This window comes from Zychaea mexicana, assembly GCF_025766255.1.
Source record: "Zychaea mexicana strain RSA 1403 chromosome Unknown BDB00scaffold_95, whole genome shotgun sequence".
Lineage (NCBI taxonomy): Eukaryota > Fungi > Mucoromycota > Mucoromycetes > Mucorales > Lichtheimiaceae > Zychaea > Zychaea mexicana.
In genome coordinates, this window is record NW_026516758.1 from 1 (window position 1) to 131,375 (window position 131,375).

General features: G+C 42.4%; 41 protein-coding genes across 41 annotated transcripts in view; 20 read left to right on the forward strand and 21 right to left on the reverse strand.

The window, feature by feature from the left end:
• Positions 1 to 983: 983 nt before the first annotated feature.
• On the reverse strand, positions 984 to 1,301 carry BDB00DRAFT_791332 (uncharacterized protein; the record flags this gene model as incomplete). Its single annotated transcript, XM_053121032.1, has 1 exon — positions 984 to 1,301. One exon carries the CDS (start codon positions 1,299 to 1,301, stop codon positions 984 to 986), a length of 318 nt encoding a protein of 105 aa, XP_052975337.1.
• A 3,003-nt stretch (positions 1,302 to 4,304) lies between these two features.
• BDB00DRAFT_845100 (uncharacterized protein) lies at positions 4,305 to 5,363 on the forward strand. Its single transcript, XM_053125042.1, has one exon. It carries the CDS (start codon positions 4,575 to 4,577, stop codon positions 5,313 to 5,315), a length of 741 nt encoding a protein of 246 aa, XP_052975338.1. The 5' UTR covers positions 4,305 to 4,574; the 3' UTR covers positions 5,316 to 5,363.
• Positions 5,364 to 11,142: 5,779 nt separating this feature from the next.
• Positions 11,143 to 12,649, forward strand: BDB00DRAFT_845102 (alpha/beta hydrolase fold-domain-containing protein). The gene is made up of 4 exons (XM_053125043.1): positions 11,143 to 11,451; positions 11,536 to 11,593; positions 11,680 to 11,881; positions 12,000 to 12,649. The coding sequence occupies exons 1-4, from the start codon at positions 11,186 to 11,188 to the stop codon at positions 12,452 to 12,454; spliced, it is 981 nt and encodes a 326-aa protein (XP_052975339.1). The 5' UTR covers positions 11,143 to 11,185; the 3' UTR covers positions 12,455 to 12,649.
• Positions 12,650 to 12,651: 2 nt separating this feature from the next.
• Positions 12,652 to 15,243, reverse strand: BDB00DRAFT_845107 (uncharacterized protein). Its single transcript, XM_053125044.1, has 7 exons — positions 14,384 to 15,243; positions 14,184 to 14,298; positions 13,939 to 14,094; positions 13,517 to 13,822; positions 13,309 to 13,416; positions 13,093 to 13,232; positions 12,652 to 13,010 (listed from the first exon to the last, which is right to left on the reverse strand). Exons 1-7 carry the CDS (start codon positions 15,061 to 15,063, stop codon positions 12,710 to 12,712), a joined length of 1,806 nt encoding a protein of 601 aa, XP_052975340.1. The 5' UTR covers positions 15,064 to 15,243; the 3' UTR covers positions 12,652 to 12,709.
• A 3,055-nt stretch (positions 15,244 to 18,298) lies between these two features.
• BDB00DRAFT_845111 (S-adenosyl-L-methionine-dependent methyltransferase) lies at positions 18,299 to 20,178 on the forward strand. The gene is made up of 9 exons (XM_053125045.1): positions 18,299 to 18,396; positions 18,468 to 18,578; positions 18,649 to 18,686; positions 18,741 to 18,780; positions 18,863 to 18,997; positions 19,097 to 19,412; positions 19,488 to 19,531; positions 19,601 to 19,660; positions 19,758 to 20,178. Exons 1-9 carry the CDS (start codon positions 18,346 to 18,348, stop codon positions 20,034 to 20,036), a joined length of 1,074 nt encoding a protein of 357 aa, XP_052975341.1. The 5' UTR covers positions 18,299 to 18,345; the 3' UTR covers positions 20,037 to 20,178.
• Positions 20,179 to 20,510: 332 nt separating this feature from the next.
• On the forward strand, positions 20,511 to 21,299 carry BDB00DRAFT_876747 (uncharacterized protein; the record flags this gene model as incomplete). Its single annotated transcript, XM_053127518.1, has 3 exons — positions 20,511 to 20,581; positions 20,663 to 20,817; positions 20,893 to 21,299. The coding sequence occupies 3 exons, from the start codon at positions 20,511 to 20,513 to the stop codon at positions 21,297 to 21,299; spliced, it is 633 nt and encodes a 210-aa protein (XP_052975342.1).
• A 60-nt stretch (positions 21,300 to 21,359) lies between these two features.
• Positions 21,360 to 23,548, reverse strand: BDB00DRAFT_845121 (uncharacterized protein). Its single transcript, XM_053125046.1, has 7 exons — positions 23,437 to 23,548; positions 23,246 to 23,314; positions 22,878 to 23,172; positions 22,521 to 22,764; positions 22,361 to 22,455; positions 21,758 to 22,269; positions 21,360 to 21,698 (listed from the first exon to the last, which is right to left on the reverse strand). The coding sequence occupies exons 1-7, from the start codon at positions 23,491 to 23,493 to the stop codon at positions 21,462 to 21,464; spliced, it is 1,509 nt and encodes a 502-aa protein (XP_052975343.1). The 5' UTR covers positions 23,494 to 23,548; the 3' UTR covers positions 21,360 to 21,461.
• A 337-nt stretch (positions 23,549 to 23,885) lies between these two features.
• Positions 23,886 to 25,968, reverse strand: BDB00DRAFT_638352 (uncharacterized protein). Its single transcript, XM_053118122.1, has 4 exons — positions 25,556 to 25,968; positions 25,285 to 25,471; positions 24,211 to 25,190; positions 23,886 to 24,143 (listed from the first exon to the last, which is right to left on the reverse strand). Exons 1-4 carry the CDS (start codon positions 25,593 to 25,595, stop codon positions 23,947 to 23,949), a joined length of 1,404 nt encoding a protein of 467 aa, XP_052975344.1. The 5' UTR covers positions 25,596 to 25,968; the 3' UTR covers positions 23,886 to 23,946.
• Positions 25,969 to 25,984: 16 nt separating this feature from the next.
• Positions 25,985 to 27,685, forward strand: BDB00DRAFT_845128 (ribosomal protein L30, ferredoxin-like fold domain-containing protein). Its single transcript, XM_053125047.1, has 3 exons — positions 25,985 to 26,013; positions 26,405 to 26,516; positions 26,781 to 27,685. The coding sequence occupies exons 1-3, from the start codon at positions 26,003 to 26,005 to the stop codon at positions 27,405 to 27,407; spliced, it is 750 nt and encodes a 249-aa protein (XP_052975345.1). The 5' UTR covers positions 25,985 to 26,002; the 3' UTR covers positions 27,408 to 27,685.
• On the reverse strand, positions 27,476 to 28,333 carry BDB00DRAFT_876751 (uncharacterized protein; the record flags this gene model as incomplete). The annotated part of the gene is made up of 1 exon (XM_053127519.1): positions 27,476 to 28,333. The coding sequence occupies one exon, from the start codon at positions 28,331 to 28,333 to the stop codon at positions 27,476 to 27,478; it is 858 nt and encodes a 285-aa protein (XP_052975346.1).
• A 78-nt stretch (positions 28,334 to 28,411) lies between these two features.
• On the reverse strand, positions 28,412 to 30,941 carry BDB00DRAFT_932214 (ammonium transporter AmtB-like domain-containing protein). Its single transcript, XM_053129068.1, has 4 exons — positions 30,638 to 30,941; positions 30,444 to 30,545; positions 30,299 to 30,362; positions 28,412 to 30,194 (listed from the first exon to the last, which is right to left on the reverse strand). Exons 1-4 carry the CDS (start codon positions 30,716 to 30,718, stop codon positions 28,750 to 28,752), a joined length of 1,692 nt encoding a protein of 563 aa, XP_052975347.1. The 5' UTR covers positions 30,719 to 30,941; the 3' UTR covers positions 28,412 to 28,749.
• A 3,644-nt stretch (positions 30,942 to 34,585) lies between these two features.
• On the reverse strand, positions 34,586 to 35,716 carry BDB00DRAFT_876753 (alpha/beta hydrolase fold-domain-containing protein; the record flags this gene model as incomplete). Its single annotated transcript, XM_053127520.1, has 4 exons — positions 34,586 to 35,064; positions 35,166 to 35,364; positions 35,424 to 35,481; positions 35,550 to 35,716. 4 exons carry the CDS (start codon positions 35,714 to 35,716, stop codon positions 34,586 to 34,588), a joined length of 903 nt encoding a protein of 300 aa, XP_052975348.1.
• Positions 35,717 to 40,012: 4,296 nt separating this feature from the next.
• Positions 40,013 to 40,961, forward strand: BDB00DRAFT_771316 (uncharacterized protein; the record flags this gene model as incomplete). Its single annotated transcript, XM_053119950.1, has 3 exons — positions 40,013 to 40,199; positions 40,292 to 40,364; positions 40,469 to 40,961. 3 exons carry the CDS (start codon positions 40,013 to 40,015, stop codon positions 40,959 to 40,961), a joined length of 753 nt encoding a protein of 250 aa, XP_052975349.1.
• Positions 40,962 to 40,967: 6 nt separating this feature from the next.
• On the forward strand, positions 40,968 to 43,701 carry BDB00DRAFT_638472 (nucleotide-diphospho-sugar transferase). The gene is made up of 7 exons (XM_053118123.1): positions 40,968 to 41,285; positions 41,364 to 41,510; positions 41,665 to 41,769; positions 41,905 to 42,180; positions 42,275 to 42,461; positions 42,564 to 42,931; positions 43,026 to 43,701. The coding sequence occupies exons 1-7, from the start codon at positions 41,061 to 41,063 to the stop codon at positions 43,524 to 43,526; spliced, it is 1,809 nt and encodes a 602-aa protein (XP_052975350.1). The 5' UTR covers positions 40,968 to 41,060; the 3' UTR covers positions 43,527 to 43,701.
• Positions 43,702 to 43,876: 175 nt separating this feature from the next.
• Positions 43,877 to 46,540, reverse strand: BDB00DRAFT_791344 (subunit 17 of mediator complex-domain-containing protein; the record flags this gene model as incomplete). Its single annotated transcript, XM_053121033.1, has 7 exons — positions 43,877 to 44,920; positions 45,010 to 45,110; positions 45,171 to 45,398; positions 45,488 to 45,695; positions 45,800 to 45,998; positions 46,115 to 46,351; positions 46,434 to 46,540. 7 exons carry the CDS (start codon positions 46,538 to 46,540, stop codon positions 43,877 to 43,879), a joined length of 2,124 nt encoding a protein of 707 aa, XP_052975351.1.
• A 2,682-nt stretch (positions 46,541 to 49,222) lies between these two features.
• On the forward strand, positions 49,223 to 49,892 carry BDB00DRAFT_876756 (uncharacterized protein; the record flags this gene model as incomplete). The annotated part of the gene is made up of 3 exons (XM_053127521.1): positions 49,223 to 49,406; positions 49,500 to 49,713; positions 49,784 to 49,892. The coding sequence occupies 3 exons, from the start codon at positions 49,223 to 49,225 to the stop codon at positions 49,890 to 49,892; spliced, it is 507 nt and encodes a 168-aa protein (XP_052975352.1).
• A 15-nt stretch (positions 49,893 to 49,907) lies between these two features.
• Positions 49,908 to 51,333, forward strand: BDB00DRAFT_791345 (cytochrome P450; the record flags this gene model as incomplete). The annotated part of the gene is made up of 6 exons (XM_053121034.1): positions 49,908 to 50,027; positions 50,169 to 50,313; positions 50,396 to 50,413; positions 50,512 to 50,742; positions 50,844 to 51,058; positions 51,325 to 51,333. The coding sequence occupies 6 exons, from the start codon at positions 49,908 to 49,910 to the stop codon at positions 51,331 to 51,333; spliced, it is 738 nt and encodes a 245-aa protein (XP_052975353.1).
• A 5,505-nt stretch (positions 51,334 to 56,838) lies between these two features.
• Positions 56,839 to 57,699, reverse strand: BDB00DRAFT_845139 (uncharacterized protein; the record flags this gene model as incomplete). The annotated part of the gene is given in 3 exon segments (XM_053125048.1): positions 56,839 to 57,093; positions 57,110 to 57,268; positions 57,286 to 57,699. Coding segments are annotated over 2 exon segments (447 nt in total), but the record flags the coding sequence as incomplete, so codon positions are not given.
• Positions 57,700 to 57,854: 155 nt separating this feature from the next.
• BDB00DRAFT_845140 (uncharacterized protein) lies at positions 57,855 to 58,098 on the forward strand. The gene has a single exon (XM_053125049.1). The coding sequence runs from the start codon at positions 57,873 to 57,875 to the stop codon at positions 58,089 to 58,091; it is 219 nt and encodes a 72-aa protein (XP_052975355.1). The 5' UTR covers positions 57,855 to 57,872; the 3' UTR covers positions 58,092 to 58,098.
• Positions 58,099 to 63,619: 5,521 nt separating this feature from the next.
• Positions 63,620 to 64,660, reverse strand: BDB00DRAFT_876759 (uncharacterized protein; the record flags this gene model as incomplete). Its single annotated transcript, XM_053127522.1, has 1 exon — positions 63,620 to 64,660. The coding sequence occupies one exon, from the start codon at positions 64,658 to 64,660 to the stop codon at positions 63,620 to 63,622; it is 1,041 nt and encodes a 346-aa protein (XP_052975356.1).
• A 448-nt stretch (positions 64,661 to 65,108) lies between these two features.
• Positions 65,109 to 65,830, forward strand: BDB00DRAFT_845142 (uncharacterized protein). The gene is made up of 2 exons (XM_053125050.1): positions 65,109 to 65,527; positions 65,701 to 65,830. Exons 1-2 carry the CDS (start codon positions 65,227 to 65,229, stop codon positions 65,817 to 65,819), a joined length of 420 nt encoding a protein of 139 aa, XP_052975357.1. The 5' UTR covers positions 65,109 to 65,226; the 3' UTR covers positions 65,820 to 65,830.
• Positions 65,831 to 75,397: 9,567 nt separating this feature from the next.
• BDB00DRAFT_845149 (uncharacterized protein) lies at positions 75,398 to 75,820 on the forward strand. The gene has a single exon (XM_053125051.1). It carries the CDS (start codon positions 75,543 to 75,545, stop codon positions 75,789 to 75,791), a length of 249 nt encoding a protein of 82 aa, XP_052975358.1. The 5' UTR covers positions 75,398 to 75,542; the 3' UTR covers positions 75,792 to 75,820.
• A 99-nt stretch (positions 75,821 to 75,919) lies between these two features.
• Positions 75,920 to 77,978, reverse strand: BDB00DRAFT_638589 (uncharacterized protein). Its single transcript, XM_053118124.1, has 3 exons — positions 77,908 to 77,978; positions 77,776 to 77,811; positions 75,920 to 77,716 (listed from the first exon to the last, which is right to left on the reverse strand). The coding sequence occupies exon 3, from the start codon at positions 77,692 to 77,694 to the stop codon at positions 76,222 to 76,224; it is 1,473 nt and encodes a 490-aa protein (XP_052975359.1). The 5' UTR covers positions 77,695 to 77,716; positions 77,776 to 77,811; positions 77,908 to 77,978; the 3' UTR covers positions 75,920 to 76,221.
• Positions 77,979 to 79,126: 1,148 nt separating this feature from the next.
• BDB00DRAFT_845151 (uncharacterized protein) lies at positions 79,127 to 83,203 on the forward strand. Its single transcript, XM_053125052.1, has 3 exons — positions 79,127 to 79,685; positions 79,819 to 82,506; positions 82,579 to 83,203. The coding sequence occupies exons 1-3, from the start codon at positions 79,377 to 79,379 to the stop codon at positions 82,753 to 82,755; spliced, it is 3,174 nt and encodes a 1,057-aa protein (XP_052975360.1). The 5' UTR covers positions 79,127 to 79,376; the 3' UTR covers positions 82,756 to 83,203.
• A 438-nt stretch (positions 83,204 to 83,641) lies between these two features.
• Positions 83,642 to 84,303, reverse strand: BDB00DRAFT_876765 (uncharacterized protein; the record flags this gene model as incomplete). The annotated part of the gene is made up of 3 exons (XM_053127523.1): positions 83,642 to 83,827; positions 83,969 to 84,108; positions 84,186 to 84,303. The coding sequence occupies 3 exons, from the start codon at positions 84,301 to 84,303 to the stop codon at positions 83,642 to 83,644; spliced, it is 444 nt and encodes a 147-aa protein (XP_052975361.1).
• Positions 84,304 to 94,248: 9,945 nt separating this feature from the next.
• On the forward strand, positions 94,249 to 99,921 carry BDB00DRAFT_981523 (chitin synthase-domain-containing protein). Its single transcript, XM_053129986.1, has 5 exons — positions 94,249 to 94,331; positions 94,457 to 96,333; positions 96,418 to 96,649; positions 96,722 to 99,678; positions 99,753 to 99,921. The coding sequence occupies exons 1-5, from the start codon at positions 94,294 to 94,296 to the stop codon at positions 99,848 to 99,850; spliced, it is 5,202 nt and encodes a 1,733-aa protein (XP_052975362.1). The 5' UTR covers positions 94,249 to 94,293; the 3' UTR covers positions 99,851 to 99,921.
• Positions 99,922 to 99,954: 33 nt separating this feature from the next.
• BDB00DRAFT_845180 (uncharacterized protein) lies at positions 99,955 to 101,295 on the forward strand. The gene has a single exon (XM_053125053.1). The coding sequence runs from the start codon at positions 100,054 to 100,056 to the stop codon at positions 101,083 to 101,085; it is 1,032 nt and encodes a 343-aa protein (XP_052975363.1). The 5' UTR covers positions 99,955 to 100,053; the 3' UTR covers positions 101,086 to 101,295.
• Positions 101,296 to 103,336: 2,041 nt separating this feature from the next.
• On the forward strand, positions 103,337 to 104,724 carry BDB00DRAFT_791352 (uncharacterized protein; the record flags this gene model as incomplete). Its single annotated transcript, XM_053121035.1, has 2 exons — positions 103,337 to 103,513; positions 104,320 to 104,724. The coding sequence occupies 2 exons, from the start codon at positions 103,337 to 103,339 to the stop codon at positions 104,722 to 104,724; spliced, it is 582 nt and encodes a 193-aa protein (XP_052975364.1).
• Positions 104,725 to 105,884: 1,160 nt separating this feature from the next.
• Positions 105,885 to 106,150, forward strand: BDB00DRAFT_721333 (copper fist DNA binding domain-containing protein; the record flags this gene model as incomplete). Its single annotated transcript, XM_053118179.1, has 2 exons — positions 105,885 to 105,914; positions 106,007 to 106,150. Coding segments are annotated over 2 exons (174 nt in total), but the record flags the coding sequence as incomplete, so codon positions are not given.
• A 1,501-nt stretch (positions 106,151 to 107,651) lies between these two features.
• BDB00DRAFT_771372 (WD40-repeat-containing domain protein) lies at positions 107,652 to 109,622 on the reverse strand (the record flags this gene model as incomplete). Its single annotated transcript, XM_053119955.1, has 8 exons — positions 107,652 to 107,704; positions 107,913 to 108,046; positions 108,146 to 108,245; positions 108,343 to 108,499; positions 108,630 to 108,771; positions 108,892 to 109,049; positions 109,137 to 109,402; positions 109,487 to 109,622. Coding segments are annotated over 8 exons (1,146 nt in total), but the record flags the coding sequence as incomplete, so codon positions are not given.
• Positions 109,623 to 110,500: 878 nt separating this feature from the next.
• On the reverse strand, positions 110,501 to 111,723 carry BDB00DRAFT_884608 (nitrilase, putative; the record flags this gene model as incomplete). The annotated part of the gene is made up of 5 exons (XM_053128344.1): positions 110,501 to 110,659; positions 110,773 to 110,876; positions 110,975 to 111,284; positions 111,362 to 111,517; positions 111,613 to 111,723. The coding sequence occupies 5 exons, from the start codon at positions 111,721 to 111,723 to the stop codon at positions 110,501 to 110,503; spliced, it is 840 nt and encodes a 279-aa protein (XP_052975367.1).
• A 773-nt stretch (positions 111,724 to 112,496) lies between these two features.
• On the forward strand, positions 112,497 to 115,448 carry BDB00DRAFT_638794 (uncharacterized protein). Its single transcript, XM_053118125.1, has 6 exons — positions 112,497 to 112,956; positions 113,035 to 113,250; positions 113,391 to 113,453; positions 113,549 to 113,686; positions 113,794 to 113,925; positions 114,001 to 115,448. Exons 1-6 carry the CDS (start codon positions 112,720 to 112,722, stop codon positions 115,198 to 115,200), a joined length of 1,986 nt encoding a protein of 661 aa, XP_052975368.1. The 5' UTR covers positions 112,497 to 112,719; the 3' UTR covers positions 115,201 to 115,448.
• On the forward strand, positions 115,324 to 116,031 carry BDB00DRAFT_845196 (uncharacterized protein). The gene is given in 3 exon segments (XM_053125054.1): positions 115,324 to 115,513; positions 115,639 to 115,763; positions 115,775 to 116,031. 3 exon segments carry the CDS (start codon positions 115,481 to 115,483, stop codon positions 115,896 to 115,898), a joined length of 282 nt encoding a protein of 93 aa, XP_052975369.1. The 5' UTR covers positions 115,324 to 115,480; the 3' UTR covers positions 115,899 to 116,031.
• A 3,721-nt stretch (positions 116,032 to 119,752) lies between these two features.
• BDB00DRAFT_932229 (uncharacterized protein) lies at positions 119,753 to 121,263 on the reverse strand. Its single transcript, XM_053129069.1, has 5 exons — positions 120,766 to 121,263; positions 120,482 to 120,628; positions 120,383 to 120,406; positions 120,208 to 120,302; positions 119,753 to 120,046 (listed from the first exon to the last, which is right to left on the reverse strand). Exons 1-5 carry the CDS (start codon positions 121,172 to 121,174, stop codon positions 119,921 to 119,923), a joined length of 801 nt encoding a protein of 266 aa, XP_052975370.1. The 5' UTR covers positions 121,175 to 121,263; the 3' UTR covers positions 119,753 to 119,920.
• Positions 121,264 to 121,642: 379 nt separating this feature from the next.
• On the reverse strand, positions 121,643 to 122,647 carry BDB00DRAFT_771327 (Arv1 protein; the record flags this gene model as incomplete). The annotated part of the gene is made up of 6 exons (XM_053119953.1): positions 121,643 to 121,834; positions 121,899 to 121,945; positions 122,006 to 122,113; positions 122,186 to 122,231; positions 122,333 to 122,470; positions 122,564 to 122,647. 6 exons carry the CDS (start codon positions 122,645 to 122,647, stop codon positions 121,643 to 121,645), a joined length of 615 nt encoding a protein of 204 aa, XP_052975371.1.
• Positions 122,648 to 123,057: 410 nt separating this feature from the next.
• BDB00DRAFT_749881 (protein-tyrosine phosphatase-like protein) lies at positions 123,058 to 123,744 on the reverse strand (the record flags this gene model as incomplete). The annotated part of the gene is made up of 3 exons (XM_053118596.1): positions 123,058 to 123,151; positions 123,253 to 123,506; positions 123,643 to 123,744. Coding segments are annotated over 3 exons (450 nt in total), but the record flags the coding sequence as incomplete, so codon positions are not given.
• Positions 123,745 to 124,583: 839 nt separating this feature from the next.
• On the reverse strand, positions 124,584 to 125,219 carry BDB00DRAFT_845209 (uncharacterized protein). Its single transcript, XM_053125055.1, has 3 exons — positions 125,158 to 125,219; positions 124,915 to 125,036; positions 124,584 to 124,814 (listed from the first exon to the last, which is right to left on the reverse strand). The coding sequence occupies exons 1-3, from the start codon at positions 125,183 to 125,185 to the stop codon at positions 124,662 to 124,664; spliced, it is 303 nt and encodes a 100-aa protein (XP_052975373.1). The 5' UTR covers positions 125,186 to 125,219; the 3' UTR covers positions 124,584 to 124,661.
• A 1,048-nt stretch (positions 125,220 to 126,267) lies between these two features.
• On the forward strand, positions 126,268 to 128,259 carry BDB00DRAFT_638988 (major facilitator superfamily domain-containing protein). Its single transcript, XM_053118126.1, has 5 exons — positions 126,268 to 126,415; positions 126,575 to 126,596; positions 126,703 to 126,909; positions 126,976 to 127,134; positions 127,219 to 128,259. The coding sequence occupies exons 3-5, from the start codon at positions 126,733 to 126,735 to the stop codon at positions 128,131 to 128,133; spliced, it is 1,251 nt and encodes a 416-aa protein (XP_052975374.1). The 5' UTR covers positions 126,268 to 126,415; positions 126,575 to 126,596; positions 126,703 to 126,732; the 3' UTR covers positions 128,134 to 128,259.
• On the reverse strand, positions 128,255 to 129,308 carry BDB00DRAFT_876779 (uncharacterized protein; the record flags this gene model as incomplete). The annotated part of the gene is made up of 5 exons (XM_053127524.1): positions 128,255 to 128,266; positions 128,334 to 128,467; positions 128,556 to 128,931; positions 129,011 to 129,154; positions 129,240 to 129,308. The coding sequence occupies 5 exons, from the start codon at positions 129,306 to 129,308 to the stop codon at positions 128,255 to 128,257; spliced, it is 735 nt and encodes a 244-aa protein (XP_052975375.1).
• Positions 129,309 to 130,334: 1,026 nt separating this feature from the next.
• Positions 130,335 to 130,732, reverse strand: BDB00DRAFT_876780 (40S ribosomal protein S29; the record flags this gene model as incomplete). The annotated part of the gene is made up of 3 exons (XM_053127525.1): positions 130,335 to 130,343; positions 130,456 to 130,555; positions 130,671 to 130,732. The coding sequence occupies 3 exons, from the start codon at positions 130,730 to 130,732 to the stop codon at positions 130,335 to 130,337; spliced, it is 171 nt and encodes a 56-aa protein (XP_052975376.1).
• A 450-nt stretch (positions 130,733 to 131,182) lies between these two features.
• BDB00DRAFT_771301 (uncharacterized protein) overlaps positions 131,183 to 131,375 on the reverse strand; it is a gene marked incomplete at both ends in the record, with an annotated part of 345 nt that continues 152 nt past the window's right edge. Inside the window, one exon of the mRNA XM_053119948.1 lies at positions 131,183 to 131,375. This exon is cut by the window's right edge and continues 152 nt beyond it. Within this exon, the coding sequence (XP_052975377.1) occupies positions 131,183 to 131,375 (193 nt within the window).

Sequence of the window (131,375 nt, forward strand, 5' to 3'; positions counted from 1 at the left end):
TTGCAGCAAACCTTCGAACTTGACAGCAATGTAGACCCAAGTTCCTCCTATTGTCCCAAAAGGTTTTGTGAATAAACTAATACCACTTACCAATGACCTGGAACGCCAGCAGACTATCCAATCCATGCATGTCCATTTCTGTTTTTGCAAACATCGCTAAGCGGTAAAAGTTAAACAGGATCGGTGCTCGTGGTTCTCTTCCATCCTTGACCTCGCCAAAGCAGCTTGTGTATTGACGGTCATACACCTCGTAAACGTCGACAAAGTTAATCGGGGCGCGAGCTCGTTAGCATATCTTCGGAAATAGTATTTCCTCTATTGAAGAATTTATAGGGGATCGTTTAAATATGATTATCTTGGTGAGTACATTACAAATATACTCTACTTACGAGCGCGCAACAACACCCTTTTTGTTTCGAACGAGCAATGCTTGGATGAATGCGTGCGTGTATGTGCACGAGCTCGCTTTCTCGCAGAGCACCAAGGTTAAGATCCTTTAGGGCAGAAATCCTATTTACAAAGTTTAGATGATGATGGTTAATGCTCGGTACGTAGTAGTAGTAGTAATCAGATATGAGTTAGAAGCTTTGGAGTTTTTTATACTTACAGTGCTTCCACCGCCATTACTACGTTTTTCTGACAGCCTTCTGCTGCCGACGCCAACTGCAAAAAGGCTGATTCTTGCCTGAAGCTGCTCTATTTCACCTTCTTTATAAGCCTGGAGAAAAAGAAAGTAGAAGAAAGGCATACGGTCAAGAAGCTTATTTTTTGATTTGTATATATTTGTATGATGTGTTCTCGTATTCACCAAGACGACGTCCTCTACACTGTCGGCTAGCTTCATCTCCATTTTTCTTTTCGAAGCTGTTAAGATTTTAGCGCGAACCTGTTGCTTGCCGGTGTTAGGAACTATCGTTTCTTCTTTTCTCCTCCATTCTTTTTTCTTTCTCTACAACTGCGAGCTGCTCCAAATGCTTACTCTTCTATTTTGTTTCTGCAAGAAACTCGAGCTCATTATTCATTGCCTGCTCGTAGCTGCGTTTGAGCGCCTCCTGCTCCTTTGCTTTCTTGTTTCCGGTATCTCTTCGTTTACAACTTGAGGAAGATCCACCATCTACACCTTCTTGGACAACATTAGGGGCGGCAGCGGATCCTTCATGGTTCTTCCCTTTCTTATCCTTCTTAGGGGCGCTACGCTTGTCACTAAACTCCTTTGCCTTCGTGCCCCACTTGTCATGTTTGAGCAGAACTTCCCAGCAATGTTCGAAACTGAAAGGTTTTGTCTCGAACTTCAGGTACATCTCTTTCGCTTGGGTGAGCTAGAAATTTTCTATACGTATCAGGTCCTGTACAATATGCTTCTATTCATACCTTATATAGTGTATTTATCTGGCCTAGTTCGTTCTGTCCACTCTGTCTAAGGTTCAGACCTGACTGTGGTAACCAGTGAACTTTGCTACCATTGGAGCTGTAAATACTGGATTTGGGCATGGAAATGATGAAATATCGGTACGATGTAGTCGACGAAAAACGTTCTTTTATGGTTTGTTTTTTTAAGTGTCACTTTTCCGCATCTTGAAGAAAACCATATGGTGACATATTGAACAAGTCGATGGAATTGTTGTTGATTTATTGTATTGTTACCATTCAAAGCACGCGTCCAAACATGGACGGGTATATCATTGGCTCTGCAAACTTCCAGACATTCGCAAATCAAGGACAATTGAATACTGTACTGCGATAATGACTTCAACGTTCGTTGGTTTTCTTGATTTTCTTGGCTGAGGATTGCATCTTGCTCACACATGTCTGTATTGGAACCAGTGGCCATGCGTACATTATTTTTGTAGGTGACCTTGGGTCAAATTTTATTTGCCTACACGTATCGGCATGAAAGAGGTATAGACAAGAAAAGGTAAAAATGTGAGATTGCAGGAGGACAGGGAATCAGAGAAAATTAAAAAGAAAGAAATCGGGAGTCTCAGTAAGTCGACGAAAGCGGATGGTTCGTGGTGCTGAAGTTGGTTTGTTTTTTTTACTTTTTGGTGAGTTGGTGTTATATCCTATTATGGGTGTCATATGGCAAGAGGTTTACGGTGGTTCGTAAAAAAGCAGCCGCGAAATCATGCTAGAAAGATCGACCTGTCGCTGTAACATGCTTAAAAATGTCACATGACAAGTAAAAGAAAGGGCTAATAAACCGGTTCTTACAGCATATGAAAATAGAAAGGATCTGTTGAGTGCGAGGAATGTTGATCGGATTGCAGGGAGCCAATGGTGGATGTTATCTTAATTGATGCAGATTGTTGGGCGTGAGAAGAAACTATAATACTTGAGTCTTTCTATTGTCAACCATAAACGAGTAAAACGCCATATGGCATATCATGTCATACAGCTTGTTGTTTGATTGCGCCAAGAAAACACACACACACAGACACACACAGAAATCTTCTCAGCTGTGTGTCACTTTGAGTGTTAATCATGCTATTTCTGAACAGCGTCAGGTGAAAGACCGGTATGTGTGGCTCACTCCTGATGATTAGCAGCCAACAGCAAATGCCCGCCCACAGGATGTTGTGTAAATTGGTAAAAGTGATATCATGCATCGTTATTATTGAGAAGCTAGCATCTGTGATGAAAAGCCAGAATTAGCTTCCATTGGGTCCTTTGGAAGGACGCTGTTACATTGGTGGGGGGGATGTATTTTCTTAGAAGAAAGAACGTTGGCATCGAACAAGTAGATCATGTTATACTGGTGCAAGTCGCGAGGCGCGGGATGGTGATCATACAAGACACATGTTATCTTTTTTACTGTGCACTGGAGACAGAAAGCGAGGACGATTGTTGTTGATAGGGGAAACATATGCTGTAAAAGCCTGAAGAAGAAGCTGCAGCCGGATGTTGTTGTACATGACGCCATCTGAAACTCAGCGGCAACGAGTGTTCATATGTACTACAGCATTGATATAGTTAGTAAAAGATGCTTAGCAACAGAATGGTCATGCATGGCGATAACCATGGGAGCAGATCTGAAACGCGCAACCAAAAAAGAATAAAGTACATTCAAGCTCCTTAAAATTATATTATCATGCAATGCACAGCGATACAAAGACACAAAGGAATAAAGCTTATAAGATTTGAATTGCGGCCGTGCGGCAGCACATTCATATCATGTGGACTCTGCATATTATGAGCTGTACAGTATGTGTATGAGAGAGAAAGAAGGAGAGAGAGAGAGAGAGAGAGAGAGAGAGAGGTTATCTCGTAAAACACAATAACAGAGGAAGCGAGTAGAAGCTTGCAAGTGACCAGACGTTGTTTTGTTTTGATTCTGAAACAGTACCAAAACCCGACTTGACGGACAAGATACCCATCGAGCACCGCATGTGATGGAGTGGAAATCCACAAAAAAAAAAAAATGTCATGGGATGGATGGTCTCTTTTGTTGTCCCACCTGTTTCTGTTGCTGCTGCTGCAGAGTCTTTGGCTGCTCAACACTTGGTCTCACGTACACACACACTCACCCCCAAAAGAAAAGGTAGTACATGGAGTATGGGAGGCGTAGTAGTATAGTACAACCTGCCAAGCAAGAGCCTCCTTAAAAGAAAAAAGATCATTGTTCGAGCGCTCCTAGAATAGAAGAGATTGTTAATCGTTAAGGTAGCATCATAAGCAGCGCAAGGCAGCCAAGAAGCATCAGGATGAACAATGTCGACGCAAGCTGCGGGCGTCGCTAATAAGGAGAAATGAATGTTTTATATCAAATGACAAGTATGACATAAAACGAAGCCATGGGACAGAAGCAACGACGCCATTGGCGGCTTGCCTAATTCTCGGAAAGGGGATCATCTCCACTTGTAAAGAACCCCCCCCCCACCTGAAGGACACACACAGCTGAGGAGAAAGTGGGGGGGGGTGAGAGCCACCAAATGAGACGAACGGTGCCACCCAACAACAACAAGACGACAGGGAGCGACTGCACCAAACTGTCGCAGCTATTCATTAATGCACCGCACCTGGAATTCCCCCCATTGATATTATTGTCATAATAAGCGATAGTGCATCTTCTGCAATGTGCTGCAACAGTACAAGTCAGCATCCGCTCCAAGAAGAATGATATGCAAAAGCACAAGTATAAGAGTACGGAGCTCGGCTGCCAGTGTCATAGTAGCAAGACAACAGTCTTTTGCAAGTGTGTCACACAATGTGCCTGTATTTGGCTAACTTTTACTTAGTTGACTTTAACACTTGGTGCCCTTATTTATTACACAGGCAAAGTGTGCATAAAGTGCAAAGGGTTGTCATGGAAATTGTTTTAATTTGACCATATTTGAACAGAATGGATGCCATCCTTGTTCAAACAACAACAACAACAACGAAACGCTAAACAGTCCAAATAATGACATCGGGCTCTTGCACTTGCTGCTTTCTTATGCTATATAAAAAAGCATCTTCTCCGCTCTCTCCCCCCACCCCTTTATTTCTTGAAGGCCGTGCTCTCTCGCTTCCCATCTTTTCGTCTTGTTTCTTCCTGCCCCGTAAAGACACGCACTCTACTTCTCTCCAAGATCGCAATGAATCCTGGCCCTCAGTCTTCTTCTGCCATGTCCATTTCTGCTATAACCACCGCTCCCATCTTCCCACCCTCGCCCCCGCCATCAGCCTCATCGGTGTCACATCAATCGTATTATCCTCCCCAGCATCATCGACAAGAGCATCCACTAAAACAACAACAACAACAGCAACCGCACGAACAAAAGCATCATCATCTTCATCATCAACAACAGCTGGGCTCACCGCCTACATCGCCTGAAGACATGTCGCCACCAACATCCCCACAATTCTCGCACGAACTTCACGGCATGGCGCCTCTTACACTGCAAGAACGTCGGATGCGTAACAAGGCCGCGTCGGCAAAGTACAGACAGAAAAAGAACCAACAGCAAAACGAGATGCGACAGATGATCTGTCGGTTATCGGAGCACAATGCAGTGTTAGAACGACAGTTGCAAGAGCTGCGGATGGACAACGAGCGCTTACGCTCCTCGGCCGACAGGCTACGCGGTAAAATGGTTGCCAAAAAGATGCTGCGTCAGTGGATCGGGCGCCATCAGCATCAACAACAGCGCAAAGAACAGCCACCGTCCACCTCTTCCTCACCTTCAAGCACCTCCTCCTCCGCCTTCCAGGCCGTCTCCAAAAAGCAGCACCACTACCATCCCTACGCTGCTACTGCTGCTGCTGCTGCTGCTGCTGAAGAGGACGATGGTCTGGAGCTGGACTTTGACGAAGACGATGTTTGCTTGGATGATTAAGTATCATCATTCATTATTACCCACTATGCACACACACACACACACTCTCTCTCTCTCTCTATATATTAAAATAACTACCTCCACCTCATTGATTTCAAAAGCATGTACACATCCCCATCATTATATTTTATTGTCCTGCATCGTATTTCCCTACACTAGTCATCCGTCTTCTGCTCTCCATCTCCACCAAGTAGTCTTTTTCTAGCTGCTGTTTGTGTGATAAGTAATATACCCACCCGCTCTCTCCCCAAAGAAAAAAAGAATAAAGAAGAAACGAAAGCCGAAACTTTCCGGGGTCATATTGTCGTACATGCTCTCTCTCTCTCTCGCTTTTTAATATATGCCACACTAAATATTTCGATATGACCATAAAAAGGCGATCCGCGCTAAACAACACAAACACAGAGCGCGTCATCTCCCAGCATCATGGGTGCCACCCAACAACAACAAAGAACAACCCCGAAGAACAAACAGACTTGAGCTTACACTATATCCTTAAATTCGCAACAACTCCTTGATTTTGTTTGTGCGCTGCGTTGGGCTCTCTGTCATTTCGATGACTTGGCTGGCTTGTATCAGTATAGTATCAATAGTTAAGCACCCTTCCTTTTCTGTCGCCTTTCCAAAAATAATCTGAAACAAAACACGAGGGGGTGCGGGGTGCCCACTCTCCCAAAAAAAAGTGCCACTTAATCGCGTCAATTGAGGTTTGCTTGTGTATGTGGGGGGTGCAGTACAAGAAACTTTCCTTCCACGCTACTCAATCAGCCGCTGCCATGGTCAATAGCCATACCATTGCAGGGCTCTGTTGACCCCTATGCCCTTCACCTGTTCAACATTGTCGTGGCCCCATCACCGACTTTGACCATTCCCACCCATTTCGGAGCATTTGACAGATCTGATTGAGTCATCGTGCCCATCATAAAACAGGAATACTGCAGCAAAGTACTTGAGTACCTGCTTTTGTTTTTTGGCCCTGCCAAATGGTGTTATGTTTACCTTAAAGAATTCATTATTAGCATTGAGCTTATTCTACCTAGATAGAGTCAAGGCCAGAGCAGCTTCCCTTTACCATGCCAGGTCGGATTTCTTCCGGAACAGTAGTTCTAGTAGTAGCAGTACAATGAACTCGGAGGTGGATCTTCTTTCTAATTTCTAGACTATAGCAACGTCTAACCCGTAGCTCAAACAACCAGGGCCACAGCATGAATTGAGGTACCACACTCCCAACTCATTCACACATGCGGACTTTTTTACAACCAGCATCGAGGGTCCGGCGATCGAGATGCGTAACCGAAACTGGTGTGCCGTAGCACATTGAGGTGGGTAAAATAGCTTAAACCTTACATAAAGGTTGCCACACCCTTCTGCTGTAATTATTTCGTCAGATTTTGAGGGTGCCCTTCTGTTGGGTCGTCAAGTACTTGGGCATCGCATGATTTTGTACAGATGCTGTTGTTTTCTGATTTACTATTGCATTTCACTAAAGTGCTGCTTCTTATTTACAGCAGTAATTTAATCTATAAAACAAATACTGTAAATGTCTGTCATATTGGACGGATCGTTAGACCTTTGTCTAACTTTTAAACGCCATTTTTTAATCAGATCATGTGGCCTATAAAAAAAGATATATCCAGACGGATGTTGTTTCTATAATATGCCAAAATAGTAGATTTTTTTCCGGGGGTTGCTTGCTATCTTTTGGATCGGGACACCTTGCACACTAGTATATCTCATTGCGAGAGCATCGTATCAAGTTTCAAGTTTTAAAACTGTGATAAGTTTCGTCTTAACGCATCATTTGGAAGATATACACTATTTAAATTATGTTCTCGGCGCTAAGCAACATCATGCACTTCACAAGTCAGATTTTGACAAATATTAAACACCACACGCTATTATGTATCTGACACTGTGCAACAACTAACTCACGTTGCTGGCGTATAGGCATTTTATTTACCAACTTTGCAAACAACCAAAAAGACCATATGTGCGGTCTTCTTTCTGACTTACCATAACATGATGGCTAGGCATCACAATGTCTTTTGCATTTGACTGGTGTGATAACACGAAAGGTTTTTATGTCGTCCCTATGTAAGCATTACGGTCTTCCGCTTTCTTTTCCATTAGAAGCAACAATGACCACATGGTTTGGATGTTTACACTGTCACGATACAGTATAATCAGTGATGGTACAATATATACATCATCATAGAATAGCTTGGCAACTTGAAAAAAAAAACATTTCTTGGTCCCATACGAACTCTCCCATTGCCTATTATACAATAGATATTATCTAAACATGACAGTATGTGCTTAACAAAATGGCAGAATGATATATACAGTTGTTTAATGGAACATAAAGAGAACAAATAAAGGCTTGACACGTATGAAATTGATGATCAAATAAAATAATCCTTTCCCAACAATTTCGACTCGCCTTTTCGGCTTTATGGGTAGATCACGTCAAATGAGTGTACGTATATATAAATTCTTCAAGTTATTTATTCATGCTATTGTAGTATATGGATCTCGTAATCATTCTTGAATGTTCGGTCCAAGTATGCCACCCGCAGCATAACTGATACGGTAGATCCTCGTTAATTTCATGATGGCCGACTTTCCAAATTTTGTGCGAAAATAAAGAGGGCCAACGTTAGCGAGAACAGCTTTTACAAGAATTCTCTGCTGTCTTCATTTGTTCGATAGCTCTAAAAAAAAACTTTGAAATTTACGAGGATCGAAAGTTTAACAGATATGAGTTCGTCGACCAGTATGACTAAGCATGATCATCATCATGCAGATGTCTCCGGTAATTACCACAATTTTGTCCAAGTGTTATGCTATATATAGTAAAAAAGACGCATCACTCATTGGTATAGCAAACAAGCGAAATAATTTCTTATAACCGTATAACCTGTCTTATCTCAAAACTCGGTATGTACATACTTAAATGCCCTCCAAAAAAATCGTAATGTCTGTTGCTTTAGTACTTGTTGCACCTTTTCTGAGTAAAAAACTACAGTTTTATGTCAAGCTGTGTCTCTCCAAAGTCAGCACTTGTCAATTGAAGTAGCAAGAATTTTAAAAATAGGGGCCATTGGAATAAGGCGGGTTTTGCAACAAATCAAAGCAAGGCATTGATAGAGGTTATACCAAGGAGAAACCAAGAGATAAGCCTAGAAAAAAGTATTCCCTGACCATCGTGGTCATCCTTTTCGCAACAGCAATTTCGTCGCCACACCGATCGATGGTGTTGTCCACTTTATTGAAATAATGTCTTGTAGCGTACACTTGCATTTAAAGGAAGCCACACTTGAGTACTGTTGATATATATATACTTTGTGGTGTAGTTATTTTCTCGACCTCACTTGGATGTGGCTGGAGGGAATTTGTCAATGGACAACAAAGCACTAGAACAAAAGGGTTTAGGTGCCTAAGGACTGTATCTTATTTAATTGACGGCACGTTATTACCTTTTTATTATACAGGAAGACTCGTTAGCATCGGTTGAGGAGTTGAAATGCTTCGCATCCGCTTTCATGATTACTACTGAGGTCAATGTGATGAGGGACGAAAAGAATAACAACACGCACGAAAGTTAATGGCAGCAGGTGTTTCTGTGGTGGCTGTCCGTGCGCTCGGTATGCTGCATGTCATTATCATAATGTACCAATTTTTTTTCGTGTTTCTCTATCTACAATGTTGATGTAGAAGCATGACAGATATCGTTCTTATCGTTGCTTCGATCTAATTTACATACTTCCGCAAGCACCGTCAACCTAAACAAACATGTATTTTAAGTCATTTATATTCACACATAGAGCAATATGTCTTTTTACGTGCTTAATTCCTCTTTTAAACAATTCTAGCGGGCACTACCATCCGCATAAAACCATCCTGCTGTCCTGAGATGATCTATGTAATGGAATCTCACCCGATGATAATCATGACACATCACTCTTTATCTATAGATACGATAGTCAGAAAGCAAAGACAGAGCATGAGTATAATGTGCTGCAAAGGTAGTATGCAATCAGTATATTGTTAAATTTACTGTGTGTGATTTGGCATCATATCATCATCTGCATATAGAAATCAAAATTATCCCTCCTCCCATGTTCTTTCAACAAACAAATATTCTACGCATCAGTATTTAAATATCGACTGTGCATACACGGAAGATGATGGAAAACGCCCTACCATTAGGAGAAGCTAAAAATGTACGTACAAGGCAAAATTCATTGCGAAAGTCCGCCTGTATGTAACAACAGCAAACATGCTGTAGAAACGTAGATTTATTGGAGAAGATGACAGTGAGTATCCGAGAAAATTGACGGAGGCTGAGGTGCCTGTGGTGGCAGTTCTCGTATAAGACTTTATCGACGGTTTTCATCTATCAAGCCCTGTCCGAGCAACTGAATTGCATGTTGTCAGTTTGTTAATTCTACGCGTACTGTATTATCACGAGCTTCTGTGAGCGCTTGTGATCAACAGGAAATCTGGCACTGACGAATTTTGTAAGATCGGATGTGCAGTATGAGATCTTGCCACTGAAGCTATCGTTTGGTAGTGCTCAAATTGAGTAGAATGTTAATATATATAGCTGGAACGTTAGCCATCCGAGACCCCTTTGACGTTCATTAGCTCTGCGAATAGTAACTTGTCAAGGCCTCCTAGAATCTGTTGGAATACAGTTATGACCATATGTTCTGTAAATGAACTATCACTGCGCCCATAGCTACATATAACATACTACTTCATATTGATACACAGCTCTCAATATTAGGTCAGTTTTACAGTATCTGGTAAGCCATGATGCAAATGACAATATATTCATACCCTGGATTCCGAAATATTGACATTTAGATACGATTTTCTTTCGAGTGCCCCACCAGTGCAATGCAATTGTATCCCCACACTATACAGGTAGTTTACACGTTAAAAAGAGGTACTTTACCTTGGTATTAGTAAGGATTTGATCAGAGTAAAAGTTTATTTTTGAGATAAGCTTCGCACTTTTATCCTTAATGAACGAAGCAAACTGCATTGAAATAAAATTCTATCATTTCGAAATATTACAGTAATGGCATCACAGACAGTGAGTTTCACGATCAATTCCAGAATCGTATATAATCGAAATTGGGTACGCTTTTGGGAAAGAGTATACACGGGCTTACGTATAATCATTTATCACACAGCTTGTATAGTAGATTGAAAAATGCATTTCATATTCTTAGGCTGTTTTGCTTATTGTAAACTCTGATGCTGATGGTGATTGTTATTATTGCCAAAGCATTGCTTATGATATCAAAAAACATAAGGCTCACAAAGTATTAATAGATAAACAATACAACAACTGCGGCATGCATCTTAAGTAGGCTCCTGGCATTGAAGCTTCAATGTTATATGTAGGTAAATATATACAGTATCTCTCTTGATCACTGCACAAACGTGAAGCGGCGGTAGTATCTGTGACGCGCCTGCCGCAGCAGTAACCATTGAATTTGTAACCTAATCAATGTCAGACTTGCTAGTAGTCAATGCTGCGGTAAAAGTTACTTCTGTACTTCTTTTAAACATAGTTAATGCAGTTGCTGCGGCGAGCTCAGGGACGGTGGTGAAACGAGAAGCGCATGAGGACCTCTTTTCTATGAATATGTGTCTATTTCCAGTAATTGTTATTGATACGGCCAACACAGCCTCTCAATGAACCAGATGCTGGCGGTTTCCTTCGTGTAACTTTCGCCAACTCCGGATCGTAAAAAACACGCCACTATATATAGAGACACCTGAACAAGAGATTCAGACATTTCATTAACTTATTCCCGATTTTCTATCATTCTCACTGATTTTTATTGTGCATCAGCATGCCCTACGACGACTACCAATTGCTTCTGCCAGTATACGAAGAATCCTTGAAAAAGTATCCAGATATCGGCGTAGAAAAGCACACTCCCGGGCAAGTTCGCGCATTATTGGAAGCACCAGGCGCCAGTCCTCCTGATTCGATCGTCGAAGACCTATCCAAGCTCGTTGTCGTCGAAGACAAAAAGATTACAGAGAATGGTGTGAAGTTGACAATTGTGCGACCGGTTCACGGTGATGACAATGTATTGCCAGTTATTCTTTTCCTGTAAGCTTATACTTATACTTTTTCAATTCGGTTTATGCGAAACACGATGTAGTAGTAAAACGAGAAGATGTGCAATTCTTCAAGGCACGGTGGTGGATGGATGCTCGGCACTTATGAAACATACAAGTGGATAGTGTTTGAAGTAAGTGAGCGTTCGTTTCGCATGTTGTAAGCTCTGCATGTGATAGCGAAAGATCGAATATGTACTGAATTTTGGTTTGGCGGCAGCTTGTTGTACGATCCAATGCAGCGGTCGTCTTTGTTCACTACTCGCTTAGCCCCGAAGCACGGCATCCAGTAGCTCTTGAAGAGTGCTATGATGCTTTATCGTGGATTGTCGATACTGATTCCTCAAGCCATCAATTGGATTCCAACCAGATCGCTGTACTCGGTGATAGCGCTGGCGGACACTTGAGTGCTGCCCTAGCAGGTGAGTTTTGTTACTTATTCAGAGCCGTAAAACATTTAAATCTATAGCGAATATGTAGAAAAAAAGCGACATTACTAGAGACTCACAGAAAGGTATATTCAATATGATTAACGTTTAGTCCTCGATAAAAAGCGCAGTGGCGATAATTCAACAAGAATCAAGTGCCAGGTGTTGTACTATCCAGCTACACACGCTGGTTGCGACACCGAATCTTACTCCAAGTTTGGCCAAGGACACTTCTTGACCAAGGACGCCATGAAATATTTTTGGGGACATTTCATTCCGAACGAAAAGGACCGATTTGAAAGCACAGCTTCACCTCTGGAAACACCCGTTGAAGAATTGACCGGTGTAGCTCCTGCATTCGTTGTCACTGCTGAAGCAGATGTGTTAAGGGACGAAGGCGAAGCATACGCCCGCAAGCTGATGCGAGCTGGCGTACCTGTGGTGGCAGTACGCGCATTGGGCGCTATGCATGGTTTCATCGGTATTGACAGGACAGGCGATTTGGTAAATTCTATCTTGGACCAGACTATTTGCTATTTGACTCGACAGTGGAATAGAAAAGTGTAGTCTATCTTTGTACATGTTTGCATAGTTCTCCCGCGCCTCCTTTCTTTTTTAATTGAATGTTCCACGCTTTTTTTTTGCGTTGCTGCCAACTTTTCTGTATGTTTACTGTATCTCGTCGTATTCTGTAAAACCAGTATGCGCTTCTGTCTCTTGACTCGCATGATCTCCCTCACTATGTATGATATATTATTTCATTAGTTAAATCGCTGCGGAAGAGAAGCAAATCTTTATTTAGTGTTTTTAATTTCTATAGTACTATTGAATATTATTAAGTGCTGAAGAGCTCAGCTGATAGTCCTGCGGGATATCCTGGTTGTGCTCGATAGCGTTGGCCATGAATCCCATGAATCGATCACCATACTCGGATGGCTTGACAGAAGAAATGGCGTGCTTATCCTGAGTCATGCTCTTGAAAAAGTGTTCGGATTTCTTCTTGGTATCATAAGGGGTGAGAATATCAATCACACCGAGATAGTAAAGTACAGATGTGGGTCGATCATTTTCATCCGTGGCTCGGAAACCGCCATCATCCGAGTAGAATATACAGTTTCGTCGTCTATTCAAGTGCCAAAGAGCGATTACATGTCAGCTTTCAACGTTCCCTTCATCCTTTGATAGCACATATGGTGTGAACTTACTCTTCGAGCGGTTCATCAGGAAGCTCAGATGCATCCAGACGGTCGGGGTTGGTCTGTGCGATGGCTTTGCGGTACACCTGAGCTTTGCTTTGGCGACGATTCATTAACGATGCACGGCGCTCAGCGCGTTTCGTATCGGGCTAAGAGAAAACGGTTGGAATCAATGTGCTGGTCTTGTTATATGTTATTCTCCTTCCACTTGCTGCATTACAATACCTCAAAAAATTGCAGTGTAGAGTCACGGATGTTTTCCTTGTTACCGCGGACCATGTTGTGGATACCGATGAGTAGACTGTAGTCCATGATGTTGAGACGGACAAGAAGCTGCACAAAGTAGTAGGGGATATATACTGTCAGACAATCTATCTAGGATGGTTTTCTGTTCCAGTAGTGGAATATCTCTCTCTCTTATTTTCTACTATACCTTGACATCACGAATCAACTGGCTGACGAACATTTTGCGCTTCTGAGGACCCAACTGCAACTTTTTGTCGTTCTTTACAAAGTTCAGGTCCTTCATGACTGCGTTGTTCTTGCTCTTGTCGATTTCCTCTTGCGATAAAAAGCGGCCAAACGTAGACCCCTTCAGATCGTACATTTCGTGGATATCGTTATGTGGCGGCAAGACGTTGCCCATGACAACGAAATGAATTTTGCGACCACGAGGAAGTTTGACTCGGTGCAGGCCATAGTAACGGCATAATAGCGTATCAGGATTGGTGCTGACATGCTAAAAAACAAACACTTTCATTCAGCATCATACTATACCCTTTTCAAAGCCCCTCTCTTTACCCCCGAAAAAAACAAAAAACAAAAATAAAGATGAAGAACATGATCTTCACTTACGTCATGGTATTCGGGAAGGATCTTGCGTAGATACTTGTGTTCGGAATGGTGAATGGTTTTGATGATGAAGCGATAGTCACGTGAGTAATAAAAGAAGCTGCCACTTTTGCCCGGTGATCCAAGCTCGGAAAGGATATATTTGCTTGTCAGAGAGATCTACAATATATACAAATTAATATATTTGCTACCCACACCATAGAGAGTCGACAGCCCCTGATCATTGTGCATTCGCTTGATCGACATACCAGGTAGTCGGCGGGGTCGATCTTAAACTGCTTGCGCAGATTTCGAAAAACCCATGGTGCATAGTCTTTGAACTTGAAGTCGTATCTTGCTCCTGGCGTCAGCTCGTCTCCGGTGCTAAAGAAATTGACAAGATGTATACGTCGTCAACGTTTTGACATTCTAATAGTAGCACTAGCAATAGCAACAGAGGCTTGCTTACACATCGAAAACAAGCTTATGAGCAGCCCCAAAGTCATGATCCGTCAAGGGCCGGTCCTGCTTGGCAGACACCCGGCCCACAGCAATCCGAATACCGGTAAGCATGTTATACATGAGCACGTAGTTCTGATGGCCTTCTGACACCCGGGTACCGATCAGCACTCGGTCCTCGTCGTCCGTTTCATGCGTGTTGTGATTATTATTATTATTGATGTTGTTGTTGTTGTAGGTATGGCGCGAGAGTCGACGGAAAGCCTTGCGACGTGCTGATAATTCTCGCTGGAACCCGTCGTCAGAGACCATACCGTCTACTTCGGAATGAAGTCGAGCCACGGGCGGCTTGCTGGATCGTTTCGTGAAGCTGTGACTGGTGGAGTAACGTTTTGGTAAGCGTAGGTCATCGTGATTAATGGTAGGAATAGGTTCGGTTTCTGCATCGCTGACAAAGGAAGGTTTTTTGAAATCGCTGGCGGTTGGTCTAGGAATAGGTGTCGTTGGTGGCGATAAATCGACGGGGGATTCGGTCGTTGATGAACAAGTGGTCATGGTCGTTGTCCGCGAACAGTTGTTCATGGCAGCCACAGGAGCTACAGACACCGCACTCGGATATTCTGCATACAGTCGACGAGGTTTCTCAAAAGACGAAGTGTCGTCGTGGTAGGGCGCCGTTGCAAGCGACATTAGTTTCTATCTGTCTCTTGCAGAGATTAAGAGATTAGAAGATCGTAATAAAAAAAAAGAGCGTAAGGGGTGGGCGGGTAGAAGAAAGAAGAAAAGAGTTGGAAAAGGAGAGAGGGGCGAAGCAAAAGAAAGAAAAAAAAAGAAGAGAAGGGACGGTGTCAGTCAATTTATTGTACCACAACGAGGCTATTGTACAAAGAAAGGAATCGTACCTTTTCTTTTTATTTTGCCGTGATCGCGCGACTCTCCCAGTGTGCCAAGTGACCGCTACTCTACTCCTACTGTTGCTGCACTTGCCTGCATTAGTGCGGTTCATCGATGCGCATTAAGGCCGTTATGAAATACACACAGAAGTACGTATTTCGGTATGTATCTAACTACCTACCTACCTACCCATATTAATCAGAAGGGACACTAACGGGCCCAGTAGCGACACCTAAGTATCAGGCTATCAACAGCACTAAATTGCCTGGTGTATACACGGAAGAACGGGAACCACGTTTAGTGCCATTTATCGAACGGGAACCCATGTACACGTCTAACTTTCTTGGCCAAAGGCCTTTCGACCGCAAATGGTAATCATTATGGCTCAAGGCAGATAACACTTGGCTGTCACAGCTTGTTGCTTCCCCAGTAGCTACATATCTATCATCAAGCATCAAGTGCTGCCATGGTACTCGGCTGTTGCTAGTTATTTTTATCTCACACAATGGATAACGGCGCACTATACTAAATTTAAGGGCGGCATCAAAAAATGAGCAATCTGAAACTCAATTCATAAGAAACAAGGAGTATTCTCTCTATCTCATCTGCCCCATCGAACAGAATACGTATACAGTCCGACATCACACCACATCCATGCGAACGTCGATCTTGTATGCGTTGACTGTTCACAATAAACATGTTAACACTTAGCTGTACACACACGCTTATGTATGTGCTGACAAGCCATCAAAACCAACGAAAATACATTGTACTGGTATTGTCGTCTCTCGCAAGTAGAGCTGCTCGTATTATTTTGTTTTTGCGGCCTGTACAGACTGTCTATGCAGCAACAAGAGCTCATAATTCAGCTGTAAAACCGTCAATAGTTCCCATTCTACATTTCCATATCGGTTGCAGCACGCGCTGTGCAGTTTACATGATGTCTATCGTCATCATGCATTTGTTTTTACTTACAGAAGCATCACGTGTCTCTTTTCCTATGTAGCTTCTTTCCTTCCCGTACATGTAGTAACACAAACTATGCATTTGCTCATAGTAAGAGTAAGATGTACACATTGAAGAAATATGTACCTTCCGAAAACAGTTGACATTGCCATCTTTTATTTAAAAAAGATACATTCTAAGATGGCTATATGTCGCATTACCCATATTATTGCTTTGTACAGTGACTAAAAACACGTCGTCAGTGTTTATCTGATCATCAATATTTGAGTTACAAGAGCAACTTTACAGACAGATGATGACGTAAACATATACATATTTATTTCTTCTGAGCAGAAGAGTTTTACCGTCGTGCATTCCACCATCATATGCACTTGTACACTGCAAACCAAAAACTACTCGATACTAATAGACATTTCTTTTCTATGTACGTGATTTTTCTCTCAAAGTTTACAGTGGAGAACATGCCTGTCATATACTATTACTACTTGTGCGGTTATATGTATACAACTTGTCATTTTTGGCGCGAGCGTAAACTGAACGATGTCTACATATAATAAGATCACATATCAAAAATGCACTTCTGTCCACCCCTTCACAGACGGGCACAAAGTTCACTTATCTCCCGCTTACATTGTATGGGAGCACTAGTAATTATGACGCGTACGTATGTTGTCGATATAAAGACGGACAAATGAAGTGAAGCCATACTGTAATATCTTAGAGTCACCACTTTTGTCCTTCAGGAGAAATCCGCAGCAACACTACAGGTCGGATTCTTAGCGGTTTACTAAATCACCCTTCCTTCTCTGCAACATATGCGGGTGGCATAAGGTGGCGCATATGGCTGGGGCGGTTGTCACATTTATGTTCTTCACAGACAGCTATGAGAATTCAGCAAAAGACATGAATAGCCCAGATCCAATGACATACTACCCACTTTATGCTAAAGCCGTGTAATACTGAACTTGTGAATTTATTAAGTAGTATCATTGTATAGTTGATGGATGATCTAAATAAACACTATTATGACCGTACGACATCATACATCAGCATCATCAATCATCAATCATTTACTTGACCAAAAGCATCTAAGGCGATGCTGCGGAAATTTCACCATGGTTATTATGAGAAATATGTTATTACAGACGCAGCCATTCATTATGTATTGCACTGCGGTCGCGACTCACAATATGTACAGTACAACGCCGTATACCCAGATGACACACTTACAGGATGGTGATTTATGGAAAAACTGAAAGGCACTCAAGCAATTGTCGAAAAATGGATATCAAGGATAATGATAACTTGTTTCGTAAATGATCATTTATCGATAGAAAGAAGCTGGTGTATACTTATATCATATAATGATGATGCTGATAAATTCGATTAAAGAAACGACCTTTTTTTACCATGTGTTAATTGACATGTAGGCACGTATGATGAGGGGCAATTGCTGTCGCTCAACATAAAAATTTATATCTAGCTAAAGCTAAATTATCGCTACTATCACAGTTCTTGTAAAGTGCTAATGATAGTTGCTATGAAAACATATTCATAACAGATACATCTCTATGTGTATGGTTAGAATGAACGTTTTAGATATCTTGCTTTTGAAGTAACCGTACACCTATCAGCTTGCATAAGTGACAAATTCCAATTCCTAATTTATTACGTGATTCACATGAAATCGAAAATCACAAGTAGCAAATCCATCCATTAGGTATAGCCCTTGTGGCACTTTGAGTGTATCCAGAATGTAACGATACTTTGAAACTTGCTTTTTCGCTTAAACGCTGCTAACAACACCTCAGTTAGCATGGCAGGAGCAATTCATTACAGGTCTAGGTACTGTAGTAGTCAAAGTATAATATTCCCACGAACTCAATGACTAGTAAGAAGGCTTTTTTTAGGCACCGTAACTGATCGAAAGGCTTCCTGGTCTATTCTTGATGTAGTTGATTTGTGCTCTAACACTATTACTTTGCGAAGCTAGGCATGGATGTAATCAGCATGACCTTTGGTGTAACACAAGAAGCACTCCGCCACTTGTTGTCAAATCCAACCCTCACATAATTTTTATCAATTATTTCTACAAAGATCACAGCTACAAAAATGAGCGATCCGATTCGTTGTCTTGAATTCTTTAGCGGCATCGGTGGTTTGGTACATTGAATTGCACTCATCGAGGGAGAAAATAATGGATCGCTAATGTTTTCAACAATATAACTGAAAAGCATTATGCTTTGAATATTGCCGAGGTTCCTGCCACAGTAGTATGTGCATTCGACGTCAACATGATTGCCAATCAAGTCTATGAATACAATTTCGGCCACGCGCCTTCGAACGTATGCTGTTTACACACGCCCTGATTTTTTTTAATGTTCTCTGTTTGATTGACATGCATTGTGTATATAGAAAACAATTGAGCGGCTGACCGCAAAAGATATCGAAAAGTAAGCAGTAAAAAAATTCCCAACAGATCAGTTGTGCTGATGGATGTGTATTAGGTTCAAAGCCGATTGTTGGTTGCTAAGTCCACCATGTCAGGTAAATAAAAAAAGAGTATGCAGTATGAGGGAGATACCAAAAAAAATCATTTCTTCTAACGAAAAGCGAGAATAAATGTTAGCCGTATACACAAGGAGGAAACATGAAGGATATTGACGATCCACGAGCTCAAGGACTGGTCCATCTGATAAATCTATTACCAAAACTCGCCGACCCGCCCACATTTTTATTTTTAGAAAATGTCAAGAATTTCGAGGTACAATAAGAAAACACACGTGCGAAACAACTGTAAAACAATGACCTCTAGTTCTGATATATAGAGTGCCGATCGTTGTTGTTGTTGTTGTTGTTGTAGGAATCCCAATCAAGAGCAAAACTTGTAGAGACGCTTCAGAGCATGAATTACCAAATTAAAGAATGCTTGTTGTCACCCATCCAATTTGGTATTCCCAACCATCGGGCACGATACTATATGATGGCTCGCAGACTTGGTTCTGTAGAAAAGGCACCATCACCACCTCTAGGAGAAATACATACCAAGTGGCCATTTGCAGGAGAATACCAGTTTGAGGTACCTGAATTAAGTCAGTTTATTGAAAACTCGGCCAACGACGATTTGCTATACCGAGTGCCTGAGAAGGAGATCTTGAAGCGACACAAGTTTCGATTTGGTATGTGTGATCACACAAAAGAATCAGGTTTTTACTATTCGAGAATAAACAAATAAAAAAAACCCTCCATTTCAGATATTGTGCAGCCCAGCGACAATCGTACGTCGTGCGTAACCAAGGTAAACCATCAGTAGAACGTTTGCGTGGTAACGAGATACCTGTGCTCATTTTGGAACCGCTCCCGCTAGGCATACGGATCACATCACCTACAGACAAGTGGGTCCTTGGTACAAACACAGCATCTGGAGGCAAGTTTGGGTCTTCTTCCTGCTTTTCTAAATAGAAGTTATCGTAAATCGGGAAGAAGCAAAAAGATCACTAATATTACAGAATGATCGCAAATAGCGTGTGGAATACGACTGGAGCGATCCTAAATCGTTATTAGAACTTGGCCTACGATTTCTTACGCCGATAGAGATTTCGCGCTTGCATGCGTTTCCAATGCCCGAATATCAACTACAAACCAATACTTGCTCCACCAAGCCACGTCCATTCAACCCACCCCATTGCTTGCCACACTTGATGTTTCCAGACTCTGTTTCGTTGATGCAGCGTTATCGGCTGCTAGGAAACAGTCTGAATTGCTGGGTCGTAGCAGAACTGTTACGGTGTGAACTCTTTTAAAAGAATAATCTGACAAGTATAAAGAAAGAAATAAAAAGTTGTTTGCTATGTTGTGTTTGTGGCCAAATTCCATGGGCAACAAAGCAGAGTATCTTTGTATGCTGGTGTGTGATGAGTTTTCTGTTGTCTCGCTCTCTCTCTCACTCTCTCTACTTTCTGTAACCCGGTCAAAAGTTCAACTTTGGGATTTGACCCTGAGCAAAATTTTTTTGGCAACAGTTGCTTTGCCGTGCGGGAATTTCGGTTTTGATCTGGTCGTTGCAAATTGATCCATGGACATATGGTATGTGAAGAACAGAAAAAAAAGGAATGTCTTCAGACGAGCATTCCTTTTCAACACTTGAAGCGCATCCAAAAGACTATAAAAGAAGGATGTTCTGAGGTCGATCAATAGAATTATCAACAACCAAAAAGTATTTGCTCTTCTCTATTACTACGCTCCTTTTCCTACCAAAAACAACACATCACATCACTATGAAATACGTCGCTCTTACCCTCGCCACCTGCGCCAGCCTTGCTATTGCCAGCCCCGCTGGTCACGCCGCGTAAATACCTTCTTCTATTGATTCGATGCTATTTTACTCGACCACAAATGACTAACAATGATTTGTTGTTGTGTGTTACAGGATGATGAAGAAGCGTGAGCCTTTCTCCACCGAAACCGTCACAGAGGCATCGACCACTTACGTGAACGTCTACGATGGCGTTGTTGGCACCACCACCTCCTGGACCACTGTCGAAGGCACCACCACCACCACCGAAACCACCCACTCTGCCTTGTGTACGTTGCTCATCATGACGCGCTAAACCACTTTAAGCTATATACATGCTAATGTTTGTGTCTTTTCTTCTTTAGTCTCTGCTGATGTGCCCTTAGCCTCGTTGCTCCGAGAGATCCCCGCCCTTTCTGAAATCTTCAACATCCTCTTCCCCACGTCCTCAGCCGAATCGTCCTCAGCCGAATCGTCTTCTGAGGATACCAGCTCCACTGACACTGCCACTGACAGTGCCTCGGAGACTGCCACAGAGACTGCCACAGAGACTGCCACAGAGACTGACACTGCCACGGAGACTGCCACGGAGACTGCCACAGAGACTGACACTGCCACAGAGACTGCCACAGAGACTGCCACAGAGACTGCCACAGAGACTGCCACAGAGACTGCAACCGAGACTGCCACGGAGACTGCTACGGAGACTGCAACCGAGACTGACACTGCCACTGACACTGCCACCGAAACTGCCACCGAAACTGCCACCTAGATTATTAGAACTTCTCCTACACTCCTCTTTCCTTAATTTATTGAAAAATGTTTCTTTTTGGTTTCATTTCGACAATAAATCATTAATTTATTTATCCAACTTCTATAATTTCCCGTTTATTTTGTATTTAATAATAATAAAAATTGTGGAAAAAGATAACATTTATTCCTCCTCATCATCATCTTCAATATCATCTATATCCACGATCAAAGTCGCACTTGGCCACAGGCTCTTTTCCTCTTCCAGTGTCTTTGTCGTGCTGGGATCATACACCGTGCGTGGGTATGGTGAAATAATAGTGAATCCGTACTTGTGCTTGTAGTCCGAAGGCTCTTCAACATCCTCCACGTTTTCACCCGATTTGAGCAGCGGATATGCTTCTACAAACTCATACAGTGCCTATAGAATACAACATTTAGATTCCCCAAAGACGGTTATGCATACTATTATTTACATACCTCTAGAGGCACATCGCCCTTGAACTTGCGGATAACACGTTCGCCATCCGCCAATCGAAAGCTCAACTTGGCCACACTCCCTTCAGTGGGTTCAGCAGGTAATTTGCGACACAAATATCGGACATACTGCTTCCGCTTCTCTGCATATGCCAATCGCTCCTCTTCTGCACGCTTCGCTTCTTCTTCAGCCTTGGCTGCTGCCTCTCTTTCCAGTTTTGCTTGGCGCTCCTTTTCTTGATCTGCTTTCAAGCTCTCACGGTACGCTTGATCTTGCTCTTGTCGCAAACGACGCTCCATCTCGCGTTGGTCACGCTCCATACGCATTCGGTTTAAAGTGTTACCGTGACGCTGCATCACCGTATCGAAACGGCGTATAACGGTTGATGGCGACGCGGGACCCTCGATTCTGTCGACAACGGTCATTTTAAGAGATCCCGAAGATGTGCTGGATGACTGCTGAAGGGCAATAATTGCCATGAAAGGATATGTTGTTGCTTGTAAAGTGCTGCTCACTAATATTGACATTGTTTGCAGGAAAGGGAAATTGGAATAAGTTCTCTATCTTTTCTCTCGCGTGCATCGTCATCCAACACGATAAATTACCTTGGAAAGCCTCGGATTCGCGCACATTACCACCCCACACCAGTACATTCTTTTCACGCAGATAATTCACTAACTCTTCTGAAGTCATTGTTTCCCTAAAAATAAAGACTGGTAATTCAGCACACCCGCAAGAATTAAGCGATCTAATAAAGACATTTACCGACAAAACTGTTCTGTATCATCATGCTCATCACTCTGCAGAACGACAAGCAGAAATCGCAAATCTCTGCGAGCATTTTCCAAAGCTTGTGAGTATCCTCCCTGATAGAATTCGGCGTGTGTTTCGCCATATTTGATTTCAAATTCACGCAAAAAGCGAGCTGCCACGGTGCGTGGATCCTGCCGCTGTTGTTGCTGTTGCGAATTTGTGGAGGAAGTGATTGAAGGTCGAGACAAAAGACGTGCTAAACATCCAGTCATGCATGTTGTTAGTTCTTTATCTTTTTTTTTTTTTGCATCATTACCTTTTTATTCTATTTGGTAAATGGTGTCGGTATCTATATTACTACAAACTCACATGCAAAGGATAAAATAGCCCAAGTGATATTCCACGCAATACCAAATGGCCACGTCAACAGTGAGAACAGGCCCAGTCGAAAGGGTCGCTGTGGTGCAGTTGAAGAAGATTGCTGTCTTGGAGACGGTGATGTTGATGACGACGACGACGACGATGAAGACGATGTTGCTGTTACTGCTGCTGCTTGGTTACTACTAGGTTGTTGGGATGAAGTGCTAGACGCGACTTCTTCCTCTAGCTTCTCTCGAGCTGAATCGTGTGAGCTGTTGGCTTCATACACACTTCCAACCGCTCTCTATTTTAAATAAAAGTCTCAGCTTCTACGTTCCTCTTTTGTCATTCTGAATGCGTTGGTTTATTCTATCTACCTCCAAGTTCCAATTGTAATGGCTAAGCCTGCTTATCGAAGCTTCGAAATCATCCGATTGGGTCACGGCCTAACATTGAAAATGTGTTAGGGTGGATTGGAAAGAACGCAAACTGCAGTGTGTTGCGTGTACAGTCCATAGAATTTGACAAGGGTGAGGGTTCCGGTGATAGTAAGCTGTTTAAATGGTACCTGGAACTGGTTTAACAATTCTTTTTGGTGGTCATCAAGGTGGTCTAATGAGCTCATTGGGATGAAAGGAAAACAAAAGTAGAAAAGGAGACCAGCAAAGTTTGAATTATGCGAAGCAAAATGTGTTTCATATAGTTTTTTGCCAGTTCATACGTCATTTCGGATATTTCTCACCGCATGAAATTTATGGGCAGTGCTCAGCACATTGAAGCTTTATAGATAATGTATACATGGAGACAGCATAATACACATAATCTGTGTAAATAAGGTCTCTCTGGCTTTTTATGGATTTGACCATTCGACATCACTGCTGATACTGTATCCTTGCTCCATGATCTGTGGCACAATCAATCCCACCTCCTTTAATAATGTATATGGTGGGCTTTGACCAACTCTGCTCCTAACTTACGATGTCAATTATATACTTATTTACTAGAATCATGGAAGCAATGTGTGCTTTTGGTATAAAAACATCTTTACGCAATTGAATAGGTAGTTCTTGTATTTAAGCTACTTTTGAACCGCTGACAACTTTAATACGTATTCCAACATTTCTTCCTCGTCTGACCATTCTTCCTTGATGGGTAACCCCATCGGATCCAATTCTCTAGTTTCTCGCGGTTCTCCATCTAAACGATAGTGGCTGGGACCTTCTTGACGCTCTGAATTTGTCATCGTTTCTTCTTCTTCTTCCTCCTCTACTATCGCTGCAAAAAAAAGTTATATCAGCACCCTGCATAAACTTAATCATGCAAAATACAGTTAATTGTTTACCAGTCGGCGCTGGCGATGATGGCACGACGAGTAGTTCGTCAGGTACAACTCCCTTCAAATTGATTTCAATCCATGCTACGTTACATCCTAAAGGCACATGTCCCAAAAACTTGTATCGTTTCCGTCGCTCCTCCGTCAGTAGTTCCTCTTCGTAATGAGTGATAGGTACGCTTGTGAGCCTGTGTGGGAAGTTAGAATAGTCGCCAAAGGCTTCCAGCAGTATGCGGATGGTGTGAGATCCAGGAAATATCCATTGTCCATCCATTGCTTGATAAAAGTAATAGCATTGCTGTTGCTGCTGACTTTGTTCAACGAGGCGATGATTACTATTTTTATTAGTTCGACTTGGACGATGTTGTTGCTGCTGCTCCTGTATGCGGTTGTCGTGGAGGTCGTTGAGCAAATCCAAACCAGCCAAGAGAGATGCCAACTCGCTGCCATCTTCGTCTTCTTGATGACACGCTTCAATGTTAGCCATCAATGCAGCAGTGTCCCGTTCATGAGCACTTTCCAGGGTATTTGGTGAAGCAAGCATAAAACGCGCATATGGTAATTTTGAGGTGGTATCGTGTGGTACTGCGGACACCCCATTCGTCGCTGACGGTGTGTTGCTGCTTATAGGCTCAGCGTGCATACTATGCGCTTTTCGATGCATTAGGCACAAATCGATCTCGTCACCGATATTGTATTTAGAAGATGGTAAGGTTTGTATCGACCGTAATTCATGGACACTTGCTGCTTCCCAGCACATTGGACAAGTCCTTCCACTTTCATGAAAATGATGCAAGATACACGGCAGGCAAAATATGTGCCCACACCTTGCAATCCTGGCTGCCGTCGGTGGATCCAGACATATTGGACATGTGGGCACTTGGTCCGAGTATACGAGCACTTGCTCAATTAGGTCCCAGTCAAAACAGGCGTCAGGATCATCCAGATGACGTGAATAGTCGCCAGAGGGATCTAGCAAAAATCGGAAGCTATCATCACGGTTTGCACATGTGAGTGAAAAGTACTACTATTTGCTGCTGCTGTTGCTGCTGCTGTATAAATATAGTTTTACGGAGCACCTACTTTGCGTTAACAAAGTGTTCCTTTTTAAAAGGTTTGTAAGTGGCAGTAGTGGTGCTAAAAGAATCGTCATGGAGTGCCGCATGGTGCGTTTCAAAATCGTCAGGTCGATCAGGGAATGAAAAATTGATGAGGTGGTTCAATGACGCTTGTCGTTTTTTCCGTTGGGGTCTCCTAAACGAATAATCGTCTTTTTTTCATTTCACTCTTAGTCGCCATAATGTCACTACGGTGCCAAAAGACAAGGGGATGCAGAAATAGACTCTCGGCATACCTGCAGCACTCTGACTACTTTGACGTTGGGAAGTGCTCATTTGATATTACTTATATGTTACCAAGTTTAAAAGTATGAAGCGCTAGATAAACGCTTTATCCGCCCCCAATTAACTGTTTTCATGCAGCTCTTTTATAATGGAATATAGCCAAACAGATGTTTAGGCTTGCCAAACGATAATCGTAACCAATCGATTTTGAACGTGGAAGCAGCGCCATGGATTACATGTTTCTCACTCATTAAAGTCCAACCTATCGAATGAGAAACTCTCGTGATATGAACATCTTTTTACACGCACTATCTTTCATTGCTGAATACTATCGTTCCGCTACCAGCTGAGTAAAGAAGGGTAACATCGAGCGAGTGGCTGAGGCACGTTATATAAATTTCGATGGGCGCGAAAAAGTTTTTTTTACACTTCTTTCTCTTCCACTACACAAAAACACGATGGTTTCCTAGTAAGTTCGAACTCCCGCTTTACTTTTGCTGTTTTATGAATGTTACGACCGAACATAGGCCCTGTATTGGTCATATGACCTCTACACTGTTCCTTGCCCTGTGTACCATACTCTTTACCTGCTATCAGGAAAGATAACGGGGCAATGGGAGATGGGAGTAAAGAGAAATCTTTGTTGCTTTTCTTTTTTCTCCTCAAAATCATCATCGCTCTTCGTGCACCGAGGAAACTTTTTTTTGGAGAAGTTTTTACCACGGCCTGGCGGGAGCAAGCCCAAATCCATAAAGAGCTTGAACTCTGTTCTTGTACTTTTTTTTTTATATGTTCGCATATACTTGTGCATTGGACCAAGTTGTTGTTGACCCGTTTTGCCCTTGATCACTCGTTCATAGCTCTGTCCCTACTGCTCAGCAAGTCTTTTTGCCTGAAACTTTGTTGAAGAAGCAGAAGGCAAGTGATAAGGCTGAAGCAAAGGCGACTGAAGCAAAAGTACAGCAGCGCAAGGCAAGTATTTTCTCTTTTCTCTATTTTGTGTAGAAGGGAAGCCGAGCAAAAAGACGTTATGAAATTGTATCTTTTTTTCTGTGTGATGAAATCTTTTACCTTTTTCTCGGGCTAGCGTTTGCACCGCGATGTTGCCAGAATATACCATCTTTCGGGTCTGATTGAAAATAGTATAGTTTATCATGACGTCTCTTGCTTGGTTGCCCTTACGCGTTCCTTTCGTGCAATGGAGTATTAACCTTTTTTTTCTCCGATTGACAACAGGCCCGTATTGCCAAGCGCCGTGAAATTGTTCGCCGCTCAGCCTCTTATCGCCGTGAATACCAAGCTTCTGAACGCAAACTCATCCAACTCCACCGTGAGGCCAAAGCCAATGGCAGCTACTACATCCCTTCGCAACGCAAACTCTTGCTTGTTGTCCGTATCCGCGGTATTAACAACATTCCACCCAAACCTCGCAAGGTCCTGCAGCTTTTGCGTTTGCTCCAGATCAACAATGCCGTGTTTGTCAGGGCTAACAAAGCCACACTGCAAATGTTGCAGCTTGTAATTCCCTACGTCACTTTTGGTGAACCCAATCTAAAGACAATCCGCGAATTAATCTACAAGCGTGGTTTTGGCAAGATCAACAAGCAGCGCATTCCTTTGCATGACAACGCACTGATCGAACAGTCTTTGGGCAAACATAACATTATCTCCATGGAAGATTTGGTTCACGAAATTGCAACCGTGGGCGCCAACTTTAAGCAGGCTAATGCGTTCTTGTGGCCTTTCAAGCTTTCCAACCCCAACGGTGGCTGGCGCACACGCAAGCTGAACAACTATGTCGAGGGCGGTGATCAAGGTGATCGGGAACGATTCATCAACAACTTGGTTCAATCCATGAATTAAATTGTGCATTAAATAAAATAAAGTACAAGGAAGGCTTTTTTTTCTTTGTTACAAAAAGAAATAATTCTCTAAAGACTTCGACTGCTTCCTGTGGGCCTTAGCCATTGGCTACTGCTGTTCTCTATTCGAGTTCTTTCTAAAGCGTTACGCGCTATGGCAATATGGCTCTCTGGTTGTGTGCTAACAGCTTGGACAGTCTCTGATGATGATCGTGGAGAGTCCTCCTGTAATGACTGTTGCTGCTGCTTTTGTTGCTGCTTCTTTTCCCACATATCCAGTTCATCCACGCCTCGTCGCCGCTGCGGATCTTCCCAGACCTCCATGCGCGGCACCAGCGTTAGTGGTGATGTGTTGATAGGCACAAACGTGGATGATATGGGCTGCTCGCTGTTCTCAACAGGCGAATCTAAGCGAAGAGGTCGTTTCTCTTGTTGCATGACAGCTGGCCATGATGCTGGTGCAAACTGTGCCTTCAAGTCACTGGCCGAGTTTTCAAATTCCATTGGCTCGCGCCCTGACGATGAGGGCCATTCCATATTACTATTATTATTATTATTATTATTATTGCACCGTCGTCTGTTGTTGCTGGATCGATAAAAGCGATAGGCCATGTACCCAAGCAGGCCAAGCACAGCGAGCAGCCCTATCACCGCGAATAGACCTAGCACAGGCAGTAATTGATGCAGTTGGTGTGGCACATCATTGTCGTTGCTGTTCTGTACAGTCTTAATGGTGTAAAGATCGTGTGTCGTCGTTGTGATCGTCGTGGTATCGTGCGTCGTGAATAATATAACATCGGTCAGAGTGACAGTTACAGGCGGCGATTGTGCAGAGGGTAGCTGGATGTTGGTCGTGCTAGTTCTTTTCTTCCGTGGCGGTGGGGTTTGCGAATGATGATGTTCCCACCTTGTCACAGTGCTGCTCATGATATTTTTTTCTTGAAAAAAAGGAGAGGAGGGGGTTGCGAGAGAATGGCGAACAACAAAGGCATTGAGGAATGATCGCTGGCACTCGGTTGGTTTTTCTTTGATTTTGTTCAAAAAAAGGCTGGACATGTGTATTTTATTTTCCCTCTTTTATATATGCTCTAAGGGGGAAAATGTAACGAAAAAAAAATTAAAATAGGAATATAAAAACTGTTACAAAAACAAAAACAAAATAATTTACAAGTTAAGTGATAATGATGAGTATGAAGAGTAGAAAGGTGGAATAATGACTAAGAAATGTTGTATGAGGAGCGTCTTGTTTTCACAGAGAATTAAAAAGCAGATTGAGTGTGAAAAAAAGGAAGAGGGCGGTTGAGGGAGAATGGTGGTGGTATGAGTATGGACATGTGTGATATTTAGGCTCTGCTCTTTTGCTTTGGGTCACCCTCAGCAGCACTGCTACTACTGCTGCTGTTGTTGCTGTTGTTGCTGTTAGCAAGCGTACCACTACTGCTCTGGCCAACTTGCTCGGGGCTGATTTCTTCAATGGATGGTGGATGCTGCTCGACTGTTCGGGTTGTGCATACGCTTGCAGGGCGCTGCAGAACATCATTGCCTGTTGGCATCTTGTTCATACGGATTTCTTTTTGTTGGCTGTAGTCCAACACCGGCTCTTCGATCAAGGTTGGCACGCCCTTGACAGTGGTACGGTTATCGATCATTAACAAGCGACGAATGCTGCGGAATGGTGATTTCTTGAGCTCCTCTTGTTGCGCGGTATGCTGGCTATGTCGACTGGCCATGCGGATCATTTCTTCTTCCCATTCGATGTAGCCGTAAGCGCGTTCACCCATCTGAGCCCAGTCAATACCGACGACTTCGTCAGGCTCATCCAGACGGATCTGCATTTGGGGGAACAGGTTCAAAACGATCAAAATCAAATAGGTGACTATAAAAGACCAGGCAGAGACGGCGGCGATCATGGCGAGTTGGATAGGGACTTGCATCCAGTGGCCATCGAGCCAGCCACCGATCTGTATTTCTTCGAGAGGGGTTCCCTCAGGCATGCCCAAGCCAATGATGTATCGCTCGGCAAAGATACCAGTCAAAGTCAAACCGACGAGACCGCCAACGTAATGGACCGTAAAGACATCCAGAGCATCGTCAAAGCCATACTTGTGCTTGTAGCGGACGGCATAGTTGCAAGCAATCGAGCCGAGCAAGCCAAACAAAAGTGCAGAAGACGGGGAGACAAAGCCTGAGCCAGGGGTAACCGTGGCCAAGCCGGCAACGACACCGGTACACAAGCCGACGACACTCCATTTGCGTGTGTAGATCCAGTCGATAACGACCCAAACGACAGCACCGACACAGGCGGCCAAGTGGGTAGCTACAAGCGAGTTGGCTGCTCTGGCGTCAGCAGCAAGACCACTGCCAGCATTGAATGCGAACCAGCCGAACCAGAGCAAGGCAAGGCCAATATAGACGAACGAGACGTTGTGTGGGGTGTTGTTGTTTTCGTTGAAATCGCGACGCTTGCCCAGCACCATGGCGTATGCAACAGCAGCCAAGCCGCTGGAAGCGTGGACAGTGGCACCGCCTGCAAAGTCCATGGCACCCATCTTGAAAAGCCAGCCGTTAGGGTTCCAGACCCAGCAGGTAATGATGTCGTAGACAAGGGTGGTCCATACGAAGATGAAAACGATCGATGGGCCGAGAGACATGCGTTCGGCGGCAGCACCAAATGCAAGTGCAGGCGTTAAGCAAGCAAACATGGACTGGAAGATCATAAAAACCATGGCAGGAATGGTTTGGCCCTCAAAGGCGGGTTTGACGCCTACACCACGCATCAAAAAATTGGCTATAAAGAAGATGTGTTCATTGTTCGTTAGATGATCGTGTGCTTTGGCGTACGTAAACGAGTGTGATTATGCGTTTGTTGGGTAGATCAAATCAATAACGTACTCGCATCACCGATGAAAAAGTTGGCTGTAGGTGAAAACGTAAGCGAATAGCCAATTAAATACCACTATCGATATATGGAATGTTAGTTAAGTATGCCGCGTAATCAAGGCTGACAAGTTACCAAGAGAAGTGTATATTTATATACCTGAAATGATACCACGGCAACGCAAAGCATAGTCAAGTACATCAATGACAGAGCGTTTTTGGCTTTGGCAAGGCCAGCATAGAAGAGACCCAGTGCAGGCGTCTAATGGTAAATTTGTCCATGTTTGGTTAATGGCTGATTTGTGTATTTAGAAGAAAAAGCGAGTTGTTGCTCTAAACGGCGAGGAAATTTACCATTAGAAACACGAGGGTCGCGCACATCAAGGTCCATGCTGTGTTGCCCGAGTCGATTGTGTAGTCAGGCTTTGCGTCCATGATGTAGGCAGAAGTAGAGAGGGAAAGAGAGAGAGAGGAGAAGAAGGAGGTGGACAAAGATCGAGTCGGAGGTAAGTCTAGGGTTTTTATACAAGAACGATTTGAAAGGTTTGGGGGTACAGAGACAAGGAAGCACGCGAGGCCCAAAAAAAACTTATAAATAAAAAAGAAAGAGAAAGAGAGTGCAAAGGCCAAAATAAGAAGTCAAAGAAGAAGGAGAAAGGAGCAAACAGACACACACACACACACACACAACACAATCGATACTAGACGGGAAAAGGCAGCTGCAGCAAAAGAGATAAGAAAAAAAAATAGCATGCGGGCTGATAAGACAAAAGATGGTTGACTCCGATGGTGCGCTATCAGCTTTCGTTGATTGGTCTATCCTCTCTGTGCTTGCTCCAGATTATCGCCTTCTCCTCCTTTCCATACCTTTGCCTTGTCTAATAAAACAGATAAGATCCTTTCGTTCAACCTTGCAAACTCGAGGATCAATCGCTCAATTTGCTCTCGCTTTGTTTCGCGCCTCACTGTCAAAGAAGTTGTGAACTTCCTACTAATTTTTAGCTTATTATTATCATTCTTTGCTCCGGCCCCGATCACGGTTTCAAGCCGTCGCTCAGGCACTATTCACGAAAACGGAGTTTTGTGTCCGCGGAACTGGCCGATCATTGCCATCATGATAATTTGTCGTATCTAAAAGAGCATCAATAAATCAGCTTAGCCTCCACTTGTCTAAACCGGATGGAATGTGATAAGATTTTTTTTCTCACCAATGAAACATGAATCTCTGCCGTTAGGACCATAATTGTCGATATTTAGTCAATGTATATCGCAAAAACAACAAGCAGAGTGCCTTCGGAACCTTGTTGTGTGTAGAAAAAGTTGTTATATAGATCTACCTACTTTAGCTATCTGCGCTTGGCCGCCGCCTAAAGTGTTCTGATGTCTGCACTTTGCATTGCTATGATACAACTTGGCCGGCTCACACCATGCTGATTGCTCACCCCGCAACTAATCTCTTCCACAATTTCTCCTAACATAATTGTGCAACCCGTCTTTCTGCTTTTCTAGGAATGGACCATGACAGTATCCCGGGTTTCACGTCGCTTAAACCTTTATTTATGCTCAGATCCAGTAACGTTTTTCCAGCTCTATTGTCCTATGCAGTAATCGCATCGGTTTCCTGTCTGGTTCAGGTTATCCAAAGAAGATGCTGCTTTCTGTTGTCGTCCGAATCACTACATCAAAAAAGTCAAAGACAACCACTAGAAAAGAAGAGGTGTATGCATATGATAATTATGGTAATAGGCGAAAGATGGTTTGCCATTTTGGATCATGAAGGTACCGTGAGATGACCATGTCTGTAACGGGGACGGGAGCGAAATTGTCTTTTTGAATGACGAGTGTTTGGGTGCTGTAAAGTGATGAATAAACTCACTCAAGGTGTGACAGGCCAACTGTCTCACGCAACTCACCCACACACAGAATCCGTTATCTCCAATTTTTTTTTCTTATCTTTATCTTATTCATCTTCCGCATCAGCAGACTCTTATGTTTTATTTGATTATAAACATACAGTTAATTGATTTTGTATGCAGCTCTCGATGCTCTTTTCCTCCATTTGAATATGATCAAAAACAAAATGACATCCTTTCGTCTATTGCTAAATACTGGAGAATACGATTACATCGAGCATCCCGACAATCAAAAAGTAAACACGTTTGTCGTCAATACTGGCAGTATCTTCTTCTACAAATTGATGCACCGCAACAAATAAGTAAGCGGTCGTGTGCTTTTATTGGGACATGCATATTAGACACACACAATCTTACGCACGCATCATTGAAAAAAAAACACTGAAGTACGTTCGTAATACTGATAATGATAACGGAAAGCAGATCATACTAGGTCACTTGATCTTTATTGAAAATAGAAGGAATTATCTTATCGAGTCTAATTCTTAACATATTACCCTTTCCAGGACAGTACGTCTATGAATGCTTTCATTTATATCTGAGGAAGAGATATGTGTTTATAAAAGGGTCACATTACATCTTCTTCCACGCCGTGAGGAAGTAAGTGGTTCCATCATCATCCTCAACCGATGCTTTGATGGTTTGTAACTTCCTACACCGGAAGAGGAAAATCATTTCCTTATTTGGCGATATTATCTTGTGTCTTCTATGGAGCTCCACGAATTTCTCCAGCTAGGGAAGACGACTGTTCATCTTTTGTACATACAAAATTATAATCGATCAAGCAATGTAGCTTTAAGAGCTGTGGATTCATTCTACAAGATGAAATGGAACGCATACAATGATATACTGGAATTAGCTGTGGGTCCCCTCATAGATTCCTTACTGCAGAAGCTGCTGGGAGCCACATTCCTTCAATGACTGAATACACGGGAAAAGCATACAATACGTGCATAAAAACACAAGATTCCTACGTATCTGATATGCATTAGCGTTATCGTCGTGCATACGCACGCCCCCATTTCTGTGTAATAGAGATATAGAGACCTGTTGATTATTATAACAAAAAGCGGGTACACTACAGGGGATTCAAAAGAGACTTTGACAATACTCTTAAAGATTACTTCCCCCTTTCTGTTACGCAAGAACATGTATAACATCGTTTGTATAGTAACGTAATAGAAAACGTCGCCGCTCCTACCTTCTCCTAGAAACAAGGTGCTACTACACACACTTGCTTAGTATATCAAAATTCTGCTGCAATTTCGGTGAATGGTGTCTTCTCTGATGAGGTAAATATACTGATACTTAAAGCTAATACTAAGCGGTTTGCGCTATATAATGTATGTTTTAATTGTATTATATTCTCTTGATAAGATAAATCAATTTCAGCTCATGCTTTCGCTTATACTCAGCAGCAATGTTCTTATGTAAAAGTAACTGCTTATTATCAATGTTCTAGCAGGAGAACACATGCATCTCAATTTTATATCTGCTTCCAGAGGCAATAAATATCTCTTTCACATAGAGATAAAAAGAGCGCGTAGCTGAAAGCTATGCTGTACGCAAAGATGCACAACACATGCTACGTTTTAACGTACGTTTATCCACATTATTCCTGCATAGTTTATGCTATCATATAATTGCCCCTTTGATAGAGAGCCAACCCCCGTTTTTTGCAGCAAGGGGATGTAGTCAATCAGTTTGAAATATTTGCAAAAGCTGATTATAGGCTATTATACAAATTTTGCTGTAACGCATATGACTATACAAATATGTTGTGGTATGGTTTGGGAACCTTAATTCTGTTTACATCATTTTAACGACTTACCACTTTTCATACAGTAGTACGTATAAGCTGTGATTCTCGGTGGCTTTGCCTAGACAATGCTTATCGGCATATGCTTTGAAATTTCGCATTTCAGCCATCATAATATGATACCGCCGGGCACTTATTCATATTATCTTACATAATAGATGCTTTATGAAAATATCAGTGCATAATTGTCATGTGTTTCTGGAACGGCTTTTAATAAATCCGGTACTGCTTATGTGGACATCAAGGTTCTAATGTATAATCGATGCTTTGGAATATAATAGTTCCAGGCTAATCTTACAGTATTACGTGATGGCAAAAGGATCTGAAACGAAATGAACACAATTGTTTTAAAAACATGACACAAAGAAGTCATAATTGCATGGGTTTGACCTGGCTTTAATTAGCTATAATGCCTGTCCTCTTCTAGCTTCGTGTGTAACTTCATGTTGCCGAGGGAATACTCATGATATTGCATAATCCAATTTTACTTTCTCCCATTAAAAACACGTCTCAGATGATTGCTTATCGAGGACATTGTCTGTTTATAAGCTGGTGTCTCCACAGGAACGGTTAGATACCCATGGACTGTATAGTTGGCATACGCAAAATTATAGAAATAAACAATTGAGCACCTCCAATGATAGCAGCAACCGTATATAATAAAGTCAAGCCAAAAATTTTGACGCGAGAAATGAACATACTTGCACCGAGAATTCGAATTGCTAAAGTAGGTACACCAGCTGCAGTCAAGTTTCTTATGTATTCTTCGCCTTCGTCGCGTAAGATATCTGCCTCGGCAATAAACGCCAGGGCTGGTGGAAGTCCTTTCATCTCTTCTTGTGTGGCAAGTAATGGGTATCCAATTTTTGTTTTTTCTCTACCATTTGTATAGGCTTGATCAAAAAACCTGTTGTCCTGAGCCGAGTAAGAATAGTCGCCGTTGCCGAAAGTTTGAAAGGACTCGTAGTGATCTCGGGAAGCCGCCGTTCTCGGATAAATTAGTATTTGTGTTTTTATGGCATCGGAAAGACCCCGTTCCTTTGCCATCACTAGCGTAAAGTAGCATAATTACTTAAGCTTTCTGTCTTTTTAACGTGCTACTGTATTCTCGCTCGCTTAGAAGCGATAAAGTTAATAACGATTCACTTACGTGGGATGCACGCAGATACATTGCCCCCTGCTGAATCGCCACAGATGGCCAGTCTGCTTGTATCGGCTTTAATAGAGTCCCCGTTTTCGACAACCCACGATAGTGCTGCGAAGCATTCTTCGTGAATTACAGGGCATTTTACCTCGGGAGCAAGTGAATAGTCCACAAATACAACGACCACATGATTTCCCACGCAAATCTAAAGTTCAGCTTTAGTAAGAAATATCAAACTAACATTTATTTATTTTTTAAACTTACATCTCGTACAGGTTTAGCATGAGTAAACTTCGACCCAAAAACAAACCCTCCACCATGGCTTTCCATCAAATCATTATGCAGTCAGGCTTAAGGTCAATCACGGCAATCGAAAAATGCGCCACTTACTAATAAATGACAACTGGGAGGATGTCTTTCTCGGTTCGCGGCGGACGAAACAAAGTCAAGCGAACTTCGATGCCATTATGGATAACAGTCTTATCTTCCTCGATGACCTTAGGCAAAGAGAGACTGTTTATGCTTGATTTGCTTCGCTCGTTTGCTGCAACTCGCATTTGGGAAAGTGATATTGTACCATCACTCACTTTAGGTGCAGTTTTCACTTGCTCACAAAAAGCAGCATATACAGGGTCAAGCGTAACTTTTGGTGACATTTGATTAAACGGCAGGAACAAAGAAAGAAAGTATTTAGCTTGAGAATAAATTAAGTTTTTATATGCGTATGACGACAGCTACTTTAGGAATTCACAGCCTCGCTAATAGAAGACTTTGTGTTCCTTTCGTCTCCAACGGGATACTAGAAAATGCTTAATAACAATCCGTTATCTACAAACCCAAAGCACATTATCGACGTGAACGAAGCCAAGTACGGAACTTGGCAACGCTATCGATGATGATGATTTGAACCGTACTATTGGATTCACGTCAGCGATCGTCGAACTGATCAACCACCCATTATTGTTCACTGCACTCGATCACCGCGCATATGCTCTTTTCAGCTTTGAAAAAGAAGTTCAAGATGCCTACAAATGATTTCGATTTATAAAACTTCAGCATTTGAACCATTGCTATAACGATGTGGTAAACACCTGTAGGTGCTATTGATCGACGATTGCCCGGACGTTGCTATTGTAGATATCGTCAGCAACAACTTCCGGCTTATGTCCTTTCGCAATAATTTCTGACGGCGATCTCGCAGAAGGAGGGGGAGATACACTTGATTGGACCGAGATTTCCGGTTTACGACGTTTGTACACTCAAAATAGTGTTTATGACAGTACTCTTTTTTACCTATAATCAAACAGTATACCGCGACGTTTGAACGCAATTCAAGATGGTTTCGTAGAACGATCACTTGCGGGTTGCAATTTCCTCAAGTTTTAGAGTGCAGATGGCACACACAATATAACTACGTTGGTCGACACGTTGTTACCTTACCATCTTTCAGGGTAATCCATATCATCACACCTAACGTACAGACGCACAGGATGATTTGATGCGTCTGTAGTTATCGAAACCGATAGATTGCAAGGATTAAATAGGTGATGAACGAGATTCTAGCCGAGGTACTAACGCTTAGCACGGTAGTATTAGAATTTATATACGAGGGCGATCCCAGAAAACTGGAGAACGTTTCGCTTGGCGGACTTAAAAACATCTAGTACGATATAATCATCTCACTTGGTTTGCCATGTTTGCAAGAACTCCCGTTACAAACATAAAAGAACATAACAGAACACACTAGACTAAATATGATAGACGCAACACTGTCATTAGAGGAACTGACCCTTGAAGATTGCATATTCATTAATGAATTGGCTATACAATTTGCTAAGCGAGGGAAATTAAAATAAGTAAGAGTAGTATGTTAATTGACAATTTGTGTAGCAGTATTACAAAACACTTGCAGCAAAGTACATGATACAGTAGAGTGAAGCCAGCTAAGCTGTCTAGCTTCAATTTCAGCTATAACGCTTTAACTAATGTTGCACGATTTGGCACAAGACGGCAGACTTGTTTATATCACTACAACACCATCACACGGTCTATTTTTGTACTTTTAAATATAAGATATTGCATCAGTGGATCAATAATTCAAAGTCTCTATCATCGGACAAGGATTTGCTTTACTGTGTGAGGATGGAGTCAACTAGAGAAGGCGTTTGAGGAAAGAGAAGAATGAGCGCACACACAGCAAGATGATAATAATGAAGTAATAAATCTGTTTGTCCAACGAAAAGGAGGTGTGAACAAGTACTCATAGAAGATGCTTCAAGTGGATAACGCAGCTAATCTATCTGCCCTATGAATTAAGTTCATCTAGACTCTCACCCGCGGTCTTTGAGAGATGGACGGACTTTTTTTATCTGTATAAAGCAAACTGTGGCTTCTGATATCAATCACAGTGGTTATCAAGCTCCACAGAGAAGCATTGTAAGGTATCCAAGTGAGCGGTGATGCGTAGAGAGTACCGATGATACATATCGCTGAATTAATCGATTTGCTGGACAGCACACTCTTGGTTCTTTAAGCATAAAACTGGTCGTACCACGAACAAGCTTCTTTTGTAAATCCCCGAAGAATCTTCACTTTTTCTCGATGATATGTCTTGTTGACATGACAATGTTCACATTCGGAACCTGTGTTTTTGTCGGTCTCCATGGAGAAACCAATGACAGGTTGCATAATCGAGCACAATCCGCAGTTTCATATCCCGGCATACGACACTGGCGCTGAAGAAAAGTGAGATTCCAACCTTTTTTGAAGCGTAATGCAAGCGGCATGTAAGAGATAATATAAATGAGAATATAGAGGATGTCCATATGTAGCCGAGCCCACCGACTCTCTAATGTTACACTAGTGACCAGGTCGATGCGAAAGAATCTATACTGCAAAAGAGGTCTTAAAAGTCCTTTTTTTCCCTCGTCGGCACCAATTGCCATAAGAAAATTAGGTATAAAATTGGTTTAATCAGCTAATACCTGTACTTAGAGTGTACCTCGCTGATCTAATATAAGACGTATGGGCTGTGAGTATCAGGCTATGTGTAATGCTCTTCAGATCGGCGTGTTAAAACTGTATTGGGCAAAAGATTGAGTAACTTGTTGCCATAAGGGGAAAATTCTTTCTTGTGCGATGTATGCAAAAGGGCAATGGGAAATGGTCAAAAGATGTCAAAAGATGTTGTGCGAGTCAAAGAGAAACAACCAGTATGACGACAAAGTTTCCTTACTGTGGCACTTGAGCAGCACATGGACTAATTCATACCCGCTTACTGTAGAGCTAAAGCGGCTCCGATCGTATTAGTAGACGATACTTTGTGTATATCGTTAAGCATTAGCGTCACAAACACGATACTCCGTTAAGCTTAAACATTGACGAAAGGTGCGCAGCTCCAAAAAGGAAACAAAAGAAATACAGGATGGCAGCAGCGGCAACGGAATCGCTGCGCCTTTTCCTCCGGCGCTGGTTCCCGCGACCTTGAAAAGAGAGCACATAAAGAAAGCTTTATTGCAAGGTGCACAGACCTAAAAAAAAAATATAAAAAGGCGCCCAACTCCTTTTATCTTCCAACACATAAAAAACCTTTCTACTTTTGCTCTTTTATTTTTCACTCCTTTACCCGTATAACCATGACACAACAACGACGTGACTCGCTGCGGAGCGAATACTGTCAGTACTATGACCGCCAGGACGCCGTTGTCCGTGAGAACCATCGTCAAGACGCACAGCTTGATCTAGCCATATGCGAACTGCTGGCTTCCTGCTTACCAGCGAACGTCGATACTTATAACGACAGTCATGGGATTAGCAGCAGTAGCATCAACAACAAAAGCAAACGGAGTCAGCGCCGACGGTACCGGTCACCGACAGCCAGAACAGCACTAGGAAAGAACATGACAGAATGCACGTGGCCGTTGAGGGCGGACGAGAGTAGTAACGTCATAAAGTCATCGTCAAACAAGTCTGTAACCTTCAATGATAACGTGCGTGTGGTCATGTTTTAATAGCTATCCGTTTGTTGTTCTTGTAAACTATTCCTCCTCTCCCTTCATTCTTCTCTCTGTTATCGAAAGATGACCTCATTTGTATATGTATTCGTTTGTGCATTATGTTCTTATTCGGTGTAAATGATGCTTTTTAAGTTTCTTGTTGCTATCTATGCATGATCAAAACAAAATATAAAGATATCACTGAAATAGCTCCTGAACATAAATGCAGTATGAAGGCCTGCTTCTAACGAATAGTGTATCTCTGGTATTGTCTATTATGTATCGTTACAGCCACGAACATAGAATAGATGGACTTATATGACGATGTATTGCGCAAATCGGTGCACAATGCACACACCCGGAAACGGGTTAAACAGAACTTATTTTCTCCTGTACAATTGTCGGTTGTAATGCAGATAGATACAAAGACCATATACTTCTGTATGCGTTGTTGTTATTGGCTTTTGGGCTGGTAGAAAAGGATATGATTAACATTCCCATTGCATGCACACCACACCACAACAGCAAGAGCAACATGTTGCGCTTCACCACCAACCCCTTTTTTCTTCATGGTTTTGATTCTTCTTTGCTTTTTTTGTTGTAACAACAGCAAAAATGCTGGTCCGAAAAGACCAACAAGAATCAACGACAGAAAATAATAGTAAATTGGTTGTTACTGGATCATCATCACTCAACAGTGTTTTCAAACATATGGACTCCACAATAAACAACGAGCAGCAGCAGCAACCATCAGACATTGTTGTCGGTGACGACAAAAACATCCAACATCATAGCGAGAAGGATGACGATAACGATCACGCTTCGATATTATCAACCCAAACCCAACGATGCCTTGTTATGCGACGAATCGCGTACATTGTTATTGTGAACGCTGTCACGCCCATCCTGCTATATTATGCCTTGAAACCTCACTTGCCACCCGTATGGGCATTGGTACTTTCAAGCACCCCCACAATCATATCTGTCCTCATCCAAGCAACGTTTCTCAGATACATTGATACCATCGGTGTTGCGTCCATATGTGGTAATAGACACTGCACGCTTACTCTCTTACGGACCATATACACCAGCAAATGATAAAACAAAGACTTATCAACTAGCTTATAATATGAATAGGCTTTCTCGTGTCCATCGTATTGGCCGTTGCCAATGGCGATCCTAAACTCATGCTCATGCGTGAATCGCTAATGTAAGAAAACAAGAGAACATCGAATGAGGTCATTGAGTCTGTGGCACGCAAAAACGTAGAGAAGATAACGTGTGAACAAACAATTGGGTCCGCTCTTCCAATAGAACAGCAGCTGCAGGAGCAACGTGCGCATTGTCACTATTGCCAGTCCGTATCCGATCCTTCGAGTTGAAACCGATCATGTACTACCTCGCCAAAGACTTGGCAGCACTCAAACCAGTTTATGTGAACGAGAGTAAACGACCTCAAGCACGCATCCTATTCTATTGGCGGAATTCGCGTTATTGTCGACTGCACATACGTCTTCTCACAGCGATCGACATTGTCTTCCTGGAGCTAGAGTTCGGGTTGAAGCTGTTTTACATTTTCTCATTCGATATCGACACAGTGGTCATTGCAAGCAGTATCACTTGGGGAACGATTGGTGCATTGATATCTGTGTTCACCATATGCTACTCGGTTAGGATCTTGAAGCAATTAAAACAAGATGAAGCAGCCATGTTTGCCTCTGCTGCTGCTGTACCTGCTACCACTGCTATTACCGCTACCACCTTACCACTTCAATGTGATCTTCAAAAAAAGACAAGCTATACTTAAAATGGCTTAGCTTTCAATTTTATTATCCCATTATTCGCTTCTTCACGTCTCCATTGTTTTTACGTTCTTTTTCTTCTTTTCGTTGTTGAATAAAAAGTCATGCCGAACAGACGACTGCTTTTCATAACAGCAGCACTCTGTTGGTGCGTTGGCGTATTCTATTTCCTCTTTTCACCACGATGGTGGCCTTCGTCGAATAGCCAAGACAATACACTACTGGTGCATAACGATGACAATAATACTGATCGCGACACTGTGCAAAACGCAGACGTTGTTCATACTGGGCCATTTGCTTATGTCACGTTTCTATGTGACGATATTATGGTACATACTTACAGATATGAGGCATCAGTATCCGTTAAGTATTACGGCATCAGGCTCATATTGGAGCATTAATCATAGTCACAGGCGACGCAAGTGCTGGTCCACTCGCTCGTTGTGAATGCTAAAACGAAACACGACATCGTTGTTCTCGTGCTTCCACCGGTATCACAGACCGTACGGGAGCAGCTGGAATCTCTTGGTGCTCGGATAGTGGAAATAGAAGAGGTAAAAACAATAAAACAAAATATTCATTATTAGAACGGATTTTGTAGGAGGGAAAGAGTACATAGAAAAAGAGAAAAACTATCAGTATGTGCCCTATACTCGTGCATACTATTTGTATCTCATATCACACTCTAATGCGCCCTAATACAATTAGATCAAATATCCTTGGAAGTCCACTGCATCGGTCGTAAAGGAGGGCTACAACAAGGCATGTCGATACTCAAAACTTTATTTATGGAACCTCACCGAATACCGAAAGGTTGGTCAAAACAGATGTAATCATCATTATCACCACAGAATGGATGATATATATAGATGATGGGTTAACACACGAAAGGACCCCGCCTTACGATTACTCACATGACAATGTTGATAATATTTGTATCACATACAGATTGTCTACCTAGACGCAGACACGCTTGTTGTACAACCGATCGACGAACTGTTCCTGCAACCTCAGTTCAGTGCAGCCATGGACGCCGGCGGTGTCGTGAATACGGGCGTATTTGTCGCTGAACCATCAAGCGAAACGTTTCGAGATATCATGACTATCTACGATAAATCACCTAGTTACAACCATGGCGACCAAGGATTCCTCAATTGGTATTTTAACCAATCATCATCTGTCCATGTACTACCGGGACAATACAATCTCATGATCAAGTTCATGGTAAGAAAAGTCGTCCTTTCTTTTCTAAAAAAAACTTGGAGTGCTACAGCTACTTGCAAAAGCATTCACTAAACATAATGTATTGCATACACAGCATTTATCGAACTTGGTATCTAGCCATGTTTACAGAAACACTGTCAGAATAGTCCACTTTACCAGCGAAATCAAGCCCTGGAATTTCTATTACATACACAACCGTGAATGGCGTGATAATTACGACACTTTCCTCTTTGATCAATGGGTCAAGACCGCTCGGAATATGCGATCGAGGCCGACACAAGGTAAGAAGGGTGAGGAAAGCCAGTTCGTTTACGAATACGAAATGAATGGGACTGGATATCTTTGCGTAATTATGCTGATAAATATTCTTATGTTTATTATAGCCAATATATTTCCCGCAAGCGAGCCCGAGATCGTGCCTAGATCATGTCTTGCACAATTGAAGAGCAATTATCTTAGACGCTATCCAGTCAAAAATAAGTTTACAATTATGCTCTCATCGTCCATTCAGATGGACAATGCGACATGGAAGGAATACATTGATAGCCTATTAGTGTTGCTGAGCAGTACCAAGGATAATACAAGGGAAAGCATGGTAGAAAAGGTTTTTGTGATGGCAAAGGATCGAGGTGGAAGCAATATGCCGGAACGGATATCGGGCATTCCAATCGAATGGCTCTCATCTTCAGAAAATGTGTTTAGTCTCGTTCATCGGATAGACACACAAGCGACTCTTTTACTCGATGACAAAGTAGGTAGAGCTTGCCGTTATGTGCCAAAGTAGGTTGATGATGAGAAAAGAGATTATTACCAACGAACCATGTGCTTCCTTTCATAAATTCTAGATCATTTCTGCTGTCAGAGATCTAGAATTTGCATTTGCAGTATGGCAGAACCATCCAGACGCTCTTGTCGGATTTGACGCATCTGTTCACCGAAAAAGTGGCAGTATCCATCCCAGAACCACCGACGGCCGATACAGTATGATCCACTCCACAGCCATGTTTATCAAATCTGATTTGCTCTACGCCTTCTCTTGTTTGCTTCCTGATGAAATTTACGCCTATCTCTATGCACATCCTCAGTGCTCTGACACTGCGCTCAATATGTTTTTCACTGGTACTATTAACGCTCAGCCAATATTGGTTTCGCCATCCAGTCCCTTTTACATACTCGACGCAGGCCAACCACATCCTGATCCATCCATGTGCATACCCGATTTGAAGCAAATTATGAACGGTCGACTACTGTATAACGACGCTATCGTCACGCGCACACTACAACCCAACAAAATCCAACATAGCAAGCCAAGCATGTGGCGATCCTTGTTTGCCATCAACATGTAAATAGTCCTCCCTTTTCGTTTTTTATTAATACTGTAGTTATTTTTGAGCAACAGCAGCCTCCCGCACCAAATCATCTACCATCATCTTCACACGCTCGCTGAATGTCAGAGCACCTTCTCCTTGACATCCTTCTGTATAATTTCTTGCCAATAAAATCTCGCGTGTGATAGTAGACAGTGGTGGCTGGTTCTTGGGTGGTGAAAGTAACTGGAATTGGAGTTGGTATGCTGGTTTGGTGGTGTCCACTTTGGTTTTGATCAATTGGACTTGTCTACGAGGATGGACAAAAATTATTGTCAGTTTACAAAATATCAGTAAATACGCTGCGCATGAAGAGAGAGTGAAATGACTTACATGCTTCGCCAGACATGGCTTTTTCCTGATAAAGGATCCAAAGCCCACCAAAGTGATCCATTAATCATTTCCTCAATATCATCGACCTTCCACAGTAACCGTGCCTGCTCGCTGGTAGTTGCTGTCTTGTACGAAGGAGAATTACGTACAATGTCGTTTGCCGCATCGCATACCATCCGCAGGCAGATCAAATTGATTTCACGGATCAAAAGTGCCTGAAATTCACTGATATTGCTCAAAGTGACGAGTCCTTGCGGTAATCGTACAGTAATGTTGCCAGATTGGTGCAGTCGGAATAGGAGGAACTGTCCCTTTTTGATGGCGATACTCAAGGTAATTGACATATCACTCACATCAGGATAAGCATCACACACTGAAGCTTTCCGTCGTTGCTGGCTTTCAGAATGCATTTCATAGTGTACCGCTAGATCCACGCCACCTTCGCTACTAAATGGCTCAATCACATCATATACCAGTTGCCGCACGCGGTCGAAAAGAACCCAGAATTTGCACATGGATAAGGCGTTTGATAAAATAGGCACCACAGGGTTGATTTTGCGTGTTCTAGGAGCCACTACTGCAAGGCCTGCTTGCGTATGATGATGGGGTTGCAGTCGACTGGTTCTTCCGCCAGCACCACTGCCACTGCTGCTAGGTGCTGATCCAGGTCCGCCACCAGTTGTGTTGCCACCAGGACCAGCTGATGCACCTTGGTATGTGACTGACTCTCCGATGGATGCAAGAAGTTGCTGTGTCTTCCTGCTGGAACATAGCAATCGTGCACGGCTTTTCCACATATTGAATCGATGTCGTTGAATAAGCAAAAGTCGAAGTGCTAAGTCAAGTGATCGTCCAGCCATCTGTTGTGTAGTACATTTCACGGTTGTCATGGTAACGTCGCCATTGCTGCTGCTACAGTTTTTGGTCTTTTGAACGCGTTGGATAGCAAGGTCGACATGTCCGTCCACATTGACAATGATCTCTTCGTCCGCAAAATGCACGTCGTTGGTATTCGTTAAACCTTGAGCTTCTGACAGCACCTAAGATAGGTAAAGTAGAATTTAAGTTTGAAAACTTCAAAACAACGAGTATCAAAAAGTTGAAAAGATCGTTTGGTTGTAGCACTTACTGCAGAATAGAGTTCAGCATCAAACACTGTAGCCTGTGCTTCAACAAGTTGCTGCTGAACCTTGCTTTGATGAGTATCCAATGACAGTGACGGGATTGGTTCTATTAAAAGCGAGAATTAGCTTTAAAACATCTACGTCAAAGGAGATATACAGCGATTACCGTTTTTTGTCTCGCCTTCCTCTCCTTTTTCCGATGTGCCCATGATAACTTCCGATGAAAGTTCAAATTGACGCGCAAGTCGTTCCATATGGCATTTTCTGACATTAGCAACAAGGCGACGTTGTACATTGTGCGGTAAATTAAGCTGTGTCTGGGTATTTGCATCGTCATCGTCGCCTTCTGCTCTACTGAATTCGCCATACGACACTTCGCTGAAATCGGAACCCACTAGATCACAAAAGTGAGAAACATCTTTCTTTCTTTCCTTCTTTTACTCTCGATTTGCGTAATACACTGAGTCATGAAGTCTTGCTTACCGTCAGTATAGCCATAGCGCACCAAAAATGATGTTCCTGCATTCGATACGGACAACCCTCCCATAGCAGGCGGAGCCGTGTTCGCTTGCATTAACCAATTATTTCGTCGTAAATCCAATGCTTCGTCCCAGAATGTTTGTTCAACCTCGACCAGCTTTTTGAGATTTGCTGCACTAGATCGTAAAAATTCGGACGCGGCTCGTTGTTGCTAACATACCATTACACATGCAATATGTCAGCCTCATGTTTTTACATAGGAGCAATTTATCCCTCCTCCTTCTGCCAGTCATTACAGTGTCCTTCTCTATTTACTTTACGCTTCAGACCCAGCGTCAATTGAGCTGATTCAAGTTGTGCTTTGTTGGTCGGTCTTGGTCTGGCGACATAGGTCGCGTGCAACGATCCCGCTGGTAATGGCAAAACTGCATCTTTCGACAGTGTACCGGGCCGATTCTGGGATAACAGTATATTGATCACGTCTAACGCTACGTCGATTTCGCTTTTGGCATGACTATCGTTTTTGTTATATATGTTTTGCTTCAGTTTCGTTGTTTCTGTAAACGTAGTTCTTTTTCGGCCTTTTATCCAATTACGCTAGTTGTTCCATGTCGTAAACAGAAAACTTACAAAAGTTTGTTGACAACTGATTCGCGTACTTTAACAATATCAAAACCAGGAGGTTGCTGTTGTACTGCTGGCACGACTGACTGCATATCGTTGATCGCGTCGCTAGTTTCGCCATCATTTTCTTCTTTGTTTTGAATCGAAGTCTTTAAACTTTCTTCGGTAATGTTGCGCCAGTCGCCTCGTTCGTACCAGATCCGATCCACCTTTTCCATCAGTTTTTCGGGTAGCGAAGGCTCACTATAAATCTATGAAATCAGTGTTCGATTCACGGAAAAGTAACTGACTCTGTCTTTTCTTTGTTTCTCCATTGCAAACGTACTCCTGGTATATTTCCTCGCCCTGGTCTGTAATGTCGGTTGGTGGTTTCTCGACAGACGGTTCTAAGGAAAGTTTTATGCGTTTTGATTGTGGCTCTGCATCGCTCATAGTAGGGATGCTTAAACGGATGCGTGTATGTGTGTGTATGTAATTATTTAGATAATGGGAAGATACAAAGTACGCGTTTGGCAGCAATGAAATTTAACTTCCAGAATTCCGACGCTGGAGGTGAGGTTGACCTTTAGCACAGCGAGGCACATAGCCCAGACCATCGATCTACTCTGCTTTCAAAGCTTCTATGTGTTCAGGTAAGAGGCATGTTATCTTTTGTAGCTATAGCTAATGTTAAAAACGAGCTAAGAAATTCCCAAACTAGTACGAAATATGATTGTGCCTTAGGTATTATAAATGGTGAGTACAGTAATATATCATGTCCAAGAGAAGAAGCATTTCCGACCACCTACCCAAGCTTATCGTTTTATCTGCTGTGTATGTTGTAGGCATAAAACTAAAACGGATCACTTATCGGTAAACCCTACTTTAATAATACTCTTTTTTGAAATTTACATGATCTCTGTGAAGTCGAAAAGCTCAAAGCGAGATCACTGGGGTTTCAAGTTGTGCTGATCTTAGTAATGGTATTAGAAGATGGGTCACAGCAGCTTCTCAACCTTGTATGTACTTGCGTTTCCTCATGTAAACATGAACTTGTCACATTTGATTAATGCTATTGCACGTTAAGTAAAAAAAAGGGGGCTTGCAAATGCTTGATGCAGCGCTTTGCTAAAATCAGACGATGAAAGAGTGTCCAAACTAGATGTATGTGCTTGGCAAACCTTGTATTACTGACACCGCAAGCAGGGCAACCTTATCTCACTTGTCGGTAGAGTCATAGAGAAGATTAAAGAAATTGAAAACGCTGCACCTAATATGTATGTCAAAAGTATCTGACCAAAGTATGTAAGTAGATAATAAGAACGGCATGATATGCTAATCTCTATACTTTTGTAGCTGATTTATAGTGATTTTGAGTCAATGAATAATTAACTACGTGGAAAGTTATCATGTACTAGATACTCAATGATATGCAGGAAAATTGAACTAATAATAATTACACTGGCTTGTTGCGAGAACCTGAATCTATCGTGGTCATACGGTTTCTGTGTACTCATCTGGTCTTCTAGTTTGCCGACCCACTTGGATTTTTGCACGAGCATTGCGTGTATGTCACTGTGAAGGTTTTCATTATTGTTCACTGGCAATTATCTGTACCTACACTTTTTATGCGTCAGCGTGTCTGTTATGGAGGCGCTATTGCCGAACAAGCTATTATCACTCACTAGCTGACTTGCTCGCTTGCTGACACGAAGTAATAGTTTTCCTTCTTTGATGCCAATATGTACTTCGCTACTCAAGTACGTCTTGGAACACCTATACAACGGCTATCTTCGGATCGGAACGAACCTATAAAAACTTCTACCAATATCATAATATGATAGTTGGGCTTGGTCGTGGTTATTCGTGTTTATACAGTACATGGCCCAGTGATAATGTCATTGATAGTCGGCTCAATGTCATTATAGAGACGGATTATTTCCAGATTTTAAGCTGTGCGGCTCGGTTTCAAACGCTACACATGTGATTGAATTCAAACAACAGAGATTGTCTTTTATTGTTTGTTGCTTACACTAGTGCACTCCGGAGGGGTGATTTTTTCTCTTGATCGCTTGAGGTGTGGGTCTTATTTTGTGCTTCCATACCACAAAGCATTACAAGGATGGCAAATCTAATATTAGTGGGAATACCATGTAAAATTCAAAAGTAACAACTGTTTTGTATACGTAAACTGATGATACAGTATATAAGTTCAGGCTCAACCTATCATAATATGAATATCTAACTACTTTAGTCTGGTTGTTGCTGTTGTTGCTTTTAATGATGCAGCATACAAAAAATTCACATCAGTAAGGGGATAAACATGTCTTCCTCTGTGCCATTCCCTGCAGTAAAAGTATTTTACGTGAACTGGTCAACTTTCATGCAAGCCTTGCGCATATGTAGTACATATGGGCGTCAACCCATCCTACTTGCAGTATCAAAATAGCCCAGTATCTCGCACATGTCATGATTATTCAGACTCATCGAATGTCACATATATAACTGTTTCGTTTAGGTGTGTTAGAAACTATGTGAAAAAGAGGGGTCATTAAACGAAAAATAGACTTCACTAGAGATGATGTGGTTAACGAAGGAAAGTTCTACTAATAGTCAAAGAAGAAATTTTTTTAAACAGATCGAAAAAAAAGGCATGACAACCAGACATGAGATATCTATGCCTCGTATTACTAGTAAGAAGCTCTTCTACGAATTGAGTTCAAAAGGACAAACGAGTGCTAACGACGATTAGGCATAGATGATCAATTTGGATATTGCTACCTCCAATTTGCTACCTCCAATTAGACTTTTCAATACTCGTAGCTCACATAGACTGTGTTGATAACCTCCATGAAGCAATGAAAAAGCCTTCACAAGAAAAAACATAAAATATAAAAAATATAAAAAATACAGTTAACGACAAGGCAAAAGAAAGTCGTTTGCAATTTACTGAAGAGAAGTATCATCATTTGTATAGTATATGCAAGCGCCACGCATTACATTCATAAATAAGCGCATCAATATTTGGATCGCGCAGCTAAACATATCAATCTGATCTTAGCGCCTATATATGCAATGTTGTACTCCTACACTCTTTGACCCGCATTCTTCTCTACAACTCATAGCTTTGGATTTATGATCTTAAAAGATTTAACTTCTGCGTGGGCTCGCGGACACGTACCCTCATCATTAGTACTTGCTATCGTTGCTGGTGCAGGGGCTCTAGCGTATTATAGGTTACAAAAATCAGACGACGAAGATATCAATTATGAGATATTAAATACCATTCCAACACCAAAGGGAATGAAACCGTATGTTGGTGAGTGGATGCTTTTGCTTTTTGGGCATAAGCGTCATATACATGTACAAGATTTCTAACGAGGTGGCCTTTCTCGTTACCCAAATGCTGTAGGCCATCTTTTATGCTTTGACAAGTTGACCGGGTACAAGTTCAGAGATTGGCACCAGGAACTGGGGCCTGTTATACGAGTTCAGTTGGGTGTCCAGCCATGTATCCTGATCAGCGATCCACAAATAGCACACGAGCTTTTTGCTGTGAATGGTGCAGTTGCGTCCAACCGTCCACGCTTTCCAAATATCAACCGTTATTATTCAAACGGTAAAAGGTTTGTATATTCTAGAGCAAAAAAGAAATAAACGAATACGAGATGATAACCATATATAATTTATTGTTAGGGGTCTCGTATTCCAAAATGACACTACAAACAGGAATCATATGATAGCCTCAGCAAAGGCCAAGTCTACATCCAACACGGCCGTTGCTCAACACTACACCTTTATTTGAAATCAAGGAGATAAAATGATTCAAGGTCTAATTGCTCGGACTATCAGGAACGAGCATGTCAATCCCTACGATTATTTGCAGCTAAACGCCCTGAACTACGTTTTGAACACATGCCTTGGGACTGAGGTGGAAACAGTAAAAGACCCTTCTTACAAACACATAATGGCGTTCAATGACGAGGCGCTGGCATTGACTGACCTGGATAACAAAATACCGAGATTCTTACCAATACTTGGGTTTTTAAATATACTCAATGGCACACACCAAACTTATCAGAAATTTTCTCGCGAAAGACGTGAGGCTGTGCTCGGTCCGCTTATTCAAGAGGCCATAAAATCTGACCGAGACAATATGATTAAACATATGCACCAGCACCAATCGGGAACTGGAATAGAGGATATTGATTTAACTATAGCAGCAAGTAAGAGAGAAGAAGAGAAAGCCAATAGACGATAGATAAAGAATGTTATACGGATTACTTATGCATATTTGAAACTCTGTAGGTGATATGATAACCGCAGGTAACCGACATTTCTTCTTTTTTTCCTTTTTAAGAAAAGGGGCTTGAAGTGGATATTTTGTTGATTACCTAGAGCTACTCATACATATTTCTTATTAGGAACCGATACAGTAACTGCAGCAGGATATTGGTTTATTGCTATCCTCTTACATCACCCTACAGTCTGCAAGAAAATCAGTGACGAAGTGGACGCATTTATTAAGGAGCACGGTCGACTTCCTCTGCCATACGAACGTGATTCATTGCCATACTTTATAGCCGTTCAAAAGGAATGCCTGCGATACCGGCCATTTATATTCTTAGGTATCCCTCACGAGCTTCAAAAGGATGGTATGTGTTTTTTTGTCCACTGGTCGGGACTGCAGAGACAAAAAAAAAGTTGTGAAGAATATGATATCGAATAATTACATGTATACTTTGCTATATTATAGTGCAAGTTCAAAACTACCTGTTTCCTAGGGGTGTGCCAATCTATCCATTGTTATACGCAATGCATCAAAATCCGGATCGTTATCCTGAACCAGACAAATTCATTCCAGAACGATTTCTGGGTAAAACTGACACTGCTGCTGCCGCTGGTAAAATCGAAGACCGCGATATTTTTTTGTTTGGCTTTGGCAGACGTGCTTGCCTTGGTGTCCATGCAGTAAGTACATGTAACAATAGAATTTAGCTGCACAAAACAAACAGCATATTACCCGCCAACATTAACTGTCATCTCTGCTGTTAATAATATACTATAATATACTATAAGGAGAAGGCTGAAGCAACGCTGTTCTGTAACTTGACACGATTATTTGCCTATTGTTCTTTGAAACCTCCTTCAGATGGTACTTTGCCAGATCTTGACTATTATTCAAGTGATAATATCGTTACTATGAAACCAAAACCTTATCAAGCGCGTTTCATTAGTCGAGATGATTGTTTACTTCCTTTGAAATAAAGTTATATTTTTAAGTTTGGCATAACAGTCATTATGTGGATACGCAGTGCTATGTGAAATCATTATCATAAACACAGAAAATGAACTTAATACAGTACTCTTCTACACTAGGCCGCTTGTCCAACTCTATGTACTCAACATTTTTTGTAACAGACCAAGCTTTTCTTTAAGCTTAACAATCGATCAGATTTTTTAAAGTGTTCACTCTATTTACAAAATCAGCTTCTTCGTTCAACAATGATCATATTACAGTGTTTTATTAGAAAAAACTCATCACCACAGTCTTGTTTGTCAGTGTCTTCATAATATGTAGTCAATTATATTCTTATCTACATACTTAAATATTTTATTTATATTCGACACAGTACTCTAGTAATAACACTACAGTATATGTAGAACGCCTTGTTATTTCCATTCATGTCACGTATAAATCTGGAACACCTTCTGCAGCACTAAATTCCTCACAGGAGACCGTCTATAAATGGTGACGTATTTTTTTGTTTCATACATCACTCACATTTATGTACTCTTTACATAATTCTATTATCATAGCGCAACTAGAAGTATGGTACTAACAATTATCAAGTTAATTGTATATATTGGAACTGTCTCTGATGCACATGCATAAACCTGTCATGTGCTGTGAGTCTTGTATGAGATCACCAGTACTTCTCTGCCATCACTCACTGCAATGGTCAAAAAGACCACAGTTTCACTTTTCGGTATATTTAAGCAATGGATTTCACTAAAGGTAGTCAAAGGAGAGATGTGGCTTTTCGTTCTTACACGTGTAATTGGAGCCGACGTCAATATAGTATGCTTTTTATATATTCATTCTGGTTGTGCACGTCTACGGAAATGACAAATGACACGGTTTTATAAAACTGTCGGTCAGAAGGCCAATTTTCATTATTAAGCAGGGCGAATATAATGCAACACAAAAAACTGGACCCTGCATCATGAGAGCAAGATGGTTTTCAGATAACGATGTTGATAGCATTGGAAAATCCGGAACCTTTGCTGTTGTTGCTACATATCCCAACGACCGAAGCTTATTAAATTGCCGAGAGGACATTACGTATCAGTGAATAAGGAAAGATCAGAAAATTACGGTACTGAAAAGCTGGTGTTCTAAATTGCTTCCACTCCATTTTTTTTGTGTACTGTATTGGAGTGTTACCTCCGAAGAAAAAAATTATTTATATCAATTCATGTTCAAAAGAAGGTACGGTAGTGGCGGCCGCAAAGAACTTAGGGATTGAAGATACGTTGGGATACAAATTGGAGGTGTGGAGACTTGTATGTTATAATCACGCCTACATAGTTACGCCTTCATTTAAAAGTCGAAGAACTGATTACTAAAGACATGTGGATCGGCGCAAGAAAAAGTCGCTATTATGTGCTTTTAGAAAAAGTAGAACGCGGTTTCCAAATGTGTTGGATTGCCCGTCGAGAGCGACTGGCTTCTTTCAAAGTTCGAACAGCGATAGCCAATATGCAAAATTTGCTTAGCAAACATTGTAGCCATTCCCGAATACGTGCTGTTCTTCATCATAGCAATTAAAGTGTCAAGTGTAGAACATGCAGTAACGCTTTCAGGAGACATAATTGAACTCTAAATATTCTTAAATAAAGGATATGCAAGTTGGGAAAACCTGAAGGATACCCGTGATAAAATTGATGATGCTGTGTACCAGTTGATACATAATAGATCAAGCGGGTCGTTTCAAGTCTTGACTTGATCTCTTGCTGGAAAACGCTCTTCTTTATCCCGTTCTCATTATCTTTATTTTGAATCGACGACAATCAAAAAGTTTTACGAGAATGTCACTGGCCTTGACTGATCTTGGCAATGCGTAGAGCTGATGCTGGCAGCCACGGAACATCTAGACACCTACACACATATTCGTTTACTGTACAATGCTCTCGTTTCTCTCTGACAACATCCATATACCATTATGATATTACGGTTGGCCCAGTGGATAAAGCATCATACATGTTTACAAGCAGCATTCCACCAGCCATAAACCGTAAAGGTTCGAAAACATTTGTGGACATTGGGGGACTAATGTTTCCTGAACAAACACGTCCAATTTACGATGGCCGTAAGAATGTATTCACTGCCGCCCCACTACGGCTCGGCGGTCCAAAAGAAGGTTTCGTTTCTGTTGTTCTACGCATTTACCATTTTGTTAGCAATGCGGCCCGAAGGCTACAACATATCAATGATGTATATTCTCATACCTTTTACATATCTCTGGTAAGATATTAAAGCTTTCTACTTGATGTTTGCAGTCAAAGAAAGAAAAGGCTGGTTAAATTAATAGAAGTAATAACTCATTCCAATATAAACCTTATACTATAAGCCTATTACTGTTTAGCTACATCTTTTTGCAGCTCAGTTCTCATAAACAAAAAGATAAAGTGGGAAAACCATGTAGCTCTGCATTTCTTCTGATACGACATATTATCGTTGACTGTTTTTGCACGTATGTAGCTTACAATCAACCCGGAGGTCCGGTGTAAACTGTGGGCTGGGTTACGGATTGAGTAGACCCATGAGGTGGGTACTTTTTCACCCGACCCCTAGCCCACCGATGGACCGACCACTGTATGTGAAGAGCTTATATATTGTGCACCAGATCCCCGCTGTTGATAGTTAAAAAATCATGTGAAATTCTAGTTGACCTGTGCCATGGGCATGCGGTCGCTTCCTTTCGATACTAGTTGTTCAAGGGTAGAAAAACGCTGAATGTGGTGCCATCACTGATAATCCCCCAGGGGGAAAAAAGTGTGGCCGGAGAAGAGAAGTGGTGGTGTTATATGACATAAAGGTAGGTTTAGAGTGGCAGAGGAAGAAGTTATATGATGAGGTAACGGATGCTAACATACTGCATCGAGAATTTTAATGGCTGTCTTGAGAAGAAGCTTGTGGTGACAATTTGCTTGAGAGAGCACCCTCATATAGAAGTGATTTCTAAGGTATAGATACTTTATATTATATGCAACAATGAGCCCTTGATTATAAGTCTGTGTTACTTTTTGTGAAAACGACATGTCAACCAGTCTTTGTATATATACTCTTGATGCCCAAGTGGACTTCACATAAAATACAATGTATGCACCAAAAGAGATTTATACTGCGTATGACATACTGTTCTCCTGGATACATAGTTCCTTTGACACGACGTACATTGACCCGCCGTACCAAATAGATCGGATTAGACTAAGCATTAATTAGGCGGCAGCGTGTACATAGATCCAGATACTTGACAGCTGCTTGTATGTATAGTACACAGCAGTATATGTAATCGCACTGATTCTCTTCTTGTTTCAATATCTTGATGTGATAGGAATGATTCTGCTGTTTACTAGCAGTGCCCCTTTCATTTGGCACAATCGAATTGTAACAACCTGAGTAAGAGAAAAAATCAATAGACTCCACACCAAACTATACTCTACAGTGATGCTACCTTATCTGCTGCTGTTGGTCGTTCCTACATACAGCGATTGTCGGTGCTTCCGCTCCAGTCAGCAAAGTATGGTTCTGTGGACAATTCGCTGTTTCGCCTAGCATTATTCTACTCGACACGAGTGTAAAACATTACGATTTAAGCGGCGATCATGACACGGCTGCATATCAGCATGTCAAAAAACACATTGAGCATCCATGTGTATATGTATGCTCATAAACTACAGTGCTACCATATGTCATGCTGGCTCTTATAGTATTAAGCGACGAGCGGCCAAATGCTTGGGTGTGTTCCACGATCATGTGTGTATAATCGATCGAACGAACGAATGGAAAGGGACAGCTCATCCATCAAGGACGATCAAGAGTGACACGCTTGTTCAAAGCACTTATCATTTCTAATTTCGAACTTTGGAAGGCAATCGAGTGTGATCAACGCCATTCACTTCGAATTGTTTTCATTCGACAACGTTGATTCAGGTTGTGTCTCTTTCCACAAGCACTGACGACACTCACAACGACTGCTCTTTTTTTTATCATTTTCTTTTGTTTTAAATTGTGCCCAATGACACTGCGCTTCTTTTGAAAAGAAAACACACGTCATTAGGACTTAAAGTGGTGGAATCTTGCCCCCACGGGCTTATTGGGGAGAAATATGGTTTTTCACACACACGCGTGTCTGCTTGCTCACTCTCACAGGGGGGACCATCCAGGGGCTTTCGGGGTGCCCCAGCTAAGAGTAAAAAAGGAACTGTTAGTAGCCGGGTACTTTCTATCCTAGATACAAAAAGAGTGACAATGAACGATAAAGAAAAATAAAAAGGCGGACAAGACAGGGTGGGGGAAAGGCAACGAGTCGGCGTAGTGGACGTATAGTTTTTATTAGCTGTCCTTCTAGCTATATTCTGGGAGCCGGTATTCCTCGCATATGCAAAAAACGCAACACTGCACTGCCAATAGCCAACCCTACCAACCTGCTCCTTCTCTCCCCAAAGAAGCAGTCGTAGGCGTCCCCTGAAGGATGGGTGAGGGAATCTAGGGGACCGGATGAGAGAGTGAGCAAGTAGTCGTTTGTGTGTGAAAAAAAAGGTAGGAGAGGAAAGGGAAAGGAAAGGAAAGGAAAAAAGAATCTGGACCGGTTCTTTTTATCTTTGTTTTTTTTTTGACGTCCCGCCCTACCGCCGCAGCATGCTCATCACATGGCTTTCTCTTTCATAACGTAGTCATTAAGGGCAGTGACTTGCATGAGATGGTGATGGTTGGTGTTGCCTATGAGCAAGGCTCACTGCGATACTGGAAGTGTGTGCACCGTATGCAGCTCATTGTTCTCTCTGGATTCTTTTTTAAGACACCGCCATTGTCAATACGACGCGACCTTTGTGGCCTGTCAGTGACCTGGCAGCATATTCAAATGAGTGTTTACGCTGATGTCGGTTTGTTTGATACAGACTGCCCGTGCTGGGAAATGATATCGACTGTGGTTTTGCCCTACTTGTTCTCCGCTGTTGCGATAGTTCTGTCCAATAAAGAGCCTGATTCTTTCATGTGAAGATATGTACTGTCATGTGTATCTTTTGATCCGCTACTGTCCAAATTGCCACTGGCTGCATTTCCAAGTCAAGAAGCAGTTGTTGATGGGGGAACAGCACATTGCGTACGTTGACAGGCGGTCGACCTTGTCTCAACATGTAATGGTTTGTTAAATTACGACGCATTGCTTTTTAAAGCTTCAAGGGAAATTTCGATCAATAGACGCGCCACCCAAACGGATACCTGATATGATTGATGAGTAGCTTACAGAGCATGTACCAGCAAAGAATTTCTTTTCTTAAAGTTGCCAAATGGCTATCAAGTATGCGTGGCTGGGAACGATGTGTGTCGAGTAAAGCGCCTCGCGAATGAAGGCTCGATGGCTTCGATAATGATTGCTGTCGATTTTTCCAAAAGAATGGCTCTGATATGTAGTATCGCATGTGATTGTCACGGGTGTAATTAACCAATGTTTATTGATAGAAATAGGGGCTGTACTACTGATTGGAGGGAGATGGGAGAGATGGAAGGGGAGCTACGACTATTACATCACAATTGCGGATATCATAGCTAGTCTAGCTTTTACAAAAGAAAGGTCTTGTCTTGCCTTGGGTGCGCGCATCGTGAGATGCAGAAAACCGCTCACTGACCTTTTTGCTCGTTATTTCTGTATGCAAGGTGAACGCGGTCAGCCTTTTTGAAGCTCTACTGAAAGAGAGAAAGAGAGAAAGAGAGAGAGAGAGAGAGAAAGCAAGAGAAGGAGAGCCACCACTAGTTCAGCGATACAGTTCCCAACAGCTTCAACATTAGGGTGTATGCTAATTAGCTATATCGTCGTCTTCAAGCTATGTCTCAAGTGATTTACATCGATTTCCCTATCATAGTCCCCAGGTGAACTTGCCGGCAGCCTCCTCCGGAAATCCTGTACCTTTGTCGAGATCATATTGTAGATGCGGCTGGCATCGAAAGGTGTGTCATCAAATATATATCGCCAATGTGATGCCCAGATGAGGTGGACGGCGATGATGATCGTGTGTGGTGGGATCGTGGCGGTGGTCTTGGACCGAGGTGGATCGAGCGTGTGGCAATAAGCATTGAGCTCTTGAAAATTATAGGAGCAATGATGGTGTCGGAGCATGCGTTGCCAAAGCGGTTGTTTGGAGGGACAAGTAAAGAAAAAATGGTCTACTACCGTCTCGGTGACATGCTGGCAGAGGCGGCATCGCGCGTCGTCGAACCGGTCAGGCATGTGTCGATGCGCAGAATAAGCAGGCGCCACCACGTCGTCCGTGCATAGTGAGGTAGTTGCATCGCCCAGAAACGCCTCCACGGGATAGAAGCGCTGAGGGTGGGGGAATGATGGTGTGTATAGACGGTTTTGCGGAGGATAGAAGTTGTGAGGTTGTTTAGTGAATGATTGTTGACCAATGGAATTAGGGAGATAAGAGGCCCCTCATTAATGACCGTGGTCGGTCCAAAGCTCAATACTGTGCAAACGTTTGCTTAAAATTCAACATGGAGCTTGGTGGTTTGAATGCTTGTTTGCCAGCAGAGCAAACCCCTTTCGTCTCCCAGCGACCGACAATCGTATTTGGCGCCGATGTGACATATCCATCACCTGGTAACATGAACCAAGCCTCTATTGCCGCCTTGACGGCTTGCATGGATATGCGAGCCACGCGATACTCGAGTGCCATCAGAATGCAAGCTATAAAACACGGGAATTACAAGTGATTCGAAGGGTATGGTCAAAATGCTTCAAAAGACGCTTCATCAATCATGCGGTCAGAAGCCGCTACGGGTGTTATTTTCTCATGACAGAGTCGCCGACAGTCAGGTTGAGACTGTTCGAATTGAAGAGATTCGGGTAATTCACAGTGTATGTGAGGAGCTTGACAACGGGTACAAAACCACAGTGACATTTGTGGTGGCTCAAAAGCGACATCATGTCCGTTTCTTTTCTATTCAACCAGAAGGTGCGGATCGCTCGATTGGAAGCTGCAAGCCAGGCACTAAATTTTTGATACAGATATTGTTCATTCTCTTCAATTTGACTTTTGTAGCTTTCTTAGATGTATACTTCCAGTATTCAAAGCTTAGTTGTAAACATACGTGCGCTAGGAGTAGCGATGAAAAACTGTTTTTCCCCATCAAAGAGACCTGTTATCTCTCTCATCCTGGGCTACAACGCTCGGCAAACGCATGATGTTTTATATTATCATTATTACCTAATTTTGTATTATAAATCTCCATGGCTAGAGTACATAGTAGCCAGTTTATATGGCAGCTGTAGACACAGCCTCACTGATTTTCTCGTATTGTATTTCATACTATTAAGAAAGATTGGATTGACCGGCGCCATAAAGCAGTCGCTTTCTTACTACTGTATTATATGTCATTTTTAACTTTTTTTTTGCATATCTTATTGTTACAAACATATAAAAAAACTATATGGGTTTCATTTAGCATCCTCTATGGCGTTTATTGTATAATTTACTATATATGTACAACAGAAATATGTAGCTGCTTTAAGTCTCACCTTGTTATCGTTTGGCAGCCATATAAGGTATCCGAGCTTGACATCTAATTGTCTTCTCGAAGATTGGCAGAAAGAAGAAGACATACTATATCCATGATACCATGCTAAGTTGTTGTAGTACTGTAGAATTAAAGATGATGTACAGTAGCCTTGGCAGCATGTAGAAGATTTTAAGCCGTATAATACTGTATATATATACACCATTATACGTCTAATGTATCTTTATTAGATGGAGGCTCTTTCTTACTACACTACTGTATCATACGGTAATGTGGCTGTTGATGAAGTCGAAAAAGCTATATTACATATGGAGAAGCAACCTTAAGCAATTATAGTCCAAAACCAGCATCATGGTTTTTTAAGAGAAATCGGCAAGAGCGAAAATTTGCTGCATAGAAGCATAGCGCAAACAAAAAGCTCTTTGAAAAAACCGGATTCAGTGCACGAGGCATTCGATATACGGAATGCGATTTTTTAATTGCATGAAATGCAGGCTGTCAAAGAGCTTCTATATCACAATGCATTGTGCAAACGCTACACAAGTTGTTGTCGCACAAAATCACGATATCTGTCATCATGCGCCACACTCTGTACCGCTTTGTGCAGCATTAGCTTAGAATTTACGTTTTATGGAAGACTAAGTGGACGGGGCATGCGGTCCACTTACATGAGAGACCGTGTGGAGGGGTGATATTGGTAAATGGAGACGTGATGCAATGATGAAAAAACTCCACGTCGGGAAAAATTATGTATGATAGCATTCAAAGTCTACCATCCAGCGTCCTCTAGGAGCTTTCTGCATTCACATGCTCCTTTACTCGTTTACATTAGAGAATCTGAATAAACACAATGTCATATACCGACATATGAAACAGCTGCCATATGCATGACTACCTCTACTATTTCCTTCAATATCAGAGAACGCTTTTTATTGTTATTACGCTACAGCTTCTGTATGAACGATTCTTAAAAATAAATAGCATCTATCACATACTGTACGCTGAGATACTCCAACCGCGTAGAGGTGCATTTTATTTTGTATTCCATGTTATATTCTTAACTTGCTGATGTTGGCAGTGCTGTGCTGTAAGATCAAGAAGGATTATATAGACAATGTCGTGCATTGCTTTTTAGCCAAGTTGCGCAGCGCCTTTCCATTGGTTCCTTAGTATCATATTCAACTTCATTTTATGTGATTTATATACCATAGGTTGCTCAGATGGGATGAGTGAAGTATCGCAACAATTTCATATCACTGATCAACTCCAAAATGCTGACGACTTATATGACCTTCTTTGCCTTTATGAAAAACTGTTGGGTTGAAGATTTTGGATCGAGAGCCGTAGCAATCGCAGGAATTGGAGTGAGAAGCAGCGAACGTTTGATTTCACTAGTAATTAATATTGAGTATTGTTGCTTACATTCGACAACATCAGGGATATAATTTAAGAGGGAAAATGGTAAATAGTGAAAGAAAGGCAATATGCACAGCAAAAAGAAGTTCGTGATACAGTCACTTTGCATTGATATTAAGCTGACACGTTATAAAGCTCCTATTAGGGTTGCTTGATGCTCAAGGCTGGAAAGGAAAAGAGCAACGGAAAGTTCTCATATTTATCAATATTCGTGAATATTCCTGTTGATAGAGAAAAGTTTGAATACGATGCTGAACTTTCTAAGTTTACATTCAAGCTGGCCATTTGGGCCAAGTGGTTTAGAAAAAACTGGGAATAAATCTTTTACATAGATAATGATATTTAGGCATACCCGATACTGTATGATAGTGGTTTCTTATTAGGCTATTACAGCACTGTTGAATAATTGCGACAAATTTGAGAATTTGGCATGAGTTATATCGAGACATACATATATCTGGTACTGTAAACTACTCTCGCATTCTACAAAAACAGGTTTACCGACTTTGCCAAAGCTGGTGGAAAGGCTGTCACTTTAGGCGTTCTAGACATGGTCGTTGTCAAAAGAACATGTTTCATACAGAGGGGATTTCGCTATTTGAGATCTCGAACTTATAGCCTCAAAAGAATATAGAATAATAGCATTTGTTCATAATAGATAATCATTATCACTTCCTGATGCTGATTTATTTTTTAATGCTTTCGATTGCACGCTCTAAAACTGTTTATGCGTGAAAGGCGTCCATGATCTGTGGCACCTGGAAAAAAACAGGTGCATGTGAAGTATAACTAACCAAGCGACGTAATACGATCCACTCCAGCATTTGCATAGTATACGTGGCAATACTACCACATTTCATCGCCAGCAAGTTACACATTGTCCTAAGCTCCCTGTGCAACTACAGTGGTGGCACACACAGCGCAGGCAGCATTACTAACCGAGCACTTTTATCCGTTCGATGTGGCACCGTATGCAGAGTATGAAAACTAGTTCTTCTGAGACCAAGATGCACAGTTTAGTAAATACTCATCAACCAGCCCAACTTTGTTGCTTTGCATCGAGCCATACTTGATCAAGAATCTTTGTGTTGCCCGAAGCAGAAAGAATAAAATAAAGAGTCAACATAATTCTTTTTTTAATGCAGCAGCAAGATCATATGCATTGTGACGATAAAACGTTATGTGTACATAGCCAGATAGTAGAACTGGCATGCATAAACAAAGAAAACAACGCTCAGTGCTCAAGTTGTCTGCATACAGTGCACATTTGCTGCATATGTTGAAAGTGATTGATGCTTTTTGGGAGGTGGCCCTTCCGTAACTGAATTTGACATACACAAGAATAAAGACGCCTCATCGGGTAAGACAGCGAGAATTTAAAAGCATTACAGATGGGAGACGCGCACGTTCCACCTATAACCTTCAAAAGTTAATATTAAACCACGGAAGTCGGAACGGAGAAGGAGAAGGAGCTCCGTTACAACGAAAGTAATGATGCTATACTATAGCAGCATTATGCTGACTATAAAATGGTGATGCATTCAATTAGAAAAAAGAAAGTTGTCGTTGTCATACCCAGATCTGAAAAAAGATGGGGTGACATTATAGCTTCAAACTAATAACGTACCATACTGGAACTATGGCTATCACGTTTTCTTTACGCCTTTTGTTTCCAGGTTCCCAGCGAATTCTGAAGGACGAAACAAAAAAAGCCCATTGCTTGGCTGTCGTTTTTTTTGTGGGGGAGGGGTGATAGAGGCAGCGTGCCTATTTGGGCTTATGGTATGTATGTAAAGTTGCACAAGTATGCGGTCATGCAGCACAAATTGTTTTACTAGAATGACCTTGGAAAAGGAGCAGTCAGTTCAAACTCAAAACAAAAAACAATTGGCACAAGTATCTCTGTTTGTTGCACAATAAGCAAAGCTCAAGAGATAAACGTAGCTTACAAATATACGTCGAAATAATAAAGTAAACTGCAAAGAGTCAAATACTGTAAGTATAAAAAGAGGTAGAGGGCTCATCCTTGTAATTGATACATCTAGCGGAAGAGAAAGCATATCGTTTGTTGTTTTGCAAAAGCAAGAGGAGAAAGAGAGTTGACAGTACATTGAGTTATTCATGCTGCGTGTCGTAAGATGTAATAATTGATAATCTCATATACCTGGCCCACCATCATCCAGTGTGCTGTGCATGAAAATGAAGGCAATTTACGCTCGTGTAGATACGCAATGTAGCCCACCTAGTGACAGTGCCACTTGGACTATCATGTCATACCCACAAGAACATAATGTGAATCATAAAGGTACCACACAGTACTTGTATTGCCACTGGTAGCTTACCATTATGTCGATGTGGCACCCTACTTCATTGAAGTCAATACTATAAAAATGCGCCGCACAATGTATGACAGCTGCAGTTGTATCGTGAATTGTGCGGTTTGAGATTAATGATGCCATAAAGGGAAGGGCTGTATCATGGGTTTGGGTGTATTCGCTCAACGCTTGTTACGGTGTGTTCGGAAGACTTGATCCGACGTGGCCGAAAGACAGGAGATGGGCGTAGCAATCACAACAAGAGATTGTTGCTGCATTCAACAATAACATATCCAATTATGTTGCACACATTACCATATCCAGAATTATGCATCATGTAGAAATGAAGTTTATTGTAGTGGTGTGTATGCTGTTGTTTTTACATATACAAAAGAGAAATTCTCTTTTAAGGTTGTTTTTTTTTGGGTTATGAAGTTGTAATGCGTATAAAGGACGAGTAAGAGTGTATATGTGTGATTTCAATATGGTAGAAGGGCAAAAAAAGTGGAAGAAAAATACAAAAAAAAAGGTTAGAGAAAGAATGTGTGTATGTGCGAGAAGGATGAAGAAGTAATAGTAGTCGTAAACGACGTTGATGCTAGATAGTGGGTGAGGGATAAGGGCGGGAAGAAGAGAGGAGAGAAAAATATGAATGTGGGTAAATGAAAGGAGCGAAAGCGTGTATATCCAATTCATGTATTATGGTTTCTTTCTTTCGCGAGTCCTGCTACAAGGCGAAACAATAAGAGGGTATGGTGGGATGGATATCTCTAAACCAAAGATGCGTATGAAGGGTAGCGAAAACAAAATGTACAAGAAATGTAATATGATGATGTTGATGATGATTATAAGATGGGTAGCAATGGTGTTAGTAGTAGACCCCCAAACGGCAATGCATGTGCACTAGATCTTTCCCCTTTCTTGGTAATAGTCTCACCGGGGAACTTTCACTCATACACACGCGACCAACGTGGGCGCGTCGGGTCGGTCAGTTTAGTGTAGATGGCGCTTGAGCAAGAAACGCCGCAGGCCTCCTTGTTGCTGATTGTTATTGGCCTGGTTGCTGCTGCTGCTAGAGCGTTTGTCCGTGGGGGACTTGAATGGCTTGGTAATTGACTTGAGTTTACCCATGACATTTGACCATCGCGACGAAGATGCAGCTGTGACAGATGAAGATGGTGAAGATACCAAAGTGGTGTTGGTTGTAGTGGAGCTGGTAGTAGATGTGGAATCATCGAAATGATGGTTGATTATCAGGGGCATGGGTGGCGCGGCTTGCGAGGACATGCTGTATGCAATGGAGCTTGCATCATCTTCAATGCTGCTGCAGTAAGGGAGAGATGCTACATCATTTTCATCGTGGTCATAATCCTCATCATCATCGATGAGATAGGCTGCACCACTGCTATTATAGCTGTTGTCGTTATTGCGGGTGCTGTTGGGAGTACGGGCCACAGGAAATTCCAAAGCGTCGTGCAAGATCTCGTCTTCCCATTTCCATTCCTTGCTGCTGCGTGCCGCCGTGCTCGGGTGGGCAAATCCGTTGTGCTGCATATCATTTTGAGTCAGTTCCAGAGCACCACGGAGCGCCGCACGGATCTCTTTGGGATCCTCCAAAGCGGGCGGGTGGGACGGTAATATTGCGTGCTGTTGCTTCGTTACTGCTGTTGTTGGCTGTTGCCGTTCTTTCTGCTGTGGTGGCAATGCTGCTGCTACGGCCTTTCGGATGCTTAGCAACAAGAGCATCTTATCTTGGCACAGTTGCAGCTTTGGATTATTGTGACCGTTGCTGTTGTATACGGTGAAGGATGGCATCTCATAAAATGCTTCCTTTTGTGGCACCGGGTCGAGTTTGCGGAGGTCTGTCAATGAATGAATCGGAACAAAAGTTTTTTCGAGTGCTGTGCTGTAGTAGTCATGGAGGGACCAATCGACCGGGTCGGGTAGCTTAGATGAGGCATTGACGGACAGCTTGGGCTCGTTTGAATCGGATGGAAATACAATATCGCTTGCAAGAAAATCAAGGGACGTCATGAGGAAGTAACAATAGTATGAAGATGTAGTGCTGTGGGGTATTTTAGTTTAAAGAAGAAGAAGAAGTAGTAGAAAACAAGTGAAGATTAATCCAAGTGAAAGAACAAAGAAAAGAAAATTGAACTAGCGGGTTTCTCCTTTATAGCAAGAAACAACAAAAGTAGTTGAAACAAAGGGGAGAAAGGGATTGCATTAAAGAAAGTAAAGGTGGGACGGGCTGTGGAAGTATGCGTCTTATATATATAACCCCACGCACTCACACACACATACACGCACTCACAGCCATTACAGATCGTCGGGTTTACCAGCAAGCCTGTGAGGGAAGCGTGTCTCCCCTTGTGTTGCCACATTTTTTCAACCTTGTCCACATTCAAGAGCCGACCCCTTCCGAAAATGATACTTTTATTGTCTCTGATATCCGCATGACTCGTGTGCTACCAGCGTGCTCCTCGGCCTGCCAGCCCGAACGCAAAAAGTGCTTCAGGCCACGGTACCAGCCATCGACGCCCACACGGCGCAATAAACATAACAAACAGAATTTTATTTGGATTTCTATTGTGGATGCTATGAATGAAACCATTGGCGTTCTTTGCGGCACTTTTTTAGATGTGCTGATGATGGGATTTACTACTGTTAGCCTTTATACAAGATCATCCAAGATACAAGATCATCCAAGAAAAATAAAGAAAACGCGCGCCATCACGACGACTACAAATACGACAAGGATGCCGAGCAGCTCGTATCCCCTCACACCTTTGTTGCTACTGTTGCTGTTTTACATTGTGCTTAAAAAGCATCCTACTACAGGATCTTCAATAACGTTGGTGGCTCGTCAGGACAGCATGTGGACGGACATAGAAAGTTTCACTGAATTTCAATATGGTGAGGGGTATATATTAGAGCAAGCTACAGTGATGGGTGTACGAGAACCTTATCTCTAACTATTTTTTACTGTGCATGTGTGTGTTTTATGCCTCTCATTCTCCCCCAACTGTAAAACGTTCACAGGATAAATGTTATCTGACAAGCTTTTAACTCACCAAGTTTGTTTATGCATGAATGTCATATCTCTTGCACAATATCATTGATACATGAAGCAGGCATATTTTCTGCACCTCGAGCCCAGTCGCGTATGAGACGAGCATATATAACTCTGTAACAGTTGAGCTGTCATCCGTAGCGGTGATGATTGTTTTAATCTAACCCAGCAGTGATGTTATTTAGTGTTAAGCAGACGTGGCTAGAATATTCCATTCTCCACATTGGTGTCCCTCGGTGGTCCCACAAATAGCACCCAGTGATACTATCAACAATCGCTCGTAATACATACATTGGATTGTGCAGTGATGAGATGCTACTCTTCACTAATATCATAGTTAAGCATTGCGTAGTGATGATGATGGTGATGATAGTGGCGATCTTTAACAAAATAGGCAGGTTCAAGCTTGAGATGAGAAACCCGAAGGAAGGGAAGGGCGTGGGTAATAGTGATAGCAGCTATCTCGGCTAGTAGGTACTCATGTTGTAGTGCTGCAAGTCACTACTAGGCTGTGCTCTCCTAGAATACGAGTAATAATGTTGATGTGATGATGAGAGTATAAAAACTTGGTCTTTTTTAAAAGTCGAGGTGTAACCATTGTGGAAAGGATCGACATCGTGAGGCTGTCATCCTTGATTGCTACGGTTACACGTTATATCCAAGTTGTTGTCGTCGTTGTTGCTGCAACTTGTCTAAGCACTGTTTTTCCTTCCACTTACAGCCATTTCTTTAGTGCTGCTGCTGCTGCTTCGACTCTCGTATGATATTACATTTACACATGCAACGCTATCTCCCACTCGGGGGATGAAAATCATGCGAGATACCTCTTATATGCACGACTTGCCTGCTTCTACCAGTACATGGAGGTCACAAGTTGCAAAGCAAGAGTGCTTCAGAAAAATCACGTTCTTGTTGCAAGAAGCAAATTTGAAGAAGCAGTGATCATGTGCACAGAGAAGATGAGCGGCGGAGGTGATTAATGAGGAATGAAGTGCTTTGGGACATTTCACAGAAAAAAGAGAATGCACTAACAGCACCACATTTTCTTAGGAAGGAAATTAGGCTATTGTGCTTACATTGTACTCTGCTCCAAAAACCTTCCATTCTCTCTTTTTCGCACGGCACGAGATATCACTGGGAGTAGTAATAGACCTCACAGACAATCATGATACCATTTTTTAATTAAAAGAAATAGGGTGGCGATGCGAGTTCGATATTGTGTTAGACCATCACACTACATGTAACAGCAACATGGCCTCAATATCCCGGAAGTGCAAACATGGAGGTTAAATGGTGATTTCACATGGTGTATAATAGACACAGGAGGGAAACATATGATGAAATTGCATAATGTGCATCATACAAATAGAGAGTCTCCTCAATCAACACCATCATACTTGATTGTTTGTCTAGAACATATAGCAAAACATATGGAAAATGTATGGCGATGTTAGTAAGAGAACATGCATTCTCTTCATTGCACGTCAGTTGTTAATTGTGCTGCAGCCACTGGGCAATATTTTGCATGTAAAATTATTACGTACTAAAATGTGGAATACCGTAAACAATCTGAAATTTTTTCTTTCTCACCTCACTAAGAAAGAGGTACCCATATTTGCAAAACGTTAAGGATAATACTAAAGCTACAGTGGCTTTAGCGCATGAAAACCTATATTTCCTTTTTTTACAATGAATGAGAAATTGTACGACCCGCTTCGAAAATCTTATATTACACTATGTGTCATAAATACTGCTGCGTGGTAAAGACATACCACTGCTGATTGATCGAGGGGTTGTTCTACTTTTTCGTTGCTATTCAATGTCTATTACAAAAGTATATCATATTATGTGCATAATATACTAGTGAGTGGTAGTAATCGTGACGGCAATGCTTTCCAACTCGATGGAATGGCTATTTCTTTCGTACAGCGTATATAGCATGATGTTTATAAAAACTGCTTTAAATTACATCAATAGCTCGTATAACATCATCCTAATGTACAATTTGATGAGACAATACAACGTACGACCATTCTCACCAAAACACTGGAAAATTTGTACAACCCATGTTGTTGTACAACAGAAACAGGTATTATTGGGCACACAGACAGAGGACGAACCACCGTGCATGGATCATATCTCATCAGCAGGTTGTTGGTTATCGTCGGCAGAGAAGATTATTTAATATAATAAAGTCTGCTTGTTTGAACCGGTACTTTCCTTAATCTCGTCTCTTTGATCAGTAATGTACTTGCGCTCATAAGACATACTTGAATAACGAGTTAGAAAAAGTGTGTGTTTTAGGAAAGTGGTGTAAAATAACAGGAAAAATGGGTCTCTATAAACTCTTTTGGTTCCATATGGTTACGCAAAAACACACATGTAACAAGGTTTGGGTTTCTTAAAAGAAGACTAGCGCAGAATAAGAACGATCTTTTTATTTGTCTATCCTTGTTTGCTTCGTTACCTACAATTGGCATTATATAAGTATGCTTATCATTATTACGCAATTGTCATGTACTAATTAACTGTGAAAAAATAGGCTAAGAGTAAAAGGTGCACAGACGTTTCTCGTCGTGATCAATTTTCTAAAATGTCCCCCTTTTCTTAGCAAAGACTATTGTACGTTTAGAGCATCTCCAACGGTCGTTCTAAAATTTTTCTAAAATGGAACGCCGCTATCCTAGCAGGACCATAGAATTGGCATGGTTTTTCCAACGGTCGCGCTATTCTAAAACTGGCTATTGAATTTACTGCTCTGCTCTTTCTACTTCAACCACTCATTTCACAATGTCAAGCCAAAATATTCGCAACCTAAAACAAATGTTCGATGAAGACATCGAGGAAGAACGCCAACGTCAGCGCAGAGTTGAGCGTCTTCAGAGAATCTTTGCAGCTGATGACCAAGACGACGATCAAGTGAGAAAACCCAGAAAAGGCTCTGTTCCTGGTCATCTCGTCATTAACCGCGATCGCGTTGGAGGTCATTGGCGTTTATACAATGACTATTTTGGCGACAATCCTGTTTACCCGGAGTACAAGTTCCGTACTCGTTTTCGCATGAGTCGTCGGCTTTTCGAACGGATCGTAAGCGAATTGGAGCAGAAAGATGCCTTCTTTCCGCAGAAGTACGACGCGGCTCATACGCCTGGATTGACACCGCTGCAGAAAGCGACGGCAGCAATTCGCCAACTGGCATATGGCGTATCTGCCGATGCGACCGACGAATATGTTCGCCTAGGTGCAAGCACTGCTCTTGAGTGCTTAAAGCGCTTCTGCTTGGCAATCAGCCGCATCTTTGGTGACGAATACCTGCGCTCACCAAACGAGGATGATATCAAGCGGCTTCTTGATATGGCGGAAAAACGCGGATTCCCTGGCATGCTCGGTTCCTTGGACTGCATGCATTGGGAATGGAAGAACTGTCCTGCCGGATGGAAAGGACAATATCAAGGCAAAGAGAAGAAAGCTACAGTAATCCTTGAGGCTGTAGCAGACTTCGAAACATGGATCTGGCACGCGTTCTTCGGTCTCCCGGGTACGCTGAATGACATCAATGTCTTGCAGCGTTCCCCCATCTTCGATGATCTGGCGTCTGATGTTACGTCGCCCGTCAACTTTTCTGTAAATGGCCACAACTACACCAAAGGCTATTATTTAGTTGATGGTATTTACCCGCCGTGGGCTACGTTTATGGATTCAATCACGCATCCGATTGAGAAGAAAAAAAAGGTAAATTTTAACAATGCATATGGAGAGCAGCAACTCTAACTACTTATATAGTTGTTTGCCTGTATGCAAGAAGCGTACCGTAAGGATGTCGAGCGTGCCTTTGGGATCTTGCAAAGTAGATTTGCTGTGATTCGACACCCAGCAAGACTATGGCAACCCGACGATCTGTCAATGGTTATGCGCGCATGCATAATCTTGCATAACATGATTGTTGAAGATCAGCGCTGCAATCCAGGAGAGGATGTTGCTGATGACAACGAAGCCGAAGTATTGCGAAGTGTTGGATCGGCGCCCATTTTGACAGTTCGCAGGGATCCAAACACCATGAGCGAATACTTAAATCGCTATGATGAGATCAAGGATGTTGCGGTCCACGATCAACTGAAGAACGACCTCGTTGAGCATTTGTGGCAGCACCAAGGCAATATGATCTAGTAAAACACAAAAGATATTTTTTATTTATTGTTTTCTATTACTCGTCAACTTCGTCGTCGGTAGTCTGTTGAACTTCTACGTCCTGGACAATGGCTTTTGCGATTCTGGCCTTTGCATTGGCCAAAGCCTCGCCTTTTCTCAGCGTCCAATACTCGAGTTCAGCTCCTGAGTATCTGTCGAGCTGTTCTCGCATCACTTCATCGTCGTTCATTTTCTCCTGGAGCTCGATGCGCCTGCGGCTGTTCTGGACATGCTCCTCTTCAGCCTTCGCCAATCGAGCGCGATCATCGTCCAATTTACGCTTGCGCGTTCCATCCTCCTTCTCTTGCTCCTTGGCTTTCTTGCGACCGATTGGGCGCTTCACATACTCAGGTGCGCTTTGATTTGTCACATTGACATACTTGTTACTGAACTTTGGTTGCTCATGAAGCTCATTGTAACAGTGTTGAAACTTCCAAGCAGATTTCGCAGCTTTCTTATACAGCGTTACTGCGTAGTCTTTCTTCACTCCCATATATTCATCAGTACTGGTATCGTATCGTTTATGAAAACTAACATCGCCTAACCTCATTTTCTTCGTTGTTTCCGCTTTTATTTCGCGCAAGAGCTTTTGCAAGACAACCGCAGTATCTAGACACCTCTCTTTGGATGGTACCCCAGCGGCCCGAGAGGGCTCCCTGGCCAGTTCGTACATCCTTATCTCCCCCTCTTTGAAGAAAATCTTTGTAGATAGTCTCCCACAATATTTGGAGGGGAACATCGGTGCCCTTTGACGAACGAGTGGAGGTGGCAAGCCAGGATTGACACAACCACACATCCTCTTCATTGCTCCAGCTCGGACCGCGATTGCCAGCTTTTGCTGCTGCTGCTGTCGACGATTCTGCGACAACTTCGGGAACGGTGGTCGATTCGACACGAGATTCGACATTAGTGATGGGGATCGGGGCAGAAGAACTGGAAGACATTGTTGTTGGAAAAGGAAGTGATTTATAAAGAAGAGAGAGCTTTATTTTACTGCGTACAACAACGCGATTTTATTTTAGAAAACTTGCCCTAATTTTGGGACGCCTATTCTAAAAAATTTGACGCTTTTCTAAAATAGAATAGAAATAGGACGACCGTTGGAACTCGAAATTTTCTATTTCGGAATCCTAAAATAGAATTTAGAACGACCGTTGGAGATGCTCTTACTAAAGTAGATGTGCTATTATACATTTAGATATTCGGTAAAACGAAAGTGAGCGTGTGATCTATAGTAAAAAAAACTAATACAGTGTTGCAATCACACTATCTGAATAAGTACATTTGCAGACAAGAACAACAACAAATATTGATGATACACACCACGTTTTTACCCCGAGAAAATGTCTCATATATAAAGCTATGATACCTAATAAGAAAAGCATGAATTGAACATCTCGTGGGTGGATAAATGATGATGCTAATGGATCAAGAAGAGCTCATTTGGTGTTCAATCACTTGTCAGATGACTGCAGAAGATTATTATACTCAATGAGAACCATATACGTTAGGTTTTGTATAGCAGCAGTGCAGCATACAAAGGTACTAGTATTAGTGAGTAGAGCAGTTTTAGCAAAAGTTGTATACTTATGTATGGGTATCTATACTACATCATTCTGTTGGATTTGTAGGATGCATATGCAGTGTTCTGGATAGTCGGCTGAACGCCACTTACTTGTTCAATGGGTATAATAGTAAGTACATAACGTGTTTGTTCAAATGAAAGAAATTTTAGGCAAGGATAATCGGTTGAAAATAAGAATCTAGGCTAAGGAAACAAAATACTTGCGCTCCCTCAGAATGCATTCGTTAGCGTGTCGTCATGTTGCAGCGTACCATGTCATGGCAACTATTCGTAGCACACAACACGATCTTCAAATCATGTAAGCTTCGGAAATACAGGGTACGTTAACTGCATTAATGCTGTTTAGTGTTCATTAAATAAAAGAAAAGGTTAAAACAAATATACACAAATAGGAGAGTCGATTGTCAACGACTTTTACAATGGTCGCCACGAAAATACGGAGTTAGGAGTAACGGTGCTTTGGCAGATGATGCTGTTAAAACTATTGTTCATTATATTAGCAACGTCAACAGTCATCATGGCAGTGATATGTGGCATATGTACTGCGGCTGCAAAAGAGTCATGCTATACATTAAAGTTTAATATGGGCATTACATATAATTTGTATCTCTGTTGTCATGATAAAAAGGCGACCATGAGCTTAATCATATTGCCCCACTAATACTTTGCGTTCAACGGACAGCCAGATTAATATATGCAATGCATAGCTAATAAATAAATTGAACGACCCTTGACTCACTTTACTTCCTACACCACGTGCTCCTGATGACCCTGGCTGGGTCGAAGGGCGGGTCTTCACTTTGTTCAAAAGCCTAAACTGCAACTTCTGGAATAGGTATTGCTTACATACTATTGAAATTATCAAGTGAGTTTAGCTTCATATCGTGGTGTGGTGCTAATAGCTGTCGCTGCAAAGACTATGATCAGCAGGTATACAGTGTATAGTACATGCGTATTAGCTAGAATCTAAATATACCGCCATATCGCATACATAGTACATACAACACTAAGAGTATCTTCTATCATTGACAAAAGATACGCGTATTTTTATGAGTCTACATAATCCATTTCCATAACATAAGTCTGATATTAACTACTACATATCATCAGGACGTACACATAATATGTACATCATGCTTATGTGGCGCTCAAGGTGTGCATATAGAAAGGGCGAGAAGAAGAGTGCTGCTGCTATGTCTGGTCGCGAAATCAGCAAATTGTTAATTGTCTTAACACGGCAGATGACCACACTGGACAGAACAGGCAGGGCTTCTTTCGCGCGATATTCCGCTCCTTCAAAGAGACTCCTGTCGTAAGGTTGTTGTATACCATACAAAGCCTTACACCGGCAGTCTATTCTCATACCGTTGACGACCTGCTATGCTACTGCTTTCCATCTTGCATTCTTCCCTTCGATCATTCACCAAGAATGCTGGCTCACGCTCATACTCTCAGGAATGCTACTGGCCAGCCTCTTTTCCATCAATTACTGTACTACACTAGCAATGATCCTAAAATTTAATATGACATATAGCACGTTATTCTCTAAGACATGTAGCCTTTCTTACTGGTGATTTATGCATAGTAGTAGCGAAAAGGACGTTTTTTCAAATCATCAGCAGCGAGCCTTTTGGAATGAAATGAAATCTATAACGCTTACATCACCGCCTAGCTACATCCATTGCACCCGGCAGAAACTCAACTCAGGCGCATTTTACATAAATTTACTGTTCATATCATATGAAGCTTTATTTGGGTGTCCTATTGCTGGTGTAGAATGATAAGAAAACAATGAAGGTCTTTCCGTATGCTGGCTCTATAGAGCATTTGAGCGTGTACTGTAGGTGTGGCACAAGCAGAACAATCAGTATCAACCAGAATCCTTTTTTGGAGGTTGTGCGCTTGCAAATGTCAGTCGATCCGCACCGCTCTTGTTTAGACCTTTTGGATTTCGTATTTCAACCTGTATTACGATGAGGGCTATCGTAGTCAAGCGTTACACAGCTCGATACACTAGCACGGTCGCCACTTGAGAGGAATTATCAGCAGAAGCACCGTGATATACTACATATGTTAGTTTTTACCACAGATAGTCGTCTAAGCTACCGGTAATTAAGCTACCGAAATAAAAACGCTTTCTACTACTTTATGTCATGGTATGATATTGCACTCCACATTTTGCTCGTATTTAATACGACTTGATTATATCAAGAGCAATAACACCGTATCTATGATATACACCAAAAGTACCAGGTAGATAACTGATAAAGAAGGGGAATACTACTACAATATCTATGATACCGCAAATACATTTGAATTTTTTTTTCTGTTGAGCTTGTCATGGTTCCGTTCTTCAATTTCGTCCTCCTTGCTTGTGTTGGTCAGTTAGACCCAGCAAAGAAAACACATGTGTTGCATTGAAAATGAAGAAGCATTTTCCCTACGTAAGTAACAAAGCTATTGTGTCACATAGCCCGAGATATGTTCTTATTAGCTGACGTACGGTTGTTTAACCATAAAAAATGGCGTTTCCAAGCTCCTCTCTTCCCTGCTCGTCTAATTACGCTTTTTTAATCTGCGACTAACGCTGAACAATCTCGCGAGTTGCCAAAGCCCATAAAAAAAAGCCCAAAACCCTATTAAAATACTACGGGCGATGACAACAATAGCAACGACAATAAATTTACGCGGGTCGGGTTTTACAAAATTGAGAGTAAAACAGTATTAGGATTAGTGTTGTTGCGTATATTGGTCAATTGACAACCACCATGACAGTTGCCGAAAATGGGCAGTGACAAATCTGAGTAACGTTGCAAGATCAGCATTTTGTGATACTTAGAGAATTATGTATGCGAAAGCGCTTCCATTCCGCTTGCTTTCTCTCACTTGGCCTTGTTCTAAAGCACATGAGCTGGTTGTATGATTTGAAGATAAGAAACTATAAAAGTAGATGGATACTTTAAAGTACAGCCGTTCATAACAGATGGAAGAAGCTCCAAACGCGCGTAGATATACGCGTAAACGTGTGCGCAAACGGCAGAGAAAAAGAGAGAATGACTAAAAAAAGAACCTAGTACCAGTCAAAACTTTGATTTTTTTTTTCTACATCAACCAATGACCTAACTCATTATCTTTAGGGATTGCACAACAACGGCCTTTGCTTCTGTGTCTGTGTGGTAGTCGTATATGAAAGCAATGTCATGGAAAGGACCGTTGTTCTCGAAAGCGATCTTGTACGCCCTCTTCTATTAAAAGAACTTAATGCCGACCTGCTGCTTGCGCGTTTATTCATTTGGCGGGACAAAAAACGTCTGTGCTTTTTACCATATGCGACAACGTACCTCGGTTCTGGGGCAAGCTATCGTCCACGAGGTGGACGAATAAGAATCGTACGACTGAGAGCCAACAACAGGTTTTATAGTAATAATAAACGGCTTTCAAACTTGTCATAGTAGCCGTTCTATCACACACACATTCTCTCTCATTATACTGTGTTCTCTCTCTCTGGAGTATTGTTACTCCAATCTTCACTCTCTCTCTCCTTCTCTCTTACCTATCAACATACTCCCCCCAAAAAACCTCTTTGCTGACCTACCATTACGTATGCTTCATGAATGGCCAATTACCGCTTTTGGACAGCAAGACGTATCCGTACCCATTATGCGAGAAGGCCGTGGTAAAGGACTTTAATATAAAAAGGACCAAGGGGAAAAACCGACAAACTGGGATAAAGGGGGACCTGTTTGACATTACTGTTGTAATCTTCTTCATATAACTTGTTGCTTATATTAAACGCTCTATTTTCTGTTTTCAATATCACTCCCCAAATGTGATATAAGGCCAACGAAAAACAGGACGACAACGACAACGACAACCGCCACCATCACCATCACCATCGACAGTAGAAGAAGAAGAAAACAATGACAGATACAACAGCAACATCTACTACCATTACTACTCCTACTACTACTACTACAACTACTACCACCACCCGACCATTGTCAGCAACACTGGTGGTCCAGGTAGATCCCTGTCGTCGTACTTACACCAGTGACGATAATTATGCAAATATGCCAGCCGTATGTGAATGCGGTCGTACACTGATGGCTGGATGGCAATGCAACTTTTGTCGCAAAAACTGTCTTTATTGCCACCGCGCGCTTACAACCGATCCTCAAGATTACTGCGATCGGTGTTTCTGTCTTTGTAACGTGCATGGCCTTTACCATCATTACAATGTCAAGACCGGTTACCGACTTGTTCAGTGTCCTTCCTGTCAACAACAACAACAACAACAACAACAACAACAATCCCGATAAATTTCTGTAACCTTAACACGCACCCCAACATCTTTCTTACATACCTCTCCTTTGAACTGTACCTATTTATTATATATGCATGTGTTTTTTAGCCTTTGTTTTGTTCATTCGTTCGTATTGCTCTTTTACATCAATTTCATTGTTCATTGTTCCTCATTCTCGTTCGTCAACTTCCTTTTTCTTTTCCTATCTGTTTTTCTTCATATCTTGTTATTACAGTATTTACAAATATAACTCAAATCAGAATATTAAAAGCCAGTAAAACCATGCACTGTTGTGAATTTGTTAAAAATTACCCTAGAGGGAGAAAAGAATTATATGCAGAAGCGTTATGTACACTAAGCGTAATATTAAAGAGCGAGCTAGGCCAATATGTTGTGTGTGTAGAGGATGGAACGGGACGGAGGAGTTTAAGAGAAAGGGTATGTGTTTAGTTTCGTTGATTCAACTTGGCTTCAAGAGCAGTTATACGCTCCATTAATGGTTTGGCAGTCTGATCAGCAGTGTCCTTGACCAACGCCTGGATCGCCTGCATCATGGCTGGTGAGATGATCCGAGGCACCTGGCTATTGCTTGTCAGGTCAATCGGCACAGCCTGCGCTGCCCGCACTGGGTCCACCAGATGCGCAATGAACTCCTCATGGCTACGCAAGATCAGCTCGATATTTGCCATGATTTCCTGCAACCGTGTCGGGAATTTTGGATTGAGCACCGTCGTTCGGAATCCGTCAAGGTATTCCGTCAAACTTGTCTGCTTTTCTTCCAAAGTCTTGATCTTATCATACAGTTCTGCGTTCTGGGCAGCAACATCGTCAGCTTCGCCGTCATCCCTACTTGCTTCTAAACGTCGTCGCTTCATTTGTCTGTCCGTGTCGGCGACATCTTGATCACTGTTGGCTGTCTTTCGTCGCTGTTGCTGTTGTTCCTGCTGGGAATCGCCGAGTCGTGCAAGCTGGGCTTCGTCAACCTGATACCAGCTCTCGGCCATTTCCAGCTGACTGTTTGTCAGGGCAAGATCCCGCGCAATGTCTTGTACACTTCTGCTGACAGCCGCCAAATGGGTTTGTTGTTGTTCTGGTTGTGATGCCTTATCCGTAATGTGTTCCAGTTGCTTTTGGATTGAATCGATCTTGCGATTAAGCTGTCCCAAGTCATTCCGCAAGTGTTGTACAACGCTCATGTCCACCTTTGACGCTGCTGCTGTTGCTGCCGCTGCTATCATTGTATTATTTGATGCCGCATTTTTACTGATCTTGCCTTCCATCTCCTTGATCTTAGACCCCAGCATGATCCACTCATCCAATCCATTCAACTGTTTTCGTAACTCGTCCTTGTTGTTTGCAAACTTTTGAATTTCGGATCGCACCAGTTCTGCATGTTTTGCTTGGGTATCTTTTGGTGATGCTTCTGTCGAGGATTGTTGTTGTTGTTGCTTTTGTACCAGGTTATGGTTTTGTTCGATCAACTGCAAGACTGAAGTTTTGATGTCCTCTAAATCGTCCGGTCGAAACTGCTTCCTGACAAGTTCACCAACATCTTTTGCCACTTCAGCACGCAGTTCGTTTTTGTACTTTGCACTTGAAAGTCCATGAAACCTGTCACGAAGTTCGCTGAATGCCTGTTTGTTCTGTCCCCGCAGCGTCTCGATTTGATCATTGACGAGCCTTGTGAGCTCTGTTCGCGTCTCTCTGCATATGTCTGAGATCTGCTTGTTTCCGCTTTCAATATTCAGTTTGGTACGATCTAATTTAGAGATCTCTTCGTTGATTTCGTTTTGGACTTTCTTGATATGATTGTCAACTTCTAGAAGGCCCTTGCGCATGTCATTCTCGAGACTTCGGTCGCAATCGTTTGCGGATCGTTTGCAGATGTCGCGGATTGCATCCTGGAGCCACTTTACCATAGATTGCTCGACAATTTTTTGTCTAACAAACAACCTTTCGTTAGAAATCTCAAACTGTGTCGAAGAGGCCTTATCACTTACTTGCTTTCCGCAACCTTGATCTGTTCATCAAGCTTTCTAATTTCACCAGCTATGTTTTAATGAAAAACGAACAAACACTTTTTAGACATTGGTGAAAAAAGTGAGGTCGACACCTGATCTTTTTAAACATACATAGTTTGTCAAAGCTTTCATTCGCTGGCAAGACAGACGTGGGTGTTGATAATGAATGCAGAATGCCTTCTAGTGTCTTTTTCTTTTCTGTTTTCGCAACGATGTCTTTATGATAATTGGCAACAGCGTGCAAGGATCTATTTTCGACGTCAATGAATCAGCTCGTCTCCTTTTTGTTGACATGAGATCGTAAAAAACGATAGCTGGTGGTAGTAATGGTTTTTTTTTGGTATTTTACCGAATCGCATTTCCAATTCGATTTTCGCTACTCGTGCTCGAGCTGGAACCTGAGCCTGACATTGTTAGTGTAGTCGATTTATTATTAAAAATCCAAAAGAAAACAGAGAAAGCGAGCGCTTGGTAAACTCGCGCTCACGCGTTTTGAAAATTTCTGCTTTTGGTTCCAGCATAAGAATCAAATGTTGCTGCTGGCGCTGTAAGCATGACAAGGAACTAATCTTGCTTGGACTATCGTTGTCACGAACAGAACAATAGTGCACAAGCCGAAAGCTAGAAAGCAAATGCGCAAAGTGAAAAGCATATGTGTTTGTAGATAACCGAAATGCACTGCTAAATTAAATCAGTAATTATCTGTAGTCGTCAGTCGTACAATGTGATGGAACATGTAACTGAGGCTAGGGCTCATTACCAGCAAGAAAAGAGTGTGGGCAATTTGGACAGCGCAAGAGCGACCTAGAATACATGGGCTGATACAGCAAGCAACTTTCATTGCATAATCCGCACGCTCTCCTTTTTCCTTTTCAGCCGCAGTGTCTACTGATTATGTTATATGTTTGGAACAAAGAATGTTTGTGGTGTCGTTGAAGATATAAATGCATTCAATGCTACACCAATAAAAGAAGTATAAATATGCGGCAGTTGGTGTGTACATGCAGCCACAGCCTGTGTTCCACTTGTAGAAAACTGGTCCCTTTTTCTCATCGAATCGTTGAGCATTCCTTGCTGATGATCCGTATTACTTTGTCGAACTATCCATGTCTTTTAGGTTGAATTAAAAAGATAAGGCTCGTGGGGTTTGAAGGTATGGGGAGATAATCAGGAGGAAGAGGAGGTTGATAGTGTGAACAGACTGTTATTGCTGCCTTCGGATCCCCTTGCTCTTCTGTGTGCCATGTAATATCACATATCTTAAGTATGTGCCTTTACTTTAAATTAGGCCATTCAAATTGAAAACCAAAATTGCCCCACTTCCTTTAAAGGAAGAACGCTCGTGTTCTGAGACCTTTCTTAAAAAAACACACAGCAATTACTGCAACCCATTGTATAACATATCCATTCCTTTCTCTCTCTCTCTCTCCCTCGGATCCTCACTCTCGTTTCCTTCCTTCCTTCCTTCTTTCTTTCTTTCTCGCTCGATCCGACGCCTATTCTTTGCCTTCTTCTGTTTTACTAGAATCCTACGGCTGAAATAAAAAACATAAGCACTGTTGCTGGCAACAAACAACTCAATGACGGTGAATTCAACATCTGCACTTGTTGTCGAATGGTCTCATGCAGTGCAACAAGTCGACCTTTACCGGGTCCAACAGCTTCTCGACACGAATCCTGATCTGCTATGGACACCGCTAACTTGGGATCCCGAACGGGACGCATCGCATGTAATCACCCAACTCGTTGTCGTTCAGAATCTCGGCCCATCGCTTGAGAATCTATGTGCCATTCCGTATACGCTTATTCAGTATTGTGAACCAAGCCCTGGAGAAGTTCCCTCGGTCGCTCAGGTACAAACTGAAGATCTTTTGTACTTTTTAATTGATGTAAGTAACTTATCTCTATAGTGCATTCTCCCCGTATTTTTATGTATAAATGCACGCGTCGTGTCCATTAGCACACGATAGCAGGCTCATACATACTGAAAATCGGTTACATTTCCTGATTTGTTGATGATAGCAATCAAGTATCCATGATTTCAATCGCTGCATGTGGGGGAACTGCAAAAACACAACACTGCACCTCGTTAGTTTCCTCGGTCATACACAAGTTGCACGACGCTTAGTTGTCGATAAAGGTGTACCCATGGACATACCTAACGATTTCGGTTGCATTCCGCGCGATGTGGCGCAAATCGACACCATGGTTCATCTTTTGGGCGGATCGAACCATCAGCAACAACAACAGCGTGATGAAAAAAAACAGCAGCGACATATGTTAAACGACGAAAAGGCGAAACCAAAATATGCTTCAGCCGATCGTTTTAAACAGCTCAAGGAGTTGGCTGAAACAAGTGCAAGCAAGAAAAATGCAAACAATTCGACGCGTCAAGCCGAAGGTCGGTACTTCCGTGCAGGCCATGTTGCTGAGAGCAAAAAGAAAGTATTGAACGACGAGGAGGCCGAATTGGAAAAGCAGCGTGCTCGAAGGAGGGCAGAAGTAGCACAATTAGCGAAACGATCCGCAGTCAAGAGCAATCCTTTGTTTCGAAAATTCGAGCAACAGCAAGGCGTCAGCAAACCCCGTCGAGCATTTGTTGTCAAGGACCAACAGCAACAGCAGCAAAGCGGCGGCGGGAACAATGGCGCTGATTCCTCGGCAACTACTATAACTAGTAGTACCGACACAGTTACAGCAGAACAAAGCCCCGCCGCTGATATGCAGAGACAGCCATCACAGGATGCTGATTCAACGGTGGCTTTGGAAGAAGAATTCGAAGAAGGAGACGAAACATCAGCGAGGCCGAAACGAAACTCCAAAGTGATTTCTTCTTTAAGGAACAAGACGTATGTTTCCGCAAGTGTGTTTCGACAAGGCGATGATACGTCACCGGGAGCTCGGATCAAACCATCACCGTCCGTATCATCCTGCTCCATGGGAAGAGCGAGCAGCAGCGATATGAGTACAGATGTTGATATTAAAATCAAAGAAACCAAGGATACCATCGTGATCCCAGAACCAGTCTCGCCGGTACAAGATCGTCGATCACTGACTATCAATGAAATACAGGTCACACAAGAACTGGAAGCAGAAAACTCGGATCGACGGCGACTTAGTGGCAGCCAGAAGGCCCATTGGTCTATCGCCTTGAACTCCTGGTCCTCAGTATTGGATGGTACGATTGAACGGAATGAGCCAGCAGCTTCTGAGACTTCCTTTGGCTCTGATTATCATGATAGCGACGATGGCGATGAATGGTTTGATAGTCAAGAAGACCATATCCAACATGTCCGAACCAAAAAATCCAAAGCAAGTATAAAATCAACCGCATCTGTTACCAAAGCAACCAACAACGCGTCTGTCCAGATGCCAAAAGCATATTATATCGGCAGTCTTCCCGACTTACCGTCAGAATCAACAGACGATCAGCTTGTAACAACTGACGCTAATCGTCAACAAGAACAAGAACAACAACAAAGATCTGCCTCTCCTCCGGCAGCATCGGCAGTAAAACACCACGACGATGTTGGCAGCACAGCAGTGCGAATTATATCACGAAGCCGAACTAATACCGACGCATCATCTTCACCAAGCGTGCTGACTGACAACAGCAGCACTAGCACTAGCACCAGCAGTTCCTCATCATCCTCTTCACCATCTACCGTTTCCCCTTCATCACCTGTCATCATGCCACCACTCGCCGTTATTCCAGAAAAGAATAGTAAAAATGACAATTCGCTATTGTTTGACAACAACACCAGTGACGATGGTAACGATCATAGCAATGATTTCAAGCCGAACTACGGCAGCGTTTCTGTTCGCTCCACCTCACGATACGTCCGACGCCTGTCGCAAGCACAAAATGCATATCTTAAGCAACAGCAACAGCAACAACAATTAGACCGGGAACGTAAAGATAGTGAAACAGTCACTTCCTTGCTACATCATAACAGCAGCTCACAACAGTTCAAGATTAAACGTGTACCTGTCAAACTTTCTCCATCACAGCAGCAACAACAACAACAACAACAGAAACAACAAGAGCGACAACCACCGCCAACAGGAAGTATAAGCGCCGTTAAAAAATTCCCGAGTCTTCAAGACTTACAATCCTCCTTACCAGTACACATAATGCAACGACAGCCTTCCTCTCGATACGGAAAGCTTTACTTTCGCGTTAGCAGTATTAGCAACGTTCTGCTACCTTTACCACGCGAACCTACCTATGTGCGCTGTGTTGTGAGCGATGATCGTTACGAGTACATGTCGCGATACGAAGTGCTGGGCCAATATGTCAAATTTGATTATGAATGCATTATGGATACATACCCAGATATGATCATCACTATATCACTCCATATCAGGCCCGATTATCATGTCCGTAACAAGATTCCGATCACTCGTCTATTTTCTACCTCGCGCAACCGTGGTAGAAAGGGTTCTTTGTCAGGCTATATTTTCCAAGAAGATGGATCCATTGGTCGTGCTCGCTTTGCCTTGCCTCATATGATCGATAGCTGCTACGAACGTCCTTACGCTACCCAATTCGATTGTTTCAATGCATGGTCTGCTCGGTATCATCATCACCATCATCATCACCATAAGTCACAAAAAAACCGTGGCAGAGAAGATGATCTTGAAGGGCTTAAAGTGATTGGTAATTTGGAGGTGGAAATGTTGTACTTGCCAGTATCGGATCCATCAGCGGTAAGGGATTTCCAAGATACAGCACATTTCTATACATACAAAAACTGCAGACTAATTGTTGTTGTTTTTAAGGTTGTTCCACGGAATCTGCGGGATTGTGATATGGCGATCAAAGTGCAACAATGGAACGAGACATTCTGGAACACGGAGCAATTATCCAACACGACCATCTCGGCATCTTCCCCTACCTCTCCATCTACTGCTACTAGCAACTCACAGCACTTCAATTCTTCAATTCTGAGAAGCTAGAAAAAATCCCAAACCCACATCCACACCCACATATATCGTTCTACTCCATATTCTATTTTCAATTTAGTATTCTCTCCATTTCCTGCAATCTTTGTTACGATAACGGTACTCATGGCTCCAGCCCGTACTTCCACTAGCTCCATCATCCTTCTCTTTTTTGTAAACCTTCCATCTTTTCTCTTAGTATATACGCTTCATTCTCTTCCATTCATATTCCCACCCGCCATAATCTTGACATGTCATTATATCTTCTTTGCATAACAACGATCAGATAGTTTGCGCTCTGATCCAGTGTATTTATCAATAGTTTGCGATGGCTGTATTTGTTGCTAACAGCTTGAACCTTGATCATGAGTATTTGAGCTTGAATAGATCATTTCATTACAAGTTCGTCGTCTAGCGAACTCAATGATTGGGTTTGAAAGAGTTTGTATCTACATATCATAGCACAGAAAAAGATAAGGAAATCATATAAAAAGGATTAATGATGATTAGGAGATACGGATATGTAGTAAATTACGCATTTGCCATATAATCAAAAAATTCTTATGTTGCTTGTTTCAAATGAAGGTGCTCGTACACCACATATGCCGCGGTCAGGGTGGAAAGGGGTGATTCTAAAGTGACATCATTTTTTTTGGTAAGCCTCGTTGTGCGTTATATACACTTTCGCCAATCCGCTACAATGTGAGACACTGTCTATACTGTAATATGCAGAAGCCGAAGAGTTTATAAAATGAGGTCCGACAGGAATACATCAGACATAGTCGACAAGGGAATGACTTTGCTGATTGTGCTGTTGTCAGCCTTTCTAAGAGCCTTTTGCACCGGAACGATGAAGTCATTATCATGGACTAGTTTTCGACCAAGCATTGATATTTTATTCTCATGATGGCCCTTTAAGATTCACATTTTTCAACGAGAATGCAAGGGCAGCTGTACATATTAAGCATACGATGATCAAAAGAGAAGCTTTCTGTAAAGCAGTGCTCAGGCTTTCTGCTACAATCTGCTGTATGTCAGGAGAAAGTGTGTCAACTTTTCGAATCGAGGTTCTAATAAACTCGGCAATCTTTCAGGAGGAAGACGAGCACATATTGTTATTAGTATTATTAAGTTTCGTATCCCGTGAAGAGTAAGAAGCGATCTTTTATGATATTTTCTACATTGCATTGGCAGTAGAATTGCACAGTACGAGTAATTACATTCTTACCTCTGCTGCATCCGGTCCCTGGATTCGATCTGTCAGCAGGTCTTTCAAGATACTCTGACTGATGCTGGATGCGAGAGCGACGCCCACTGTATACCCAATGTTGCGAAACAACATATACATTGTCATTGCAGGAGCAACCACTGTATTATAGCATATGATGAAAGAATGAGAAAGGTTTTCATCATAGTAAAGATGCAAGCAACACTACTAAACTTACTTTCGTCCGGCATTGTACTGGTCACGGCAACAAGCCAACCAACCGTTATGATACCCTGGGTAATGCCTTCCCAAACAAGATCCAGTGTTCCAACTGCAAGTGGGAGTGTGTTGCCCATCCAATAATAAAAAAGGATTACTGATCCAGTGTACATTATGCTGGTAGAAAACAGCAGCCAATAGAAACGTTTTGTGTAATGCATGCAGCGACCAGCAATGACGCATCCTATGGGCACAGAAAGTGATTCAAATAGAAGCCAACAACCAGCTTTCGTAGTGCTAAATTTCAGAACACCCTTCAAATTATAAAATCCGTTCAGAGATTGACTTCATATGTTTTGCTCAGTTGAAAACCCTTTGTATTACCATTAAAAATTGTGGTATGACAAAGCAGACCACACAAGTCTTCTTTTTCTTGCACCATATCATATTTGAATATGCTTACCGTTAATGCAGATGTAACATAGGACAAATAGGCGCTGACCTTTTCCTTAGGTACAACGTCGTTGATAATGATGTTTGCAAGTGTCAAAACTGTAGTGCCTCCAAAACCTGCGACTACTCGAAAAATAATGACTTGCCAAAAGCTTTACGAAAAGCCACAGCCTATTGAACCAAGCAGAAATAAAAGATTGATGCAGATCATCACAGGCTTGCGACCAAATACATCGGAAAGCCCACCAACTGTAAAGTGTTATCAATCAGAACAGCGGAAAACATCTTTACGTATCAGGTTACTGCTTCATGGTACCAAAACAACAACATACCTGATGCACTGGTCGTGAGAGAAGCAAGGCAATATGAGGTATGTAACCAAGGCGAAAGATTTGCACTAATTACGGAGGATACGCTTTTGGATACGCTTTTTTCAAAATGGATACGCTTTTGGATACGCTTTTTTCAAATGGATACGCTTTTGGATACGCTTTTTTCAAAATGGATACGCTTTTGGATACGCTTTTTTCAAATGGATACGCTTTTGGATACGCTTTTTTCAAAATGGATACGCTTTTTTGAAAATGGATACGCTTTTGGATACGCTTTTTTGAAAATGGATACGCTTTTGGATACGCTTTTTTCAAATGGATACGCTTTTGGATACGCTTTTTTCAAAATGGATACGCTTTTTTGAAAATGGATACGCTTTTGGATACGCTTTTTTGAAAATGGATACGCTTTTGGATACGCTTTTGGATACGCTTTTTTCAAAATGGATACGCTTTTGGATACGCTTTTTTCAAATGGATACGCTTTTTTCAAATGGATACGCTTTTTTCAAAATGGATACGCTTTTGGATACGCTTTTTTCAAAATGGATACGCTTTTGGATGGTATATCAAAAAAGCATCCATGTAATACTGCACTCGATAGCACATGTCATTGAAAGACTTCAAATCTTACTATGGTACATACCTCTGAAATTCTGTTCCAACTTGTGTCATGATTGTAAAGATTATAGACATATCCATGGCCGCAAGGAAGGCGCAGTGCACAGACTTTAGGTATTACATAAAAGGTACAAAGATTAGTACATGATTAAAAAGACGCTATAAAACTGCACTCATTTTTTCCCACGTACCATAGAGTTAATATAGCTAGTTTTAACTTTTCACCACATATTTTCTTATAGCCCTCCGTAGGTAGTCCTCTGTTATTATTTGCTGGTGATAAGGCTGTTTGACGATGAAGATTCTTGTATAGATCTTCGGTTACGTTTCGACCATTTCATTATCTTTGGTGACATCAATGAAAATTTTATCGTTCGGCGAAATTTGGCTTCTATTTTCCTCTGTCAACGAATACGATACTTAGCGAGATGAAAAACATGCAGGATAGGCACTTCAATATTAGTACATTGCCGTCACAACACAGGATATAACGGAAATAGCTCTATATAACTGCCGTACCTTCATACTCTCTATAGCCCATCGTATAATATTGCTTTTTACTTTGGTCGGTTGTATTATGTATTATCCACACCGCCCTTGCATGAAAGAATTGGAAAAAGAAAATTACGCTCCTCCGGAACTTCTACATCTTTTATTCTTATAAGCGACGGTAGTTGCATTTTGCAGATATCATAGATATGCATGCAACTCCTTTTTGGCGAGTATCATGCAGATCTGCATACATAGTTTTTGTTCGACAAAATGTCTCCAGACACAAGTTTTCTCCATTTAAAAGCACCACATTTACTGCGTTATCGTTAAATGATGGAATTTATTTTACTACTATAAACTTTGTGTATGTGGTTACCATGATGGTGGTTGCATCGGCATTGTCTGTGTGTATGTTGACACATTTTACCTGCTATACGATATGTTGCCGTTTACAATATCATGTACTATGGTCAGTTCGGACTCAAGGTACGGATCATGGAGCACAGGAACATAATGATCTTATCGTGCATATTTTCAAAATTCAGTAATGTACATAAAAGAATCTTAAGGGAACTCTATCATTATGATGAAATGTACTTCAGGCACTTAGTCATGCCCTCACTGATGATACACACTGGGTGGTAATGCTTAAAATTATACCCAGCTTATTCTGGAGTCCATCCCACATAAGTGGAACATTTGAAGAACAACTCACTTGACACCACGCCAGTGGCAAATATAATCATGTCAACCGCACAGATGACATTTCATTGAATGTACCTACTTTATACACCATATGCTACATAAATAGGACTCCAGCTAATTTGTATAGATCATGCAGAAATTTAGATATATACCTGCAAAATCCATTTAGCAAAGCTCTTGTCACTTTATAAATGGAAAATCTTGGAAAGTAAGCTATCAAGACCAATTTCTCACTACTATTACAACAGCCACAGAATGATTTAATCAACTAATTAACGACCATGTTGTCCCATCTGCAAGTTGCAGCTAGGATTAGTGTCAAATTGACCGTTTCATAGTAGTGTGATCTCACTATAGCACAACTTTTACCAGACGCTCGATGTCCGGTATACCTTACATGATTGATTCCTAAACAATAGGCCCAATCCTACTTCAGTTTCTCACGATATAAATAATACGTTTTTACTGCTTTCTCAGAATAACAGTAAGTGCCTTTATATATGACGCTACAATCATACACTTGGCACTGCTTTGATCAAGCTGAAAAATCCACGAAAACTGTTGCGCGAAACGATGTTATGCAACCATCGGAAACAATTAAGTTCGAAAACGTCTTGCACGATACGATGCATCCCAAATCATAGGGTCAAAAAAGCGATCCCATGCACATCGCCGTCCGATATCAAATGGTAGAAATAAGGATGCACTGACTGCTTTCTCACCCCCTCAAGGGTTGCCGCTGTGGTGCGCGACAAGCCAGTCGCCGCCACTTCCTAGACTGTCAGGTGGCTGGGCCTGTAATTCAACGCATGCAGGAAGCCTTTTCGGCACCAATATTATAGGATTAGCACCCCATCGACGCCATTATGAGCAGCTCAAGCAGCCTACGGTTTGGACATTGGAGCACGACCTTACTGCTGCTCGTAAACACATTAAGAGATATCGACATTTGCAGCCATCTCGGCGCAGACGTCGACACTGATTTAATTTACGGCTGGTCCTTAACCAGCTTTCATTATTGCCAGCATAACTAGGTAGCTAGCACCTCTACGCACTTACCTTCTCTTCTCCTATACATTACCTGTTGTCCCTGCCAAACTCACTGTATATATTCCCCTCCCCTTTTTTCTCTTTGTTATGTAATATCTGCGTCTTTTCTGCGCTCGCTTCGTTTTCCATTTAAACAATCGGATTTTTTCTTCCACTGGTGATTTTCCCGCTTGTTTCACTCTGCCCTTATATTTCCTTATATCATATCTACTTTACCATTGGAAAACGATGACCGGCAAACTGCCTAAAGGATGATGTTGTCACTAACGTTATCCTCGTCGAAAATGAATCTAAAATATTGTTTGAGTTGCAAAAAGCGAGGGATGACTGCAGTCGCGTATAGCGCAGCAGTACAGATACGTCGTACAACACGAGGATCAGTTTTGACAGTTTATATTACCAGAAATAGAGCGTACATCCGCATTCAGAAGCATTTAAAGGAATGTAAAGGCGCTTTAAGGCTCTTTGCATGTGGAGATGTGTATGATAGCAAGTTTCGAAACGGAAATATTTTCATGACAGCTGGGCTGTGTGACGTAATTTATTTTGCAACTAACGCCGAGGTTGCAAGTCATCCTTAACGTTTGTCCCCAACTGAAGAGGTGGTCTATCCATTTCTTTGTTATACGGTCGAGTATACTAATCAGCGGTGAATCTTGAAGAAAGAGCTGAGGGGAAATCTCAGGGGGGGGGGGGGTTGACGCCAATGAGGGAGCTAGACATATTGAGCAAAATACTTGATAGATCAAGTGTGTGTAGTATAAAACCATGCTTAAACTATCTACTCTAAGCAATGACACCGCTGCATTGCACACATCATCTACCGCCCATATTGAGATGCGCTGAAAACTTATTTAGTTTCGTCTTCAGAAGAGATCAGAAGAGACAGACATACAGTCATCGACAGAGAAAATGGCTCTAATGCATACCTCCACAGTGATTTCATCAACAGTGCACAAGGTAGCATCGCTACGTTGTTGCTGGTTCTTCTCAACATCTAACCATATTGGAGCGTTTTTGTTAACTTCGAACTCTTGTGCAAATTATATGTCGCTCGACAATCCAACGAGAAAAGCTTTGAACCATAACAGAGGATCAGCTTTATGTTGAGGGTCAAATATAGCAGGAATGCAGATCAGTTCATTGAATAGTCATCGCCACCAGCGACATCATTTCTGCCGCGCTGATTTGGTTTTAAGTTAAAATGCCTCCCGATTTGAGGCGTCTAAATCTCGGATTTGTGAATTTATCCAGTCGATGTAGATATTCATTCATACTGCTACGATTTCTCCCTTTCCCAGAAACTCTCTCGTCTCAAATAAATACAGTGAACTACAGAATCCATGAACGACAATGGCGCTAATGCCACAATATATGAGACCAATAAGAAAGGTCCAAACATTTTTGCTTAATGAGAGTAAATATAACATGAGCTACATCATAATTTTATATTGGTGAGTGCATGATGTTATTCGCATTGTGGTGCGTTTGCGAAAGAAGTCTGCATCTTCCCTCATTTTTAAACAACCGAAATTTGCATGATATGATGTATATTGCAGCAAACCGGACCAGTAGACATTAGTCAGTTGATATACTAAGGGTGTATCCAGTATAATTTCCTTCCTCTTCATGTTTTTCTAAATAGACAATTTTGTCTATTAGTGGATTGATGACAACAAGAGCTCTTACTATCATCCTGAAAAAAGATTCGTTACTTTTGTAAAATATCAACATCCACCTGCCTCGCTTCGCTCGGCTGAATGAGCCCCTCCGCTTCGCTCCGTGTCATTCAACGGAAACGCGTCGCAAGGGGGTTCCCCCCTTGACCTCCAAACCCCACTGTCGAGCGGGGTTGGATCAATACCTTGGTATTAGATACTTATTGTCTGTTTTCAAAAACAAAAGCAAAATTATTGTGCAGTGAGAAGTATTCTATCATAGGAAGTCGTCAAAGTTGGATACTTACTATCTCCAGTTCAAATACAAAGCGAATAGAAGTGTGGAATAAGATGGTGTAGTAATATTGATAAAAAGAGAATAGGTGGTGGTAACAAATGAAAAATAGGCGATATAAAAAAAGAGAATAGGCGACAAAAAGAATTAGAGAAGAACTTCATGGAAAACAACATCTCGGATGTTTTGGCCTTGCTGACCCGCGATACTCGAGTTCTCGGGATCTAACATGATTCTGATGGATGAAGGGGTGCGGACGCGTGACATGGCTACATAGAGTAGACCATGCGTGAACGGAGGTTCAGGCAAGTAGAGGCCGACAGTGTTGAAAGTTTGACCCTGTGCCTTATTGATGGTCATAGCGAATGCCAGGCGAACAGGGAATTGGGTGCGTTTGAAGAGAATGGGCGAGCGTGTTTGCGATGGTGTGAGTGTTATGCGAGGGATCAGGACAATGTTGCCAGCATGAGGTCCAGTGGCTATTTCAGCTTCAAATACATATCTTTGAAAAGAGCGTACAATCAGCCGTGTCCCGTTGCAGAGACCACTTTGGGTGTGCAAGTTTCTCAAAAGCATAATTGGGCAACCGACTTTGAGTTTTAGCAAGTGTGGTGGGAGGTCGGATGGATTCATGGAATTGAGCAGCTCTGGTGGGTATGTGATTTGATCCTCTGGATCATCCACAGTATCTGCGCTCGGGAATTCGTGGATAGTGCCTGGGAAATGGTCGAGTATTAGATCGTTGATTGCTGAAACGTCGACATTTTTTGGAGTTAGAATGGAGCGACTGATGAGGTAATCGCGATCCACGTGTGGTGCGTCACGGCTGCCGTAAATGGCTTCGATGAACGATTTAAGCACTGCTGTACGATCTGCGAGCGCGACGCATTTGGTATCACTGGAAGGACCTATTACCATATACTTTACTGTGAGTACTACCGCTTAATAGTAAAAAACATGCAAAGTAGAAGAGAGGATACAATGTTGAGTACCTGGCAAAAGTCAACACCAAGGACCATAATTTTTCCACCAAATGGAACATCGGCAAGCGCGGGATCGTCATGTCTCATGAGATTTGGATACGCTTGTACGTATACGTTGATACTTGTATTGATACTTGTATCCAGCGTGTTTAAAGCGATGACACTTCTCATATGATGAAGGACGTGAAGTGAGCTTCATCTCGTGTTAATGAAGGTTATCCCCTTGAGTCTTTCCTCGATGCGATACCCGTCTACTCACATAGTCATACATTCATGTAGAATAAACTTTCTTATCTGGAGGAGCCACACATCTCGGCGCGTCATAAACGTGAGAGAGCAATCTGATTGGATAGATTGAACTGGCTCAAATGCCGTGTTCATTACTCTATATAACCGCGCGGCCGCAGCAATCATGGGGGCTCTTCTTCCTCTTCGTCAACTTTTCTAAACCAAAGCTATTCAATGTGAGTGTCATTGGAATGGATTAGAGGATCGAAGAGTGTATGCTTATGTTGGTGAGTGAGAAGAGCGTATGCAACCGGTTGTGAGTATCTCAAGATCCGTTTATCTCACTTTCTTTCTTTTTTGACACAGGTCTTACTTCTCGTCTTAACCTGGTCCTTCTCCCCTTCACGTTGGCTCTCAAAGCACAAATGCAAGAGTAAGTACAATATGGAAAGTGTGAAGTGTACTTTGAGGTTTTGCGCGTGGATGGATATACGAAAGAAGATCTGAACTTTGACGTGTCTAAAGAAGTGTGTGTACAGAATACAGCCGCTAATGTTATCCTCCTTTCTTCTCTGCTACTACTGTAGGATTCTGGCTTTTGGTTCGGTTGGTTCGGCATGGTGTTTGCACCTCACCCTTAAGCACAAGTAGCAACTTTAAGTACGGTAGGAAATGGAACTTGAGCATGAGCTGGAGAGAAGTCGAGTGTCTGTTGGAGGTGCTGATGCCATGACGTGTCAAAAGTAGCTGCATATTTAGAACAGCCTGCTCATGATCTTTCTCTACTTCAGGTTCCGCCTTATGCTGGTTGGGTTAATCGTGTCCAGCGGACAAGTAACAGATGGTAAGTATAAGCAAAAGGGAACTTGAACATTGGTAGGTGAGTGGGATGGCCTGGGTGCTGGAGATGACGTGTCAAAGGTGTGCAGTGTGTACAGCAGCGTGACGGGAAAGGGTTCCTGATCATGACGTGTGCAGTATGGCAATCTTTAAAAAAATTTTCTATCTCTCCTCCCCTTTCTTCTCTTATTCTTTTTTTCAGAATTGGTCGTGCCCTTCTTGCTTTTCCTCTCTCTAACTCACGACTTTCTTCCTCCAAGCCAAGGATGTCATGATAGTAAGTATAGCTGGAAAGAATTTTGTGCTTGTGTTTGTCTTTGCGCGTTTGAAGAACCAGGAAGATGTCTGCCGTGACATGTCAAAAAGTGTATGCAGCTGCTCATAGATGTTTTCTTTTTTCTAATAGAGGATGGCTCTGCGGTGATCTGTTTGAACTTGGATTGGCTTAGACCTCATCTCTCTCTGTCTATAACTTTGCTGTGAAACGACAAAACAAATGTAAGTCAGCTTGGGATGGAGGAGGATGGTAATGCCGTGTCAAAAATAAAGATAGCACAGTGGGTGCAGCCCTCTAATGATCTTTTTTTTATCCAGCTAGAAGAAGTGTTTCTGTTCTGGTTGTGATTCTCTGCTCTACACTGGCTGGGTGTTCGGTTCTCCTGTGTCTCATCGTAGAAGTATGGGTAAGTATAGCACGATAGAATCTTGTATGTGTGTGGTTTGACAGTTTCCCATTAACTATTCGTCTCTTTCGTTTCTCGGAATGGCGATAGTGCACAGACACCTCCATGCTAGTCAAGATTGATGCTCCACTGTCATCCCGCTCCTAGAAGCCGACCTGTCAAGTAGTCTATCGGCAGTGGTCAAGATCTATCCATCCATCTGGACGGTGGCGTGTGCTTTTTGCTTTGACTTGGACCTGAGGAAGTCCTTAAAATTCTCATCTTCTTCTTTGCGTTCTTTATATATTTTATACCCCCCTCCCCTCCTCCCCTTGCTCTGACCCAGGAAGTCGTTAAAAGCGTCTATTGCGTTTCTTATATAGTTTATCCACCTTTTCTCCCCTCCCCTTTGCTTTTCTTCTACAGTTCCTAGTAGCCTCTGTCTCGACCCATCTTCGGATGTTGCATCGTTTCACGCGAACGGCTGTTTTTCTTACTCAGGCAGCCTCCGGGCGTAAGTCCTGCTTCATTTTCAAATTCCCCGCGCCCACGGGTCAAAAGTGCGGCCGAGGTCCCCCATGAATTTGGGGAATGCTTTGCGTAAGTATTTACTTTCTCTTTTTCTGTCTGTGAATTTACATGGATGAGAGTTTCCTTTTTTGGATTTTTCAGCTAACTTTTAAAGATTTTAATAATAAAGATACAGTACATCAAAAGAAATCGAATTGCGTAGTAATATGATTTTCTTCACATCATATCATATCCACAGAAACATTTGACTGAAAGGAGAAATAAGAGTGCAAAAAAATAGACATACTAATCATAAGACGAAGGGGTCGAGTGCCTGGGAAGGGGGCCGACCAATTTCTAGGTTATGAAGTAGAAAAAGTTTACCGAGGAAACAAAGATTAGACAGCATCAGAAAACAGACTAGCCACCGCGTAATAGATATAAGTAGGGATTTTCTTCCCAATTCCTGTTTGACGGGTTATAATTTATTTTGGATCGCCTTGGATGCTTATAAAAGAGATAAACAAATACCTATACTGATCTGGTAGTGACATTTTCAAAGCCGAGACACAATTGGACCGCACTCCTCAATGTGTGACCTACGTAGCTAGTAGTAAGGATGCTGAACTGTTACACATACTACATAGCGTCGACGTTCAACTCCACGAGTATTAAGTACACATGCTATATCCAGTAATCGAGCTCAGAATGAAAAAAAAAGTATAGCAAGGGGGAAGAGTCTATATATATAGATACTGCAGTATGTAGTAACAATAGCAGCAGCAACAGCAGTATATGGATGAATTGCTCCTTGTCGACTGCCTTGCTTCATCTTCTTGCCCCGCCCCTCGATCTCCTGGATTCTCCTATTTTCCAATTTTGATACACCATCCCCATGTACTTTGTCTTCTCTTTTCGTACGGTTTCTTTTTTAATTCCTTTCTCTCTCTTTTTGTAATATAACATAATCAATGTCAAACAACGACCTCGCCCGACTTTTCGACGACGTTAACAACAGTAATAATAATGACAACAGCAATGTTGAACGAGAATCCACTCAAAAAGCATGCAACGTTTTGCATACCCGATTCAGTCAGGACAAGCCATATACGCAGCTAGGCCACCACAGACTGGTTGTCGTCAACCCATACAAACAGCTTGAGCTCTTAAACGATACCGCGCTTCAGCATCATGCCAATCAGGGCTACAAGGACCTGACAAGCGGTTTACAAAATCCAGCAACGGCATCCCACCAGCAGCCACATATTTATGAATTTGCAACTCGAGTTTATTACATTATGCGACGACGAGCAGATGATGTTGGTATCGTACTCAGGTAAAGAAGAAGGATCCCCATAACCATCACAAGAAGGAAAAGAAAGCACGTTTTCTTATATTTCTTTCAATTTGCCGTGCTCAACACTCACCTCCTCACTCCCCCTATTATATACCACATATCAGCGGCTCGACAGGCTCCGGAAAGTCGACCACACATCACCACTTATTGAGCCAGTTGCTCCATCTGTCGGCACAGTCTCGACGCGAGGCCAAACTACGGCGTTATATTCTCAGTGCACAGACCATTATCGATGCCTTTAGCACGGCCGCGACACCCGATAATGCGAATGCGTCACACCTGCATCAATTCCAAACCTTGTATTTTAATGAACGCGGACGCATTCTTGGCTTGCATACAGCCGTCTACCTGCTTGACAAGCAACGTGTCACTGCTACTACCACCAGCACTAACAGCGAAGGAGGAGGGAGCGGAGGAGCCAACTATAGCATTTTTTACCAGCTCTTGGCCGGCACCACCGCACAAGAAAAAGCAGCGCTTCATATCAACTATACCGCCGACCACTTCGCCTACCTCAAAGATCCCCAAGGTCACCAGCATCGCAATGCGTTAGCGTGGACAACCTCACTAGCCGCACGCGACGAAGTCGCCTTTGCCGATTTCAAAGCAGCATTGAAGACATGTGGCTTTAAGGCCAAGACGATCGCCCAAATCTGTCAACTTCTCGGAGCCATTTTGCATCTCGGCAACATTCAATTCGTAGGCAACAACCAATCGTGTAAAATTAAAAACAAGGATACATTATCGCTGGTGGCAGCAGCCTTGGGAGTGGCAACAACCAAATTGGAAGCAACGTTGACACATAAGCTCAAACTGCTCGGCAAGGAATTTTGCACAGCGTTTTTGACAGCCGATGCAGCGACGGTCCAGCGAGACGCATTGGCACGTTCCTTGTATACTATTTTGGTGCTATGGATTGTTGACGTGCTCAACCAGCATTATCCTACAACGAGTGATCAATGTATTAGTATTCTAGATCCCGCTAATGGGATCAGCAACCACCAACAGCAACGCACAGCAGGATTCATAGATCTGTGCTCACATTTCTGTGCAGAACGCATCCATCAATTTATCATCACCAAACCACATCTCTTGGACGCACCGCCACCCATCACTTCATCGTTATCGGTGTATCTCGGCAACCAAGGTCTCGTTTCGCTTTTGGATCGTGAATCAGAACGTCTAGAAGCATATGCGCTCGATGCAACGGATGCCAACTTTTTATCGCTGCTACTGAAGAAACAGCAACCACGTGTCGTCAGCAAACGACCTCAGACATTCGCCATCCAGCATTTCACCGGTCCGGTCGAATACAAAGCTGATGGCTTGCTAGAAAGCAATCTGGACGCCCTCTCTCCCGATTTCATCCTGCTTTTTCGCTACAGCTGCACTAACACGTTCCTGCGCGAGCTTTTTGAAAGCTCAGTCTTGGTCACGGAAATGCATCCACGTGACGAACGCACTATCATCAAAGCACAGCTACCAGCAAGACCCAAGCATGGTCAATGGCGACCGACCGATCCTGTCGACGAAAGCAGCGCCAGCAATGGCAAAATGATGATGACCGTGCTCGATCAGACGGTACACAGTATGGATCGACTGATCGACCGATTGAAAACGATGCAACTGTTCGAAGTCCTCCACATCCGACCTAACGACCAGCAAAAGCCAGATCTATTCGATCCAACTGTCGTACAATCCCAGCTTGTGGCACACAAAATGGCTGATCGTGCCAAACTGGATCCCATGTACAGCTACGAGTTTGCTGATTTCTTGAACCGCTATCATTACTTGCTGAGTATGCTCCCATTCGATGATGAGAGTCAAGAAGACGAGCGAGCGAAAATCATCAAGTTGATCCATGTAATGCAGTGGACCAGTATCCAAGTTGACCTTGGGAAGACTTGCATCTGGATTGCGTTTGATGTCTGGCGAGATCTCGAGAACCATTTACGAGCGCTGGAAAAAGAGCAGCGGATCCGTGAACGAGAGGAGCGAATTGCTGCAGCTATCGAGGCCGAGAATGAAGCAGCACGGCTAGCAGCCGAAGAGGCAGAGGCGGCAGCGGCGGCAGCAGCAGCGGCCGCAGCTGAACATGAAGCAACAGAGGGCTCTGATCCAGATCAGAATCCATTTGGTGATGATCATGACTGTGGTGCATCTGATATGTATACTACCGACAATGACTTTTACGACGATCGAACTGAAGTAGGCGATCAGTATGGCGGTGATTCCATGGGAAAGCATAGTACTAGCCAATGGGGAGAAGATGATGATATGGACGGCTATATGGATTTGTAAGTTTTAAAGCTGAATAGCAACAACAGCAACAGCAACCGTCAACTTACATCTTCTTTCGGCCGAATTAGATATGGACCCAATATGGACATGAGCAAGATGGTGGAGGATTATTGCGTACAGCAAGAAGAGCTCATTGAAGAAGTACCGATCACACCGATTCGACAATGGTGGGCACGTTTTGTGTGGTTCTGTACCTGGTGGATCCCCTCTGTAGCACTCCGCTACATTGGTAAAATGGATCGACAAGACGTTCGCATGGCATGGCGCGAAAAAGTGACTCTGTGTATCCTCATATTCACGCTATCTGCCAGTATTGTCTTTGTTATCGTTGGTCTCGGTGAAGTCATTTGCCCCGGTACCAAAGATCTGTATACAGCGCAAGACGTACAAAATCATCAGACAATCGATGATTACTGGATCAGCGTACGCGGCAAAGTGTACGAAATGACCGATTTTGTCGCCAATACACACGGTTCGAACGCGTATGTTGCCACCAAATCTACACTCGAGCCACTTGCAGGCCGTGATTTGTCGTACACCTTCCCACCACCGCTGACGCAGGCCTGCCAAGGACTGGTTACAGACGATAGCATCACCATCACACCCAACGAAACGATCGTGCTTGGACCATTCGTGCACTATTCCGGCAACCAGCAGTCCGAAAAATCAATGGCTCGTATGCGTGATCCAGACTGGCTCAAGCGATACTTTGATCCTGTGATGGGTCCAAACAAGCATGGCGACCTTGTCATTTCCAAAAAGCAGCTTGAAGGCGATTTTCAGAGCTGGGGACGGCTTGCATTAGCAATGAACGGCAAAATCTATGATCTGACCGACTACATGGCAACAGCGCACAAGTATCCACGCGACGCAGTCGGTGTACCCAACTATCACTTTCTCAACGAGGCTGTCGAGCTCATGTTTACCAAGTATGCTGGCACAGACGCGACCGAGATGTGGGAGCAGTTTAGTTGGAAAATGACTGAAGAGGAACGTGCGCAGAACCTAGCGTGTCTTGACAATGCATTTCATGTGGCGCGTCTTGACTATCGTGATTCGTTGCGATGCACGTTCGTCAACTACTTGCTGCTCAGCTTTGCTGTCGTCACATCACTGGTAATCCTAGTCAAGTTTCTGGCGGCACTCCAGTTTGGTGGCGCACCGACGCCTGAAGAACAAGACAAGTTTGTAATTTGTCAAGTGCCATGCTACACGGAGGATGAGGAGTCGCTCCGCAAAACGATCGATTCGTTGACCACTATGGACTATGACGATAAAAGGAAACTGCTATTCCTGATTGCCGATGGAATGATTATTGGTAGTGGTAATGACAAGCCTACACCTATGATCTTGCTGGATATCTTGGGTCATGATGACAAGGAGGATCCTGAGCCAGTCATGTTCAAGTCTGTCGGTGAGGGATCCAAGCAGCTCAATTATGGCAAGGTGTATTCAGGTTTATACATGCATGAGGGTCACTGTGTCCCCTATGTGGTTGTGATCAAGGTCGGCAAGTCCACCGAGCGCAATAAGCCTGGCAACCGTGGCAAACGTGATTCGCAAATCATCTGTATGGACTTTTTACGCAAGGTACACTTTGATTCTGAAATGACGCCGTTGGAGCTGTCCATCTACCACAACATTCGCAACGTCATTGGTGTTGACCCAGCCCTGTACGAGTATATCCTTATGGTGGATTCGGACACGGAGGTTTATCCGGATGCCTTGACACGCCTGGTCTCCTGTATGCTGCACGACAGCCGCATCATTGGTCTGTGCGGCGAGACTGAGTTGTGCAACGAGGATTGCTCGTGGACGACGCGCATCCAAGTATACGAGTATTACATTTCCCACCATCTGGTCAAGGCGTTCGAGTCATTGTTCGGTTCTGTCACTTGTCTGCCGGGCTGTTTCTGCATGTACCGGGTACGTACTGCTTCCAAGCGACAACCGCTGATCGTCTCACCGGCCATCATCCATGGCTATTCGGATAACCAGGTGGACACACTGCATAAAAAGAATCTGCTACATCTGGGCGAAGATCGGTATCTGACGACGTTAATGATGAAGAATTTCCCAGAATACAAGATGATGTTTACGCCATATGCACGATGTCGCACGGTGGCACCGGACCGATGGCAAGTGTTGCTCTCACAGCGCCGGCGCTGGATCAACTCGACCATCCACAACCTGCTTGAACTCATCCTGCTACCCGAACTGTGCGGCTTCTGCTGCCTGTCGATGCGTTTTGTCGTCATGATTGACTTGATTGGCACCATCACGCTTCCCGCATCTGTAATTTATCTCGCATATCTCATCTATGTGGTGGCTGCCAATACCGGACCTATTCCTGTGATTGCCTTGGGTATGCTTGCTGGTGCCTATGGCTTACAGGCGCTCATTTTCATCATCAAGCGACAGTGGCAACACATTGGCTGGATGGTGATCTATCTTATGGCCATTCCCGTGTTCAGTTTCCTGATACCGATCTATGCATTCTGGCACTTTGACGACTTCTCCTGGGGCAATACGCGTGTTGTCGTGGGTGACAAGAAGAAACAAATCATTGTAACTGAAGATGAAAAGTTTGACGACAAGATGATCCCGCTGAAAAAGTGGGAGCAGCATGAGCGAGAAATGCTCGAGACACGGTCGATTGAATCGGACGAGACCAGGCTTACCAACTATACTTACGACAGCCGGCCTGCGTCTGCATCGTATCGACAAGAGGAAGGAGCTGATGGAAATGAAGAACACCTGCCGCGACTTACCACGGGACTATCTGAACGACGGCTCTCACAGTTCTCGGTCGATCTTTCGGCTGTTTTGCAACAACCACAACAACAGCGGCACCGTAACAAACAACAAGAAGATTCAGGCAGTGTTGCTGGAAGCAAAAGTGGTAGTGATGGCGATGACGATGACACAGAAACCAAGGTTATATTACCTGAAGATGACGAAATTGAACGTGAGCTGCGGAGGATCCTAGCGGGTGCCAACCTCATGACACTGACGAAAAAGCAAGGTAAGAAGAAGTGTGGTACGACCACCAATTAAATTTGATAGTGTCAACATGAGCTCATAGCAACTTTTCTATAGTCCGGAATCAGCTATCCCAGCGCTTTGGGGTGGACTTGACGATAAAGAAGGGATTCATCAATTCAGCCATAGAGAGAATTCTAGAAAACGAAATGTAGAAGGTTTCCACATTCAGAAACCCATTCACTTGTGTACAAGCTACCACAAAAATAATATAATAAAAACCGTGCTTTGCATTTCTGTTTAAATTTCGACCTTGCAACTTTTTTTTCCCATCACCTCTTCCCGTGCTTTAATATTTCCTTCTTTTTGTTTCCCACCTCCTTCTTCCTCTTTTCCTTTCTCTCTTTCAGCATCAACAATGTCGTCTCTGTTTGCTGAGCAATCCAACGACCTTCTTTCACCTCAACAAAATGCACAGCAACAACGACGACGAAGTAGCGTGGATATCCGTGGCCAGTCCGTTGCTCCCGACATACTAGTTGCTCTACTCGACCGACCACAAGAAATGCGCATTCTTGCATCGCGCAACCCTAAATTTTATGAAGCACTTGAAAACTATATCACCGAAACGCAAGGTCTTGACGCATGGGTTCAGTTCCAAGACATTGCATATGCTCCGCGCGACGACTTACCCGACCGTGACTGGATGGCTGCAATTGCCAAATTTTTGAAACAGAACCCAGTCTTTTTGACGAAATTCAAGGAAAGCGTGGGCTACTATGACAACGATGATGAAGATGGTCACAGTATCCGCTCAGACGACGACAATACAGAAGATGAAGAAATCGCCACCAGCAGTGGCGGCGAGGACGATTTTGCAGCGTTGGTACAAGAACGTGGCGAATTTGACGAAGATTCACCACCACCCCGCCGCAAGTCCTCACAGCTGATGCATCCTGCGCTTGTGGTTGCACAGGATGCCACAGGACCACAACAACGACAGCCAGCACACCACCAGCAACATTACCACTCTGCAGCAGCACAACGGTCCGTTTTAGCCACTCTACGCGATTATCCAGATATCCAAGCACGGTTACCGCTCATGTGTCCGGCGTTTTTCCGAAAAGTGCGGCAACGCATGGCATGTCCGCCCGCTTCGAAATTGTCAAGTGCAGCAAGACGCAACTCTATTTTGGAGGACACAATCTTTGAAGAGGACAATGGTGAAGACAACCCACGCTTCTCATTTTGTGACCAAGAAGAATCCTTTGAATGTTTCCAAGATGCAGTTACAACCACGCGTAGGGAGCAACCAGATGATCAGCGCTGGTTACATAGTGTGGTAGAGTCACTGGAAGGCTACCCGGAACTTTTGGATAATTTACGAGAAATTGCCGCCTCTTTGGATGATGCCCATGATCAACAACAGTACCAGCAACAACAGCAATAGTGTAGTAATAACTTGTAAATACGGAATCTATTGACCAGTGTAATTTGCATGACATAAATATAATTATGACGAAGACGTGTTTGAAGAATGGATAGCGTTGGTAATAGGAAGATGAAGATGAAAAATACCAACAAAATGCCATTTTGAATACGGCCAATAGTAGAGAAAACACGAGGTGAGGCACAAATGTTGACATCCTTTTTTTTTTTTGTAGGGGAAGCCCCCGGTCGGGGTCCAGTTTATTAAAGTGTGCAATTATCAGTAACTGCCAATAACGTTAAAGATACATAGTGTACAGGATGAAGTGACTAAGACACACCGATGTGTTTTAACTACGGACCAATCAAGAGCACCAGGGAGGACCATGCATATCTTGTCATAGCGATTTCCACGAAGTGACGACCCACATCAGGACAGCAGCGAGGGACAACAAGCAGCCGGATTCGAACCGACAACCTCTTGGACAGAAGTTACCCGCCTTGAACGAGTCAACCAGGGCCTGCGCCCCAATGTTGACATCCTAACAAATGTCTCGCAGGAGAAATTGTTATAATCAACGTCCGATAAATCATCAGCGAATGGACTGTCGTCAGCTTTGAGCCTTGTTGTTTGTCACTCACTGGCCAAAAAAAATTATTTCTTGGAATACGGCCTTGATCTGATTACTGAATCAAAAAACATCTTGCAAGTATCAAACACTGAGTTTCATATGAGATATTTCGAGATAGAGAAGATTTGAGGATGTATTCATATCTTCAAATCGATATGGATTTTCTTGTCGTATTTGAAAGCTTCTGCTTCATTTTATGTAATCCAAACCAAAAGTAATTTTCAACATTTTATTCATTGCATCATAGTTTGTACAAGTATATAAATTTTCTCTTTCGCGCCACGCATATCGTAATATGCTGTTGCTGATTGTGATTAGACATAAGCGCTACTCTTGAAAAAGCTTTGATCTCTAATGCTCTGCGCGCAAAGAAGAAGTTTTTTGATAAAACTATTGGGCATTTGTTCGCTTAACACTTACTCTACTGTAGTTCATGAAAAGATTATATCACAGCTTTTCAGGTTTAGAGTCTTTTTTTCTCTATCCTTTTGTCACATTAATAGGAAACCAGAATTCGTCTAAAGAGAAAGCTAACTGTTTTTCACTCGTAATAACAAGTGCACCCAATTCCATCTAGGAAGATTAGTTGCACTCGTACTTTTGCAGTGAAGACAGCAATATGACAGCTGCTTTGTCATTGAGCTCGAGCTTTCGTAATACAATTCCGTATCTTTTCATAAGACAGAGAGCTCTTTAAGAATAACAATCCGAACAGGTTGCCACATGGGATAAGTAAATTTACAAGTATAGATTAAAAGCATTCAACTTGTCATGGTCATGATACTGCTTCAACTCCTCGTAAACATAGCCATTTTTCGCATGTGAGGTTTCAGAAACGTATGAATAACGTATGCGTCCAGTTGTTCAATTTATCAAGCCAGTGTTCACAAGTTCACTAAGTAGCTAAGCCATTTTCGTATCTATCTGTCATTGCCAGCTAAAATAAATGAATGTTTGTTTATCTCGCATGTCGTGTAACCGTTCATTTTTACGCTTTTCGCCAGCCTGTTTGCAGATCTATACATTGGAACGTCTTTATGTAATAATGGTATACGATTACAATCATCTCTACTATATTCTGACCCCCACAATCCAACTCTTTTCTTTCATCTTACCTAGTACTTTGCATATAATCGTAGAAACATCAACCGCGGGGCTGTGTAATCTGTCGAAGTAAAGGCCGCAGTATGTGCCTTTTCGTTAACTATCGATATTTTTTCTCGCCGCTTGCTTTCACACTCTAATATGAACACACTATTAGACATACTTGCAACATGCGCACATGGCAGTTTTCATTATATACATGAGTCAAATGTATTGACTCATTTTGTATAACGACGACGAAGATGCTAGGAATCAACACCGGTCATTATTGTTTGCCAAAGTAAACGACGTAGAAAAAGTTGCACGAAACAAGGATTCTAGCATACCTTGACCAGTACAAGCTGTCGACAGCAGCACGGCTCGCTCTAGAACGCGTCCGACTCTTTCCGAATCACTTGGAGGCCTACACGCGTGCAGGCGATTTCTATCTCCTATAAGGCAAATCTGCGTTGGCTATGGACATGTGTGACCAGGGCACCAAAGAAGCATCAGGCTGTTTTACTTCTTACCCGGGGGCGGGGGGAGGGCAATTGAAAAATGGCGACAGTACAACGCGACAGGCGCGTCGATTTCAATACACATTTACCGCTGGAGATCGTCATGTCGATCTTGTGTAACTTGCGGACGTCTACTTTGGTTCGGATCTTGATGGGTGTTTGCAAAGCGTGGCGACTACGTGTGCCCGAGTGTCATCGTGCCTGGCGCACATTCATGGTACCGAGGTTGGATGAAAAAGGGCTATGGGAAATTAGATCAAAAACGGCTGCAGAATTCCGACAAGCACAGTTTTAGCGTGACAAGACATATGGAGACTGGAGTTAGACAAATGGATAAAGCAGCCCGATGTAACCCAGTGGCTAAAGAATCGATTTTCGATTCTTCGAGGGTTGGGTAAGCCGACTTTTTTCCTTCTCAACTTCTCTTTGGCATTTATCATAGACAGTAAAAGAGGAGGTATTGCTGGCAAGGAAGTGATGGCCAACGCGTTGAGAAACGTCCGTTTTACATTGATAAGAGTCGATATCATTATGATTAACGGCAGCGTAGGACCCGGAAGAGAACGGGATACACACAAAAACGTGTTGACGCCCATATCGCCAGCAACTGCAACATTAACGCATATAACACACCTCGACGTTTCCTTCTACGGCGTTAACCTGGAACAAATGCGTAGAACCCGCAATATATCCTAATCGGCACATCTGCATCTACAACTTTTCAGACCAAAATCTGGTCGAAGCGATCATAAGAGCATGTCCAAATCTACAATGTGTACCGTTTGATGTTAACCTCTTCAGCTGCTTCTTCCTCTCCCTCGCTTGTTGCCTGCTTTGCGACATCTTTGCATCAACACTTCCAGTTGTTTCGATGACGACGACGACCAAATAGCAACAGCATTTAATCAATGCGCCGCCACCACCGGACAAAATAACGAAACCAATGGTCTGCGATCCATACATATCTGGATCTATTAGTCTTGAGCGCAGAGCGGATATTCTGTATAACTTGATTGATGAAAGCCGAAACACGTTGGAAGAATAGAGCTTTTGGGAAATCTCACGGCAATCGAGGATAGGGTGAAGCCTTTCAATAACCGTCTATGGAACATTTTCGCTCGATTTGCTAGCCCTACCTTAAGCAAACTACATTTGAGATACAATGGAATTAGCACCAAGACCATTTCTTCAATGATTCGCCAATGCCGATCACTTGAAATAGTCGAACTGGACACAATCGTTCGACTAGAAGACCAAATCGTTAACAGTTTGATCCAACTACTAAGACTGCAATCCTTAACACTCCAGCGATGCGGTGAGATTACGGGCACAAACTTGCCAGATTTTTCAATGAAAGTGCAGAAAACGCAGCAACAACAGCAACAACAATATCTCACCGTCATCATCATCATCATTGTTATCCGGTGAGCAACAACAACAACGGTCGCTTCTTCAACAATTCGGGTTTGAACAGATGAATAAGAGCTTAACGGATGCAAGTCTTGCCGCTCTAGCAAAAGTGACAAGTCTAAGAAAGGTTCGGCTCGAACACGTGCACAGCAGCAGTCGATATATTGAACGCTTAGCAGAGGGGTTCGCCCATTTGGAAGACATCATCTTGGAATACGTGAGCAATCACATGGATCCGACGCTTATCCATTTAACCAAATTACAACGGTATCGGCGGGTGGTGTTAGGATAAGTGCCTGACATTACGGATACCGGGATATCAACTCTTTGTTGATCAATCGTTTTAGTTTGGAGCATCTAATTGTCGCCGAATGTGGTGATGGCGTATCCATGGAGACGCTGAAGCAAGCCAGTTTATTCATCACTGTTAGTGCTTCGCGGCCATAAGCTGATATTTGGTGAAAATAGCGCTTCAATGTTATTTGGAGCTGTTGCACATGTGTCTTCTTCGTTAAAAAGAAACAAGATTTGTCCCGCAATTATTGTATTACACTGACAAGAATGGATTGCATAGTGAGACAGAGAGAAAAAAAGTTCAAGGGAGCCATCTTTTGCTGGAGTGCGGGAGGTGAACGTGATTGGACTACTTGCTGATCCTTCGGATCATAAAATGTGCGTTATCTCAACGTGTATGAGTGGTGTTCCTTTGCGTATACTCCTCACTTTACTGCATAACAACTGTCGTAGGATGAACGAGAGACACTAATGCGGTGGAGGAATCCAGAACAATGATAGGAAATGAATGTGAAACCTTTCCCGGGTTTCGTTTCTGCCTTCACATCAAGTACGACTTACACAATAGAAAAAGAAGAACCGCTCGTCCGAACTTTAAAATAGTTCTTTCTCTTGTTTCGCTAAGAAAGTAGAAAAAAAAAAACTAGTTCTGTTGGACCTGTAAGTAAACTTCATTCGATTTTTACCTCTCTTGCCCCGCAGAAACTGCAATGTTACAATTGTCAACGTGGGATCATTTTACCTTTTTAAGTTGAAATCGCTCAATCGTACAGAAAAAAAATAAAGCCTTTTATTTTCTGTGTGCGGATTTAGGAAAATAAGAAAACTTGAAAGGTGAAGAAAGTCAGTCAATGCCGTACATTGTCGGTGAAGACGGTGTGAAAAGAAAATATTCTTGCTCTACTTGCATAAAGGTATTATTGCTATTAGTTCAATTCCTAATTTAAAGTTACAAGTCTGTGTATTTAGCAGTGGAAGAAAAGAAAGAACTAATGTGGTGCTCTAGGGCCATCGATCGTCGAAATGTACACATATTCAACGAGAGCTTTTTGAAATCAAACCGAAGGGTAGACCGGTCAGCCAATGTACCGGCTGTCGAGAACTTCGTAAAACTAAACGTGTGCATATCAAATGTACCTGTAAAAACAAAGGTAACTGTGTGTGCACTGCTTTATTGTGTTCTTTTTTTCTGGTGCGGGAAAAACAGTGGTGTGTGTGAAAGTCGGGCTGTGCTTATCTTTTGTCAATGCTTACGTATCCTCGAATACAACAGGCAAACAGCCCACAGCGTCGTCCTCCTCATCATCGCCATCATCATCACCGCATCCATCCAAAGTTGAGGCATCAAGTTCGACGTCCTCTTTGATATCGCCAAGCGGCCCCCTCTCGTCATCAGAAATATCAATCTCGCCCATCGATAATGGCACAGTGCAGCAACAAAAGCGGAAACAGCTTTTACAGGATCAACAACAACAACTCCAGCATCAACATCGTGCAAACAGTGATAGCATCATGCATGTTCATGGTAATAATTAATACAAAATTAAAGTTTCCATGCATGAGATTGAATTTACTCAGTGTTGGTATCTGCACGCTAATTTCTCCCCGCCCCCGGTCCTTACTTCTTTACAAAATTGCAGGTGGTATGTTAAGGATTCGGTGTTCGCGTTGTGACCGACCCCAATCTGGCTGCGTATGTACCTATGATTCCAACAAACGCTCAGCTCAATTCAAGGCACAAGATCACCAACCCTCAGCATCGTCATCATCGACCTCTTTAAGTGTTGATGTCAATAGCAGTGGCAGCGATGGTGGCAACAACAACAACAACAACTACGCATCAGAAGATGTTCAGACTCCACTATCCTCTACTTCCTCATACATGTCACACGAGAGCAGCAGTAGTACGACCACTAACAGCAGCAATGCAGCCTCACCATCAACATATAATATCCTACCCCCACTGCGATTAGGCCATTCTTCTTCTCGATCTGAACTACCTATTCCAATCCATGATCCGACGGATGATATTGACAGCGATACGCCAATCTATAAATCAGAAGAGAATGCCGTGCCCGATCGCGAAGCAGTGCTGGGTCAACTTTCCCACAGGAGCTCGGAGGACTTGATGAAAGAAATTTATGGAAACTTTGCGGGCTCTTCAACCAAACGACGGCGCCGTGATGGGGAAGGTCATTCTTCTCATCATCTTGGGAAGAGTCAGAAGCACAAACAACAACAACAATGCCATGTTTCGTCGTCATCGTCATCCTCAGTGACCAAAAAATCTGAAGGTCATCATCTCCAACACAAGCACCACCGCAAACATCAACGGGTCGATGAGTTGGAGCATAGTGGTCAAGGTATGTCATTCTCGTTAGAAAAACGTACACAGCATGGTCAATATGGATATATTAACATCAAGATTATGATGATAGACATCGAACGCTTATAGCACAATGCCCCCGACTTCTATTTGTCCGCTTTATAATTGTCTGCTTGTTACCATTTCTTTTGTGTTGCTCGTTTGATATGAGCAGAAGAAAAAGATAGCAGCTGTAAATAGTGAGGAGGGGGCGCATTATGTTCCATCTTTTTTTTAATGTAATACGATGACAGAGAAGCAGAAGAGACAGGTTATCTATCATAATTTAAAGCATCGCCTCCATTTCGCTTTTGTATGTATAGATCTTGACACTGCCATCTGATTTGTAGATAAAAATAATAAGTAATGAATAATACACATAACGCATTCAGCGAATTAATCCACTTACCATCACCACATGAGAAAAGCAAAGGCCGGTATGGATGGAAAATCACGTCTCTAACTTCCATGTCTACCAACATCCAAGGTCAGAGATCTGTCTTTATGTATCAACCTCAAGAAGTGTATCTGGAAAATGATGACTCACCTTCGTGCTCCTTCAATATTGCCGTAAGCTGACCACTGGACATATTGAACACGAAGATTTGTCCGTAAATGGTGGGTGCTAAAAGATATCGACCGTTTGATGTAATCTTGACCAACCATGAATTTGCATGATAGCTTATTATGATGTATGCCACAATCTCGGGTCAATAAACCACATATTGCTTTTCAATCGTGTTCCAACAAAAGGAAAAAAAAATAGAAGTTGTCCCTTACTCCTCATGACTAAACTTCTTGACTTGATCCAACTGAAATTTACCGCCGCGGACATTTGGGTATGTTAACTTGTGTAATGTGCAAGTGTTCGGAATCGAGGCTGCATATATTACAATACCCTATTTAGGTTAATCGGCAGAAAACAAAACCGATAGAGTAGTTACACGAAGATTTTGTGCCCCCAAGAAGAAACTTACAAATGCCTTCACCAACATCACACATTTCAGCACCACGGCTAATAAACCATGCATGTTGCTGTTGCTGCTGCTGCTGCTGCTCTTCGTTTTTGTTGCTAGAATACGCTTCTTGTTCTTGTTCCTGCTCTTGCTCAGGGGCGTCTAGCCAACGAACAAACTTGCCACAATCGCAGTACGATGAATACATGTCTTCAAACGTTTGCAGTAGCTATATAACTATTAGTCACAGTGTTCTGTCATCGTATAATAAATATCTCGGTGTTCCATTTTCCGTAAATTGCACGTACCAAAGAGTCTTCAAAATCATAGAGGCGCAAATGACCATCACATGCTGCCAGAAAGAACTTGTTGCCCGTGTTTGGAAGAAAAGAAACCGTGAATGCCATGCAAGTGATCCCATCCTCCATTCGTGTTGATTCCTTTAGTGTGCTATGTATTTTATAAAACCCATTCAATACGTTCTGTGCACTTCAATCCCATCGCAAATCTACATAGTAGATGTGTGCTTTCAACTTAAAGAGCGTATATACTGCAAGGAAAACAACTTACATCCAATCATTATCCATACACCACTTGATGATATACCCGTCCTGGCTTGTCGTGATGTAGTAGTGCTCTTCTTTAAACGTGAGTGCTTTAATACAAAGGATTTCTTCTGCATGTCCTTCCAATTGAGATACCCGATGACCAGTCTCAATATTGAAAATCTGTGGTATAATCATATCAATATTTATTTATTTTCTTCCTCCCTTATCCATTCCAGCAATCACTGTGGTAAGCTTTGTAGATCATACCTTGACGGGACAGGGCAAGATATGATTGTCCTCATCCTGTGCCGACCATCGAAACCTGTCTTTCAATTTACCACCTGCAACCAACAACTCTTGACTATCAACAAATTGACCACAATAGAATTCTTCAATATTATCTTCACTCATGTCTCGGAGTCGTCGGACCATCTTAAACTCGTTTGTGACGTCCCAGAGCTTGACAGCGCCCACGCTTGAGAACGTGGCAAGGATCGTGCCATCTGGCGAAAGTGTCATGCCAGCAATGGCCGCTATTTTGAATTTATAAGAAAGGGAGCCCATTTGTGTTTAAGGATCGACAAGCAGCAACGTAATTTTAGCTTATATCTAGTCACCTTGGTCACTTATATGGTAGCTGAGGGTGGTCAAGGAATGGTCTTGATTGATTATGTCAAGCATTGGATATTCAGTGTCGGCATGGAAACGCCAAAACGTATCCGGATACTGCTTTGACAGACTGTTGACTGTTTCAGGGTCATACACATAGTCTTCAATACGTGGACGTGGTGGAACAATCGGTTGTTGCTATATACACCCCAACAGATTATCAAAAAGAAGTACGATATGATGTGTAAGCTTTCGAAGAATAACCATGTTATGCTCTCGCCAAGAACACAAAGGAAAAAAAGACGCCGAGTGGAAAACAACAACCTTGACACGTCCTCTCTTCGTCTTTGTCTTTGTTTTGGTTACACCACACCCTCGTCTGCGTTTTCTTCCACGGCCCCGACCGCCGCTTCCTTTGCCTAGAACAGTGCTATTGACGAGCTGTGCAGTGGTCATGTTGGTGCGCTTGTTGCGAAGAGGAGGAAGCAGATCGGCTTGATCAAGTAAGTCATCAGTGTCAACCTCATCAATTTCGTCACTTGAGCTGTTGTTATTGTTATCGGTGCTGATTGTCGAAGGCGTGTCATCGTTATTGATATCAGAGACTTCGCCCTGGGGCAGTGCTTTGCGCTTCCGTAGCTTTCGCGTTTCCTTTGTTATAAGTTGCGCAATTTTGCTGGTTGAATCTAAGGATGATGGTAGCAGGCCTGGTACTGGTTGTGGCGAGGGCGGTGATGATGACGGCACGTCTTTTGTTGTCGTTGTTGCTGGCTGTATGTTAGCAATGGCCTCATCTTCGTCCGTCTTTGGTGGCTCGTCTGGTGTTTTGAGAGATAGACTTGTCAGTGGTGGAGGGGAATCACCATCCACAATAATCATTTCGTTTTCAGACATGATGATGCTTAGAAGAAGAAGAGTGAAAAGATATGAACGAGAAAGAAAAAGGGAGGAAAAAGAATTGTTGTTATTTGTTTGATTGCTTTGAATGATGGGTACACAAGAAACGCAGGCAGTGGAAGAGCTCAGTGGATTTTAGGATACACGTCTGTTCTCCGATGGTTCATCACTGGCATTTCCGTTCTCACTTTTTTCAGGTAGTCCAAGTCAATAGGCGCAATAGCAATACTCGGTGAGATGCCATCTCCACATCGAGCAAGAATAGTACCCCATGGATCGACGATCTAACATATCATTGTTATGGAATAAGTATGAACCTAGTTTTCTTTTCCTGGAAAGCGAGTTCCCACATCTACTCCCCAACCCCCACCCCTCTCCGTCCTCCTTGACACTTTACCATCGCGTTGCCATAGCTGGTCCGCTTTGCGTTATGCTGGCCAATCTGAGCTGCTGCGATTACATAGCTTTGTGTCTCGATAGCACGAGCCCGTAACAAGGGTTCTACATTTAGAAAAAAAAAACAGTTGGTGTATTGTCAGTGTCACCGACCATGCATGCTGTATGACTAGAACGTTTTAAACTTGCGCATATCTATTTACCCCAATGCGCCATGCCCGTTTTGACCGTAAAAGCGCTAGGAAATGTCAGAATATCTGCGCCACGACGTCGCTGTGCAATGGATAGCTCTGCAAAACGAAGATCGTAGCATGTTTGCTGGCCCACTTTCCCAATAGGTGTGGCTACTGGATCCGGAATCGTGTTGCCAGCAAATGTCGAATCGCTTTCCATCAACCGTGGACCATTTTTGATATCGACCTTAAACAAATGGATTTTGCGGTACACCGAGACGATATCTCCATCAGCATCAATGGTCAAATGCGAATTATATATATGAGTGGGCGAAGGGCTCTGTATTACAAAACATAGCAGAGAAGTTCAGTAATACAAATCAAGTGTTAGCCTCTGTTAAAACCCTTTATTTTCACCTTTTCATGCACACCGACAGAAACCCATATCCGCTTATCGCGTGCGGAATCTTGTAAACTTTTCACAAATGAAGAATCGCCTAAACTGGTTGTCAGCTGTATTGATTCTGCTGCTGACTCGGCAATAAAATCGGAAGCTTCAGGAAAGAAGACGGCCTAGCATAGTTCTCTTTTTTCAATATTGAACAGCAGTAAAACAAGTAGTTGACGCGATCCCCGGGGGGCTTAAAGAGGAGCACACTCGGACTTACTTTAGCACCCTGAGAAGCAGCACGATCTACTAATTCACTACATATGGCGGCATTTCGGGTAATGACAGAAGACGCGCAAAACTGAGCAACAGCAGCAAAGGGCCAAGTCATTTCTTTCCAGGCTGCAAAATGAAAGCGGACGGTCGGCCAAGTAAGTATAGGTATAACCTACTGTTCAAGTTTGCAATAGTTACACCAAACACAAACTAAAGAAAAGGTTACACCAACAGCGGCACCTCTCCACTTGTCAGTCTACACGTCAGCCAGTCAGTACGATCTATTCAGCGTTGTCGCGTCGTAGAGACACTACACGTCTTTTACATTATCATTGCAGATATAACTACGGTATATACTGTGCATAACTCACTCAATGGCACGGGATGTTTTCGTGACCGCACCCATCTATTGAAAATCGGACGTCTCAACATCAAATATGGCGGACTCGTCCGTCCGGGACTCCGGCGCATGTGAGATGGTGTGTCGATAGTATATGCTACTTGGGTATTTAAAGCTCAAGAGAAAAGGTCCATGACTTTAGTCAAGTACCACGTGTGGTATACAGCATTCTATGGGCGTCTCCGCTTCAAAAATTACAGCTGCAGCAGCTTTGCTGAGATGATGATGGGTTATGCTGCGTGCTTATGCATGAATAACCACTAATGCTGCGACATCGCACTTCTTTCCCTGCCGATCCTATGACACACAGTTTCGTTTTGTTGGGAAAAAAACAAGTTGTTGACGATGGTGTATAGTGTGCATCCTTCAAAGAACTGGACAGCCAACCCACTACACCGAAACAAAGGCGGTCTATACACCTTGTTTCGATGACGTAATGGTTTCATCCAAGCATACATTTTCGTTCGTGAGAAGCCCAGAACCCAAGAACGCGTCTCGGTTATACTTGACCGCTTGCTTGCTTTTTTTCCCTCGCTTTTCAATCGTTCTTTTTTTTTCAACTTTTTACTTTTTTTTTCTTTTTCCAGCATACGCACACACACGCCTTCATTTCGTCAACTACTTTATCTATAACTTGCATTCCGTACCACTGACCTTTTGTCTTTGCAGACCGCTCCATTCCTTGCCCAGCATATACGAAAAAAGCACACAATGTACAGTCCAGCTGCCAATCGTCTTCGGGATGCCACTGCTGCGGTGAGAACACGCTCGCCACTGGGAACGCCTCCACTATCTGCTTTTGAACCGACAGCGAGCAACTTGGCATCTTCACCGCACAGCGACGCAATACAGAGACCGGGTTCATCTTCAATAACTACAGCAGCAACAGGCGGTGCTACATCTTCCTCGGATCAATTAAACAATATCTTTAATGCAGTGCGACAGCAGGTAGGTTTCTTTCTTTTTCAATTCACAAACCATGTTTATGCATACTAGAGTAGTCTAACAACTCAACCTTCTTGATAGATACAAAAATGGGGCGAGAATGCCAAGTGGAAGATTGATCTTGTACTGCTGGATAACAGCCAAAGCCGTCAAGATTCACCGTCGCTACGAGCCCAACAACAACAACAACAGCCATCATCACCATCAGCTTCATCGACATCACAGAACTTACGGGTAACGACGGCCGTAGGTCACCAGGGATACATGTTGCCCGTATCCAATTCAACCCAGTATCCGGTATGGAAAGAAAATTGTGAATCACGAGTTATTCTATTTGGTGCATGACTCTGCCCGTTCTTCTACGCGAACGCGCTTTCTCTCGAATAACAGAAGAGGGCAACGGCTTGTTTCACTAAAACACGCGTCTTCAAATTTAGATGGACTATACTGCTCCAGCAACCATACCAAACGACATGTATGCAGAAGATCTTCGACAACAGGTAAAACTTGTTTGTGTGTTTCCACCGACGGCGGCGGCGGAGGAGGAGGAGGAGAAAAGATCCTGCAACTCAATGCACATACTTGATGCTTTTAGTTAAACGATTCACTTGAACGCCAACGCTATCTTGAGAGCATCGTACGATCACAAGCTGAGCAAATACATTATTCGCAAGCGTATCCACCAGACGCGAATAAGGCCATTGAAACCATGCGAAGCATATACATGATGTCGGTAAGTTTTGTAATTCTTTTTTTCAGTTATTTTTGGAAATAGCAGTAAGGTAGGAGTTTTGACCTAAATTATGCTAATGAACCGACACTGTTCTTGACCATCAATAGGAAAACGAACAAAAGCTACGGTATCTCGTTGACACCAAAGTCTTACACAAAGACATGGAGGCGTTGTCAAGGAAACTCAAGCGAGTGACATCGACATTGAACAGCATAGAGACCATGGAGCTGCCTCCAAAGGTAAGATTGAATTACGGTGCGGGTTTCAGAAACATGGTGTCTAATTGGATGGTGTATGTTTCGGGCTGTCTTTAGGATTCTCAGCTTACGATGGAAACGTTGTTGGATGAGCGAAAACTTTTGAAACGAAAGCTTCATCTAGCCGAATTACGAATCACTGCACGCGACGCTGAAATCGATTATCTACAACAGCTTGTTAAAACAAGCAACGAACAACAGCCACCAGCACAGCCATCAGCGCCTTCGTTCTATCCGCATTATGAGGCTAGTCCGCTAATACGTTCACCCAAACCCCCGCATCAGCAAGCGTTTGGCTCATCACCGAAACGCGGACCCCCTTACTTATTCCAGCAACAGTATTCGCCAAAAATGCGACATGATATACGGCCTCCTCCAATGTCACAACAGCAACAGCAACTACCAGAACAAAAAGAAACAAGTAGTCCTCAACAGCAGCAACAACAACAGCAGCAACAGCAGCAACAGCAGCAGCACATGTCTGCATTGGAGAGCCTTGGCATTGTTGCTGACCGTATGCTAAGCGACCCTGGCTTTACAGGACAAGATAAGGCACAACAAAAAGAGACCGTCGATGCAAAGAGCAGCAAAGACAACAGCCCAAAATATGACATCAATCGGTCGAAGCGGTCCATCGACTCGGCTAACGCTCTACTGTCCATGCCAACAACGCTCATGTTTCCAACGCAGAATCCCGAAAGCAATGCTGACACTAGCACAGGGAGTAGTAGCAAAAACAAGGAGCCACCTGGCACAGACGTTACCATGACAGAAGCTAGCGCACAAAATCTGGAGCAGGAGCAGCGTCTTAAAAAAGCACGCGTTGAACGCTCCTCTAATAACAACACAAGTGGTAGAAACGATGAAGAGCAACAACAACCCAACGCGAGTCAATCGCCTTCCATAGCAGCCTTATTGGACCAACCATCACCAACAGCAAACACTTCTGCTGGTGGCAAGAATGCTTCTTCCTCAAAACATACAGCGAATAATCATCAAAGACGGACAGCAACAGCACCACAGCAATTTTCACCTCATGCCACACCTCCTCTTGCGCCTGCATATGAATCCGACCCTCGAAGCCAACCTCATCATCATCATCATCATCATCATAATCATCAACCCGTCGTTCCCGAAGAGCGCCTACCGCCTCCTGCACCTGGCTATCGACCGCCTTCGCCCGCATCCACGCCCAAAGGACGACGCCATTCTGCACAACAAATCAATCGCACGAGCAATGCAAGTCATAACGTATAATTCATCATAATAAACATTTCACATTAAGCGCAGCATCCAGATACATATTTACTTGTGTGACAGCCAAAATTTTAGCTCATTCTAACTCTCTCGCGCGCGCGGTACGCTTTGTTACACCTTCTTTTAAAGATCTCTCTTCTCTTCCACTTCATTTTATTTTTTTTTCTCTCTCTTTTTTTTTACACTACTACTACTACTACTACTACAACTACACTTTTGTTCAATAGCAATAAAAAAAAGCATTCAATTTTCTTTAAAAAAACATACACAAAAACCAACCATGAAGAAGAAATATAAAACCAAATTCCCAGTTGTAAGTACTTGCAGAAACTGTGCGGGTGAAGAAAAGAACAGAAAGGAAGTTTTTTTTTCCTCCACCAGTTGAAATGAGAGGAAGAAGTTTGCTAATGATTAAGGATTCGTTACATTTTCTTTTAGGCACGAATTAAAAAGATCATGCAATTAGACGAAGATGTCGGCAAAGTAGCACAAGCAACGCCAGTATTAATCTGTAAGTTTATTAGTAGTGCTCGCCCCCCTCCACCCTTCAAAGTTTCCGAAGTGTTAGCGGTAGTTTTTTTTTACTAATTGTGAAATCAGCCAAAGCTCTGGAATTGTTCATGCAATCGTTAATCGACCAAGCGTGCCAGGAAACAAGACAACGGAATGCCAAACGTTTATCAGCTGCTCACTTGTAAGTTTGTCTTTCACAGATATAAAGAGCTGTTGGAGGGGGGAGAGGGGGGGGGAAAGGAAGAGAAGAGAAGAACAAAGAAATGTGCAGGATATTGAAAAGGGAAATTGGTAGAAAAAAGACGATCGAAACAGTGGAGCAGTTCGACTTTCTAAAGGACGTGGTCGCCAACATACCCGATCCAATCGAACCGTCAGCATCGTCAGCTGCAGCAGCAGGAGAGGATGATGGTGAATCCAAACCTACCCGATCCAGTCGACGCTCAAAGAAAGCAGTTGCTAAGGATGAGCCAATGGACATGTAATTAGAATATTCTCTCTCTCTCTCTCTCTTTCTCTCTTTCTCTCTTTCTCTCTTTCTCTCTGTGTATAGCTGAACATTTCATCCTCTTTCTCCTCCTTTGTCTTCCTCCTCATCGTCACCCATCAAACGCCCACTCTCTTTGCCATTTTCATCGCTTTTATTCCTCGCTTACTCCAACCTTTCCATACAGTAGTAAAGCACCAGGTCAATTGATGCGTTTCGTTTTGTTGTGGATTTGTCACTTTCTGGGAGCTTTTTGCTAGCTTTTGTAAAAGGAGTTGAAGGGATTCAAACTATGCGGGTTATAAGCATCGAGAGGATGGTCACCAGAGAAGGAGAGAAGCTTATTGCAGAGAGTTACAGATACAATGTCATCAGTACTGTTTCTCTCAAGTTTAAACATGTTGCATCGTCCAATAATCTAGACAACTCTGCAGAAAAGGCTCGAGACCGGTCTCGTTTTAACAATTTGTGATTCGACAAGTATCGGCAACAGCGTCAGCACCACCCGAAGAACCATTGCTTGTGCATCGTACAACACCGGATACGGCGATATCTTCATATAATCCACAAACCCAGCTATAGGTATTATGATAGCAACGGGCATCAGCGGACAAATAGTCATGCAGCATTGGAGAGCAAAACCCGAATCGGGAGTAAGTCGGAAAGGGTTGACAGAAAGCAGGAGGATGCAAGCCTAGAAATTGAGTACATAGTCCCCATTTCTTATATTTGGCGAGAAGAACTTTCATGTATTGTAGCAAAAAAAGGTCTTAAAGATTAATAAAGATAACACAAGGTAGCTGACAATACGACCGACACAAGGGTGCTTGAAACGGGATATGATATCTGTGATGACGAGGAATCGTAGATACTGCTGGGTATAGGTGTTTCGGTTGCGATTTGCGTGCTAGGCAGTTGGGCCCCAGAGTCGACGTTATTAAAGGATGGTCCTGCTGTAGGCACGCTTTCCTCTACAGCAGTGATACGTGATACAATTTGTGTTGCAGAAGTTGATGAATGTCCATGTACTGTATGTGCTGCTCTCAAGTAGTAAAATAAAAATAAGCGGATGTCAAACTTACGGGCGACGACTCTTATTTGGGCAAAACATGCCAAAAGTAAGAGGGTTGTATAGAGCGTCTTTGAAACTTCTCTGAGATTCATGATATGAATGGAAAAAGGAAAAAAGAGAAAGAAAGACAAACGTTGCACATGCTCTCACATTTTATACACTTGCACGCAAAACTTCAAAGTTTAGTCTTCCTGATTCGACATGTCAGCGTCGTACCAAAGCAGATCTATGATTTCCTTTTTGTATCAAATTCGCCTTGTCGCTGTCATATGCAGTACGCAATATAAATGTGTACATGTTTGTATGTGTCGTTCAAAATGACGTTTCTAGAAAAGATAGAGTCTACAGTCGCTTTTTCTGTGGTCCACTTTTCTGTACTTATACAGTAGAAGGAAAGAAATATAAAGTCTGTATGTAGAGTGTGTGACCCAACGGACACAAAAACAAGATCACTGTACATAACATCCTTCATTGGTTTAGTCTGCTTTTTGTTTTCTCGTGTGACAAATTTTGAATAACGCAACTTCTACAATGATATGCACAGTAGCGTCTTATAATAATACTCCACGTTACGTGTAGTTGCTTTTTGCAACCTTTAAAATACAAAGGATTGAGAAAAGTCATCGATTATTGTTACTGTACTCTAACCATATGCAGTGATACACATACCAATAGGTCAATTATCTTTCAGATAATATTGCTATGATAATGACATTTGAGAACATACTAGCGGTGTCGCAATTTTATCGTAGTGCAATACGTAGTTTATCATACCATTGGCAAACATGTAAGGATATGTCCAACAGATAGATGAGGCAAGATGTAATAGCGTATATTATATATCATAGGGTTCTTGGTAGGATGCCAAAGCAAGAGGTCGTCGTCAAAAATCTTCTCACTATCATAGATGTAGATTACAAACTGGTTTAGAGTCACGCTTTGATATAGAAACAACGAGACAAAGCACTTCAAAAGTAGGTAGCATACGAGCATTTTATTCCTCAAGACTTCATAGCTATACTTCATATTGAATGATGTTGAATTTATAATAAAGGAGACAAGAGAGCGAGCAAAAGCAGCTACATACATACGTGGTATATACCTCACATAAGCGAGAGCGATGCCCATCAATAAGTCTTAAATCAACACAACAAGAGCGCTTAAAGTTGATTATGGATGTGTTCCTCCAGGTGACAATGTTAAATTGACATTTGAAAAACGAGCGACCCCTGGGAAGTTTATACACCAACTGTTACAAAATCTTAATCTGAGAATCCAGAAAACTGGGCTTTGCCAAATGCTTTTGATCACAGAAGTATGTGTTATTTCCGTTGCTACTTTCAATATCATTGTTTTGTGCACAGGTATGTATACTTTATTATTTAGATATTGCGAATGCACGCAGTACCATATAACTCTCTCAGAGGATGTCTTTCAGGCGACTGCACTGGTGGTGCCCTTGCAGCCAGAGCAATTTGTATTTGGCAAGAAAACAGTTTCATCTTGTGCAACCACACCCGAAAATTAGTCGCATATTTGGCCAGATACTGTACGGAACTGCTTTAATCATGGAATGAATCATCCCGTACTCTTTATAATTTTTCATATACAGCACCTCGCATGACATTAGGCTTCGTGTTGCTCATATAGTAGCATTCTATAACGCTCAGGGTATAGGAACGTGGACATGAAACAGCATAAGCTCAGATTATTGAACCTCTATCACGAACCATTATTGTTAGACAATAATGCAATAATAATACAAGATCCTACAGTAAAGTCCCTTTTTTTTTCATACATAAATTCTCTGAAAACAAGGGATTGTGAAAGTTAACGAATACTAGGACAAACTACATATTGCGGAGCAAATATATACGCATATATAGCAGACATGCATAGCGAGGCACTGCTGCGGTTTTCTCATTTATGATGTTTATAATTAACGGCGCATACCGACTTTATGATAGCAGCTGTTGTATCCAACATGGTCAATAACACATACTATTTGTTCCGTTACTAGTGATTTCTGTTACTGTATCATATTATTTCCCTCATAACCTCACGTGGGTCGAGGATTCATTATCCAGGCACATTATGATGTCTTGATGTATTTATCCGATGCATTCACCTTTACTGACCTTTACTCACAAACTACATTACTGATCCTCCCGTATAATCATTTATATTAACTCAGCCGTTCAATGCACATACTGGATAGCTGCCAATCATATACTGTACCACTTTTTATACAGTAGATAGAGAATTACAGCCGATGCAGTTTTAACCCTGAATTGATCCGTTGGAAGTAAACATGTGGGGATGTAAATTTCTATTATGTTACTCTTACCATTCTCAAAGTTTCGATGAAGTCATTTGCAAGCTGAAGGTTAATGGATTCGAAATAAAGGGGGTCGACCGCAGCTGTGCGATTTACGTATTATCTATCCTAAAAGGTACAGTCAAATTCCAATACAAAAACTCTCAGTCTATACACACTGCGCATCGTTCCTTCCCGCTTAGTTTTACATGATGCTTGCTATTTTGTGTATTCCCAAACACATCAATACTGAAATCAAATAATTCATTGAAAGAAAACGATAGTCCTCAAGGTATTATACTTTTGTTATAGAAATATCACCATCAAAAATTCAAAAGATTGTGATAACCGCCACACAGCCGATAAGTCCCAAACAAGCCAGAATCCGCCAAATAGTAATTCGTCGTTTCGCAATACCTGTCAAGCCGAAATGATCCATGATACATGCCATGATTATCTATACCCACGCAATATAGATGCCCAGAGAGAGGAAGAAGGCAAAGGATATATCAAAGTTATTTTAGGCTGTTCACTTCACTAAATTGTTCAAATGATGCTTATAGCTATACATTTTCTTTGTGATTAGAAGAAAAAGAGAGAGAGAGAGTAACTACTTGCCTGAGAGCACACATTCACACTAAGCACAGTGCCTGCGCCCATGTTGATCACCGTAAAAATATTGATAATGACATAGTAAGTTCCTAGTATTCCACCTAGCAAAGATTACCAGATGAATATATTGTTGTAACATGTCGGTAAGCGTTTATAATGACCACCTTTGAATCATACATACCGATCCACGAATACCACGGGCTCTCTGAGGGGGAGGGGGAGAATGGACGATATATATATGTTAATTCGTGAGAAAAACTTGAATGGTTTATGTTAATACCTTTTAAACGGCTAAACCGGGGTCGTGGAGTTTTTAGAACTAATACATCAAATGCAAAAGCAAGCAAGTTGGCCATCAATCCAATCACAAAATTGGCTGTTGCAGAGAACGATCGACCAGCAATTACACGCATGGAACCATTGGTACCTAAATTATTTTTTAAGGTTTAAAATTTTACGTGTTGTATGTGAGTCATTTTTCTATTTTGCATTTTGTCCGAAGCCTAATTATCTCTTTTCCGTTTCTCTCATATATATCTAGAACCTGCTATTGTGGATGCGTACCAGATTGAACAGCAACAGCCATTCCACCAGTGATCATAAAAAATACAGCAACGGCTTTGCCATCGTGAAAAAAATGTTGAATGCGATGGCTTATGCTGTTACTACTGCTCTTATCGATATAATTGCCTTCATCTATAATTCGTTGATCTTTGTCGTTTGTCGTAGCAGCAACTTCCGGTACCACAGCAGTATCAGTAGCAGGAGGTCGCTGCCGTAACTGCTCTTCATCATTGCTGAGGTTGTCGTCATCGTTCATCGTTGCCGTACTTGTGTCTGTTTCAAGTTGCTGTTGCTGCTGCTCCTGCTGTCTTTCATCGACCGCTCTTTGTCTCTGTTGAAGATCGAGGATGCTGTCATGGACTGTAGATACAGATGATTCATCGTCCTTCTCCTCGTCACGTCGACTCATAATAATACTAAAGAAAAAGGTGCTGCGGAAATGAAAATTGAATAGCAGTAGAGAGGGAAAAAAGTACAATGAGGGAAAAAAAGAAACCAACTCCTTCGTATCATTCCTTTTCTTTTATTCAGGGTTAATACATAATTCACGCTTTGGTCCGTGTGTCACCCCAATGTATTACTCAGCAAAAGAGGTAGTCTCAGCTTGATCCGGCCAGAGGATCGGAGGCATACTCTCGCTTTTCTTTCCATTTCATTTTTGCAGATCAAAGACTGATCCAAATGGTATGGTCACTGACTCCGTCTACAAAGGTAAAGGCGTATTGGGCCATGAATTTTCCGAGGATACCAAAGAGCATGATTGCCAGTACGCGTAAACTTGAAATTTCCAAATAAACTATTGAATTACATGTCGTTAAAAGCAAATAACAAAAGGGATCAGAGAATGATTTCTTTGCTTCTCTATGTCCTTTTTTCTTCAATCTGTCTGTGTACCTGATAACGCTTCAGTATTGGAAGCCAGCACAATTAGACCGACGAGATAAGAGTATTCGAGCTGTTTGTAATCCCATATCACCATGAGGATAAGTAGCATTTTACCGAAACTGGATATGACGAGCGCCATAGCAACATAATTGTATCTATTACAGGGCACGACCTTTTCAATTAGCTATAATGGTGGCAATCAAATACAGGAAGCAAGAGACATGCCTTATCTTTTTTGATCGGGGCACAAGCACTTGGATCGCCAGATTGATAAAGCCATGAAATGCAACAAATTCTACAAAGCGATTGTCATTACTAGAACATCTATCAAAGACACGCATTTTGGTTCGCTTACCAAACACACAAAGAGCAAGTATATAAAGGTATTGATGGTATAACGGCCGAGGTGCAAATGTGGAATTGTAATCGGCATAGTAAGTTTCAAGACGAAACCATTTGATATCTATTCCCCGTTATGTGGGATATGGTTAAACGTGTTGATGAAAATTCAGGCAAAAAATGCATGCGTACTCACAAACTTCAAACAATATGAGTAAAATGGCGAAACGCGACACGTGAGGCTGTTATTGGGAGAGCTCGTTCAGATGAATAACGCGTCTCTTGTAAACCTTCACTCGCACTATCTCTTTCCACGTTTCTTTTTACTCTTGGTAAATTTTACCTCTATACCATTTCCAGATTGTGCTATACGATTGAACAGTAAATGTCGATATACTTGAGGTTTCAACAGCAACATGTCAATGAATATTATTACAAAGTCGTGTTCAATGTATTTATCTGCAAAACGATTGCACTTTTCCTATTTGTATATGAGAAGCACATTAACAACAACAACAACAATAGCATCAGCGGTCTTTACTAGTATGCTCTGTGTTAATTAAACTGTACTTACACATGATGTCAAACGAATATTATCTTTACTGTATTGTGTATACAAATCTCGGACCAATGATCCACATTCCACACATGTTGGCATTGTGGGGGAAAGAAAAACCAGTAAAACGATGGAAAGGAGGACGAAAAAATGAAGTGGAATGAAGTACAATAAGGGGAATATATTAAGGAAAAACGATGACAGGTGAAGACAGCAGTGTGGTCTTGCGGGTAAAATGACGGTGGCGGTGGTGATGTAGTGGAAAAGGTGATGCTGCGTTCTGTGTGAGAAGATAAAATCGACTCTGTTCTTTTTTTCTATATCTATTATACGGTGTGCGTGTGTGTATGTGCTTGTGTGTGCGTGTGTGTAATGCGACGAAGAAAGGGTAAAGAAGACAATAATAGCAGTAATATATACAGTTGAAAAAAATGACGTCTTTCTCAACTGATAACACACTTGTTCTTCGATCGTCGCTTGTATATCTCAATGTATTTTAACTGCTTGTTATTAATCGCACCTCGTCGCCGTTCACGGATATAGGCGACAGCATCTAGCGCAGGCATCCCCAACTCAATCAAAGCTATCGCGACTAATACAGGCGCTCTATTTTAAAAATGACAGTAGTATCATAAACCACGTTACTATCATCCACTCACGCAACACACCAACCAACAACCAAAAAATATCTGATTTAACCATTCTACCTTCCAAGACCCGCCACACAATGCGTAGCAATGCATGGTGCAGGAGGGTCGCCATCCTGTCGCTGTTTGTCTTGCTGCTCTGGAAACCGTTCGTCGACCAAATTTAGCCATGCATCAACAATGGTAGCAGGTGGTGCCTCGCCGTCCCCAAATACCCAGTCATGCACCTGGATCCCTTTTTCCTCCAACAATGTGGGCGAATACGTGGCGTAGCAGCACCTGACAACGTCGCTTACGTTCCATCGGTTGAATTCCTTATATATACATTCAATAAATATGGAGAAAACATGGACTCACCCAGCAGCCATTTGCGCATTCAACATGTCTTCGCTCCTTCTTTGCATAACTACACTTATATCCGCTCACAGTATAATACATTGTTGTTGTTACCTCTATGTAGAGTGGTAGATTGTTGTTGCTTGGTGCATCGACAATCAAAAAGCGAGCACCTTTATATTCAATATATGTCGGAGGATTGATAAGCGATCGCTGTCCGGTACCAAACTGTGGAGATCGAGAATACATTTTTTCTGGATTGTATCATGTGTGGTACGCCATAAATATGTTTTTGTAAAAGAATGAGTCACTGATTGATTGATTTGCATTTTCATATGCACCGGCACATGATATCATGTCCTGTTTCTTTACCTTTTCAAAAACAGACGCAAAGAGAGAAAAACTGGAATATGTATATATAGTGCAAGAAACTACAGTAGTGGTAGTACTGGTGATAAAGAACGAGAATAAGGAAGTTTGGCGGGCTGCTGCTGCTGCTTGTTGCGAATTCAATCGCAGTGTTTAGATGGACTCGATGTGAGCTAGTAAATGTTATGCGTCGTAGTTTTCTGCCGAAGTTCTTGTAAGGAGTTCCCGAAAATAGATGGGTTTTCAAAAACTGCGTTGAAACAAAGTAATGGAATGGGCAAATCAGCAAAGAAGTAGTTCCATTTGTCCGAGGACTCAGAGCATTACCGCTAGTCGATGTAAATGACGAGAAAGAGAGAGAAGGAAAGAAAAAAATACAAGAAAAAAAAGTAAGGAAGAGGGTAACACGGAACAACCCTGCGTGTGTAGGTGTGTATGTATGCGTGTATGTGTTTAGCTCGGTGCTACGCACGATGTACTTGGTGCAGCTGGCAAGCATTGGCGACACCTGCCGGCATTTCTCCACAGCAGCAGCAATATATAGCGGAACCATAATACATGAGTGTCGCTGACTAGGCGATCTTCTTCACTGAACTCCATTCGATCCATTTAATCTACTATTACTACTACATACTACAGGCATATGGTCCATTCGTTCACAATAACATTGTATTCCCTTCAGCCTCTTTGTTGTTGTTCTATGCGGGATCGTCTCCCGTATTTTTATTCTTTTAAAAACAAAAAAACAATTGGTGGGGATGGAACTATGCTTTAGTTTCAACAGCGTTGTCCTTGTTATCAATAATGTTCAATCGAGGCATGTTGGAGGTGGCAGCAGCATTAGCGGCACTCTTCAACTTGGCGTTCTTTTCAGCCTGCTTCAATTCTTCGGCTTTGATGTGTGCGACACGTGCAAACTAAAATATTCATATATAACCGAAATATTCATACGCGATCAGTTATCTCGCGTTCTTTTCTACTCTTTCTCTTTCTTTCATTATCGAATATGATTCGTACCTCCTTGGTGTGATGAAGGCATTCCATATAATCGTCACGTTGGGCATTGCACTGTTGAGGGAAATCGGCGCCAGCATAGCATTTGTTGAATTCTTGCCAAAAGTGGAAGCATCGGCCACGGCCTAATATATATTTTTTCCAATTTAGTTTTTAAGTTAATGAAAACCTGTATTCGTACTTTTTTTTGACTTCATTCTTTATGTATTTTTATTATAGCACAGTTTCAGTGAATTGATTGCTTACCGCCATTCAAACCGAAACCTGAAGCCATTGTGTAGTTGTAATGTTACGCTTGAAAGTTGGAACTCTGGGTCTATAAACAATTTTGAGACGAGAGAGAGGGACCGCCAAAAAAGTGACGTCGCTTCGGCCGAGCTCAGCCAATCAGAATCGGATGTTGTCAAAGAGATAGCTAGAATATATAAATGCCAGCGCTGCCAACTTACATGTAAACCCTTTATATCAAATAGTATACCGGTAATTTTTAACGTTAAAAAACCTTGATTTTACTGTCAATCCCGTACTATTCTGACTCTATATGCTTTTCAGCAATGATACTCAAACCCTCACTTTTACGTAATCATTCTCAAACAAACATGCGGAAATAGTATATATTCCTTAGCAGCGGTCCATAGCAACATCATGTGCTACCTAGCAACAGGAACATTTTTCATCTTAACAGCACGTTTTCTATAGCAGCAGAGCACTTATCATAACGACAGCACGTTTTTCATAGTAACGGTAGCGGGCTCTCATTCAGTAACGCTATGTCTGCCTCAGCAACAGCAGATGTGCCGGTCTGCTTCAGTGCGTTTTCCCCAGCAAAAGCGCAACAGCCATCAATAAGAAGAAGAGTTTAGTCGCCATACAAATGACGTCAACTGCAACACTCAGCTTCGCTCTAAGCTGGCGTGGGTGGGATTGTGTGGCAAACTACGATTTGACAATCTCGGGTTCACAGATACAAACTTTTAAGACCAATATGGTTTAAGCATTCTTGTCCCTTTACTGATGAAAATTTCGAAAGAAAAGGTCCTTATGGTAGGTAACCTGGTACATTAAGAGATTTAGTACCTCGCTGAAGACCGAATAAAGTCGCATACACTAACGAAACAAGAGTATCGTACTTTCTTGCTCTACCTGAAGAACACTATAGGACATGCAAGCAGAAAAGTACTATTGTTTCGATATCAAGTAATAATTTAATAAGTGTGCACTTCATCTTTTTGCCCTCTGTGCGACACAGATCGGCCAATCGAAAGTGCAGCCAAGGATGATTAGCCAATTATTGGCATTCAACGTAAGAGGTTGCACACACATCATGCCACACCAAAACGGCTTTGATGAACCTGAGTTTTTTCACGCTTCTGGAAAAAACATAATATTGACTCTATACAACTCCGTTTTTTGTAACCTTTTTAGAGAAAAAGAGAGACGCTCGGTCCATTCCGTTATCTCTTTTCTTTTCCCTTGTCTATTTTTATCGTATTTTTCTACAATCGTGAGTAATTTAAAAAACCTCACACCAAATGACACAGTCTACAAAACCGGCGACGGCAAAAGGCGGGATTGTGATCTCCGTCATTACCGCGCTCTTGATTGACTTATTGGCATTCACTCTTATTCTGCCACTATTTCCTCGTTTACTAAACTACTACAGACAAGAAGAAGCAGGAAACAAGGTTAGTAATAACATTGGCAGGAGACATTTTATGTTCTATTGTTTTATTCTCTAGAAATATGTTTATGAAGAGGTGCTGGGTAATTAATGCCTGTTGCAACTATTAGGAAACACTGCTTGGATATGCATTGCAGATTATGGAACAATACAAGCATTTAATATCTGGCGATAGAGGGCATGGGAACAAATGGGATACGGTGTTTCTTGGAGGTTTACTAGGCTCGCTCTTCTCCCTTTTGCAGTTCATCGTATCACCCATCATTGGTCGAGCCAGTGATCGATTTGGGCGACGAAAGGTGCTCCTGTATACGATGGTAAGGAAGTGATCAGTCTCGAGACGAGCTAATGCAGTACTAATCTTAAATGTTTGTAAACGATAGATTGGTAACCTGCTTTCGACAGGTATCTGGATCTTTGCTCGGTCATTTACAATGTTCCTGCTCGCCCGTATCGTTGCGGGACTTAGTGAAGGCAATGTCCAACTCAGCATTGCCATTATATCAGATGTCACTCCGCCTTTACAGCGATCGCGAAGCTTGGTGAGAAACTTCCCCCTTTTAAAAAGAATCCGATATTGCAATATTGTGATCGACTCATAAAAAACGCCTAAATTAAATATATAGGCTCTCGTGGGTATTGCTTTTGCTGTAGCATTCACATTTGGACCCGCTATTGGGGCTTGGTTTGCTTCAGTCGATCTGAGCAAGATCTTCCCCGGTGCAAGCGGTATTTACCCATTCTCTATGCCAGCAATTGTTGCACTAGTGCTATTATCGATCGAGACGCTATACATCTTCAACAAGATCCCAGAGACAAAGGAAGCCAAATCAGCAGCAGCAAGGAAAGAAGAACAGACCCATACCAAAACACTGAAAAACAATGTCGAGTCGGTCGAACAACGTATCAGCAATTTACGCCGACTTAAACTGATCCACTGCCTGCATTTATTTCTGTTTTCGGGCATGGAGTTTACCCTTGTTTTCTTGACATTCGACGTGTTGGACTACTCGAATATGCAGCAAGGGAAATTGCTCGGTTACATGGGTATTTTGTCTGCGTTGCTTCAAGGGGGCTATGTGCGTCGACAGGTGCAACGGTTGGGCGAAAAAATGTTGGTATTGCAGGGTATGGCGGCTTGTGTCATTGGTTTATCGTCGCTAGCGATGGTGGCGTCGAGTGCATATGCTGTTCAATGGCTCTATTTCGGCGTTTCGTGTCTTGCACTAACGACAGGCACTGTTGTTAACTGTCTCACTGGACTGGCGAGTTTACAATGTCAGGAGGAGGAGGATAGTGATAATGACAAAACCAACGACGAAAAGAAGACCCATCCATCACTTGCCAAAGGAAGAGCCCTCGGCGAATTTCGTAGTTCCGGACAACTGGGGCGTGCATTGGGTCCTGTTTCAGCATGCGGTTTATACTGGCTTGCCGGTCCAACTAAATGCTACGGTACGGGAGCTATCATCATGAGTGCTGTTACCGTGACAACATTTTTAAGTGTTCCATCCACTCGAAAAGTAGTAAAAACAGAATAATAAAAGTTGAATGACCCAAAATTTGTAATTAGAATAGATGAGTAGTGGTACTTTATTATTAATTATCTAGATAGTACAAAATAAAACAGAGAGAGCCAACACGACAGTAGTACCAACACGTTTAGGAAGAGAACTAGTGCAAGCGAAGCAACTGTGATTAATACGAGTGTGCAAAAACTTTGATAATCTATGCGACTTACATAGTTGCTGGGAACAATGCCCACGCTGCCGTCAGCCTTCTTGGCTTGCCACCAATTACCCTTTCTGTCGAGGATTTCGAGCGTTTCATCCTTGGAAAAAGTCAACTCGTTTGGATCCTCAGGGTTTGCTTGGTCTAATAGAAGAACAATGTTGAAATGACAGCACGAATGAATATTGGATGTAGATGAGCTAAGGTAAACTACACGTCGCTGAAAACTTACATGAATGCAGAGCACTGGCCGTGGGGAACTTTTGGTGTTCTTGATGCGCCTGGGGAATAGGCGGATTGTTGTTGTTGTTGGCTGGGGTTTGAGGAAGAGGGTTTTCCTTGTTCTGGGACGGCGAGACAAAGTTGCGCTGGATCATGGGTGCGTTGATGCGCGGCAAACCGCCGCCATGACGACCACCGTAGAACAACGAGTACAACTTGGATTCCTCAGAGCATCCGAGCAAGAAGACCCAAAGATATTGCATGATGATGAGGATAATCAAACCACCCAAGGTTGCCTTGGCACCGCTGGTCTGCTCTTGTTCATAGTAGACGATAGGAATGAGATATGTCAAATAGACAATACTGATGGCCAACAATGTCAAAAGCTAGAAATTATAAAATTATACCGATGAGTTGCCCTTCAATCATTTTTAGACGCAATCCAATTAAGATAGAATACTTTACCAGGCCTCTGTGAGGACCGAATCCACCAACACCTATCGCTACAATCATGCCCACTGTAAAGAATAGTTCAAAGATAATAATCCACCACGTCACGCCGTGAAAAGCGGCAACACAAGCGCCGATAAATGCAATAAGCCAGCCTGCCTATTGAGAACGCACAAGAGTGATGAGAATCGATAGCATCATGTAGACATTCTGTAAGTTAGAACATTGATTGATGTTATCTTACAACTGCGAATGCTGCGGTGCCCAAGACGAGCGGATTAGTCAGAGGATAGATGTTTCCGTAGCTGTCCATGATGAACGAGTAAAGAAAAGATCAATAGCCATGGTAAAAGTCGCGTTGGCTCCATTTATTCCAACGCCTCGACGGGGGTCTCTCTGTTTCTTTTGGCTTGCAAGGGAGGTATAACATGTTTCATCATGGGGGAGGGGGTGGTTGAATAAGCATCATACTCCGAGTTTTGTTAAATACATATGCACGCGATGGTGACTATGAATGATTGACTAGAAACAAGTGGAACTATGAAGATGAATCTACGTGGTGACATAAATCTGTGCAAAGGACAACGCGAAAATTCGGTTTATAAATACTGTAAGAACTCGATATGATGCAAAAACTATATACACACATCATACACGCACTCATTTAGGATATAGCGCCATCCACCCACACTCTTTTGTTCTAGAAGGTATACGTATAAGCTACACAAATTTTCCGAGTTTCCCGGCGTTTGGCAAGTGACAGATGAATGCGAAACAAATAAATAAACACTCATACACTATATTGCGAGGTCGAACACTGCTATGTTACAAGTAAATCCTTGTACATTTATTGATAGAATGATGATGTATGATTTTGACCATCTCAAGTACTTGGAATAGAAGTGCTACAATAGTTACTTTGATTCCCTCATCAACTATGATACCTTTTTCAGCACAACAAACCCAAGATGATATCACTCCCACAAAAGGCACTTCATTCTGCGGCAAAAGACATCGACGTACCGTCAAAACAACAAGCTAAAATACTTTCATCGCAGGTACGCGTACACTCCCGGTTTCCTTCCTTTCACCCTTCCTTCAATCGGAAACCACACAGCGATATAGACACTTTACCATAGCTCATGATCGACAACATCATCATCCATTTGATATTTTCACAATACAGCACAAGGGAAAAGAGAGAGACACATAAAAAAGAGGTTGATCTGTACACTATTGCAGCACAAAAGTGGGCGATGACTTATTGATTCAAAGACAATAAACTAATAAACGATCGTCCAACTTGTTGAAAGATGGCTACATATGTCTAAGGCTCCGTTTAACGGTACTATTATACAAGAAAAAATTTTGGTTAGTCAGTAACTATTTTTTTCCTTGAAGGTCGAAATGCCCACATGCCACGTTTCCCCTTTTCTTCGCAATTAGAAAAAGAAATTCACCTTGTGGAAACCAATATCGTTGGCATATTCACGGAAGCACTGACGGCAGATGTTCAAGTTGTACTTGCGGATCAAAGCAGCACTGTGAGCGCAGACACGGCTAATTTTACAGAATTTATTTTTTTTCAAAACGGAACATGTATACATTAGGTCCAATTGAAATTGAAGACAAGCAAAGCACTAATAGAAAAGCGAATATAGGAAAGAATACATACCACTGACGGGAGCCCTTACCGAACTGACGGGGGCGCGAGTTCCAAACGTTAGCGTGAGCCATTTTTTAAAGCGATTGAGAGAAGGAAGCAGGCTTTTCAAAAATTGCCAACCTTTTTTTACCCTGTGGCTTCGCTGCGTATTCGGAAAGAGCCAATGAAATTGCAGCATGCGGGTTCCGTTTGACTTCCGGTCGTTTTATGGTTGGCGGCGGGCACTTGAGTACGTTACAATAGTAAGCAGGCACACAAACAAGTGCATGCAAGCATTTGCCAATAAGTACATTTTACTTTGGAAATAGAGAACAAACATTGAGGCTTATTACAAATAGCTCAAATTTCAAGATATTTTATATATAAATATAAGAGAAAATAGATATAAGAATGTTCAAACAACAAGGTGGGTGGGGTGTATATGGTTCAGAAAAGAAGAAAAAAGTAGTGGGAGAGGAAAGAAGACAATTCACATATGTAAAGAGAAGAACAGAGAAATAGAGGTATATATAACGACGTGTCTATCGCGACGAGTTCATAAGGCCAGAAATCCAAGAGGTACGCTTATCGCGTGGGCTAGGTGCTTCACCGTTCTCCGAAACAGTGCCTCCACCACGCAAGGGCTTAGCAATACGGCCAAATGTCAGTGCAGCCATCGAGTTCTGCGACTTTTGCTGCGAGCGTGCATGCTCAAGACGTTCACGCACAGCTTGC

Coding starts and splice junctions, on each gene's coding strand:
- BDB00DRAFT_638472 (XM_053118123.1), top strand. CDS start 41,061: ATGCCGAACAGACGACTGCTTTTCATAACAGCAGCACTCTGTTGGTGC. Junction 41,286..41,363: donor TTCTATGTGACGATATTATG/GTACATACTTAC, acceptor CATTAATCATAG/TCACAGGCGACGCAAGTGCT. Junction 41,770..41,904: donor ACCTCACCGAATACCGAAAG/GTTGGTCAAAAC, acceptor TATCACATACAG/ATTGTCTACCTAGACGCAGA.
- BDB00DRAFT_638988 (XM_053118126.1), top strand. CDS start 126,733: ATGGAACAATACAAGCATTTAATATCTGGCGATAGAGGGCATGGGAAC. Junction 126,910..126,975: donor AGGTGCTCCTGTATACGATG/GTAAGGAAGTGA, acceptor TGTAAACGATAG/ATTGGTAACCTGCTTTCGAC. Junction 127,135..127,218: donor TACAGCGATCGCGAAGCTTG/GTGAGAAACTTC, acceptor TTAAATATATAG/GCTCTCGTGGGTATTGCTTT.
- BDB00DRAFT_981523 (XM_053129986.1), top strand. CDS start 94,294: ATGCGACGACGAGCAGATGATGTTGGTATCGTACTCAG. Junction 96,334..96,417: donor GGAAAAAGAGCAGCGGATCC/GTGAACGAGAGG, acceptor CAGAGGCGGCAG/CGGCGGCAGCAGCAGCGGCC. Junction 96,650..96,721: donor ATGGACGGCTATATGGATTT/GTAAGTTTTAAA, acceptor CGGCCGAATTAG/ATATGGACCCAATATGGACA.
- BDB00DRAFT_638794 (XM_053118125.1), top strand. CDS start 112,720: ATGTACAGTCCAGCTGCCAATCGTCTTCGGGATGCCACTGCTGCGGTG. Junction 112,957..113,034: donor TTAATGCAGTGCGACAGCAG/GTAGGTTTCTTT, acceptor CCTTCTTGATAG/ATACAAAAATGGGGCGAGAA. Junction 113,251..113,390: donor CCAATTCAACCCAGTATCCG/GTATGGAAAGAA, acceptor CTTCAAATTTAG/ATGGACTATACTGCTCCAGC.
- BDB00DRAFT_932229 (XM_053129069.1), bottom strand. CDS start 121,174: ATGAGTCGACGTGACGAGGAGAAGGACGATGAATCATCTGTATCTACA. Junction 120,303..120,382: donor CCCGTGGTATTCGTGGATCG/GTATGTATGATT, acceptor AATCTTTGCTAG/GTGGAATACTAGGAACTTAC. Junction 120,047..120,207: donor GTGTGAATGTGTGCTCTCAG/GCAAGTAGTTAC, acceptor GCGTGGGTATAG/ATAATCATGGCATGTATCAT.
- BDB00DRAFT_845142 (XM_053125050.1), top strand. CDS start 65,227: ATGAATGAAACCATTGGCGTTCTTTGCGGCACTTTTTTAGATGTGCTG. Junction 65,528..65,700: donor GACGGACATAGAAAGTTTCA/CTGAATTTCAAT, acceptor CTTTTAACTCAC/CAAGTTTGTTTATGCATGAA.
- BDB00DRAFT_845180 (XM_053125053.1), top strand. CDS start 100,054: ATGTCGTCTCTGTTTGCTGAGCAATCCAACGACCTTCTTTCACCTCAA.
- BDB00DRAFT_638352 (XM_053118122.1), bottom strand. CDS start 25,595: ATGAGCACTTCCCAACGTCAAAGTAGTCAGAGTGCTGCAG. Junction 25,191..25,284: donor GAACACTTTGTTAACGCAAA/GTAGGTGCTCCG, acceptor CCGTGATGATAG/CTTCCGATTTTTGCTAGATC. Junction 24,144..24,210: donor ATCATCGCCAGCGCCGACTG/GTAAACAATTAA, acceptor TTTTTTTTGCAG/CGATAGTAGAGGAGGAAGAA.
- BDB00DRAFT_845149 (XM_053125051.1), top strand. CDS start 75,543: ATGCCAGCCGTATGTGAATGCGGTCGTACACTGATGGCTGGATGGCAA.
- BDB00DRAFT_845121 (XM_053125046.1), bottom strand. CDS start 23,493: ATGAGCTCATTAGACCACCTTGATGACCACCAAAAAGAATTGTTAAAC. Junction 23,173..23,245: donor ATTACAATTGGAACTTGGAG/GTAGATAGAATA, acceptor TATTTAAAATAG/AGAGCGGTTGGAAGTGTGTA. Junction 22,270..22,360: donor CGAATCCGAGGCTTTCCAAG/GTAATTTATCGT, acceptor TGTCAATATTAG/TGAGCAGCACTTTACAAGCA.
- BDB00DRAFT_845107 (XM_053125044.1), bottom strand. CDS start 15,063: ATGTCGCTTGCAACGGCGCCCTACCACGACGACACTTCGTCTTTTGAG. Junction 13,417..13,516: donor AGTTGATTCGTGATGTCAAG/GTATAGTAGAAA, acceptor TACTTTGTGCAG/CTTCTTGTCCGTCTCAACAT. Junction 13,011..13,092: donor CCTGATGAACCGCTCGAAGA/GTAAGTTCACAC, acceptor GCACTTGAATAG/ACGACGAAACTGTATATTCT.
- BDB00DRAFT_845100 (XM_053125042.1), top strand. CDS start 4,575: ATGAATCCTGGCCCTCAGTCTTCTTCTGCCATGTCCATTTCTGCTATA.
- BDB00DRAFT_845128 (XM_053125047.1), top strand. Junction 26,517..26,780: donor CAAAAGTACAGCAGCGCAAG/GCAAGTATTTTC, acceptor GATTGACAACAG/GCCCGTATTGCCAAGCGCCG.
- BDB00DRAFT_638589 (XM_053118124.1), bottom strand. CDS start 77,694: ATGGTAAAGTGGCTCCAGGATGCAATCCGCGACATCTGCAAACGATCC.
- BDB00DRAFT_845111 (XM_053125045.1), top strand. CDS start 18,346: ATGAGCGATCCGATTCGTTGTCTTGAATTCTTTAGCGGCATCGGTGGT. Junction 18,397..18,467: donor TTAGCGGCATCGGTGGTTTG/GTACATTGAATT, acceptor ATAACTGAAAAG/CATTATGCTTTGAATATTGC. Junction 19,532..19,600: donor GTACGTCGTGCGTAACCAAG/GTAAACCATCAG, acceptor CGCTCCCGCTAG/GCATACGGATCACATCACCT.
- BDB00DRAFT_845196 (XM_053125054.1), top strand. CDS start 115,481: ATGAAGAAGAAATATAAAACCAAATTCCCAGTT. Junction 115,514..115,638: donor ATAAAACCAAATTCCCAGTT/GTAAGTACTTGC, acceptor ATTTTCTTTTAG/GCACGAATTAAAAAGATCAT.
- BDB00DRAFT_845102 (XM_053125043.1), top strand. CDS start 11,186: ATGCCCTACGACGACTACCAATTGCTTCTGCCAGTATACGAAGAATCC. Junction 11,452..11,535: donor TTGCCAGTTATTCTTTTCCT/GTAAGCTTATAC, acceptor CAATTCTTCAAG/GCACGGTGGTGGATGGATGC. Junction 11,594..11,679: donor ACAAGTGGATAGTGTTTGAA/GTAAGTGAGCGT, acceptor GTTTGGCGGCAG/CTTGTTGTACGATCCAATGC.
- BDB00DRAFT_845209 (XM_053125055.1), bottom strand. CDS start 125,185: ATGGCTTCAGGTTTCGGTTTGAATGGCG. Junction 125,037..125,157: donor AGGTTTCGGTTTGAATGGCG/GTAAGCAATCAA, acceptor AATATATATTAG/GCCGTGGCCGATGCTTCCAC. Junction 124,815..124,914: donor GCCTTCATCACACCAAGGAG/GTACGAATCATA, acceptor TGAATATTTTAG/TTTGCACGTGTCGCACACAT.
- BDB00DRAFT_932214 (XM_053129068.1), bottom strand. CDS start 30,718: ATGGACGCAAAGCCTGACTACACAATCGACTCGGGCAACACAGCATGG. Junction 30,363..30,443: donor TTGCCGTGGTATCATTTCAG/GTATATAAATAT, acceptor ATATATCGATAG/TGGTATTTAATTGGCTATTC. Junction 30,195..30,298: donor CTTTTTCATCGGTGATGCGA/GTACGTTATTGA, acceptor TCTTCTTTATAG/CCAATTTTTTGATGCGTGGT.
- BDB00DRAFT_845140 (XM_053125049.1), top strand. CDS start 57,873: ATGGAGCTTGGTGGTTTGAATGCTTGTTTGCCAGCAGAGCAAACCCCT.
- BDB00DRAFT_845151 (XM_053125052.1), top strand. CDS start 79,377: ATGACGGTGAATTCAACATCTGCACTTGTTGTCGAATGGTCTCATGCA. Junction 79,686..79,818: donor TTTTGTACTTTTTAATTGAT/GTAAGTAACTTA, acceptor TGTTGATGATAG/CAATCAAGTATCCATGATTT. Junction 82,507..82,578: donor CAGTATCGGATCCATCAGCG/GTAAGGGATTTC, acceptor GTTGTTTTTAAG/GTTGTTCCACGGAATCTGCG.